We start from the raw sequence: 144,179 nt of genomic DNA, 5'->3' as shown, positions 1-144,179 counted from the left end.
GTTCCTTTCAGCACTATCCTCTAGAGTCCCTCCCAGCTCAAATATCGTATGACTCACAATCCTTAGGACAGGATCTGCATCTTATCCTTCTCTGTATCCCATGCAGCATCACACAGGTTGGAGGGCATGTGATAAGCATTCAATAAAGATTTGTTAAGGGTTCAATGGACATCTCCTTAGGCACGACAGACAGCTCCTGTAAAAGCTCCAACCTCTAGCTAATCTTGTGTACACTCGGGGCATCAGTAACCATTAGTGCAGTAGCCTGGGCAAACAGAGTTGTACCAGAGTGGTGGCCGTGTCAGAGGAAGAAAGAGGACATGTGTAATACACGTAAGGAAGGTAGAAATGATGAAACATGGCAAATAATTGGGTTTGAGGAGAGAGAGAAAATGAGGAGGAGTTGGAAGCCTGGATGACTAGGAGGATGGTAATGCCCTCCATAGTAACAGCTAAGTTAAGTCAATGTGACCTATTGGGTGAGGTCTCACCATTTAGTTGAAACCTACTTGGTTCCAAATACATGCCGCTATCCATCATCTTTCCAAAGATCAAAAAAATGCTGCTATGATAGGATCACAGGGGTAAAAACTAAAAGGGACCATAGGGATAATCTGTTCCAACTTTCACTTAGATAACTAAGTACTGGGAAGGAAAAGTGATTTATCCAATGTGACAGCTGGAAGGATGTAGAAAAAGGTACAAGACTCAGGTCTTTTGACTCCTAGACATGTGCTGTAAACATATGACTTTGGTGAAATGTGACAAAGGTCTTCAAGAACTGGAAGGATTGTTATTGTAAGAAAGGATTCTGGGGCCAGGAGTGGAGAGCTAACTGGTAATCTCGTGTTGTTTTTTTACATGTGTGCTTGGCTGTCTTTGAATCAAAGCTGAGTGGGGCACTGGAGAGATAGCTGAACCTGGAGTTGGGAAGACCTGAGTACAAACCCAGCCAGAGACATTTATTAACTGTGTGATTCTAGGCAAGTCACTTAACTTATGCCTGCCTCATTTTTTAAATCAGTAAGATGGGGATAATAATAGCATCTACCTCCCAGGGTTTGGGGAGGACAAAATGAGATCGTATTTGTAAACTGCTTTGCAAACCTTAAGGCACTAGCTTTAATATTAATATCATTAAATTTGGAATCTCCTCAAAGGTATGTGTGTATGCAAGGAAAGAATGTCCTCTGGTTTAAGGGAATTATTTTTTTGGTGAGGCAATTGGGGTTAAGTGACTTGCCCAGAGTCACACAGCTAGTGAGTGTTATGTGTCTGAGACGAATTTGAACTCAGGTCCTCCTGACTGCAGGACTGGTGCTCTATCCACTGCAAGGGAATTATTTTAAAACATTGTTCTCGCTCTCCCTCCCCAGTAAACACTCTTTTGTGAAATCTAATCAATGTCAACTGGCTGGTTAACAAGGGGGACCTAGTGGATGGTGGCTCATGAGCGAGATTACTAGAAATCCCAACCACTAAGGGCTACTACCTTGAGGAGAGAAGAGATCAGCCACTCCCCGGGACCCAAACTTCCAATGTGAGTGGCAATTGGGAGAGGGAGAGCAAAGGGGTATAATAACAACTATTCTTCTTCTAACTCCTCCCCTCCACACTTTTTTTTCCTTTTCCTTTTCCTATTCCTTTTTCTGCTTCTGCTTCTCCTTCTATGTCTTCACCTGTCTAGTCTCATGAATAGAAGTTTACTGTATTGGTCTTAGAGTCAAGAGAACTAGAATGAAATCCTGGCTCCAGAACTTCCCAGTTAGGCAGCCTTGAAACAAAGCACTACATCTTCCCCGACATTCAGTCTTTTCCTCAGCAAAATGGGACTAATCTGTGTATAGGTATTTTTCTTTTATACATTTTCCTCCTTAGAATATTCACCTGATCTCTTTGAGACACAAAAGACATGGTGCTTTTTTTATAGTTACTTATTTCCTCATCTTAGGTGAATGTTAATCTAGAGATAGAATGAATCAGGTGAGAAATTTGTGGAATTCAGAAGATCAGAAGAACCATCTCACGTGCCCTGACCTAGAGGTGATAGTAGCAGAGACTACTATAGCTGGTAGCAGCAGTAATTGCTAGCTTGTCCCAGGCCAGCATTGCATTGCTCCAGCAGCCAATAAAAGTCATCCTACGAGATACTGGCCCAACCGAGTTAGGATGCTTGCTCAAAATTCATTGACTATGTTACTCCCAGAAGTAATCTTGGTGGATTTCATTGAAAGGATTCCCTCTACCTACACAAATGACAACCTCCCTAGGATTGGACACATGCCTTTTGAGGGCTGTCATGGCTGAAAAATATCATGCCCTTTAGCTAACCTGGTGTTGAGCTTTTCCAGACTTAGGGAGACTGGTATTCAGACAATGAGCACACACAGAGTCCGTCACGGGAACTTTACTCAAACACCTTTCTAGTTTTGATTGGGAGGTGGGGGGAAGGGTGCTCTTCCCACAGCTTGTTCTTGTCTGATTCTCCCAACACACAGAATCACTGCATGACAAGATGAGGCAAGTTTGCCAGTGCCTAGAATAGGACATTAATGGACTCCTAGTCCATAAACTATGGAAATATCCAGATGGACAATCCAGATAAAAAGTGATAAATCTCACCCATTTTGCAGACATTTTCACCACATTACAATTGTCTTTAAAATTTTCCACAGTTCATCAATGGTGTTCAGATACAGAGTCTTAGGGCAATAAGAGATTCCACAGTTTTTTATTGTACTCCTCTACTTCAAGGAACATCTTAACTGACAGGTACATAAATGTCTGTTTTACTTTTAGGATAGGAAAAATAAAGATGTTACTGAAAAATACCTATATGTAACTTACTCCAGAGTCTTTTTTTTTTTTATCTCTAGGTGGGTTATTCCCATAATAATTAATAAAGTAATTGGCAAAATAAAATTATCCATAAAGAAAATCAGGTCTGAAAGGAAACTTAGAACCTAGAATGTAGAATGTCAATGCTAATGTAATAGGTATTGACCAGTGAGTGCCTAGTCTGTGGAGCATTTGTGAATTCACTGTTCTTCATGAGTTACACAGAGCAGGCACAATATTACCTGCCTTCAGCCAATACAAAACATTGTTGTTTGGTAAACACACATCTAAGTATGTGTAATAGATTTCTCCTCTGCCCAATTCAGAGTTTGGACAAATAGGCTATGCCCATTTCCTACTGACATTGTGGGTAGTGAAGAAAAATCTTTTAGTTGATTGCAGAGCAATACAAATCTTTTCAATGAAAACTGAGTGTACGTAAAATATTTGAGCAGACAAACTGTTACTCTCTCCCTGGTAGCTTTTTAGTGACAAAGATAGCTAAGTGCTTCTAGATGGGACAGAACAAGGCCATGCTGCCATATCTTTCACCCAGCGGCCAGGTGTCCCTGAGTGCATGGTGCCTTCTTTATAGTTTTTTTTTAATTTCCTCATCTTGGGTGAATATTAATCTGGAAATAGAATGAATCAGGTGAGAAATTTGTGAAATTCAAAAGATCAGAAGAACCATCTCAAGTGCCCTAAGCTACTGGTGACAGTAGCAGAGACTACTATAGCTGGTAACAGCAGTAAGCAGCTAGCTTGACCCAGGCCAACATTACATTAATACTGCAGCCAATAGACCTCATCATACGAGATGCTGGCCCAACTGGGCTAGGAAGCTTGCTCAAAATCCATTCGCTATGTCACTCCCAGAAGCAATCTTGGTGGATATGCTAGTAAAGACAAGGACATCCAGGCCCAGAAGGTACCACTTGATGACTTACATCTTCTACTTGACGTGCTCAGTATCCTTGTCAATGAAGTTGGAATAGACTCTCTCTAGACTTTTCTTGTACACGTATGTGTGTATGTGTATGTACGCACATATGTGTGTGTGTGTGAAGCAGAGTGCATGAGGATGGGCAGGCCCCTGGTTGGAGGGGAATATTTTGTACAAGTCACTTTAAATTTGAATCTATTCTCTTCAAAACTACATTACATGGAAGGGAGAATGTATCTCTTGGTTTCAGAAGAGGTTTTTTCTCATTTCTATCTTTTCTAAACCTTTCCAATACACATGGCTCTGTAAAAGCAAATTAATATCCACTATATAATTAACATTGGGAAGATCCCTCAGACTGGCAGCTCATGAGCAAAGATGCTAAAATCACAACCGCTCAGGGTTGCCCCTAGGATGCTAGTGAAATGGCCTCTGGAGACTCAACTTGCCTTTTCAAGTGCAGGGCTGGGAGAATAAGCAAAGAGAGTTTTGTCCTGATAATATACATTGTTAGATTGCAAGAGAAATGTGGCACCATAGAGGTCATCATATTTCACTTCCTCCACAAACCAATGGAATTGATGGCCCAAGATGTAAAATTACTTCTGCCAATGGATACTTAACAAATGTTGAAAGTTCAAAATTCTATCAGTCTATGCTTTTAGAAGCAAAATATGGGAGTTGTTGATATTATCAAGGAAATCCAGTAATGGGGCTTGATTTTCTATTTTTCTTTGATAGGTGACATGTCTTCTCCAGAAATTATTCATCTCAACCAATCTGGCCCCACTGAGTTTGTATTCCGAACATTCTCCTCTTCCCCCAAGATCCAGGTCCTCCTCTTCTGCTTCTTTCTTTTTCTCTATGTAATGATTCTCTGTGGGAACACTGCCATTATCTGGGCTGTGTACACGCACATCTCCCTGCATACCCCCATGTATTTCTTCCTGTCCAATCTATCCTTCCTAGAGATCTGTTATACCACTACATTGGTACCACTGATGCTCTCTAACATCATTGGGGCCAGGAAACCCATCTCATTGACTGGTTGTGCCACCCAGATGTTCTTTTTTGCCACCCTTGGCAGCACTGACTGTTTCCTACTGGCTGTCATGGCATATGACCGTTACGTGGCCATCTGCCACCCCCTGCAATACCCTCTCATCATGACCCCACAGCTCTGTACCCAAATGGTGGCTGGTTCCCTGGGGCTGGCTCTCTTCCTTTCCCTGCCACTCACATCATTGGTCTTTACCCTGCCCTTCTGTGGACACTTTCTAGAGATCAATCATTTCTTCTGTGATATACCACCTGTACTCCACCTGGCCTGTGCTGACACTCGGGTGCCACAGGCTGTGCTCTATGTGATAAGCATGGTTGTACTGACCACCCCCTTCCTGCTCATCTGCATCTCCTATGTCTTCATTACCATCACCATCTTGCACATCCCCTCAACTGAGGGGCGCCAGCAAGCCTTCTCCACCTGCTCTTCCCATCTCACTGTGGTCCTGCTGCAATATGGCTGTTGCAGTTTGGTCTATTTTCGGCCACCATCAAGCACCCCTGCGGATGAGGATCAGTATCTTGCTTTAGTCTACACCTTTATCACTCCCCTCCTCAACCCCATCATTTATACCTTAAGGAACAAGGATGTCAAAAATGCTGAAAAAAGCCATGAGAAAAAAGGCAGCCTCTGAGAATCTGTGAAGGAGAAGGGTAGGAGTCTCATGGTTGCTAAGAAAGAGAGCCTTTAAAAAGCACAACTCCAAAGCATCATTTCCCACAATTTATACTTCCTTAGTTTCTTCAATTGCATAGTATGTTCTCAATAAATGCTTGTCAACTGACCGATTGATTGATTGGGTCCATATCACTACTGGGTTTTTTTTTTGAGACACTACCCCCAGAAGAGCAAATGTGAGTTGAAATACAAACTTTTCATAAACAGACAGCCACTTTTAAAGTGACACCCTGTGCTCCCTGTTTATCCCTTATTGTAGCAATTGTCTACTCAAGCAATGTAGCACTATAGGATCATGGATTAAAGCTAGAAGGCACCTGAGAGATTATGTATTCCAACCTCGTTGTCTCACATGAGACAAAACTGAGGCCCAGAGAAGGGAAATGACTTCATTAAGGTCATAGAGCTAGAAAGTGGCAGAGTTAAGTATGGACCTCAGGTTCCCTGACTGCATACTAATCAAGCATGGCATTTGGCCATGCCCTTCACCCATCACAGGGCCAGATAAGAGTTTGCTACCATGAAATCTGGCTTCTGAGGAGGGAGCCAGAATAATCTGCCCATAGAAAGGAGCCTGCTTTATCATCATCATCATCATCACCATTAAATATCACACATTAGAACACATACTAACTGTAGATCACTCAACAAGTCACTTAACTACACAGTATCCCCTGAAAGCTCTATGATAATAAGTTTTGGCTGATGTTTCTATTTACATTAAAGGAAAGAATTTCCAACACAGATAAAGTTACCAGTCTGAACAAAAATATAATAATATGCTAAGTAACTCTAATTTTCTTCCAATAGATTTTGCCATTATCAAAGATATCTCTCACTAGTTTATAGAAAAGTATAAAATGGGAATATTTATTGTGATACAGGACAACTTGGCATTGACTGAAATATAGGTTAATGGGGATATTGGAGGATATGTACATGGGCACCCAACATCTCCTCCCATTCCATGGTGAAGACATGATATTGTAGAATGGACAGCGGATGTGGAGTCAGTGGTTCTCAGTGGAAAGTGTGTCTCTTTTTTTTTCCCTTTGTTAACTAGAACAAATTACCTATACTTTTTGATAGTCCATTTTTCCACATTTCCCACATTTAAAATGAGAGAGTTAGAATCAGTGATGACTAAGGTCCCTTGCAGTCCTACAGACTATGACTTTATCTATCTTACCTCTATGTAGAACCCTACAGTTTTTCAGAGAACTTTTATTTTCTGCTAGTCTGTTTCTAGATTTCAAGGTAATGATAATTATCTTTACTATAATATTAGTATTGTAATTGTTGTTGCTGTTTCAGTCATGTCTGACTTTTTATTTGGAGTTTTCTTGGCAAAGATATTGAAGTGGTTTTACCATTTCCTTCTTCAGTTCATTTTAAAGATGAGGAAACTGAGACAGACAGGATTAAGTGACTTTCCCAGGGTCATATAGCTAGTGAGTGTCTGAGGCTTGATTTGACCTTGGGAATATAAGTCTTTCTGACTCCAGGCCAGCACTCTATTCACTGTGCCATCTAGATGTCCACATTAATACTAGTAAATAGAAATAATATCAATTATTATTATTTTAAATTCGTGATATTTTTATTTATAATATTAATGTTTCAGAACATGTGATATAACATCTATAAAGCACTTCCCAAACCTAGACTCTCTCTATTTTTGCTGTTAGTTCTTTTTTCAGTCGTATCCAACATTTCTTGACCCCTTTTGAAGTTTTCTTGACAAAGATACTGGAATGGGTTGCCATTTCCTTCTCCAGCTCATTTTCCACATGAGGAAATGGAGACAATCAGGGTGAAGTAGCTTGCCCAGAGTCACACAATGAGTGACTGAGGGAGGATTTGAACTCAGGTCTTCCTGACTCCAGGCCCAGAAACTCTCTTGACTGTGCCACCTAGCTGCCCAAATCTTTCTCTGAATACTAGCAATTGCTATGTAATAAGTAGTTTCAAATTTTATAGAAATGGTTTTGGAACATGAAGAAATGACTTCACAGAGCAATTAGAAAGGCTGGCCATAGATACAAAACAGTAGACTTAGAGGAGAGCACTGATATTTTGGGTTGCCTGCTGATGGAACCTATAAAATGGCTGAGATCCAAGAATGGAGTCAAGAGGCTGTATCTGGTAAGTGATTTTATTTTGTTAACCACATTACAAAGGGCATACTTTGTGATTGCCTCTGGACCTAGAAATGGTGACAGGAACATTCAAATGGCATTAACCAACTGAAGTCAGATCTTGCTCTTTTTTTCCCTAACTGGAAGCATGGGAGGAGAGAGAAGTGATGAAAGTCTATAGATGGAAAGAGGCCTCAGGCCCTCCCCACCTCCGATCATCATAAATAGAGGCCCCTGTTCTTTGGTTCTTTGAATTTATTCTTCCCTATTCTGTGAGCTTTGAAAGCTCAGGAGAGTGGGCCACCAGAAATTTGGGAGCTGGAGTCCATCATACTGAGATTTGCCAGAAGTCAGATGGTAAGCAGGGAAATCCTGAGCCCCCTTCTCAACCCAGCCCAGAAGAAGCAGAGATGCTTATAACTGGTTAAACGGAACTGGGGTATTAATCATTGGCAACTAGCATTGGGGAAAACAATGAAATGAGGGCTCAGACTGGGCAGCATTGGAGAAAGACCTAGAACCCAGAGGTAGAGCTAGCCTTGTTCTGGGTATTCAATGTGCTGATGTACATGGAGGTTGGAAGAGTGAATACAGTCTTGCTCCATTGGCTTAGGAATGTCCAATGAGGAAATTCCCTCTCCCAAGGCATTTGACTTAATACCTGGTCTACAATTTATAATCTTAGAAATTTGCCTGCGACAGTTAGATGTTGAATGTATGGAAGGATGGATAGGTAGACAGATGAATGGTTGAACAATTATACAGAACCTACTTTTGGACAGGCTCAGGAAATACAACTAAAAGAAACATAGTTGCTTCCCTCAAAAAAGACAGCAACAATAATAATAATAATAATTAATAGCAATAACTTGAATTTTAATGTTTAGAAGGGACTTTACAAATACTATTTTTTAATCCTCACAACTACCCTAGGAGGTAGATATTATCATCTTTATTTTATAATTGAAGTAACAGAGACAAATAGAGGTTAAGTGACTGGCCCCAGTCACACAGCTCATGAGTATCTGAGGCCAAGTTTGAGTTCACGTCTTCCTAACTCCATCTCAAGTGATCTATACATTGTGCTGCCTAAGTACCTCACAGATTACATTCTAATAAGAGAGATAGGACATAGAGGACTAGAGGGAGGAGAATTTTCTCGGGGTGAAGGAGGTCATAAGATGGTTGAATGGAACTATATGCCAATCAATGATTACAATACTCTTTCCAGAAGAAATAAGAATATTTATGGGATTATTTTTCCTAGAGCAAGAAGTAGAAATGACTTATCCAAGGTAACAGAGACAGAGTGTTTCAGAAGTAAAATCTGAACCCAGGTATTCCTATCTCTGAGGTGCTAAGCCCTGAAAATACAAAGAAAGACAAAAAAAAATAGTCACAGCTCTCAAGTGACTCATAGTCTAATGAAGAAGACAATGAGCAAGAAACATACAGGATCAATCTGGGACAATGTGAAAGGGAAGGCACTAAAGAGGCCTGGAAAAGGCTTCTTGCAGAAGATGGGACTTTAACTGAGACCTGAAGGTAGCCAGGGAAGCCAGAAGGCAGAGAAGAGGTGAGAGAGCATTCCAGACAGGCATGGGGGACAGTCCATGAAGATGCTCAAAGTTGGGAGATGGACTGTCATGTGCAAAGGACAATGAGGAGACCAGTTTCACTGGACTTAAGAGTAGATAGAGGAGTGTAAAGAAGGTGTAAGATGAATGGAAAGATTGGGAGAGAGGAGAATGTGATGAGGGACTTTGAAAACCAAACAGAAGATTTTATATTGGATCCTGAAGAGATCTGCTGGTATTTATTAAATCAGGTTAGGATGTGACACGTCAGAACTGCACTTTAGGAAGATCAATCTGATAGCTGAATGAAGGATGGACATATAAAGTAAAGAGTAGGCAGGATCTGTACCCAAGTCCTCTGACTCCAAATCCAATGCTTCTTTTTTTTTCCACTGTCCCATCCTGTCACCCTCATAGGGCCATAGGCATTATAATGAGCTAGAAGGCACTTTAGGAATCATCTTGTCCAAATGCTTCATTTCACAGGTGAAGAAGCTGAGAGATTATATCTGATGTTCCCCAACTTTGGCCCTGCCACATTCCTTGGGAGTTGGAATTTTAACTCAAAAAAGTCAACCAGCCTCTGTGAAAACAGAATGAGCTTAATCCAGCATAAGATTAGATCATAAATTCCTTGCAGATAGCATTTGAGTTTTACTTTCTCTGACTCTCCAATAATAAATGATTAACAAATGCAGGTTGACAAGAAGATGGACAAGTGAGTGCCTATTTCTGGGACCCACTCTATCTCCATCCAACCAGAAGAGCTCAGTGACTTATCCCAGGGTTACCCAGTTTGTTCAGTGGCAGAGCTGGGACTTTATCCCCACTCTCCCAATTCCCAGTATTGGCCTCTTGCCACTGCTGGGATAAACTCATGCTTTTACCACTTCCCATAACTAAGATATCATTGAACATAGCCTCAGGATGTCCCTGATGGAAGGGAGGGGAGGACAGAAGGGTGGGAGCCCCTCTTATAGGTCCCTAGATATCAGTTGTGGTTCCACATAGCAAATAAAGAGGACCTGAGTGCTCATCAATCTTGATTGTGATTCACTTAAAGGGATCCATTAGAAAAAGTCCTGTATTTCAGCAGTCCATTTGCCAGAGAGAGTATTTAAAGAAGACACTAAATTACTCTGACAAAGTAGCCTGGGCAACACTGGGTGAATGGATGTACAAGAATGTGTACTTATTAGGGTACCTAATTTGGGGTGGTACCTGGACTACATCTAGGAAGACTCTGTGATACCCCTGACCACCCTCCATACACCAAAGGTATCAACACTCTAAGGTCCTCAGGAAATGAAGGGTCTCTAAGTCTTTCCTCACCTTCAGCTGCATGAAATACATCCAGAAAGCAGAAACATGGAACTGAAGCACCAGCCAAGGTCTCTCCTTTCCAGAAGACCCTGCTCCCTTGGAAAGCCATGGGCCCACATTCCATTGAACTCAAAGTTCTACAGTCTAGAACTTAACCAGTTCCCAAATGAACTAAGTAGTCTTTTCCATCTCTAAATATATGAAGTTAGAACACTATGAAATAACAATACTATTATACACACACACACACACACACACACACACATATATTGACTTGACACTTACCATATCAGCAAAGATTCACCTCTTCAATTTAAATATTCTACCAGTGCTGCCATATGACCACCAAACCTGGAATATTACTGTCTCCAAAGAAATAAAGATAAGCATTCAATAGAGGACAATGGGACATGGAACCAACAAAGAATTGTAAAGAAAAAGAGTAATGTATGCCATCAAAGGATTGTATGACAGAAAGATAAGATGGTCTCATCATATGGGGAGAGTGAGGGATGATAGATGAAGGGCTGGAGTACTATACTGATATCCTTGAGATGTCAGGAGAAATTAAGGAAATCTTCTAGCATGTTTAAGTGAATCCTTTGTAGCAAAAATTTGGTATATAAAATACACCAACAAGCTGGTATGACCATTGTTGAATGAAGCTCTTGAATCAACAAGGTCACAGAGTATTGTCTAGGTATCCTCTCTCTCTCTCTCTCTCTCTCTCTCTCTCTCTCTCTCTCATTCCCTCTCTCTCTCTCTTTCTCTCTCTTCCTCCCTCCATCTCTCTGCTCTTCTCATTCTCTGTCTCCTTGTCTCACTGACTTTCTCTATCTCTCTTTCTTTTCAAACAACAAATATTTATTGTCCTTGTTTGCTATGTGCCAAGCATGGTATGATATGATGGCAAAATAGCCCTTCAAGGAGCTTAAATTCTATTGTGATAAGCAACATATACACAGATAAGTCAATGCAGTACCCCGTTGGTAAAGTTGTCCAGGGTAAAATGAAGGCTTGTGTTCCTGTGGAATACTTTAAGAAATCAGAAGAGATGAATGAATGATAATAATGATACTGGCTATAATAATGATGAAAATACATTATACAGTTTATAAAGCACTTTCATCACAAAGATCTTATGAACAAGGTAGGGCAGATGTTTTGTTTCTCATTTTACAAATGAGAAAACTGAGAGTTGTAGAATTGAGGTGACTGGCCTAAGGTTACCCAGCTAGTAAGAGACAGAGCTAGGACATCAACACAGATCTTTGAACTGTAAGTTCCATAAACTTTTTCACACACTGACTTTCTCACATGCAGTAGTAGATTTTAATTTCATCACAGCCGTTCAATGTATGCATGTAAGAATTATTCTGTTCATTTTATCAATAAGTAAAAAGAGCAGTGATTTGTCCAAGGTCACACCACTAAGGGCCATAGAACCAGGGCAAGGAGAAAGATACACTAATTCTTCTCCCTCCCCATCAATCTATTCAGTGCTCTTTGAACTACACTTTACTCATAATAAGCTCAGAATGACAGAAATTCATGAGAAAATGACTTTCCTTGGCTATCAGGGTTTGGTTTCTATGGTCAGAGTAGAGTTTAATGTCATTTTGTACATTACTTGTCTGCAGAAAACCTAAGTACTTGGGAAAACATTAATTGTTCATTTGTAGGACAAGCCAATTTTTTTTAAATGGCAGTATTACCTAAATTAATTTAACTATTTAATATGATAACAATTAAATCACCAAAGGATTATTTTATGGAACTAGGAAAAATAATAACAAAATTCATGTGGAAGAAAAAATTTCAAGAATCTCAAGATAAATAAGGAAAAGAAAATGTAACTTAGGGGCTTAGCAGTGTTAGCTCTAAAACTAAACTAAAAAATAATAATTTTTTTTTAGGCAATTGGGATTAACTGACTTGCCCCAGGGTCACACAGTTAGTAAATGTCAACTATTTGGTCTAAGTCTGGATTTGAACTCAGGTCCTCCTGACTTCAGGGCTGGTGCTCTACTCATTGCGCCACATAGCTGCCCCTCTAAAAAATAATTATTAAAAAATAATTTGGTGCTGGTTAAGCAATAGAAAGGGCAGCTAGGTGGCATAGTGGATAGAGTGTCAGGCCTGGAGTCAGGAAGATTTATCTTCCTGAATTCAAATCTGTCTTCAGACTCTTACTAGCTGTGTGACCCTGGGTAAGTCACTTAACTCTATTTGCCTCAGTTTTTTCATCTAGAAAATGAGCTGGAGAAGGAAATGTCAAACCATTCCAGTATCTTTGCCAAGAGAATCCTAAATGGGGTCAGGGAGAGACAGACATGAAGGAAAATGACTGAACAACAACAAGAGATATAAAAGTCAATGAATGGAAGAGATTAAGTTCACAGCATACAGAAGCAAAAGCATCTAATACACTAGTATTTGATGAAAGCATAGACTCTAGCTACTTGGATAAGGATTTGACCAAAAAATTACCGGAAAATGTGTTAGTAATATGGAATAAATTAGATTTAGACCAATACCTCACACATTGCATAAAAGTAACCATAGATATAAAAATCTCATTGCAAACCAATTAAAGAAATAGGGGAATACCTCTTAGGTCATGACCTCCATGATCAAAAAAATACATCTCCTACGGATAGAAGAAAAGTTAGTGACTGAACAAGGAAGAGTGGATCAGAGAAGACAAAATTGATAATTTGGTTTACATTAAATTAAAACATTTTTTCACATGCAAATCTAATAAAACTAAAACTAAAAGGGAGATGATTAACTGGGGGAAAATCTTTTTAGCAATTTTCTTTTAGAAAGACCTCATTTCCAAGATATATTAGGGATTGATTCAAATTTATAAGAAAAATAGCCATTCCTTAATTGATAAATGGTCTAAGAATATGAAGATACTATTATCAAGAAAATACCAAATTATCAATAGTCTAATGGGTAACCAGTGGCCTCGAGGCCACATGCGGCATTCTAGGTCCTTGGATGTACCCTTTTGACTAAGTTCAAGTTTTACAGAACAAATTCTTTTATTAAGGGAATTTGTTCTGTAAAGTTTAGATTCAGTCAAAGGGCCACACTTGAGGACCTAGAGGGCCACATGTGGCCTTGAGGTTGCAGGTTTCCCATCGCCAGATGAAAAAATGTTCCAAATCACTCATAATTATTGCCTAATCATTTTTTGGTCACGTCCAACTCTTTGTGACCCCATTTGGAGTTTTCTTGGCAAAGGTACTAGAACCATTTACTGTTTCCTTCTCTGGCTCGTTTTACAGATGAGGAAACGGATGCAAACAGGATTAAATGGCTTTCCCAGGGTCAGACAGCTAGTAAGTATTTGAGGCCTGATTTGACCTCAGGAAGAGGAGTCTTCCTGACTCCATGCCCAGCACTCTCTCCACTATGCCACCTAGCTGCCCCCGCTAGTACTTAGATAACCACTAATTAAAACAATTCTGAGATTCCACCTCAAACTCATTATAGTGGTAAAGACTACAACAAAGATAAATGATAAATAGTGGAGATACTGTGGGAAAACAGGCAAGTCGATGCATCCTTGGTGGACCTCTGAATGGGTATAACCATTATGGAAAGAAATTTAGAATTATGAACAAAAATTTATTAAACAACTCATGTCATTGATCTTGCTGTTCTTCTACCAGGCTTACATTTAAAAGAGATACATTTTGTGTATATTTTTATTTTTTTAAATGTGTTTAGTTTAAACAACAGATCGTGAGGGGTTTTTCTCATGTAATATGTCATTTTTTTCATTTCATTGGATCATTCAACCAATAGTCATACTTAAACTTAAGACTTTTATATTTCCTCCATTTGTCTTTAATATTTTTATTTTTTTCAAAATTAGGATTTTTTCCCATTTTTCTCTGTAAACACAGTACTATATCTCTTCAGCTATTTTAGCTTTTTCTACTTTAAAGTAGCCTTAAATCCATTGTTTTTCTTCCCTTCATCCTCTTATTTATTACACCTTTCCCACATTTTCAGTTTGGTTCATTTATTAGTTTAATTTTCTTGAACCTCCTTTCCAAATTGCCTCTCAGTCTTTCCTGTTTCTCTTTTTCCTTTCTTGATTCTCATCCCCTTTCTTTGTTCTCTTTTTTTTAATCAAGGAAAGTATCTTCATAAGAAAGTGTCTATCTCTCCCACCCTATGCATCATCACATTCATCCCTATGCTAATAATCACCAGAGAACAAGGTATCTGTCTGTCCTGAGCTGTAATATAACATTGTGTGAAATTTTGCCTCTGTGGTATATTATAAGGCCACTAGGTGGTTCAGTAGATAGAAACCTGGGCCTGTATTCAGGAAGAGCTGAGTTCAAATCCATTCTCACATAGCTGTGTGACCCTGGGCAAGTCAGTTCACCTTTGCTTACCTGAATCTAATGGAGAAGGAAATGGCAAAGCACTCCAGGATCTTTGCAAGAAAACTTCATTGACAGTATGGGGATCATGAAGAGCCAGACATGACGGAATCAACTGAACAGCAAAAAAGCAAGGGTCTCACTCCCAAGAAGTATCTGGGATCAAAGAACTTGTGGGCCACTACCAAGTCAGTGAAATGATTAATGAAACTGACTACATCTAGGAAGACTCTGATACTTTTAGTCTTATTTTTATTTTATAAGGATTAATGGATGCCCCGAGCTTCAAGTCCCTCTCTTTACTATATTCACTCTCAGAATAGCTGTTTGCAAGCCCCTACATTACATAACCACCAAGAATCAACGGTATATGTTTATGCGGCCATTGGCTCCTATGTCTGGACTTTGCTACATAAGAATTAACACTGAGTTTACCTTCCACTTCTCTTTATAATCAAAACTAATCTAGTAGACAAGCTTGTATGCCTGCCAAAAGGTGTGAATGACAGACTTATGACAATGTGGTTGCCACTTGCAGAAAAGCACCACACCACCACTATCAGTGCATATGCTCCCACCATGATGAACCCTGATGAGGTCAAAGAAAAAAATTATAAAGACCTGGAGCCCTTCATCATCAATGTGCTGAAAGAGGACAAGCTTATAATTCTAGATTAATTTATTGCCAGAGTAGGCACAGACTATCAGACATGGCAGGGAGTCCTTGGGAGGAATGAAGTCAGAAACAGAACCAGCAACAGTCACTAACTATTAGGACTTGTGCAACTCATGACCTCCACATCTCCAATTCTGTCTCTCTTTTACCTAGATACAATAAAACTTCATGGATGCACCTCATAGCAAACATTGACATTTAATAGACTATGTCATTGTAAGGAGAAGAGATAGACAGGATGTGAGAGTGGCAAAGGTGATGTGTGACTCAGGGTCCTAGACTGATCATAGACTTATCCTCTCCAAGCTAAACATTTGCATTCAACAAAAGAATGTCCTCAAGACAAGATGATTACCAGAAGACTTAATGTCAACAGATTAGAACTCTTCTCCAAGCAGGAACAGTTCATTACTAATGTGGAGGGAAAGCTGAGTCAACACATAATTGACAACAGTGAAACAGAAAATGAGTGAGGTTTTCAGAGATTCTGTGTATAACACTTCATTTACTCATCTGGGCCAGAAAATTCACAAATGTCAAGATTAGTTTGCTGGAAATGATGGGGAAATTCAGAAGTTGCTAAATGAAAAATGAGAACTCTACAAGGTTTACCTCTAAGAAGGCAACATTTAACTCCATCAAAAGTCTAGCACAAGTGAAGCTTAGAGTGATGCAGCATTCTTGGCTCGGTAATAGGGCAGATAAAATTCAGTTTTACACAGATAGTAACAATCCAAAGTGCTCTTATGATGCCCTGAAGGCCATTTATGGACCAAAGACATATGGTGCACCTCAACTACTTAGTGCCAATGGAGCCACAGTATTAGTGATAAGGACATGATCCTGAAGAGATGACCTGAATATTTCCATAGTATTCTCAATAGACCATCATCAATCAATGCTGAATCCATTGACCATATGCCTCAGGTTGAAGTCAATCCCTCTCTAACCAAATTCCCAGCTGGAGAAGAGGTTTTGAATACCACTGGGCTCTTTCATGTGACAAAGCAGCTGGTGCTGATTTTCTTTCAGATGAGACTACAATGCACGAAATTCCACTGCTCATACCAAAGCTGACTCAAACTTTCCAGGTTCTATGGCAAGAGGAGATGATCCCCCCAGGAGTTCAAGGTGTCTCTGTTGTGCTTCTCTATAAAGAAAAGGGAAATAGTTTGTCCTGTGACAAACACAGGGAGGGATCTCTCCTATTCATTGCTGTGAGGAGTCTCCCCAAACTCCTCCTCAATAGACTGATCCTTCATCTGTAAGATAGTCATCAACAAGAGAGTGATTGCGGCTTCAGAAAGGGTCAAGGGACAATCGATATGGTGTTTGCTGCCCAACGACTCCAGGAGAAATGTTGAAAGCACAACAGACATCTGTACACAATGTTCATTGATATGACCAAGACCTTTGATATTGTCAGTTGCTTGTGGAAAATCATGGCAAAATTTGGTTACCCAGAGAAGTTCCTTAGTATTGTACATCAACTTCATGACAATATGCTTGCCCTGGTTCTGGATAATGGACAGTGCTCTCCTACTTTCCCAGTCACCAATGATGTGAAGCAGGACTGTAAGCTTACATCCATGATTTTTAAGATGATATTTTCAGTGATGTTGTCAGACACCTTTAATGAGGATGAAAATGACCTCAAAGTCAGCTACCACTTTGATGCTAAATTATCTAACTGCAAAGACCTCAGACCAAGACTAGAGGGGCAGTGATACATGACTTTTTTTTTTGTTTACAGATGATTATGCATTCAATGCAGCTTATCAAGCTGAGATGCAATGAAGTATGGATCAACCTTCTGATCCTTGAGTAAATTTTATCCTAACAATTAACATCAAGAAAACACAGGTTCTCCACCAGCCAGCACCATACCATCTATATTTGTAACAAATGGAGAAACTTGGAATACTGTGGAAAATTTCACTTACCTTGAAAGTATACTTTCTGGGGATGTACACATCGATGATGAGGTTGATACAAGCATTGTCTGAGCTAGCTCAGTGTTTGGGAGGCTCCAAGGGAAAGTGTGGGAGAGAAGAGCTATTAGAATGCCTGCCAAACTGAAGGTCTACAGATCCATTGTGCTGACCTCATTGCTGTATGCTTGTGAAACCTGAAAGTTACACCAGCTGTGCCAGGAAACTGAATCCATTCTAATTGTTCTAGGAAGATGCTAAAGATCACCTGGCAAGATAAGATACCAGACACTGAGGTCCTCTCTCTAGTTGAACTGCCAGGTATTCAAACTCTATTGCAGAGAGTAAAATTCTGATGGGCTGGCCACATTGTCCAAACACATATTTGCCTAAAAGTCTATTTTATGGAGAATTCATGCGAGGCAGGTGCTCATATAGTGGTCAGAAGAAGAGATACAAGGACACTCTCAAGTTCTCTCTGAAGAACTTTGGAACTGATTACATGGGAGACACTGGCAAATGACCACCCAGCATGGTGTACCTTATCAAAAAAGATGCTGGTTGTGTTCTATGAGTGAGACAATTTTGCAGTAGCTCAAAAGAAATGTGAGATGTGCAAATTTAGATATCTCTACTCCAAATGTTCATACAAACTATTTGTACCTGACCTATGATAAAGCCTTCTGAGCTGATATCGGTCTGATCATCCATAGTAAGACACACTGTTCCTTGACTCCAACATAGTGATTTCATTTCAGTCCTCTTTGAAAACAAAGGACAACAACCAACAGAAGATTAACCATAAAAGTGTGTCATGTTTTGCAGAAATCCAGGTGTTAAATATTTACTAGCATCCTCTTTCCTAATGATCAAGTAGATCAGAGAATCACAGGCTCATAGGATATAGAACTGGAAGGAATATTAAAAATCCTCTATTACAATTTCTTCATTTAACAAATGAGGAAATTGAGGCTCATAGATGAATAAAGTCTTAAAACCACCATTTTGTGACTCTACCACTTTACTCGGAGGGTGCATTTTATGCAAAAATTCAATTGGCACAAGGTCAAGATGAGGAAGGATTAGTTCCCATGAAAAAAGATCTGGGAGTTTTATGTTCCATAAAGTCAATGAATCAATCAATGGTGTGACATCACAGTAGCCAAAAAGCCAATGCAGCCAGGAGAAAAAACAATATGGGTGAGGAAAGAATACAGTACTTGAAAAAAGGATTCAGGAGCCAAGATGGTGGAGTAAGAGGTGAGTCTCTCTTACCCTCCCTTATTAACCCCTGAAAACCCAGAAAATATTACCCCAGGAAAAACCCTGGAACAGCTGAACCAGAAGAAAGATGGGGGGCAGCAGTCCAGTAGCCCAAGTAACTTGAGGGATTAACTGGAAAGGCCCATCTTACCCTGGGGGAAAGGGAGCAGTTCAGAATGGGAGGCAGCCCAGCAAGCTAATGGAAAGCCCCACCTCAGCATACCAGCAGAAGATCCTGAAGCCCAGGTGGTGGAGCAGGCAAACACCAACACCTGAACCTCCGAGTGCCTCGTTGAGGGTGGGGGAACTGGAGGAAACCAGCTCAGAAAACCACCAGGTGCCTTGGCATTCTACAACACTGGCTCTCCCAGTGCCTCAGCAAAACTAAAGAAAGCAGTGCTCCAAAGGGCCCCAGATGGATAAACACCCTACAACACCCATCTGAAAGGAGCTGAAGAAAGCAAAAGTAAGGAAAGACCTGGTGAGCAGGAAATCTCCAGGAGTCACACTACCCAATCCTACCCCTAGAGTTCCATTGTTGCTGATGCCAGCCCAACACCAGGTAAGCTGCCAGAATCCTACAGCCTCCAACTACCAACATTGGAGGCCCCAGCACACAAAGCCATCAACCAAGCCCTAGGCTCCCAACACAAGAAGCTTGAGTCAGTGCCCTCTGCTCCCCAGCAGGAGAACCCAATCTCTTTAGAGGCCAGGAAATAAGTAAACACCGTGAGCAAAAAGAAACATACAACAGATTCTTATTATGGGAAGAGTGAAGATCAAGGCAGAAATTCTGAAGAGGACAATATTGTCAACAAACCTACATCTGGAACCTCAAAAGGGAATATGAATTGGTCTGAAGCCCAAAAAACCTTCTTAGAAGAGCTCAAGAAGGATTTTAAAAGTCAAATGAGAGACATAGAAGAAAAAATGGGAAAAGAAATGAAAGGTATGCAAGAGAGAGTCAATAGCTTGGAAAAGAAAGGACAAAAATTAACTGTAGAAAACAAGTCCATAAAAAATACAATTGGCCAAATGGGGAAGGAGGTACAAAACCTAATAGAAGAAAACAATTTGTTAAAAATTAGAATTGAGTGAATAGAAGCTAATGACTCTATGAGAGAGCAAGAATCAGTCAAACAAAAACAAAAGAATGAAAAAATAGATGAAAACATAAAATACCTCACTGGTAAAACAACTGACCTGGAAAATAGATCCAGGAGAGACAATTTAAAAATTATTGGTCTACCTGAAAGTCATGATGAAAAAACAGCCTGGACAATATCTTTCAGGAAATCATAAAGGAAAACTGCCCTGAGGTCCTAGAACCACAGGGTAAAATAGCCATAGAAAGAATCCACCAGTCACTTCCTGAAAGAGATCCCAAATTGGAAACATCAAGGAATATAGTAGCCAAATTCCAAAATTACCGGGTCAAAGAGAAAATACTTCAAGTGGCCAGAAAGAAACAATTTAAATATTGTGGAAACACAATCAGGACTACACAGGACCCTGCAGCTTCTACATTAAAAGACTGTAGGGAGTGGAATATGATATTCTGTAAGGCAAAGGAGCTTGGATTACAACCAAGGATCAACTACCCAGTGAAAATGAACGTGATCTTTTGGGGAGGAGATGGATATTCAACGAAATAGGGGATTTCCAAACCTTCCTGATAAAAAGACCAGAACTGAGCAGAAAATTTGATCTTCAAATACAAGACTTAAGAGAGACATAAAAAGGTAAATGGGACAGAAAGAAACAACATGTTATCAATAAGGACAAACTGTTTACATCCCTACAAGGGAAGGTGAAACTTGTAACTCTTGAGAACTGTATTGTTATTACACTATGTTAAAGTGGTATACATAAAGGGGGTGGGTATAAATTGGCTTTGATGTAATGATGAAAAAAAATCTAATCAAGTGGGTTAAATGGATCCAAGTAAGTGAATTAATCTGATCTAACTAAGAAAATGTACTGAGAGAAAAGGAAAGAAGGAGGCAGACAAGGGTAAATTACATCACAGGAAAAGGGACAAAAACCTATTAGGCAGAGGGAAAGAAGGGAGGGAGATGAGCATTGTTTAAACCTTATTCTCATCAGACTTGACTCAAGAAGAGAATAACATAATCAGTTAGGTATAGAAATCTAACATGACCTATAGGCAGTAGGGGGGGAAGGGGAGAGAAAAAGGAGGGGGCTAATAGAAGGGAGGTGGGACTGAGGGAGGCAGTGGTCAAAAGCAAAACATTAGTGAGGAGGGAAAGGGAGAAAGAAGAAAGAAAAGCATAGATGGGGGAGGGGGTAAGGATAGAGAGAAAGATGCAGATAGTAATCATAATTGTGCATGTGATATATGAATGTAATGGAATACGAATGTACTATAAGAAAGGATGAACAGGCAGACTTCAGATAAACCTGGGAAGACTTGCATGATTTGATGCTGGGTGAAGTGAGCAGAACCAGGAGAACATTGTACACAGTAACAGTCACATTGAGTGATGACTGATAGACTTAACCCCTCTCAGCAATGCAAGGATCTAAGACATCTCCAAAAGCCTCATGATGGAAAATGCTATCCACATCCAAAGAACGAACTACAGAGTTTGAATGCAGATTGAAGCATGCTATTTGCTATTTTTTTTTCTTCTGTTGTGTTTTGTTTCCTCTTTCTGGTGGTTCCTCCTATTAGTTCTAATTCTTCCTTACAACATCACTAATGTGAAAATATGTTTAATAGGAATGTATATGTGTAGCCTATATTAGATTGCATGCTGTCTTGGGGAGGGAGGTAAGAAGGGAGGGGGAGAAAAATTTTAAACTCAAAAGCTTACGGTAGTGATTGTTGATAATTCAAAATAAACTAATAAAACATTTTGGAAAAAAAAAAAGAAAAAAGGATTCAAATTTTTCAGCTTGGCCAAAGAGAATAGGATAAGGAGAATGGACAAAAACTTGAGACACATAAGTTTAGATTTTATGTAAAGGAGAAATTCAAATAACAAGATTTAGCCTACAATGGCATTGACTGCCTTAGGACCTTCTCTCTTTCTGCAGGAAATGGAGCTTGGATGACCATTTGTTAGAGACAGTGTAGAGCAATAATGTCAAACTTCAGTAAAATGTAGGGCTACTCACCATGCATAAGGGTCCCTACAGGCCACAAATTGACTTAGTTTTAAAATGCAATGTTATCTCTGTCTAGTTTTTAATTTTGTTTTGTTAAATATTTCCAAATTATATTTTAATTTGATTCAGGCAACACAGTGTTGTGGGCTACATTCCCATGTTAAGAGTGTTAAGGGCTAGGGCACTTAGGTGGTGCAGCAGATAGAGCACCGGCCCTGAAGTCAGGAGGACCTGAGTTCAAATCCAGCCTCAGATGAAACACTTGACACTAACTGTGTGACCCTGGGCAAGTCACTTAACCCCAACTGCCTAAATAAAAAGAGTGTTAAGGGCTACAAGGCAGTCTGTGGGCTTGTCTGTTTGACAGCTCTGGTGTTGTGGATACTTCTGTTGAGGGATGCATTGGAATAAATGGTCTAAATGGTTTTCTTTCCAACTCTGATATTCTCTGATGGCCTCCATCCATCTCTCCCAATCATCTACCTGGCATAGGGTTCTTTGGTCTGTTGCCCCAATTCCAGATTTCTATAATCCCAATGGATTATATTAAACTTGTCACTTTTCCATCACTTTTTCAGATCTACATTCAAAGCCAAGGATTGAGATCATAGGGTGTGAAAATTGTTGAGTTAAGAAATTTAGGAATCTAACAAAGCTTCTATAAGTTTGAAAAAGGAAGTCAAGTAAGGCAGGTGCTCAGTCATATAAACATACACATTCTCCCCCAACACATTCTACTATTTTTCTATTTTGATCAATGTGAAATAATTTATGTATATATATATATGTATATATATGTAATGTATATATGTGTATATAAGCTAAAATTAATCTTTCTAGGATGGTTGAGAAGATTAGATGTAAGCCCTTTGATTACCCAGAACATAACCAAGATTTGTTACATTCAAGATGGTCGAGCAAGTACCTGCATCACATATCAACCTCAACCCAATTCCACCAAGAGAGATGAATGCCTTGCTCTAGATCCCAGAGTGTATTCATGACAGAGCTGAGACTAGAACCCAAATCTTCTGACATATAAGGCAGGCCTTTTCTCATCACATCATAAGCTTCCTGAGAATATTATTTTGGCATAAACATGTGTCTTCATCATTTTCCACTGCTGAGATTTCCTGGAACATAGCATGTGCAAATCCCTGATGGGGAATTAGAGGGCATGAAAGCATAATTCCAATAGTCCCAAGACACCACCTATGATCTCCATGTAGCAAAGATGTAATCTGATTTCCAATTTTCCTTGTCTTTGTTGTCTTCAACTCACATTTTTTATTCTTCCAAATCTCTAGTCATATCAAGCTGGAAGAAGGGAAAACACTGAGAAAATTCCTTTACCCAAAAACATATTCCCTTAGAAAGATCTCAGGAAGTTCAATAACAATCTGTCTGAAGTAGACATGACTAGACTGTTAATAGAGACACCAGGGACTAATCCTGCAGGTTTTAATGATGCTTAGGAGACATTGAAACATTATATCCTGGTCTAGGAAACCTCTGTGGCACCCTCCACCAAAAAACCTTAGCATGGTGCCGCCCCCAAGGCCTTCACAGAGTATAGGGCACTAAAGTCTTTTCAAACCTTCAGTTGCAAGAGATCCAACCAGAGAGCAGACAGAGGATTACCCACCAGTTAGGGCTTCTCCTTCTTGGAGGTCAAAGCAAATTGAAAGGACATGGATCCCTATTCCATTTAACTAAAAGAGAAAAGGAAACACAGGATGTGTGACTTTCCAGATGGCCCGTCCTAGGGGTGTGTCAGTGCAAAGGCAGTCTGTGGATTCAAATTTTTCCCCAGATGGCCCTCCTTTGACAGATACAGAAACTATTGCCAGAGGTTTAAGTGACTTGCCCAAGATCACAAAGTCAACTGGTGACAGTGCTGAGTGCCAGGGCTTCTGATTTGACTTTTCTGCTAGCCTGTGCTCAAGTTGCTTTATTTGTATTAACCTGATCTCACCATGTGCACAAGAATCAAGGATATATCAAGTGACTGGTGCAGAGGAAATATCTCTGAGCTGGGAGTCAAAAGCTGTGGGTTCTCATCCTGGCTCTGAAGCTAGCTTCCCAAGTGAGCCTGGGCAAGTAGCCTGGATGACCTGGACCTTAGCTTTCAAATCTGTATAAAGGTGGAGTGTGGACTTGGTGATATCTAATTTACTTTATACCTCTAAACATCATATAGTCTATGTTCTAAGATCTCTTCCAATTCTTATATTTTCTATTTTAAGGTGATTTTCAACTCTGACATTTACTCTGACAAACTAAGTTTTTGTGATGTTGAGCAAGTCAGCTCACCTTTTCAGAAGAGGTCAGACCCAACTAGAAAGTGTCCCCTTCCATTCTAGTGCCTTGCCTTGTAAAGTCATCTTGCATTTATTTGGGGTGTATCTTGGGAGTCAGGAATCCTGAGTTTGAACAGCTGTGTGATCTCAAAAAAAATAATTACACATCTCAGGCAGGCAGTCAATAAGCATTTATTAAGGACTTATTATATACTAAGCACAGTGCTAAGCACTGGAGACAAAAAAAAAAAAAATTTCTAACTCCAAGGAATCTACACCATAAGGAGTGGGAGGAAGAGTATGCAGAAAACTTTGTACAAACAGGATATATGCAAGATAAATTGAAGATGATCTCAGAGAAAAGACGCTAACATTAAGCAGCATAGAAAACAGCTACTTGGAGAATATAAAAAATGTTAGCAGAGACTTGAAGGAAGCCAGGCAAGCAGAGGTGAGTAGAGAGAAAATTCTAGGAATGGAAGCCAGTGGAAATGCAGGGAGTCAAGGCATGAAGAGCCTCGGGCGATAAGCAATAAGGAAGCCAGGGTCACTAGATCAGACAGAATATGAAAGGAATGGAAGTAGAGGAAGGTGTAAAAATATTGGAGCAGTAGGAAGGGTTATAATGGGTTATAATATAGGTTATAATGGGCTCTAAAAGCCAAGTGGAGAATTTTATATTTGATCCAGCCTGCAGTAGGTAACCTAGAATTCATTGAGTAAAAGACTAATATAGTCAGACCAGGACTTTAACAAAAACATTTTGTGAAATAGCTGATTGGAAAATGGAATGAAGTGGGGCTTGAGGCAGGGAGACTAGCCAATAGGATTTGAAGTAATCCAGGTATGAGGTGGTGAGGGCCTGTCCCAGACTGGTGGAAGCATCAGAGGAGAGAAGGGACTGCATAAAAGAGATGTTGCAAAGACAGATCCACAGCACTTGGCAAATGACTGCATGTGTGAGGGTGGGTGGGAAGTGAAGAGTCAATGATGACACCTACATTTCAAGCCTCCCTGGGACTGGGATGATTCCATTCAATTCCATGAATATTTATTAAGCACCTATGGTATGCCAGGCACAGTGCTAAGTATTGGGGACACAAAAAGAGGCAAAAGACAGTCCCTCCCTCAAGGAGCTCACCATTTAAGGGAGGAGTCAACATGCCAACAAATATATACAAGGCAAGCTATATACAGGATAAATAGGAAATAATTAACTGAGAGAAGGCACTGGAATTAAGAGGAATCAGGAAAGGCTTCTGTAGGAGGTGAGATTTTAATTGAGATTTAAAGGAAGCCAAGGAGGCCAGTAGTTAGAGCAAATGTGGAAGAGCATCCCAGGCATTGGGGACAGCCATAGAGAATGCCAAGAGATGGAGTGTCTTCTTCATGGAACATCCAAGAGGCTACTGTTCCTTGATCAAAGAATATATTTGGGGGGATAAGGTGCAAGAAGACTGGAAAGGTAAGAAGAGGATCGATTATGAAAGACTTTGAAAGCCAAACAGAACGTTTTGTATTTGCTCCTGGAGGTAATAGGGAGCCATTAGAGTTTATTGAGTGGGGGTGTGGTGATATCATCAGAACTGCATTTTAGGAAAAACACTTTAGTGGTTGAATTGTGAATGGACTAGAGTGGGACAAACATTGAGGCAGGCAGACCCACACAAAGGCTATTGCAGTAATCAAGGCATGAAATGCTGAGGGCGTGCACTAGAGTAGTGGCAGTGTCAGAAGTGAGAAAGGTGCAGGTGGGTGCAATGTAGCAAAAGGTGAAATCAGTAGGCCTTAGAAACAGCTTAGATATGAGAGGTAATAGCTAATGAGGTATCCAGGATGACTCATACATAGGCTTTGAGTCTGAGAGACTGAGATAATGATGTTGCCCTCTACAGTCATAATGAAGAGAGGAAGAAGAGAAGATTGAGGTGGGGAATGGAGACACAAGACCTTTGGACATGTTGAGTGTGAGACACTGCTCATAGAAGACCTCATTCTTCTCTATAAAGAAAGGGGATAAATTATTTCTCATGTGATAGTCTGTGGTTCTGGGTATGTAATGGGATGTTCCCAGTAGAAAATTAATTCATTACTTCATAGAATCTCAGAATCTCCCATATCAAAGGGATCTCAGAGGGCATCTTTACCAACCAACATTTGAGCATAAATATACTCTACAAGACATCTGAAAAAAAAAAGCCCAAGCCTCTATGTGAATCCCTCCAGCAGAAGTCAATTTCACTTTGGAATGAAACTTTTAGGGACAGTATCCTTTCACCAGGCTCTAATCTGCATCAAACCATAGCTCAAAGTTCTATTTCTGGGACCAATTAGTGCAAATCAAATGCATCTTCTGTATGTATCCGTAGTATCCTTCAAATATTTATAAATTCCTGTCTAGTCCTCTTTGAAGTATTTTCTTCTCCCTCTTCAAATCTATGCAAGAATCAAACACTTACTACTGCACTGTCTTATCACTGTTTCAGTTTCTTCTTGATCTCATATCACAACCCTGGTCTGAGAAAGTCAGGACCATGTGTTCAGAGTGGAGTCCCATGGCAGAGAGAGCTGTCTAGCTCCTGATGGAGTCTCTGCATCATTACAAGTTTTACAGAAGAAGTAATGGACATGAGGCAGGATCATAGTAATTAAAGCTACAGGACACATTAGGTATGATCTAATATTGGAATTCTTAACCTAGGGTAAATGAATATGTTCCTTTAAAATTTTTTTTAACTTTCAATTGGCTTCCTTTGTAATCCTATATATTAGAAGACATTATTCTAAGAATGGATCCATAGGTCTCACCAAACTACCAAACAGGTCCATCTGTCTCTGGCTCTGGCTCAGACAGACAGACAGACAGAGAGACAGAGAGAGAGACAGAGAGAGCTGATATAATGAAATCCCTTTTTATTTTATTGAGGAGAAAACTCATTCACAGGGAAGGAAACCATAGAGCTGGTAAGTGACCTAGCAGCTACGAAAACCCAAATTTATAACTATAGACAAGTGCTTTTAACTTATGTAAAATAAGCTTAGCGGAAACATGGTAACTGTCTTCAAATACTCAAAAGGCTGTACAATGAAACAGATATTAGACTTATTTGGCATGGTTCCAGAGAGAAGAAATAGGAGAAATAGGTGGAAGTTACTAAGAGTCTGATTTCAAGTCCCTGAAAGCAAACATGTCCTCACATTAAAGGATAAAGCCAAGTTGAATGAGATGCCTTGGAAGGTGGTGGTTGTCCATCACTAAATGTCTTCAAGCCAAGACTGGATTACAACTTATAGGCAATGCTGTAGAGGGGATTCTAATTCCAATATGACTTGGATTGAATACCTTCTGAGTTCCCTTTAGACTGACATTCTATGATATTTTCAATTTGATAGTGACCTTCAGTGCTTTGAGACAAAGAGTATGAACCCTAGGTACATTAGTTCAACAATTAGCAATTCGTATATACTAACTACTCTCTTTCTGCTCCTTCCCTCTCTTTTTTTTTCCTTTTTCTTTCACTCTTCTTCTTCTTCCTCCTCTTCTCTGTCCTCATAATCTTCTTTCTCTTATTCTTCCTTTTCCTTGTCTCAATTACAGGTGTGAATTTGCGCATCAGCTGGAAAAACCTACAGTTGTGTTTTCATGTGAGCCATTATTGCCATTTTTGTTAATAGTTTTACCATTCTAGAGAAGAACCTTTGCCAGGTAAGAGCCCCCTCTACCTTCATTTTTAGAAAAATACTTTTGTCATGCAAAAGGGAACTGGAAATTGTAAAGAAATCCCCTACTGTGAAATGACCAAAGTCTGGGGAATAGGTACTACTCATCACTATTTTTTTTCTACATGGATTGTCCATGTAATTTTGGAGTGATGGTTAAATCGGCGTGGTGTCATCTGCAAGTAGGAACATCTGGAGGAGCTCATTATCTATTTAGAATTTCTATGTGACTTGGACATTCAATGCAAATTATAGGCCTTGAACCTAATTCATCTGTGGGTGCCTATGTATGTGTGTATGTGTACATGTACCTTAGACAGATACTAAAGACAGCCAATGAATAGGTGCAAAGAATAGACATAATTGACTACCTTTAGACAAATACATGGGTCCTTTAGTCATCGCAAGTGGTAGCCCATGACAAAAACTTATCTTTTCTAATACTGACGTTTTGCCATTCCATCTCTATATGTCTGGGAATCATAGAATTCCGCAATCTCAAAAAATGTAAAATTGGAAGTTACCCATAGAGCCAGAGAATTGAGTTTGAGTAGGTGTGGCATTTAACCAATGATATCTTTCGTGGGAAAAGTGGACTAAAATACTTGATTCAAGGAGTAGACAACGGAAAAAGTAGTTGCCTGGTCACATAACAAGAACAAAAGAAGAGAGATAGAGATGGCCCAAGTGCTACACTGATTCCTATGAACAGTATAAAAGTCCATAGGAAGACCTCTATCACATCATGAAGGTCATGTACAAAGGATTCATAGGAGGTCATGGACAAAAGTTAGACAGGACAAGAAGTCCTAGATGCATAGGGATGTATACTTTTGGAAGGATTATTCAGGTAAATAAAATCATGGGTTCTTTCAAGAAATGATGTATAAATCAGGACAATCGTACTCCCATTAATGAATGCTCAGAGTTTTTGTGGAAAAAGGAAATCTTTGACACTATGAGATTGTGAATAATTATTATTCTGGGAGCCCGAATAGTGTACCTTCTGAATTTTATTATAATTGCTTGAGTTTTATTGTAATTACTACCTTGAAAAGTTATTACTAACAATAGCTTAGAGTTATACATTGTTTGACAAGTACAGAGGACATTATTAGCATTATTTCATTCATTCCACAATAATCCCACAAGCTACACAAACGACTATCCTCATTTTACAAATTAGGAAGTGAAATCTAAAGTGGAGTGGTGACTGTCAGTGATCATTCAGAGATAAAGCAGAAATTTGAACTCAGGTCCTTCAACTCTATATCTGTTGCCCTTTTATAGCAACAGAATGATAGAATACAAAAAGTGAAGATTGTTCAAAGAAATAACAAAACATCATTAAAGGAAAGAAAGTAGACCTAAAAAAATAATTCTGAGTGTTAAAATTCAACTGGCATCTTAAAATATTAAATATCAAGTTAGCTTGACCCAACAGATAGTGTCCTTAGCATGGAGGCAAGGTTTTCACCTGGGTGCAAACATTGTCTCTGATGTTTACTGTGTGATCTTGGGTAGGTTACCACTAATGCCTAAAGCAACTCCGTAGGACTCATCTGCTGAGGTAGAGATTTGACACAACCTTAATGACTTCCTACAGCAGGAATGACCACAATTGAACAAATAACAGATAATTTACATACAGTACTTGGCTAATAGAAGAAGGTAGAGACAAAATGAATTATGCACTTAAAAGGGAAAGAACCCAAAGGGTTTTTTGGTGGAAGGGGCTATTGCCTGAATATGATGGAATGGGAAAGAAATAGAGTGAGAGTAAATCATAACAGGACTAGAAGGAAAAGATTTTAGTTGTGTCTTGATAACGAAACACCTAGATTCTGGAACAGTTAGTCATGTCAATAATTAATCAATTTGTTGCTGTGGGCCTTCTTGACCCTGGTGCAGATTGGAACCCTTCAGAGTCTTAGTAGATATGCTCCAAGAGCTCTTCTACTGAAAAACCCACCAGTCAGACTGATAATGAGCCTCTCCCCACTCAGATTAGACTGGTCCTCAAAAGAATATACTGTCCATTCCTGATCTTCATGCCTTTCTCTTTACCATTCTAAAGAAGAACCTTTGCCAGGTAAGAGCTCCCTCTACCTTCATTATTAGAAAAATACTTTTGTCATGCAAAAGGGAACTGGAAACTGTAAAGAAATCCCCTACTGTGAAATGACCAAAGTCTGGAAAAGAAGTCAATGTCAATTCCATGTCATGAAAAAGTCTGGAAGGACATCAGTGGAGTCTTAATCTACCAAACATAGAGATATTCTAGTAGAAATATTAGGGAAAAGGTGAGAAATCCATGCATTCCATCATGTAGACATTTTAATTAATATAAAAATGTCTGAATTTTTTTGGAAAATCAGGTGCAAGAAAAGTTCATCTGGTAGGTCTTAGATTCAGACTTCAGGACTGTCTTGATGGCCATCTGAAGTGGCTGATATAAAAAGGTGCATGTCTCTGTCTCTGCCTGTCTCTTAAAGATTTCTATGAAATGTCATTTCACAATATCTGTTAACAATTCCTTCTTGTTCCTTCCATTTGGGAATTTCCCAAACCAGTTACACACATAGCCATGAATAAAATCATGGGCTACAAAGTCAAAATTTATAGAATCTCAGACCTAAAAGGGACCTTAAAATTCAGAATATGATATGTCAGAGTGGGAAGGGACTTTGAAATAAAAATATCATACCTGTGAGTGACTGTAGGACTTAATACATAGAAGTCCAATAAATACATAGAAAATTTTTAATGGAAATGACCTATGAGTCCATTCAGTTCTTCCCTCTTTGTACAGATGAGAATACTGATGCCCAGGCACGATAAATCATTTGATCAAGGTGATCTGTAAAGGTTCTTGGAACTCTAAATTTTATGATTCCATCATTCTAGAAAATATTAGTTCTTAAAATTATCTAGATAATCCATTAACTGGACTTGACTTTGGCAGGTGACATGTCATCTCCCAACATTCTCCATCTCAACCAGTCTGGCCCCACTGAGTTTGTGTTCCGGGTGTTCACCACTTCCCCCAGGATCCAGGCCCTCCTCTTCTGTTTCTTCCTTCTCCTCTATGTGATGATCTTGTGTGGCAACACTACCATCATCTGCATTGTGTGTACCCACAGCTCCTTGCACACCCCCATGTACTTCTTCCTGTCTAACTTATCCTTTCTGGAGATCTGTTACACGACTACTGTGGTACCATTGATGCTTTCCAACATCTTTGGGGCCCAGAAGCCCATTCCATTGGCTGGCTGTTCAGCTCAGATGTTCATATTTCTTACTCTTGGGGGTGATGATTGTTTTCTATTGGCTATTATGGCATATGACCGCTATGTGGCCATCTGTCATCCCTTACATTACACCCTAATTATGACCCAGAAGCGATGTATCCAGCTGGTGGTTGGTTCCTTGAGCCTAGCTCTTCTCCTTGAACTTCAGCTCACAGTACTTATCTGTACTCTGCCATTCTGTGGGCATATTCTGGAAATCAACCACTTCCTGTGTGATGCCCCACCTGTCCTACGCCTGGCCTGTGGGGATATCAAAATGCACCAAGCCATTCTATTTATGGTGGGTACCCTTGTGCTCACCGTCCCCTTCCTGCTCATCTCCATCTCCTACATCTTCATCGCCAACACCATTCTACGTATCCGGTCTGCTGAGGGACGTCGGCGTGCTTTTTCAACCTGCTCTTCACATCTTTCTGTGGTGTTACTACAATATGGATGTGCTAGTCTGGTCTACATGCGTCCAAGGTCCAGTACCTCTGAGGATGAGGATCGGCAGCTCGCTTTGGTTTATACTTTTGTCATTCCTCTGCTCAACCCCCTCATTTACACTCTACGGAACAAAGATGTCAAAGATGCACTGAAAAAATCCATGAAATGCAAAAGAACTTCTGAAATCCAATAAAAGTGTGGGGCAAAAACTTTATGGTTGTTAAGATAATGGAACCTTTGAAAAATTGTTTTAAAATGTAGTTTCTCACTCACACTTAATACATTGCAATTTTCTGCAATTTATATGTATCATTTCAAAATGTTAAGTTTCTATTTACATTTATTGTGAACTTTGTCCAAGAGAACATGTGACAATAAAAACTGCTTAATCATACTCCTTCTGTAGAGTTATATTTCCCTTCCTACATATCTACCATTCATGTGCCTGTCTTTTTAGTATCACAGATTGACAATACGATATCATAGACCTTGAGCAGAAATACACCTTAGAGGGGGTTTGAGATTAGCATCATATAAGTAGTTAAATGGCAGTACTAGAACTTGAAGCCAAGTGCTCTGAATCAAAACAGCATTCTGTCTCTCAACGAAGAAAGAGGTAAGGAGTATGCATTTATTAAGCACCCACTATGTGCCAGCCTTTACAAATATTATCTCATTTATCTTGGAAGCATTATTTTTGTACATATTACTTGGGATAGCAGATGTGACTCATAATTAGAACAATGAAAAAACTATTCAGAGGTTCCAACTCACACTCATCAGATTGGCAAACTTGATACAAAAAATTAAATGGCAAATGCTGGAAGGACTGTGGGAAAACAGGTACATTAATGCACTGTTGGTAAAGCTGTGGACTTGTCCATTCATTTTAAAAAGCAATTTAGAATTATGCCCCAAAGCTATTAAACTGTGCACACCCTTTGACTCAGTGATATTGCTAGTAGGCCTATATCACAGACATCAAAGAAAGAGGGAGAAGACCCACATGCATAAAATATTTATGGCAGTTCTTTTCATGATGGTAAAGAATGGAAATGTGAGAGGATGTCTATCAGTTGGGGAATGGCTGAACAAGTCATGGTGTACAAATGTGATGAAATGTTTTTGCTCTGTAAGAACTGATGAAGCGAATGGTTTCAACAAAACATGGAAAGACTTGTATGAACTGACACAAAGTGAAGTGAGCAGAACCAGGAGAAAAATTTTTACAATAACAACATTGTAAAGATGAACAACTTTAAAATATTTAGGAATTCTGGTCAGAACACAATTCCAAAGGACTCATGATAAAAGCATGCTACTCAATTCCAGATGAAGGGATAATAGACTCAGAACACAGATTGAAGTATCTTTTTAACATACCCAATGTGGAATTTGTTTTGCCTGACTATACATGTTTATAACATGGGTTGTGTTTTTCTTGTTTTCTTAATTGTGGTGGGGGGCAGAGAGGGGAGGAATATGGACTTGAAAACAAAATAAAATTGATTTTAAAATTATGAAACAATTGTAAAAATAGATATGAATGAAAAATTCACCTCTTTTAGAGTTGCATCTTGAAAGAGGAATTGCAATAATCTTTCCATATAAGATACCAGAAGTGGAAAAAGGGTATAATGACCATTTTATTTTTATTATGGACATTAAAATGTGATAAGGTAGTTTGATTTCATTTTTCCTTTCCCATTATTGGTAAGAAAAAAATCCAGCTCCTTCCCAGGAAAACACAATAGAGGAAGGGTGACTATATTTTTACTGCACTTCTATCTCTCATTTGCAGTGTGGTAATCTTCTAAAACCCTAAGCCAATCATGGGAAATGAGAGAGAAATCCATTGGTGCCCAGGCACTAGGAGAAACAGAGTGGTGCTTAGGTGCCTATGTACTTTTTGTGGAAAGATTATTACAACTCCCTTCTCAAGAGGTGACTCTAAAGGTAGTAAACATTCCATTCACATCCTTAATTATTTCATGCTATATGAGGTCTCCATATTGTTTTTGGTTTCTAGAGATGGAGCAGTATAGTCAGAGATCCCAGACAAACAAAACCGCCTATATTTCTCTTGGATATTTCTTGATAGCTCAGGACAATTAAATATAGAGGTAACTGGAGGCTTTTATAAATGCATGTGACAAAAATGAGCAAAATATCTTTGAATATATCAAGAATGAATAGACCCAATAATAATTAATAATATTAACATATCAGTGAGACTTTTAAAAATACCTTCCATATATTATCTCATTTGAGCCTCACAACATCCCTAGGAAGAAAGTACTATCATAATTATTTCCTCTTTTTACAGATAAAAACACTGAGTAGTTAGGTAGCTAATAAGTGCCAGAGGATTCAAACTAAGTCTTTGGGACTAAGCCTGTCATTCTATTAAGGGTGCTACACAGGATAAATATCAGAGGTAGTGGCTGACACTTTTTTAGGTGAGAACTCAATATAATTGACAAAACAGCAAAGACAAAGAAGAGAGAGTTAGAATCACAAAGCACCATGCTTTCACATTTAGAATTCTTGCCAGGAAGAATGATAATCATAACTTAAACTACAAGACCTTAGAGTATGCATTTTAAACCTCTCATTTGTGTGTGTACATTAGAATATATATATATATACACATATATATAATTTAATATATGCTGTATAACAAATTCATGTTATAGTATGCAATATTACATAATATTAATATTATAAATATATAACATATATACATATATAGATAGATATACATAGATATAACTGGTTTCTTTTATAATCTTATATATTTTATTTTATGAATTTAAAAACATTATTCTAAGAAGAGGTCCATGAGTTTTGCCAGACTGCCCAAGGTGGTACATGACACACTAAAAATGTTAAGAACTTCTTCCTTAGGCTGTTTCACACATTCCTCACTTCATTGCTCCTTTGGCACCCAAAGATGTTGAAAAATGTAGGGGCAAGTACATACTCATAGCACAGAGGGATATAACAAGGCATCCACTCACATGGGCCTCCTAGCACATTACAAAATGCAGGCATACAAAATATGGAGACTCTAAAAGAGTTGTTTTCTTAGTGCCTTTCCACTGGAATCAAGAGAATCAAACCATTATCTCATTCATTCCTCACTGTACAGACTCTCAGTTTATGCCACTGGTTAAAGAAACTCATTTATATTGTATTTAGGCTGGTGACAATAGTGTGCAAAGAGAATTTCAATGGCCCATCTCATCAGAGAAAGTCTCAGTATTGTCCACTTATTCACTGTTTTCCACCTCTCATTTTACATGAAAAACATGAATAGATACCTTCCTTTCTACCTACCACTAGCCAGGGAATATTGGACAACATGGATTTGTCAGAGTGAAGGCCATCAATAGATAGGGCCAGTCAGAAGATACACTAACAGTGTTGGTACTCAGGTGCTAAGCCCTTTCTTCTCTCTTAGTCCTAGATTAGCTCCTTAATTTCAGCCACGGTTCCTTGTTGGTCATGTCTACCACTACATATCAGAGGTTGCTAGAGGAGGGATACAAATCTTAACAGAAATGGTGACCTAAGTTCTATAATTCAATGAATCCCAGTGTTTCATACTGAACGACATCCAAATATAGTTGTTTTTCACCACTTAGATATCTAATATTCTTATCATTGTGGTCTGTTCCTTCCTCTGCAGTATCCAGAAGAGACCCCAATGTGTAATGTTACCAGTCAGAGTGATCATCATTCCTTGCCCCATGCCTCAAATTCTCTCTAGGTGAGGGATGAGAATAATTTGTAGTATGGATTTTTTTCAAATCATTTTGTGTCATTTGACCAAACTCCAGGAGATAAACTTGGTTGATTTGGTTCTATGGGCCCAAGTCCTAGTATGGGAAACACTTTGCCAGATTCTTCACCAGTTTTGCTTACCTTATCCAATGCAGAGAGACAGTTGTGTGTACCAGTGTGTGTGTGTGTGTGTGTGTGTGTGTGTGTGTGTGTGTTTAATGTGAGTCTCCGTTATTTATCATCTCTTTTTTTTTCAAATATGGTGGCTTTGGTAAACACCTCTATTGTTTATCATGTCCTTTGATCCTCATGCTTACCATTTTGTAAGAAGTTCAAAAAGTAAAAGACAAGGGACAGATTCACATTAGACCAATGGAATCCCTAGGCCTGGATGTGGGAATGTTATATAAATATCAGGACTGGAAACACTTGTCTATGGTTAATGCTTGGGAGAGATGGGAAAGGAAAGAAATTTTGGAGTTGGAACTGTCCTCAGAGGCTATTTATACAAGCCATAGCTAAACAGAGGTACCCTCTATAACAGGGGTATGCAAAGTGTGGTCCAAGAACTTTTGAGGGTCCATGATGCATTTTAGGGGATCTGAGAGATTAAAACTACTTTAATAATAACACTAAGACATTATTTGTTTATTAACAAGCTCCTCTTTTATCCAGCTCCACATCTGTATGAGTTTGGATTTTGTTCATGTACTTCAATGAAAATGCCATATCACAGTAAATTGGATGCAGAACCAGATATTTAGATCCAGTTTTCTCTCCTTAATTTGGACTTTAAAGAGATAAGAAAATTATGCAAATCAATACCACTCTTCTCACTATTTTTATTTTGGGAAATATCTATTTCTCATTAAAATATTATATGTACATATTAAAATTAAATTGATATATTAGTTTTTTAATTAATTAATTAAAAATATTTCAAATGATCAGTTTTACTTTCTAAGATGATAAGGTTCAATAATTATAACCCATAAAAATCAAAACACTTTGGGGTCCTCAACAATTTAAAGAGAATAAAAGGGTCCAGAGACCAAGAAGTTTCAGAACCACTACTATACAATCTGTGGAAACAAATGAACATCTTACCCTTATTGAAGGTCATCCAGTAAGAAAAAAAAGTTCACAAAGCAACCCATTCTCCTTTGGGGTGACTCATCACTTAGAATTTTTTACTTATATCAAACCTAAATTCATATGTCTGCAACTTTCAACAATTGTTTATAGGATCGTAGACATAGAATTGTAAGGGAATTTAGAGATCATCAAATTTAACTTCTAATTTTAAATTTAAGGAAACTACAGTTGAGAGAGACTAAGTCATTTTCCCAAGATCAGACAGCTAAGTCTGATTGGGAGAATTTGAGCTCAGATTTTCCTTATACCTTAGTGCTCTATCTACTATGCTACCTACCTTCTTTTTCTGTCCTGTGGGGTCAAATAGTAAAAAGTCCAATCCCTTTTCCATCTTAAATCCTTCATGGAATTGGGTACAGTGAATATGTCCTACCTAGAGCTTTTCTTTCTCCAAACCTTGATAGAAAGCATGTCCTAAGACTAATATTTCCTTCTCCTCACTTATTGCCTCCAGTTCCTTCAGCTGAGCTTCACAGACCATGGTCTTGAGTCATCTCTTCTTGGTTCTCTTCTGGACCTCTCTGGTTGTCAGTGTTCTCCCTTAAAATGGTGGTCCAGGACTTCCCATTGGGACGGTTGTATGATTGATCACAGAAAAGTTTTATTCTCAAACACGAGCTCTAGCAAGGAGCAAAAAAAGAGTACCAGATAAAATAATATCAAGAAATACAAAGATAAACCACAGTAAATGCTTTCAACCAGTCCAAGCCTATATATAAAACATCCAGAAACCTTCTGAGGTAGCTAGGGGACACAATGGATAAAATACTAGACTTGGAGATAGGAAGATCTGAGTTCAAATCTAGCCTCAGACACTTGCTAGCTGTGTGACCTTTGGAAAGTCACTTACTTTCTCTTCACCTGAGTTTCCTCAATTGTAAAATGAAAATAATAATAGCACCTGAATAATAATAGCACCTGTTGTTATGAGGATCAAATGAGATAATATTTGAAAAGCACTTAGCATGGTGTCTGGTACATAGTAGGCACTTAAAAATGTTTGTTTCCATCTCAATCAGCAATTTATTACAGCTAAGCTTCTATTTAGTTCAGTTCAAACCCTCATCAAGCTCCTTCAATGTGCCAGAGATTATTTGCTGCTTAGTAGGCAGAGTAGAAGGAATATAGGAAGTGAAATTACAGTCTTTTAAAGGAAATCTTGGGGGTCAGATACAAGATGGCAGGCAAAAGCAGTGACTTGCTTGAGCTCTCTCCCTACGCCCTCCAAATACCTGTAAAAATGGCTCTAAACAAATTCTAAAGCAGCTGAACCCACAAAAAGACAGTGAAACAAATTTCCAGCCCAAGACAACCTGGATGGTTGATGGGGAAGGTCTGTTTCACCAGGCTAGGAGAGGAATGCAGTTCAGCATGGGCTGCACAGGCAAAGACCCTTCAGGAAAATAGGGGGGAAGGGGTTAAGAGAGGGGAATGATAGAAGGGAGGGTACATTGGGGGAGGCGTAATCAGAGAATAGAATGGAACAAATAGAGGGGTAATCAGAAGCAAACACTTTTGAGTAGGGACAGGGTCTTAGGAGAGAATAGAATAAAGGGGGGTGTGGAATAGAATAAAGGGAAATATAGTTAGTTTTTCATAACATGACTATATGGAAGTGTTTTGCATGACTCCACATGTATAACCTGTATCAAGTTGCTTGCCTTCTTGATGAGGGTAAGTGGGGAGGGAAGAAGGGAGAGAATTTTGAACCTAAAGTTTTAAAAACAAATGTTAAAAATTGTTTTTACATACAACTGGGAAATAAGATACACAGGTAATGGGGTATAGAAATCTATCCTGCCCTACAGGCAAAAAGGGGGAAGGGAATAAGAGAAGCGGGTGATAGAAGGGAGGGCAGATTGGGAGAAGGGGTTTTCAGAATGCACTCCCACTTGGAGTGGAGAGGGGAGAGATAGGGAGAAAATTTGGAACTCAAAATCTTGAGGAAGTGAATGTTGAAAACTAAAAATAAATTAATTAATTAGGAAAAAAAAATTTTTGGCAATCATCTAGTTTGTACCCTTTATATTACAGGAAAGGAAAGCAACATCCAGAAAAGGGGTTTCACTTTTTTAAATTCCTTACACAATATTAATGGCTAACATTTATATAGTGCTTGCTATGCGGCAGACACTTTACAATTATATAATTTTATCCTCACAATAACCCTGAGAGGTCGGTACTATTATTATCTTCATTTTACAGATGGGCAAACTGAGATTAAATGACTTGCCCAAGGCTATACAGACAGTAAGTGTCTAAGAATGTACATACAAGTTAAAAATCCACAAAAATATTTCCCTCAGGACTAGGGTTAGGGCACTCCTCCCATACTCTTAATTTGCAGAAAATCCATCTCCTTTAGTCTTCCTGACTTCAGACCCAGCACTCTATCCACTGCAGCTGTTCCAAACACCAAAGGCTAGAATTGGAGAAGCAGACCATAGAGAATCTGACCAGGGCCAACATAAGATTGAAAGGGAATTCTAAATGGTGGAGAAACCTCAGTCGTATTAAAACATACAGAGACATGTAACACTCCCTATGTATTGACCAATTTGAGATAAACATCATTTTCAATATTAGATGGCATGTTTCTTGAGGTCAAGATCAGCATCTTATTTCATCTTTGATTATCTGGACCTTAATTAATGTTTGTTGCATTTGTTGCATTCAGGCAGTACCTGAACCGGGTTGCCTCCATTTAAAACAGTTAAGTGATTTCCCCAGGGTCTCACAAATTGTCCATGTAAGAGTTGGAACTGGAACCCAGATCTCTTGGCTCCCAATTCAGAGCTCTTCCTACTATATCAAATGTCTGTTATGAATACTGTCTGGCATGTACTTATGTCTACATCATTTCCCACTACTGAGATTTTCTGAAACGTAGGTTATTTCCAAGATGGGGACAGAAGAAAAATATTCCTTTTCACTGGCCCCAGACATGAACTTTTATCCACCATAACTGAGATAATCTGCTGTTGAAAAGGTCTGCTGAACTATTTAATGTGTCATCATTTTTCTTAGCTCAAAAAAATTTCACCAATTCTCTAGTCAAGTCCAATTAGAGGGAGCTATTGGGAAAACCCCTTACTCCAGGGACCCATTCCACTGAGAGAGATCTCAAACAGTTCTCTAATAAACTAACTGAAACAGACATGACCAGACTACACATGGAGATGCCATGAACTGTCTTTGCTAGGTTTCCTGTTGCTTATCCAATATCCACAACCCAGACCAAGAAGCCCAAATGGTACTTCCAAGTACCACACCCTTAAAATGTCTCCTTTCCAAGATTCCCAACTGTTAAGAGACCCTAAAGACAATCCCAACATTCATCTGTATGAGGTTCAACTTGAAAGCAGAGATAAAGAGTGTGCCCACCGGCCAGGGTCTCTCCTTTCTGGAGAACTCCATACTTTTCAGCTAACCCAAAGTAAAGAGGAAGGAGAGAAGAGGTGAGTTCTCCAGAAGAAGGACCATTCAGGGAAGATCTCAGAACAAAAGTCAGCCTTCAGATAAGAGCTTTTCCCTAGATCACAGAAGGGGTCAGATGCACTGGAAGATGGTAAGGTTATGGCATTTGACTCTTGTCATTGAATTGTCTGGATTGGGATGCTAGGATTTAGTAGTCTAATGAAACAACAATAATTCTCTTAATGCCTCTAATTTTGCCAAAGAGTAAACTGATTCTCAGAAAGAGGAAATGAATTCCCCAATGTTACAGAGATCATAGGATCATGGGATCATAGATTTAGATATGGCAGGTATGCTAGCTTAGATTTTGCTTGATTCTGAGTCCAGAAGAGCAAAGTTCAGATCTTCCTGTTCCCTTTATCTCCCATGGGAAAATATACCATGCTGATCATGATATAACAAATGCAACAGATCCTTATGGATCAATTGTTTTTGAACTCTCAGGTTGACCCAACCTTGAGAAAAATTTACACTAATTTCATGCATGAGATATTAGAGAGACATTAGGCAATGTATATGTCGATCTTTACCACTTTCTGCTGTAATCAATCACCTACATCCTTACAGTCCATGTTATCAGCAAATGCCACCGAGTCTGCTTGCCTTGAGAGAAGGTACATACAAGTTAAAAATCCATAAAAATATTTCCCTCAGGACTAAGGTTAGGACACTCCCATACTCTTAATTTGCAGAAAATCCAACTCCTTTAGGAGGTCCTTAAATCAGGTTTCAGAGTCCTTCTTCTAAAAGGTTCTTTTAATGAAATATTGATCTCATGGATGAATGATCTTACCTGTGCCGATGTAAATGATAAACTCATCAATACCTTTTGATCCTGAGTCATTCTTTTCCATGTCTTCCCATAAACCCTTTGTAGATGAGCTCCCAATAATGCTGGAGATGATCCACTATGTCAGGGGTTCTTAACTTGGTGTTTATAAACTTTTAAAATATATTTTGATAACTATGACAATATAATTTTTTTCTTTACAATCCAATATATTTCCTTTTATGGGGAAATATTATTAGGAAAAGGAATATCTGAAAATATTATTTGGAGAAGGAATTTGTTTAGTTCACCAGAATGACTTCCCAATAGGTCCAAGACACAAAAAAGCTTCTATGGCTTCTCACAGTAGCAGGCAGGTAGGTGGCTCAGTGTGTAGAGTTCTGGGCCTGGAATCGGGAAGAACCAAATTCAAATCTGGCCTCAGACACTTATTAGCTATGTGACCTGGGCAAGTCACTTAAGTAAGAGACTAAGTCTCTTGCCTTAATCCACTTGAGAAAAAAATGGCAAACCACCCTAGTATCTTTGCCAAGAAAACCCCATAGACAATATGGTCACTGGGGTCACAAAGAATTAGACACAATTAAACTTCTCACATTTGGGTAACACCAGTGAAGCTCTCACGCTGGCCATCCTGTTATTAATTACTAAAGGGTTTAAGTGATGATAAAAACACAGCCACTGGTAGGGAGGGGATAGAATCCAATTATCTATACAATGTTCATTGTATGGAAGTCACTTCTCTCCTATAGCCTGGGCATATCCATCACACCTAAGTTTCTATACAGCTCAATTAAAATATTTATCAAGCATCACCAATGTACCAGAGATCATCTGTTCTGTTTATATTGCTTATTAATAGGCAGAGCAGAAGGAATATGAGTGGTGAAATAACAGAATTTCAAAAGAAGTATTGGAGATTATCTAGTATATTCCTTCTATATTATAGGCAAGGAAACTGAGAGTCAGAAAAGAGAAACGCTTTTTCTAAGTTCATACAGATCATTAGTAACAGAATTGGAATTACAACCCTGGCTTCCTGACTCTATACTCATTCCACAAAGAAATAGTTGCCTCCCAAAGAAGGAGGGAATTCTTATGGAGTGTTTCCCCCCTTCCTGAACAATATAATTGTTTCTGATTAGTGGAAATAAATGCCTGCCTTTCATTTCTCACATAGTTTATGAAAGAAATCCTATTTTACCCTTTTGCCTGAAGTAATTATCTAGTTCATGTCCTTTATTTTAGAGGCAAGGAAAAGGAGGGAAACACCTTATTTCAGTTCATACTGCTAGTTAATAATAGAATTGGATATAAGGTGACCTAAGTTTGAATTATCAATGCAAAAAAAAAACTATCTCTGTGGCTTCAAGATAATGACTACACATATCTGGACCTCACTTTCCTTGTCTATGAAGTAAATAAATGTAGTAGAACCCAATGATGTTGAAGGGCTTTTCATAGTTCCATGATTTTGATAATTTGCTACTTCAAACTGGGAATAAACATATCATTACTTCTTTTTTTTTTCCTTTGAGAATATCATTTCTTCATAGGAACACAGAGACATATAGGTAGAAAGCGATGTAGAGCTCTTAATCAACACATATTTGAGCAGAAATCTTAAAACATTTCTCAAAAATGGTCACCAAATCTCTTATTTGACTTTGGAATGACTCATTTCTAGGAAGTTTTTCCAAACTCCTTTTGTTTTTTGCATTTCCAATATTGTTTATTCATTAAGTATGTTTAGCTGAAAAGTTTAGTTGAAACGAAAGAGCCTCCATCTATGAAACAACCAAAAATTCGTTAACAATGAATCACCAAATGTAAAATAATCATGAGAGGAATGCTTGTGCTCCCTTACTTCAATGGGTCCAAGATTTGTTAATGTAATTACTACCTCCTTCAGTCCAGATTATTAGCCACCCATGCCTTCTTTTAATATATGTATGTATATATGTACATTTGTGTGTATATATATTATATATTTATTTATCAACATTGTAAGATGATCAGCTGTGAATGACCTTGCTATTTTCAACAATATAATGATTCAAGACAACTCTGGAGTTACGATGAAAAATGCTATCCATCCTCAGAAAAAGAACTGACAGTGTCTGAATACAGATTGAAGCATACTTTTTTTAGCTTTCATTATTTTTCTAGAGGGTTTTTTGTCTATGTTTTCTTTCACAACATGTCCATTATGGAAATGTTTTGCATGACTACACAAGTATAACCTATATTGAATTGCTTGCCTTCTCAATGAGGAGGGGTTTGGGAGGGAGGAAGGGAGAGAATTTGAAACTCAGGCATGTTAAAAAATATTTTCACATGTAACTGTGGAAAAAAATACTAAATAAAGCATACATATATATAATTTAATTTTGAATATTATTTTATTTTCTATTCACAGAATAAAACAAGTATTTCCATAACATAATATAATAAAAAAAGATGATTGCATGTGAAACTGAAAATCTACCATGACCAACTGGATATTCCTTCCAAATAATATGCAACAAAGTTATGATGTAAATTTTTCTTTTTTTTCTTTTTTTTTATTCCCTACCTCCACACACACTCTATAGATAGTTACCATTAGACACAATTCACCAAATATGGCTAGGTGGCTCAGTAGATAGAGCTCAGGGCCTGGAGTCAGCAGGAAGTCAGCAGTGTTTTATAAAATAAGGAATTTTTCCCTAAGTAATCTACATTTTCCATTTTATCAAACAATATGTTACTGAGTCCTGTTGTGACCCGCCTTCAAATCTGGCCTCAGATACTTACTGTGTGACCCTAAGCAAGTCCTTAACCTCTGTTTGCCTTACTCCATTGAAGAAGGAACCGGCAAACCACTCCAGTATTTTTGCCAAGAAAACCTCATTGACAATATTTGTGTGCTATGGTTCACAGGGTCACAAGAGTCAGACACAACTGAATGAGGTCACCAAACTCAAATCTGTCTTTCTCCAATTTCAGCCCAAAGATCTGAGTTCTGTTTCTGGGATAAACTGCAATGAATCAAATCCAACCTTCATGTGACAGACCTTCAAGTACTTGAAGTTTTCCCTCTTGCCTCACGTAAGTATGTCCTTGCCATTCTTTGCATCTAGCCAACAACCTTATACTTGAGTGTAATGTGTTGTCAGAGGCTCAGTTTCTCATGGGTTTAGGTTCACAACTCAGTTTTGGGGAGTTGGGTCCATGTATTTCTGTAGGTGGAGCCTCAAAAAAAAATGTCTCCTTCCCAGTAGAAGTACATTCCCATCTATCATTTGCAGATTCTATAGAGGGGAAGGGGCAATGAGAATAGACAAGATCACAAGTATTAGAGCTAGAAGACATATTAGGTTAGATCTAATGAAACCTCATCTTCCTGAGGAGATAACTAAATCTCAGGGATGGGAAATGGCTTGTTCATGTCACAGAGATGATAAGTAGCATAATGCCTACTAAAAGTCAAGTTGATAATGTGAGACAAGTGCTTTTAACATATTTTTAAAGGACTTAGGAAAAATATGATAGCTCTGTTCAAGTATTTAAAGGACTATTCTTTGGGGGGAAAAAGCATTAGATTTGTTTGGTTTGAGAGCAGAAAAGGAGCAATGAGTGGAAATTGGAGAAAGACTGAATTCTTCACCACGTAAGCAAAACTCTTCTCATTTATTAGAGTTGTGCCAGAGTAGAAGCAGCTGATTCAGAAAGTCATAGGTTCTCTACCATTGAAGGGCTTTAAGCAAAGGCTAGAGGACCCCTTTTGGAGAATGTTGTAGATGGGATTTTGTTCCAAGAAGGGTGGGCCTAGATAGATCCCACCTTCCCTTCCTACTCTGAGCTTCTATAATATATTCAGTTTGATGATGGTCATGGAAAGATTATACTTATTGGGCAAAGTGACAATTAATTAATGGTAATTTTATTTCATTTTTAATAACTGTTCTCCTTTCTTATCTTTTTTCTTCCCTCCTCCTCTTCCTCTTCCCTCAGGTGTGAGGTTTGCACATCAGTTGTGAAGACTCAAAGTTCTTCTGTAGTCATGTGACCTTCTATTTCCATTAGTCCTAAATTGTATCTGTCCTGCAGAAGAGTTTCTGTCAGGTAAGAGCTAATTTAATCTTAGTCTCTAGAACATAATGTCTCACTGCCAAAGGAGGTGATAAATTTTAAGGAAAAGTAGCATTTTGGTTTTTGGTAAACTCTTTGAGTGATGCCTGGAAAAGATTTTTGTCCACTTGAGTTCTCTCCTAAAAGTCTTAGGAGTGAAAGCTTGTTGTAGTGTAAATAGTACTTGCCATAGAGATAGGAGACTTGGGTTTAAATGTGAGTTCCAATACTTATTAGCTAGGTAACCTTGGGCAGTGTAATTACTTATCTGAATATTGAATTCATCTTCTGTAAAATATAATAATAATCTGGATAACAAGTGAAACATTTTGAATAGCCATGAAATTCATAGAAAGACCCAAAGAGTATTCTGAGTCATAAAAAAATTATCATGATGTCAGCCACTCATAGGGACATCCCTAAGATCTCACCATCTACAGGGAATTCCTCCTAAATTTAGACTCTGCACTGGGCATCCCACAAAATTGAATTGTCAGGCTATTATTAACCCTGAGTCTGTCTTTCTTGAGCAGTTATTACATATGGACAATGACTGTTCCCCAAATTGAATTAAAGAAAGAGAGCAAGTCAAGTTTCTTTGAATTTAGAAAACTTAGCAATGTTTTCAATAATCCCAAGCTTTTTCACATGATTTTGAGCTCAGTATTCTCCCAATACATTTCTACATGTCTAGAATCATGAAACCCCACAATTTAGAAAACCTTAAAGTTGTGGATAATTCAAGAGGTACTAGAGACACATGGTGGGTGTAATACAAAAACAACAGTAACTTGAGTGCAGAAAAATATGTGAAGGGTGTGCCATCCAAGGAAAGTATGATGGGAAAGGAGGCAGGTGGGTCACACCATGAGAGCAAGGGGTAACAAACAGATCACCTAAATTCCTCCAGAGCCCCATGAACTGTTCAAAGACCTGGAAGAAGACTTTTAACACCTTGTGTGGATCCTCTATAAGGCATCCATGGGAGGTCATGGACAAAAGTCACACAGCATATGAAGAAAAGATGGATTGGCCTGTGCTATTAAATAAGGTCATGAGTCCTTTGATGGTTTGAAATGAAATATCAAGATAATAATTCTCCCATTAATGACCTCTCAGGGTTGTTTCAGAGAGATCACTTGCAAACCTGAGAAATGGACTAGATGCATGCAAGTGATCCTTAATCTAAGATGCTAGGGATGATACCCTCTGAATTTGATTAAAAGTATTTGTTTCATGATAAATTATTTTGTTTCATAGGTTAAAATAATCAGTAACTATTGCTACTGAGAAAAACTACTACAAATATTGCTGTAGTTCAATAATTCAGTCACATCTAACTTGCTGCAACATTTTCTTGGCAAAGAATACTAATTTACATCTGTACAATTTTTGCAAGTTACAGAAAACTTTATATTCAATATTTCCTTTTATCCTCAAAACAATAATAAATCATAATTATCTAGTTCTTTAAGTTTCACAAAGCTCTCACATATGTTATTTCATTTCCTCCTTAGAACAACATTGTTATAAGAGAGGTAAGTGCTATTATTATCCACATTTTGCATACGAAGAAATCAACTTAGAGAAGTTAGTCAAGTGCCTTGCCCAAGATCACCCAGCTACTAAACATATGAGTAAGGATTGGAACCCAGTTCTACCTAATTTTCAAGATGAGCATTCTAAGTACTGAAACACGTAGCTGCCTCTATAATAGCCTGCAAGCTACAAGTATTATCCTCATCTTACAAATAAAGAAGCCAAGGCTGAGAGTGGAAACAATTTGACTAGGGTCACCAGGGATAGAGTGAGAACTGGAACACAGGTCATTCACCTGCTCTTTCCACTAAAGCTAAATAAAGCAAAGAAGATTGTTCACAGAGAAATAGCAGCTAGCATTATTAGATGGAAGATGTTACAAGCTCCGAGAAAGGAGATCAGAGTAGAAGAAAATAGCTGATATGTTTAAACTATTAAATAGAGAAAGAACATGGAATAGTGGGCAGCATGGTAGGTTTAAAGACCAGAAGACTTGGATATAAGTAATGCCTCTGATGCTTACCAGCTATGTGAGCCCATGTAAATTACCGTTATGTGTTTGAACAAATTCATTAGGACCCATCAACTATGTCAGAGATGAGTGGAGTAATAGATAGTGTGCTAGGGTTGGAATCAAGACCTGAGCTCAAGTCTTGCTTCAGTAACCTAGCTGTATAAGCCTAGGTAAGTCATACAACCTCTCTTAACAATAGTTTCTTCACCTTTAAAATCAGAGCATTAGACTCAATAGCTTCTAAGTACCTGAACACCTCTAAATATATGATCCTATGGTGTTTAGCCTAAATCATTGATGATTATGAAATGATGGGCTAAATAGTGTCATATTTAAAGAATGTCAGAGTTGAGACCTTAAAATGTGTCATTCTAGAATATCAAAGGAGACTCTAGAATATTGAACATAGAATTAAGAACTAGAAAGTACCTTCAAACACAGAATAAAGAATACCAGGACTATACATAAATTTAAAACACAGAATATCAGAATTGCAAGACAACCCTCATGCCCAATCAGTTATCAAATGCTATCATTCTACCATTATAACACTTCTAATACATTCTCCCTTTTCTCCTCTCACGTACTGCCACACCTTGGTTCAGACCCTTATCACCTCACACCTAGACTATTGCAAAAGCCTGATGCTTAATCTCCTTTTCTTGAGTTTCCTACCACTTCATTTGATCCTCCATTCAGCTATCTAGCTGATCTTTCTAAAATTCATGTCTGACCCTAACCCTTCCACCCTCATTCAATTAATTCCTAAGAATCCTTATTACATTAGGATGGAATAGAAAACCCGCTGTTTGAATTTTCAAACCTTTCATAGTTTACCTTCTTCCTACCTTTCCTATCTTACACCTTCCTGGTCTCTGATGACACTGGCCTCCTTGCTGTTTCTTGTATACAACACTCCATTTCCTGATTCTGAACATTTTCATTAGCTGTCTCACGTGCCTGAAATTTCCTCCTTCCTCATCTCTTCATCCTAGCTACCCAGGTTTTGTTCAAATCTCAACTAAAATCTCATCTGCTGCATGAAGACTTTTCTGCTCCTCCTTAATTTTGTGCCTTCCACCACTACCACCAACTTGTCCTGAACATATACATATATATATAATATATATAGATAGATAGATATAGATGTAGATATTATATATATATATATATAATATATAATTGTGTTCATGTTGTCCCCCACTTCAGACTGTGAGTTCTTTGAGAGCAGAACTGCTTTTTGCCTTTTTCTGTATCCCCAGCATTTAGCACAGAACCCGGCATACAGTAGATGCTTAATAAATGCCAATGAATGACTTAAGAACAAAAACTAGAGGATATAAGTATTGGAAAAGGAACTAGAACATAGCCTATAGAATGTTAGTTCTTGAGGAGATCTTAGCCACTCTCTAGTTCAATCCTATCGATATTAAAGAGATATAGAGATGAAGAGACTTGCTAAAGATGATCTTTAAAGACCTTCAAATCACCATATTTCTATGATTCTACCATTCTAGGAATAAAACACAGAGTTTCCTATTTTATCTGGTTATTCAGCTTAACTTTATACTTCTCTTTGGCAGATGAAACGTCTTCTCCCAACACTTTTTATTTTAACCAGTCTGGTCCTACTGAGTTTGTGTTCTGGTTGCTCACCATTTCCCCCAAGATCCAGGCCCTCCTCTTCTCCTTCTTCCTTCTCCTTTACATGATGATCATCTGCAGTACCACTGCCATCATCTGGGCCACTTACACCCACACCTCCCTACAAACACCTATGTACTTCTTCCTATCCAGCCTGTCCTTTGTGGAGATCTGTTATACCACTACATCAGTACCACTGATGCTCTCCAACATCCTCAGGGCCAGGAAACCCATCCCATTGGCTGGTTGTGCCACCCACATGTTCTTTTTTGGCACCCTTGGCAGCACTGACTGTTTCCTAATGACTGTCATGGCATATGACCGTTATGTGGCCATCTGCCATCCCCTGCAATACACTCTCATCATGACCCCACAGTTGTGTACCCAAATGGTGGCTGGTTCCCTGGGTCTGGCTGTCTTCCTTTCCCTGCCACTCACATCATTGATCTTTACCCTGCCCTTCTGTGGATGCTTTCTAGAGATCAATCATTTCTTCTGTGATGTACCACCTGTACTAAACCTGGCCTGTGCTGACATTCTTGTTCCACGGGCTGTGCTCTATGTGATAAGCACGATTGTACTAACTGTCCCCTTCCTGCTTATTTGCATTTCGTATGTCTTTATTACCATCACCATCTTGCGTATCCCCTCAGCTGAGGGGCGCCAGAGAGCCTTCTCCACCTGCTCTTCCCATCTCACTGTGGTCCTGCTGCAATATGGCTGTGGTGGCCTGGTCTACTTTAGGCCCCCATCAAGCACCCCTGCAGATGAGGACTGGCATCTTGCCTTAGTCTACACCTTTGTCACTCCCCTCCTCAACCCCATTATTTATACCTTAAGGAACAAGGATGTCAAAAATGCTCTGAAAAAAGTCATAAGCAAAAAGGCAGCCTCTGAGAATCTGTGAAGGAGAAGGGTAGGAGTCTCATGGCAGCTAAGAAATAAAGCCTTTAAAAAGCACAACTCCAAAGCATTATTTCTTCAGTTTCATAGTATGTTCTCAATAAATGCTTGTCAACTGACTGGTTGATTGATTGAGTCCTTATCACCACTGGGTTTTTTTGAGACTACACCCAGGAGAGCAAATGTGGATTAAAAGATAAATGTTTCAAAAACAAACTTAGTCATTTTTAACATGACAAACTACACTCCCTATATATCCCTCACTGTTACAATTGTCTACTCAGGGAATATAGCATGATAGGATGATGGATTAAAGCTAGAATGCATCTTAGAGGTTATGTATTCCAACCCCCTTTTCTCACATGAGAGAAAGCTGAGACCCAGAGAAGGGAAATGATTTCATTAAGGTCATAGAGCTAGAAAGTGATAGAGTTGAGTGTGGACCTCAGGTTCCCTGAACACATACTGATCAAGTTTGGCATTTGGCCATAACCTTCTGCCAACCTCAGGCCAGATAGGAGTTTACCACCATGAAGTCTGCCTCCTGAGGAGGGAGACAGAAAAATGTGCCCATAGAAAGGAGCCTGCTCTATCATCATCATCATCATCATCATCATCATCATCATCATCATCATCATCATCATCATCTTCATCTTCATCACCATTAAAGAATATCACACATTAGGACATATACTGTAGATCACTCAACAAGTCACTTAACTACACAGTATCCCCTGAAAGCTCTAAGATAAAAAATTATAGTTGAAATGTCTATTTACATGAAAGGAAAGAATTTCTGACATAGATAAAGTTACCAGTCTGAACTAAAATATACTAACATACTAAATAACTCTAATTTTCTTCTAATAGATTTTGCCATTTTCAGGGATATCTCTCGTTAGTCTACAGAAAAGTATAAAATGGGAACATTGATTGTGATACATGACAACTTGGCATTGACTGTATGGTAATCATCTGAAATATAGGTTAATGGGGATATTGGAGGATATGTACATGGACACCCAACATCTCCTCCCATTCCATGATGAAGACATGATATTGTAAAATGGACAGCAGATGTGAAGTCAGTGGTTCTCAGTGGAAAGTGTGTCTCTTTTTTTTTCCCTTTGTTAACTAGGACAAATCACTTATGCCCTTTGACAGTCCATTTTCCCACATTTAAAACAAGGTGGTTGGAATCAGTGATGACTAAGGTCCCTTGCAGTCCTACAGACTATGACTTTATCTATCTTACCTTTCTGTAGACCCCTACAGTTTTTCAGAGAACTTTTATTTTCTGCTAGTCTGTTTCTAGATTTCAAGGTAATGATAATTATCTATACTATAATAATATTATTGTTATTGTTGTTGCTGTTTCAGTCATGTCTGACTTTTTATGACCCCATTTGGAGTTTTCTTGGAAAAGATATTAAAGTGGTTTTACCATTTCCTTCTTCAGTTCATTTTAAAGATGAGGAAAGTGAGGCAGACAGGATTAAGTGACTTTCCCAGGATCATATAGCTAGTGAGTGTCTGAGGCTTGATTTGAACTTGGGAAAATAAGTCTTTCTGACTCCAGGCCAGCAATCTATTCACTGTGCCATCTAGATGTCCACATTAATACTAGTAAATAGAAATAATATCAATTATTATTATTTTTAATTTGTGATATTTTTATTTATAAAACTAATGTTTCAGAACATGTGAGATAACATCTACAAAGCACTTCTCAAACCTTGAATCTCTCTATTTTTGCTGTTAGTTCTTTTTTCAGTCATATCCAACATTTCTTGACCCCTTTTGAGGTTTTCTTGGCAAAGATACTGGAATGGGTTGCCATTTCCTTTTCCAGCTCATTTTCCACATGAGGAAATAGAGACAATCAGGGTGAAGTAGCTTGCCCAGAGTCACACAATGAGTGACTGAGGGAGGATTTGAACTCAGGTCTTCCTGACTCCAGGCCCAGAAACTCTCTTGACTGTGCCACCTAGCTGCCCAAATCTTTCTCTGAATACTAGCAATTGTTATGTAATAAGTAGTTTCAAATTTTATAGAAATGGTTTTGGAACATAAAGAAATGACTTCACAGAGCAATTAGAAAGGCTGGCCATAGATACAAAACAGTAGACTTAGAGGAGAGCACTGATATTTTGGGTTGCCTGCTGATGGAACCTATAAAATGGCTGAGAACCAAGAATGGAGTCAAGAGACTATACCTGGTAAGTGATTTTATTTTGCTAACCACATTACAAAGGGCATACTTGGTGATTGCCTCTGGACCTAGAAGTGGTGACAGGGACATTCAAATGGCATTAACCAACTGAAGTCAGATTTTGCTCTTTTTTCCCCTAACTGAAAGCATGGGAGGAAAGAGAAGTTCTGTAAGTCTATAGATGGAAAGAGGCCTCAAGCCCTCCCCACCTCCGATCATCATAAATAGAGGCCCCTGTGCTTTGGTTCTTTGAATTTATTCTTCCCAGTTCTGTGAGCTTTGAAAGCTCAGGAGAGTGGGCCACCAGAAATTTGGGAGCTGGAGTCCATCATACTGAGATTTGCCAGAAGTCAGATGGTAAGCAGGGAAATCTTGAGCTCCCTTCTTAACCCAACCCAGAAGAAACAGAGATGCATATTTATAACTGGTTAAATGGAACTGGAGCACTAATCATTGTCAACTAATATTGGGGGAAATGTATTGGAATGAGGGCTCAGAATATGCAGCATTGGAGAAAGACCTAGAACCCCGAGGTATAGCTAGCTTTGTTCTGGATATTCAATGTGCTGGTGTACATGGATATTGGAAGAGTGAGTATAGAGTTTTGCTCCACTATTATTATCAGTATAATTATCATTATCATGACAGTGAGATCCAAGACCCAATTGGTTACCATACCAAATGCTCAAAGCTCCAAACCATGTAAAATGAAAAGCTCTAGAAATATGTAGACCTAATAGAAGGAATCAAAACCATGTGGAAACAGATCAAATAAATATACATTTCTCTTATCATTTGGTCAGTGAGCCTACAAAAGATGGGATTACATCTCAATACATTCAACCAATTAACCTCCCCTCAATAATGTCATTTATACATTTGCACATTATCCTACAAATATCAAACATAAAATAATTACAGAGGAATAGCAACTTGTCCCAGGACCATTTCTATCAGCATTCCATCAAATATAAAATGAGGAGAGGAAAAATAATGATTATAATAATGACAGCGCACATGTATAAAAGGTTTTAAGGCTTGCAAAATATTTTATGTACATTATCTCATTTGAACCTCACAACAAATCTGTGAGATACTATAGCTGTTATTATTATCCTCATTTTACAGATAAGGAAAATGAATCTCAGAGTAGTTAAATTAGCTCACATTAGCTACATAGTTCTTTAAGGTTTGAAAAGTGCTTTATATCTATACAGTCAAGCCCATCCTATGGAGCTTTCTTGAAAATCACCATTCCTGGTTCTAGTCAGTCACTTCCGAGCTTTGGGGTCCATTTCCTTGTGGCCACATGAGAACCTAGTGACAGAAGGATTTGGCATTTGTTATCATGAAGCAAACCCTGAATCTTCTTCTAGATTCAAAGGCCATGAGAGTTCTAAGCACCCTCAAGGCAGTAATACAAGGTTCTGTGATGTCAAATCCCACAGTTCCCAGAGATGGCTTAGCCCTTTATCCTGCAAATACATACATATTAATGCATATATGTAGACATGCATGTGTTACACATTTGTGTGTGTCACAATACATGTAACAGGCATTTGGACATATTCAGATAGTCTGCCTCATGGGCTGCATAAGGTTTTGAGCTGATGCTACAAATTCTGGAATTTGGATTCCTAGAGATGGAAAGCATTCTATTAAGAGGAACACTTTTGAACCTAGAGGAACCGGATTTGAACTGGTTTGATGTCACCACAAACCAAGTCTTCTTGGAGCATGAGCACCACATGCGCAGAAGTAGGCCCCAAAGTGTCACGTGGTCAACTAGAACCTGGAAGAACAATTTTGAGTATGTTCCATGGGATGAATCCTCCTTCCATATACTATCTCATTTGATCCTCAAAATAACCCTTTGAGGTAAAGGATAGTATTAGCCCTGTAATAAATGCTAAATTTCAGTTAGGGGTAAGTGAACAGAAAGATGTAATTTTTTACATATCTAATTTTGTTGGTACTTTAAAATCTAGATTAAGAACCCCACTTATAGAAGAGTCCCACCCACCATAACAGACTGTAAAATGTTAACTCTTCATCAGTGATATTCTGAGTGGATCCCCTAAGAAGCCTTCCAAACCTATTGCTTTGAAACTTAGAATAATATAAACAAAGAAAACAATTCTCCCTCTCATTATGGTCACTCCTTAGCCACAACTACCATTGGATGGCTTAAGTCTATGAACGTAGGAACCAAAGAAGCACAGTGGTTAGAGGCTTGGGGCTGGATTCAGAAGACTAGAGTTCAAATCCAGCCTCAGACACCTACTAGCTATGTAATACTTTTAACCTCTGTTTGCCTCAATTTTCCTATAATGGGAAAAATAATAGCACCTACTTCCCAGAGGTGTTTTGAGGATCAAAAGAGATATTCATAAAATACTTAGCAGAATGCTTCACACATAGTAGGTACTACATAAATGTTAGCTATTGATGATGATTATGCCTCAGTACACCACTGGAGACCCTGCTTCCCTCTAGATAATGTCCAAAGGGGTATGTTGGTCATCATACCCTTCTCCAGCTTGAGAACAATTATGTGTGGTTCCTCAAATTGTAGACTTTAGCTGGAACTGATTTTAATACTAAAGGCAATAATCGAGCCCTTCCCAACATGAGGCTTTCTCCAGATCCCACATCAGGGAGATGGGAAAGATGAGGAATATAAGTTTATTTCATGTTCTATGGGTCAGCTCCATGAAGTACAAGTGAGTGACCTGGCCCTGTGATTCCTAATCTTAGCATGGGAGGTACTTTGTCAGGTTTTTCATACAATCTACTAAGACTTTACAGTACAATATCAAGGCTGATTAGCCCTTTTCTTCTTTCCTTAGGGACAGAATTTCTATGGGACTACTGTGAGAGATCTTCTGTCTTTGTCCACATAGTCCAGTCCGAGCCTTGGTCCACTATTCTTGGGAGAACATACCCAAACCAATGTCAGGAGTGCCTAAACTGAACTGGACTTGTCTATAGGGGTCCTCCATGGCCCACTTTTTGGACTTGGGGCAATTACTTCAGACTGAGGTTGCCAACAGGGTCTCAGTTGACTAGGTTGTTGAGTCTGTTACGTTGTATTGCACAGCATAGCATATAGCAAGCTATAGAACATCTTAGTCTCAGTTTCCTCACCTGCAAACCGAGGGTAATGTGTCTTGTCCTTCCTTCTTCACATATCTCTTCTGAGTCATATGACAGAGGACATGAAAATATGTACTCAATGATAGTACTCTTCAAAAATAAGAGACAGCAGGGGGACAGAGACAAGATGGCTGAGTAAAAGCAGTGACTTGCTTGAGCTTCCCCCAAAACCCCTCCAAATACCTACAAAAATGGTTCTAAACAAATTCTAGAGCAGCAGAACCCACAAAAAGGCAGAGTGAAACAAATTTCCAGCCCAAGATAACCTTGATGGTTGATTAGAAAGGTCTACCACACCAGGCTGGGAGAGAAATGCAGTTCAATGTGGGCATGCAGTCACAGACCAGGCCTCAGCTAACCTGGAGGAGGGCTCAGGGGACTGAATGGAAATTGAAAGAATCCACCCATCACCTCCTGAAAGAGATCCCCAAAGTAAAACTCCTAGGAATATTGTAGCCAAACTCCAGAGTTCCCAGGTCAAGGAAAAAATATTGCAAGCAGTCAGAAAGAAATAATTCAAGTATTGTGGAAACACAATCAAGATAACACAGGATTGAGGAGCTTCTACATTAAGGGACTGAGAGGGCTTGGAATATGATATTCCAGAGGGCAAAGGAGATAGGATTACAGTCAAGAATCACCTGCCCAACAAAACTGAGTATAATCCTTCAGAGGGAAAATGGACATTCAGTGAAATAGAGGACTTTCAAGCATTCTTGATAAAAAGACCAGAACTGAATAGAAAATTTGACTTTCAAATACAAGACTCAAGAGAAGCATGAAGAGGTAAACAGGAAAGAGAAATCATAAGGGACTTATTATGGTTGAGCTGTTTACATTCTGCATGGAAAGATGATATTTGTTACTCATGAGACCTTTGTCAGTATTAGGGTTGTGGGAGGGAAAAAATTATATGTATAGATAGATTGATAGAGGGCACAGGGTGAGTTGAAGATGAATGCAAGATATCTGGAGAATAAAATTAAGGGGTGAGAGAGGATTATACTGGGAGAAGGAGAAAGGGAGAGGTAGAATGGGTAAATTATCTCACATAAAACAGACAAGAAAAGGCTTTTACATTGGAGGGGAAGTGGAGGAAGGTGAGAGGGGAATGAGTGAATCTTATCCTCATCAGATTTGGCTTAAGGAGGTAATAACATACACAATCAATTGGATAAGGAAAGCTATTTTACCCTACAGGAAAATAGGTGGGAAGGGGATAAGAGAGCAGGGAGATAATAGAGGGGAGGGCAGATTGGGGGAGGAGGTAATCAGAAGCAAACACTTCTGAGGAAAGACAGTGTCAAAAGAGAGAATAGAATAAGTGGGGGGCAGGATAGGATGAAGGGAAATATAGTTATTTTTCTACAGCATGACTACTATGGAAGTGTTTTGCATGACTACACAACTATAACCTGTATTGAGTTGCTTGCCTTCTCAATGAGGGTGGGTGGGGAAAAAGAAAGGAAGAAAATTTGGAACCCAAAGTTTTAAAAAATATATTAAAAATTGTTTTCACATGCAACTGGGAAATAAGATATACAGGTAATAGGGTACAGAAATCTATCCTGCCTTACAGGAAAATAGAAAAGTAAGGGGATAAGGGAAGGAGAGGAGATAGAAGGGAGGGCAGATTAGTGTAAGGGATATTCAGAATGCATGCCATCTTGGGGTGAGGGGAAGGATGAGATGGGGAGAAAATTTGGAACTCAAAATCTTGTGGAAGTGAATGTTGAAAACTAAAAACAAATAAATTAATGAATCTTTTTTTAAAAAAATAGAAAAAAATTAAAAGATAGCTTCCAAAAATTGCATTGATTAGGGCCCAGCAGCCCTAATAGCTTCAAAGAGAAGGCATGTTTATAGATTTCTTTGAAGGAGATATTAGGAGATTGATTCATTAAGTGATTCATAAACTATTCTTTGGAAAACCATTATGTGTTAAACACTATTCTAGACCTAGTAAGAGATTTTCTAACACCATCTGTGATTTCATGGGTTAAGGAATATCCAATGAGGAAATTCCCTCTCCCAATGCAGGTGACTTAGTACTTTGTCTGCAATTTACAATCTTAGAAATTTGGCTGAATTAGATGTTGAATGAATAGATGGATAGGTAGATGGATGGATGGATGGTTGGAAAATTATACAGGGCCTACTTTTGCTCAGGTCCTAGGAATACAACTACAGAAGAAACATAATCTCTTCCCTGGAAAAAAGACAATCATAATAATAATTGTAATAATAATAACTTGAATTTTAATGTTTGGAAAGCACTTTAAAAATACTATCTTGGGGGCAGTTAGATGGTGCAGTGGATAGAGCACCAGCCCTGAAATCAGGAGGACCTGAGTTCAAATCTGGCCTCAGATCAAACACTTGACTAGCTGTGTGACCCTGGAAAAGTCACTTAACCCCAATTGCCTAAAAAAAAATACTATCTCATTTAATCCTCACTACTACCCTAGGAGGCAGATATTATTATTCTCTCTATACACAGTTGAGTTACTGGAGAGAAAGAGAAATTAAGACTTGACCATGGTCACACAGCTCATGAGTATCTCAGGCCAGGTTTGAAATCAAGTCTTCCTGACTCCAGTTCAAATGATATACATTGTACTGCCTAAGTACCTCATAGACTACATTCTAGTAAGAGAACTGGGACAAAAAGAAGAATGGAGGGAATAGAGTTTTCTCATGGAGGAGAGGCACAAAGTGGTTAAATGGATCAATGATTGCAATGTTCTTTCCAGAAGAAATGAGAATACTGATGGGATTACTTTTCCTAGAGCAAGAGGGGGAAATGACATAACCAGAGTAACACTGACAGAATGTTTTAGACGTAGAATTTGGTATTTCTGTCTCTGAGGCTAGGTCTCTAGTCAATCAATCAATCAACATTTATTAAGCACCTACTACATGCCAAGCACTGTGCTAAGCAATAAAGATACAAAAAGAGGCAAAGGGACAGCTAGGTGTCATACTGGATAGAACATCGACCCTGGAGTTAGGAGGATCTGAGTTCAAATCTAGCCTCAGACACATAGTCTTTCCTAGCTGTGTGACTCTGGACAAGTCACTTAACCCCAGTCGCCTCACAAAAAAAAGGAGGCAAAACACAGTCCTGACCTCAAGGACCTTACCATCTAATGGGGAGAAAACAATCAGACAATTAAATATATACAAGCAAGTTTTATATAGGATAATTAGGAAATAATTAATGGAAGGAAAGAACTAGAATTAAGTGGGAATGGGAAAGCTTTCCAATGAAAGAAGAGATCTTAGTTGGGACTTAAAGGAAGCTAAGGAGGTCAGCAGGTGAAGCAGAGGAGGTAGAGCATTCCATATATTGGGGACAGCCACAGAAAATGCATGGATCCAAGGAACAGACCATCTTGTTAATGGAACAATTAGAAGACCAGTACCATGGGATCAAAGATTACATAATGAGGAATAAAGTGTAAGAAGACTGAAAAACTAGCAAAGAGTTAAGTAATGGAGGGCCTTGGATGACAAGCAGAAAATTCTGTATTTGATCCTTGAGACCATAGGCAATCATCGGAGTGTATTGAGTGTGTGGTGGGGATGATATAATAGGACCCACATTTTAGGAAGATCACTTTAATGACTGAATGGAGGATGGATTGAAGTGGGAAGAGACATGAGGCAGGCAGAGGCACCAGCAAACCATTGATCAAGTCCACCCCCCTCATTTTACAGATGAGGAAAATGGGGTCAAGAGAAGTTAAGGGATTTATCCAAGATCATATCTAGAAAAAATAGTAAGTTAATTAGGATTTATTATTAAATGAATACTATGTTTCAACCACTGTGCTAAGCACTGTAAATAGAAAAGAAAAGACAAAAAAAAAAAGAAATTCCCTCAAGGAACTCTTAGTCTGATGGAGAAGACAGTCTGCAAAGAACTATGTACCAGTAAGAAACATACAGTATCAAACTGGAACAATATGAGAAGAAGGCACGAAGATTAAGGAGGCCTGGGAAAGGCTTCTTGCAGAAGATGGGACTTTAGCTGAGACCTGAAGGAAGCCAGGCAAGCCAGAAGGCAGAGATGAGGAGGGAGAGCATTCTAGACAGGCATGGGGGGCAGCCGGTGAAGATGCCAAAGCTGGGAGATGGACAGTCATGTGAAAAGAGCAATGAGGAGACCAGTTTCACTGGACTGAAAAGTAGATTGGGGGGGGTGTAAAGAAGGTGTAAGATGACTGGAAAAGTTGGGGGAGAGGGGAAGGTGATGAGGGACTTTGAAAACCAAACAGAAGATTTTATATCAGATCCTGGAGTTGCTGGCATTTAAATGAGGGGAGGGTGCGACATGGTAAGACCTGCACTTTAGGAAGATCAATCTGACAGCTAAATGGAGGATGGTTATAAAAAATAAATAGTAGGTAGGACCTCTGACTCCAAATCCAATGTTTCTTTTTCCCCACTGTCCCATCCTATCACCCTGATAGGATCGTAGTCTTTATAATGAGCTAGGAGGCAGCTTCATTTCACAGATGAAGAAGCTGAGAGACAATTAAGTCTGTATTGCTCCTCTATTTTGGCCCTACCAATTCCTTTGTCTGTGGGACAGAGACCACTACTCAAATTCAAAACAAAGACTTAGATACCTTGAAAGCAGAAAGGAGTTTATTGCTTTCTCATGAGAAAGGGTACTGCCCCTGGTCGCCCAAATGGCGCCAACCAGGGAGTACAAGCACAGGTTGGTTACAGAAAGCAAGGCTTATTTATACCCTAACCGGAGTTCCTCTTCCCTAACCCCCTTCCCATTATCCCATTGCCTGGGCTTCGGGGCACAATCCATTCATGGAAACCTTCCACATCAACAGAGAACAAAGCCAGTTACACAAGTTTGCCCAGAGACAAGAAAAGGTGGGAAGTCTTGCAAAGGTAAACAGTTTAGGTTAGGAGTAGGGCTATTCTTTCTGCTACCTGCTTAAAAACAGGGTCTGAGTGGGGTTTTGACAAGGTCAGAAGGGAGTGTGTTTCAACAATACAATTAAATTCCTTGAGAAGGCCATCTACAACAGGTGCCTCCAATTTCTCTCCTCCCACTCTTATCACTTAACTGAGACAGCTCTCTCCAAGTCCTAATTGCTGCCCTTTGTGAGAACTATTAACCCTTTGAGGAGGCTTCACTTCTGAGAGATCATCTCTCACACTTGGCAATAGGAATTTTTAACTCAAAAAAATCAACCAGCCCCCATCAAAAAAGAAATGAGCTTAATCTGGCATGACATCAGACTATAAACATTTTGAAGACAGCATCTGAGCTTTACTTTATCTGAATCTCCAGTGAGTGGGGTATAGCCTTTGTGAAGACTTCTCAGGGTGGTGAGGTAGAGACTGCCTCGAAACTGGAGGCAGGCTCCAGAGAGCAAAGAAAGAGACTAACAAGCCTAAGTTTCATTTTCCTCAAAATTACTCATCTTATGGAATCCAGCCCCCCCTTTACTGCCATATCAGTATTAAGTTTGCCAAATAAGGACATATACATTTTGACTGGTTATGCCCTGTTTCCTTGTTCTTTGTCTCCGGGGAAGATTTTTGTGCTTAGAATGTGAGCCCTGCCTCCCAACCAATGGGAATTAAGGGACAGTGGTGGGTGGGAGGCTCTTTCAGATACGGTATATAATTTCACCTTGTCCTTTGTGCCTCGTCTCTCTCCTGCTGGTAGTGAACTGGGGGAGCAGACGCCCCTTCTCGCGCGATTGTAATAAAAAGTAATTTTTTTTGCTTCCTTGAGAAGTCTCTAAGTTTAACTGTGTTAGAGTTGCTATCCCACACATCCAATAATAAATGTTTAATATGCGTTGGTTGAAAAGAAGGCCAAATGGGTGCCTATACCTGGGGTCCACTCCATCTCCATCCAACCAGAAGAGCTTCCTGACTTATCCTGGGGTTACACAGTTTGTTCGGTGGCAGAACTGGAACTTTAGCCCCACTCTCCTGATTCCCAATATGAGCCTCTTGCCACTTCTGGGATAAACTCATGCTTTTACCACTTCCCACTACTAAGATATCCTGGAACATAGCCCCAGGAAGTCCCTGATGGAAGGAAAGGGAGGAGAGAAGAGAGTCCCTCCTATAGGTCCCCAAATAGCAGTTATGGTTCCACATCACAAAGAGGATCTGGGTGCTTATTAATCTTCATTGTGATTCACATAGTGGGATCCATTCGGGAAAACTGCTATACTTCAGCAAAACATTCCCCTGAGAGAGTATTCAAAGATACTAAATAACTCTGCCAATGCGGCCAGGGCAGGACTATGAATGGAAATACATGAACTTGCTCTTATCGGGGTATGTTATTTGGGGGTGACCCTGGACTACATCTAGGAAGACTCTGTGATACTTTTAGTCTTATTTTTATTTTATAAGGATAATGGATGCCCCTGAGCTTCAAGTCCCTCTCTTTACTATATTCACTCTCATCTAGCACATCACCCTCAGGGAGATCCTGGGGATGGTAGCTTTGACCTCCTGGGCCTCTTGTCTCAACACCTCCAAATACTTTTAACTCAGTAATCTCTCTCAGTTGGATTTTTGGCAACTCTTTGCTATTACATCTAAGGTCACGGCTGGGTTCCTCATAGAGGAAAAGGTCATAGCCTACAATTAATGTTCTGTGCAGACCTTCTTCTTTGTGACCTTTGCCATTGCTGAAGATTTCCAACTCCATGACCTATGACCTCCATGAGCTGTAATCTCAGAATAGCTGTTTGTAAGGCCCTACATTACGTAACCACCAAGAATCAAGGATATATGCTTATATAGTCATTGACTCCTATGTCTAGACTTTCCTACATAAGAATTAACACTGAGTTTACCTTCCACTTCTCTTTATAATCAAAACTAATCTAGTAGACAAGCTTGTATGCCTGCCAAAAGGAGTGAATGACAGACTTATGACAATGTGGTTGCCACTTGCAGAAAAGCACCACACCACCACTATCAGTGCATATGCTCCCACCATGATGAACCCTGATGAGGTCAAAGAAAAAAATTGTAAAGACCTGGAGCCCTTCATCATCAATGTGCTGAAAGAGGACAAGCTTATAATTCTAGATTAATTTATTGCCAGAGTAGGCACAGACTATCAGACATGGCAGGGAGTCCTTGGGAGGAACGGAGTCAGAAATAGAACCAGCAACAGTTACTATTAGGACTTGTGTATCTCATGACCTCCACATCACCATCTTTCTTTTACCTAGATGCAATAAAACTTCATGGATGCACCTCATAGCAAACATTGACATTTAATAGAATATGTCATTGTAAGGAGAAGAGACAGACAGGATGTGAGAGTGGCAAAGGTGATGTGTGACTCAGGGTCCTAGACTGATCATAGACTTATCCTCTCCAAGCTAAACATTTGCATTCAACAAAAGAATGTCCTCAAGACAAGATGATTACCAGAAGACTTAATGTCAACAGATTAGAACTCTTCTCCAAGCAGGAACAGTTCATTACTAATGTGGAGGGAAAGCTGAGCCAACACATAATTGACAACAGTGAAACAGAAAATGAGTGGGGCTTTCAGAGATTCTGTGCATAACACTTCATTTACTCATCTGGGCCAGAAAATTCACAAATGTCAAGATTAGTTTGCTGGAAATGATGGGGAAATTCAGAAGTTGATAAATGAAAAATGAGAACTCTACAAGGTTTACCAGCAGGATAGTTCATCCACCTCTAAGAAGACAATATTTAACTCCATCAAAAGTCTAGTACAAGTGAAGCTTAGAGCGATGCAGCATTCTTGGCTCGGTAAGAGGGCAGATAAAATTCAGTTTTACACAGATGGTAACAATCCAAAGTGCTCTTATGATGCCCTGAAGGCTATTTATGGACCAAAGACATATGGTGCACCTCAACTACTTAGTGCCAATGGAGCCACATTGATTAGTTATAAGGACATGATCCTGGAGAGATGACCTGTATACTTCCATAGTGTTCTCAACAGACCATCATCAAAAAATGCTGAATCCAATGACCGTATGCCTCAGGTTGAAGTCAATCCCTCTCTAACCAAATTCCCAGCTGGAGAAGAGGTTTTGAATACCATTAGGTTCTTTCATATGACAAAGCAGCTGGTGCTGATTCTATTCCAGATGAGATTACAATGCATGGACTCCACTGCTCATACCAAAGCTGACTCAATTTTTCCAGGTTCTATGGCAAGAGGAGATGATCCCCCAGGAGTTCAAGGTGTCTCCATTGTGCTTCTCTATAAAGAAAAGGGAAATAGTTTGTCCTGTGACAAACACAGGGAGGGATCTCTCCTATTCATTGCTGTGAGGAGTCTTCCCAAACTCCTCCTCAATAGACTGATCCTTCATCTGGAAGATAGTCATCGACTAGAGAGTGACTGTGCCTTCAGAAAGGGTTAAGGGAAAGTCGATATGGTGTTTGCTGCCCAACAACGCCAGGAGAAATGTTGAAAGCACAACAGACATCTGTACACAATGTTCACTGATTGAAGTATTGGTTCCCATGAAAAAAGATCTAGTGGTTTTATGTTCTGTAAGCTCAATGAGTCAATCAATTGTAGGACATCACAATAGCCAAAAAGCCTATGCAACCTAGAGAAAAACTTATGTGTCAGGCAGGAACACAGTACTTGAAAAAAGGATTATAATTTTTCTGCTTGGCCCAAGAGAATAAACAAGAAGCAGTGGACAAAAACTGGATACATGAAAGTTTAGATTTTATGTAAAGGAAAAATCCAAATAACAAGATTTAGCCTATATTGGCATTGGCTGCTTTAAGACCTCCCTTTCTACAGAAAATTGAGCTTGGATGACCCTTTGTTAGAGACAGTGTAGAGCAATGATATCAAATGTCAATAGAAACTGGGGCTACTCACCATGCCTAAGGGTCCCTGCAGGTCACAGATTGACTTTGTCTTAAAATGTAATGTTATCCATTTTATTTTAAAATTTATTTAAAATATGTATTGATAAATTTATATTAATCCATAAATTTATATTAAATATAAATATTATTAAATTTTAATTTTAAAAATTATTTAAATTTATTTAAATTGAATAATGTTATATTAAATTTATTTAAATTTATAAATTTAATTTTTATTTTTATAAAATTATTTCAATTTATTTATTAAATTTTATTTAAATTTTAAACTTAGTTTTAAATTTATTTAAATATTTCCCAATTACATTTTAATCTGGTTCAGGCAGCTCTGTGTTGTGGGCTACATTCAATCTGTAGGCTGGCATTGTTGATATTTCTGTTCAGGTACGGGTTGAAACAATTGGTCTAAAAGGTCTTTTCCAACTCTGATATTCTGTGATTGCTTACATCAAACTTCCAAGCATTCACCTGGGACCTGGTTCTGTGATCTGGTACTCACATATTGCCCCAATTTCCACATATATGTGATCCCAGTTGAGTATATTAAACTTATAATTTTTCCATCATTTTTGACATCTACATCCAAAACCAGGGATTGAGATATTGGGGTGTGAAAATTGTTAGGAGTTTAGAAATTTAGGAGCATAACAAAGCTTCTGTAAACTTGAAAAAGGGGGTCACGTAAGGGAGGTGTTCAGTCATATAAACATACATTCTCCCCAGTACAGTCTAGTATTCTCTGTTTTGATCAATGTGAGATAAATTTTATTATCAACATATAAATAAGTTAAAATTAATCTTTCTAGGATGGTTGAGAAAATTAGATGTAAGCCCTTTGATTACCTGGAACATAATCAAGATTTGTTACATTCAAGATGGTGGAGTGAGTACCTGCATCACATATCAACTTCAACCCAATTCCACCAAGAGAGATAAATGCCTTGCTCTAAATCCCAGAGTGTATTCATGACAGAGCTGAAAATAGAACCCAAATCTTCTGACATATAAGCCAGGCCTCTTCCTGTCACATCATAAGCTTCTTGAGAGTATTATCTTGGCATAAACATGTCTTCATCATTTCCCACTGCTGAGATTTTCTGGAACATAGCATGTGCAAGTCCCTGATGGGGAATTAGAGGGCATGAAAGCATAATTCCAATGGTCACAAGATACCACCTGTGATCTCCATGTAGCAAAGCTGAATCAGATTTCCAATTTTCCTTGTCTTTGTTGTCTTCAATTCACATTTTTTTATTCTTCCAAATCTCTAGTCACATCAAGCTGGGAAAAGGGAGAACACCGAGAAAATCCCTTTACACAAAAACATGTTCCCCTCAGAAAGATCTCAGGAAGTTCAGTGACAACCTGTCTGAAGTAGACATGATTGGACTGTTAATGGAGACACCAGGGACTAATCTTATAGGCTTTAATGATGCTTAGGAGACATTGAGACTGCATGCTGGTCTAAGAAGCCTCTGTGGCACCCTCCATCAAAATAGCCCAAACACGTCAGGTCCCCAAGACCCTCATATGGTGTAGGGCAAAAAGTCTTTCCACACTTTCAGTTGAAGGAAGTCTAGTCAGAGAGCAGACAGAGGATTACCCACCAACCAGGGCTTCTCCTTCTTGGAGGCCAAAGAAAATTGAAAGGTCATGGATCCCTATTCCATTTGACTAAAAGAGAAAAGGAAACAGAGTGTGTGACTTTCCAGATGGCCTGTCCCAGGAATATGTTGGTGCAAAGGTAGTCTGTGGATTCAAACTTTTCCCCAGATGGCAGATGGAGACTGAAGCATAGGAATGTGGTAAGAAGATTCCATTTCTCTTTTTTCTTTTCATTTATTTGTCTGGCCTGGCATGCTAAAACTTGGACTTAGAAAGATTGAAAAAGAAAATCTAATTGTCTGCCTTATTTTACAAAAAGAATAAGCTGAGGCCAAGAGAGAAATACCTTGCCCAAAGTCTCACTAGATGTAGGATCGTAGCTCTATATAACTCTAGAGATGGAACAGATTAGTGGTCCCTCATTTGACAGATACAGAAACTATAGCTAGAGGTTTAAGTGACTTACCCAAGCTCACAAAGTCAACTGGTGACAGTGCTGAGCCCCAGGGCTATTGATTTGGCTTTTCCGCTAGCCTTCGCTCAAGTTGCTTTATATGTATTAACCTAATCTCACCACGTGCACAAGAATCAAGGCTATATCAAGTGACTGATGCAGAGGAAATATCTCTGAGCTAGGAGTCATCCTGACTCTGAAGCTAGCTTCCCAAGTGAGCCTGGATAAGTAACCTGCAGTATCTGGACCTTAGTCTTCTCATCTGTACAAGGTAGGGTAGGAATTCATTAATTTCTAATGTCCTTTATACCTCTAAATAGTACATAGTCTATGTTCTAAACTCTTCCAATTATTACATGTTATATTTTAAGGTTATTTTCAACTCTGACATTAACTCTAATGAACTAAGTTTGTGTGATGTTGAGCAAGTCAGTTCACCTTTCTAGAAGTAAGGCCCAACTAGAAAGTGTTCCTTTCCTTTCCAGTGCCTTGTCTTTAAGGTTATCTAGTATTTATTTTGGGTGTGTCTTGGGAGTCAGGAGTCCTGAGTTTGATTAGCTGTGTGATCTCAAAAAAATAACATCTCCCAGGCAGGCAGTCAACAAGCATTTCTTAAGCACCTACTATAGACTAAGCACAGTGCTAAGAAACATTAGGAAACATTAGGAAAAAGGTGAGAAATTCATGCATTCCATCATGTAGACATTTTAATTAAAATAAAAATGTCTGGATTTTTTTAAAAGGCAAGTAGAAGGAAAGCTTATCTGTTAGATCTTAGATTCAGAGTTCATGGCTGCCTTGATGACCAATTAAAGTGGCTGATACAGATAGGTGCTTGCCTGTCTTTTAAAGATCTCTATGAAATGTCATTTCACAATCTCAGTTGATAATTCCTTCTTGACCCTTGTACTTGGGAATTTCCAAAACTAGTTACACACAAAACCACTAATAAAATCATGGATTAAAAAGTGAAAATTTATAGAATCCCAGACCTGAAAGGGACCTTACAATATAGAATATAGTATGTTTGAGTTGGAAGGGACTTTGGAACAAAAGCATCGGAGATGTAAGAGACTGTAGGACATAATACATAGAAGGCCAGTGAGCACATAAAAATTACTAATGGTAATTACCTTAAAGACCTTCTAATATTCTTCCTTCTTCATACAGATGAGAATACTGAGGCCCAGGCATGATAAATCACTTGATCAAGGTGATTTGCTAAAGGCACTTGGACCTCTAAATTTTATGAGTCTATCATGCAAGAAAAAAATAGCATTCGTAGTATTATCTAGATAATTCATTAATTGTACTTGACTTTAGCAGATGACACGTCATCTCCCAACATTCTCCATCTCAACCAGTCTGGCCCCACTGAGTTTGTGTTCCAGGTGTTCACCACTTCCCCCAGGATCCAGGCCCTCCTCTTCTGTTTCTTCCTTCTCCTCTATGTGATGATCTTGTGTGGCAACGCTACCATCATCTGCGTTGTGTGTACCCACAGTTCTTTGCACACCCCCATGTACTTCTTTCTGTCTAACATCCTTCCTGGAGATCTGTTACACGACTACTGTGGTACCATTGATGCTTTCCAACATCTTTGGGGCCCAGAAGCCCATCCCATTGGCTGGCTGTTCAGCTCAGATGTTCATTTTTCTTACTCTTGGGGGTGCTGATTGTTTTCTATTGGCCATAATGGCATATGACTGCTATCTGGCCATCTGTCATCCCTTACATTACACCCTAATTATGACCCAGAAATGATGTACCTAGCTGGTGGTTGGTTCCATGAGCCTAGCTCTTCTCCTTGACCTTCAGCTCACAGTACTTACCTGTACTCTGCCATTCTGTGGGCACATTCTGGAAATCAATCACTTCCAGTGTGATGCCCCACCTGTCCTACGCCTGGCCTGTGGGGATATCAAAGTACACCAAACCATTCTATTTATAGTGGGTACCCTTGTGCTCACTGTCCCCTTCCTGCTCATCTCCATCTCCTATATCTTCATTGCCAACACCATTCTATGCATCCGGTCTGCTGAGGGACGTCGGCGTGCTTTTTCAACCTGCTCTTCACATTTCTCTGTGGCGCTAGTACAATATGGATGCACTAGTCTAGTCTACATGCATCCAAGGTCCAGTACCTCTGAGGATGAGGATCGGCAGCTCGCTTTGGTTTATACCATTGTCATTCCTCTGCTCAACCCCCTCATTTACACTTTACGGAACAAGGATTTCAAAGACGCACTGAAAAAATCCATGAGCTACAAAAAAGCTTCTGAAAATCAATAAAAGTATCAGGCAGAAACTTTATGATTGTTAACACAATGGAACCTTTGAAAAATGATTCTAAAATGTAGTTTCTCACTCACACTTAACACATTGCAATTTTCTGCAATTTGAATGCATCATTTCAAAATGTTAGGTTGTAGTTCCCTTCCTACATATCTACCATTCATGTACTTGTCTTTGCAGTTTCACAGAATGACAATATGATATCATAGACTTGGAGCAGAAATGCACCTTAAAGGGGTCTTGACAAACAAAAATTTTAGGTGCTAAGTATTTAGTTGACTTGATTAATGTCCTGTAAGTAATAAGTGGCAGTACTAGAACTTGAAGCCAAGTGTTCTGAATCAAAACAGCCCTCTGTCTCTCAAGGAAGAAAGACGTAGGGAATAAGCATTTATTAAACACCCACTATGTGCTAACCTTTACAAATATTATCTCATTCATCTTGGAAGCATTACTTATGTACATATTACTTGGGATAGAAGATGTCACTAAATAGAAAAATGAAAATTAAACTTATTTGGATGTTCCAATTTCCATTCATCAGATTGACAATTTTTACCCAAAAAAAATTAAATGACAAATTCTGGAAGGATGGTGGGAAAGCAGGTACATTAATGCACTATTGACAAAACTGTGTACTTGCCCAGTAATTTTAAAAATATGGAGACATTAACAGAGTTGTTTTCTTAATGCCTTCCCACTGGAACCAAGAGAATCAAACCATGATTTCATTCATTCCTCACTGTACAGGCTCTCAGTTTATGTCACTGGTTAAAGAAACTCATTTATATTGTATTTAGGCTGGTGACCATAGTGTACAAAGAGAAAGGATGTATTCAATGGCCCATCTCATCAGGGAAAGTCTCGATGCTGTCCACTTGTTCATTCTTCTCCACCTCTCATTTTATGTGAAAAATATGAATAGATACCTTCCTTTATACGTACCATTACCCAGAGAAGACTGGAGGATAAGGATTAGTCAGAATCAAGCCCATCATAGGGCCGGTCAGAAGATACACTAACAGTGTTGGTACTCAGGTGCAAAACCCTTTCTTTTCTCTTAGCCTTAGAATGATTCTTTTACCTTCAGCCATGGTTCCTTGTTGGCCATATCCACCACTACATATCAGAGGTTGCTGAATGAGGGATATAATCCCTAACAGAAATGGTAACCTAAGTTCCATCATTCAACCAAGCCCACTGTTTCACCCTGAACAACACACAATGGTGGTTGTTTTTCACCACTCAGATCTCTGATGTTCTTATGATTGTGGTATGTTCTCTACTATGGAGTATCCAGAGAAAATCCCAATGTGTGATTTTAATAGACTGATCATCAGTCCTTGCACCATACCAAGATTTCTCCAGATCCTAGGTGAGGGATGACAGTAATTAGTAGTACATCAGATCATTTTGTGTCGTACGACCAAACTCTAGGAGATAGACTTGGTTGATTTCGCTCTATGGGTCCAAGTCTTACATGAGAAATACCTTGCCAGATTCTTCATTAGTTTTGCTTATGTTAACCAATGCGGAGAGCTAATTGTGTGTGCCAGTGTGTATTTGTGTATGTATGTGTGTGTGTGCATGTGTGTGTTTAATGAGCATCTCTATTATCATCTCTTCTTTCCAAATATAATGGCTTTGGTAAGCAACTCTATTGTTTATCATGTCCTTTAATCCTCATCCTTGCTGTTTGGCAAGAAGCTCAAAATGTAAATGACAAGAGACAGATTCACCTTAGCCCAATTGGAACCCCTGATTGCTGGATGTGGGAATGATATATAAGCAGCATGACTAGAAACATTTGTCTATGGTTGATGCTTGGGAGAGATGGAGAAAGAAAGAAATTTCAGAATTGGAATGGTCCCCAGAGGCTGTTTATACACATCATAACTCAGCAGAGGTACCCTCTACAACAGTGGCATGCAAAGTATAGTCCAAGGACTTTTGAGGGTCCTTGAAACCATTTCAGGTGGTCTGAGAGGTTACAATTGTTACAATAATAGTGAGATAATATTTGCTTATTAAAATGCTTTTCTCTTTTCCATCTCCATATCTGTGTGAATCTGGATTTTCTTCATGTACTTCAACCAAAATTCCACAGCACAGTACATTGAATGCAGAAGCAGATATGAAAATGAAGCTCACTCACTTTAATTTAGGCATTAAAGAGATTTGAAAATTATGCAAATCAATGCCACTCTTCTCAATATTTTTCGTATTAGAAAACAGCTATTTTTTTACTAAAATGATATATTAAAATTGAATAGATATATTAGTTTTTTAATCAATTAATGAATATTTCAAATGATCAGTTTTACTCTCTAATATGATATGGTTTTGGGTCCTCAACAATTTAAAGAGTATAAAAGGTTCCAAAGACCAAGAAGTTTGAGAACCACTGCTCTACAATCTCTGCAAAGAAATGAACATCTGACCCTTATTAAAGGTCATCCAGTGAGAAAAAAAAAGTTCACAAAGCAACCCATTCTCCTTTGGGGCAGCTCATCACTTGGAAAATTTTAGTTATATCAGACCTAAACTGGTGTGTCTGCAACTTCCAACAATTGTTTATAGGATCATAGATATGTAATTGTAAGGAGACTTAGAGATCATCAAATTGAACCTTCTCATTTTAAATTTAAAGGAACTTAAGTTGAGAGAGACTAACTCATTTGCCTAAGATCAGCCATTTAAACTTGAGTCTTCCTTACACACCAGTGGTCTGTATAGTATGCCACCTACCTTCTTTTTCTGTCCTGAGGAGTCAAGTGGAAAAAAAATCAAATCCTTCTTCCATGTGAAGTCCTTCATTGAATTGGGTACAGTGAATATGTCCCACCTAGAGTTTTTCCTTCTCTAAACCTTGATAGAAAGCATGTCCTAAGACTAAGTTTTTCCTTCTCCTGGCTTATTGTCTCCAGTTCCTTCAGCTGAGCTTCACAGAGTCTTGAGTCATCTCTTCTTTATTCTCTTCTGGACCTCTCTGGTTGTCAGTGTCCTTCCTTAAAATGGTGGTCTAGGACTTCTCTTTAGGAGGGCTGTATGATTGGTCACAGAAAAGTCTTATTCTCAAACATGAGCTCCAGCAAGGACCAAAAAAGAGTGCCAGATCAAATAATATCAAGAAATACAAAGATAGGGGCAGAGCCAAGATGATGGAGTGAAAGCAGGGACTTTCCTGAGCTTTCCCCTAAATCTCTTTAAATACTCCTAAAAAGTTACTCTGAATGAATTCTAGAGTGGCAGAACCCACAGAGTGAGGCAGACTTCCAGTCCAATATAAGCTGGAAGGTCGACAGAAAATGTCTGTTGTACCAGCCTGAGAGAGGAGCATCCCGAGCACAAGGCGCAGTGGTAGACCTGGCCTAACCAAATCCAGAGCAGACTTTAGGGGACTGAATCACCAGGAGCAGCAGTGGGTTCCAGTTTTCTCAGCCCACAGATGCAAGAGACAACTTAGAAGGTAAGTGGGAGTGGTCTGTCAAAACTGGGTGACAGAGAAGCACAGTCAAGTGCAGGGCTGCAGGGCATGCAGTACAGCTCCAGTACCAGCAAACCAGGAACAGGTCTTGGGAGAGAGACTGAATCAAAACAGTAGTGGCAGCAGTGGTGGCAGCAGCAGCAACACTGCTCCTGGAGCTATCAGCCCACAGACTGAACGTTTGAAAGTCACCTATTTTGACTTCTGGGAACCAAGATGGTGGAGTAAGCAGTAAGTTGCTCTCACCCTCCCTTATTGACCTTGAAAAACCCAGAGAATATTATCCCAGGAAAAATCCTGAAATGGTAGAGTCAACAAAAAAGACTAGATACAGCATTCTTTTAGCTTGTGTGGCTAGGAGGATTAACAGGAAAGATTCCTCTTGCTGTGACTGAAGGGGACCAGTACTAGAAGAGAGGTGTCCCAGCAAGCCAGTGGCAAGCCCCACCTCAGCAAACCAGTAACCAGGCCCCTTGCCCCCCAGTATAAGAAGCCTGGGACATTGCCCCCTGTGCCCCAGAAGTAGAGATCAACTTTAAAAGTCAGAAAAAAGGCAAACATCATGAACAAGAAGCAACATAGAAAAACAATAACCATAGAAAAGTATCTTGATTACAGGGAAGATCAAAACACAAATTTGGGGGAGGATAACATTGTCAATATACCCATATCTGAAACTTCAGAGGGGAATATGAACTAGTCTCAAGCCCAAAAAGCCTTCTTGGAAAAGCTCAAGAAGGATTTTAAAAGTCAAATAAGGGAGGTAGAAGAAAAATTGAACAATTTATTTAAAAAAAAAATTGGGGGAAAGTACACTGAAGAAAACAACTCCCTAAAAAGTAAAATGGGCCAAATGGAAAACTAGGTACAAAAGCTAACCGAAGAAAATAATTCATTAAAAGTTACAATTGGGCAATTAGAAGCTAATGACTCTATAAGACATCAAGAATCAGTAAAACAAAATCAAAAGAATGAAAAAAGTAGAAGAAAATGTAAAATTCCTCTTTGGAAAAACAACTGACCTGGAAAATATATCCAGGAGAGATAACTTAAGAATTATTAGTCTACCTGAGAGCCATAATGAAGAAAAAGAGCCTGGACAGCATCTTTCAGGAGATTATCAAGGAAAACTGCCCTGAGGCCCTAGAACCAGATGGTAAAATAGTCATCAAAAGAATCCACTGATCACCTCCTGAAAGAGATCCCAAATTGAAAATGCCAAGGAATATTGTAGACAAATTCCAGAATTATTAGGTCAAGGAGAAAATCCTGCAAGCAACCAGAAAGAAACAAAGGATAGAATTGGAGAAGTAGACCACAGAGAAGCTGACCAAGGCCAGCATAATACTTAAAGGGGATTCTAAATGATGAAAAATCTCAGTCATATCAAAACATATAGAGACATGTAACACTCCCTCTGTATTAACCAATTTGAGATAAACTTTGTTTTCAACATATAAGTGATTTTAAAGTGTAAGACTAGAGAAAATTAGATGGTATGCTACCTGAGGTCAAGATCAGCATCTTATTTCATCTTTGATTATCTCGACCTTAATTAATATTTGCTGCATTTCTTGCATTCAGGCAGTACCTGAACCAAGTTGCCTCTGTAGAACAATTCCACTAAAACAGTTAAGTGATTTCCCCAGGGTTTCACAAATTGTTCATGGAAGAGCTGGGGTCAGAACCCAGATGTCCTGACTCCCAATTCAGAGCTCTGTCTACTATAGCAAAAGTCTGCCATGAATACTGTCTTGGCATGTACTTATGTCTACCTCATTTCCCACTGCTGAGATTTTCTGGAACATAAATTACTTCCAAGATGGGGGCAGAAGAAAAATATTCCCTTCCACTGGCCCCAGTCATGAACTTTGATCTCTACCAGCACACTGGAGATGATCTAGTGCTGAAAAGGTCTGCTGAACCATTTAGCTTGTTGTTTTTCTTAACTCAAAAAAATTTCACCAATTCTCTAGTCAAGTCCAATTAGAGGGAGGTATTGGGAAAACCCTTTACTCCAGGGACCCATTCCACTGAGGGAGGTCTCAAACAGTTCTCTAATAAACTGACTGAAACAGACATGACCAGACTGTATGTGGAGATGCCATGGACTGTCTTTCCTAGGTTTCCTGTTGCTTATCCAATACCCACAACCCACATCAAGAAGCCCAAATGGTACCCCCAAGTACCACACCCTCAAAATGTCTACTTTCCAAGATTTTCAAGTATTAAGAGACCCCAAAGACAATTCCAACATTCGTTTGTATGAGGTTCAACTTGAAAGCAGAAATAAATAATCTGTCCACTGGTTGGGGTCTCTCCTTTCTGGAGAACTCCATACTTTCCAGCTAACCCAAAGTAAAGAGGAAGAAGAAAGGAGGTGAGTTCTCCAGAAGCACCATCCAGGGAAGATCTCAGAACAAAAGTCAGCCTTCAAATCAGAGCTTTTCCCTAGATGACTGATGGAGTCAGATGTATGGAAGATGGTAAGGACATGTCATTTAACTCTTTTCATTTAATTGCCTTGATTGGGATCCCAGGATTGAGTAGTCTAATGAAACAACAATAATTCTCTTAATGCCTCTCTTTTTGTCAAAGAGTAAACTGATTCCCAGAGAGAGGAAATGAATTCCCCAAGGTTACAGAGATCATAGGATCATGGGATCATAGATTTAGATATGGCAGGTACGTTAGCTTAGATTTTGCTTGATTCTGAGTCCAGAAGAGCAAAGTTCAGATCTTCCTGTTCCCTTTATCTACCATAGGAAAACTATTGTGCTGACTGTGAGGTAGCAATATGCAACATATCCTTATGGATCAATTGTTCTTGAGTTCTCAGTTTGACCCAGACAGACCATCTTGAGAAAACTTTAGACTAGTTTCATGCACGAGATATTAGAGGGATAGAGGGCAAAGCATATGTCAATCTCTATCATCCCCTACTGTAATTAATCCCCTGCATCCTTACAGTTCACAGTCTCAGCAAACACCATTGAGTCTGCCTGCCTTGAGAGAATGCACATACAAGTCAAAAATGCATAAAAAATTATTTCCCTCAGGACTAGGGTTAGGGCACTCCCATACCCTTCATTTGGAGCAAATCCACCTCACTTGGGATGTCCTTAAAGCCAGATTTCAGAATCCTCCTCCTTAAAGATTCTTTTAATGAATCCTTGATCTCTTGGGTGGGTGACTTTACCTATACAGGTGTAAATGACAAACCCATCAATACCTTTTGATGCTGTCATTCCTTCCCATGTTTTCCCTTTGGAAAGGAACTCCCAATAATACTGGAGACAATCTACTACACGGAGGGTTCTTAAACTGGGGTCTATAAAATATATTTTGATAACTGTATGGCAATACAATTTTTTCCTTTATAATCCAATGCATTTCCTTTCATGTATTTGAAATTATTACTCAGAGAAAGAATTTATTGAATTCACTAGATTGACTGCCCACGAAAAAGATTTTACATTTTCTCACATTAGCTAGGTGGCTAAGTGGATAGAGTACTGGGCCCGGAGTCAGGAAGACCTAAATTCAAATCTTGCCTCAGACACTTACAAGCTATGTGACCCTGGGCAAGTCACTTAACCTCTGTTTACCTTAATCTACTGGAGAAAGAAATGGCAAACCACTCCAGTATCTTTGCCAAGAAAACTCCATGGACAATATCGTCAAGGGAGTCACAAAGAATCAGACACAACTCCACAACTTCTCATACTTGGGTAACACCAGTGAAACTATCAGGCTGGCCATCTGTTATTAATTACTAAGGGGGTTAAGTGATAATAAAAACACAGCCACTAGTAGGGAGAAGATAGAATCCCATGATCTATACAATGTTCATTGTATAAAAGTCACTCTTCTCCTAGAGACTGGGCATATTCGTCACACCTAAGTTTCTATACAGCTCGATTCCAACACGCATCAAGTACCACCAATGTGCCAGAGATCATCTATTCTATTTATACTGCTGATTAGTAAGCAGAGCAGAAAGAATATAAGTGGAGAAATTACAGAATTTTAAAAGAAATATTGGAGACCACCTAGTATATTCCCTCTATATTATAGGCAAGGAAACTAAGGGCCAGAAGTTAGAAATGCTTTGTCTAAGTTCATACAGATCATTAATAACAGAATTGGAATTACTACCCAGACTTCCTGACTCTATACTCTTTCCACAAAGAAACAGTTGTCTCCCAAAGAAGGAGGGGATTCCTATGAACTGTTTTTCCCTTTTCCTGGAGAAGATAATTGTGTCTGATTAGTGGAAGTAAATGCCTGTCTTTCATTTCTCATATAGTTTATGAAAGAAAGCCTACTTTAGTCTCTTGCTTGAAGTTATTACACAGTCCATGTCTTTTATTTTCTAGGCTAGGAAAATGAGGGAAACACTTAGCCTAAGTTCATACATCTAGTTAATAATAGAATTGGGATTATAACCCTGGTTTCCAGTTCAGTGCTCTTTCCACAAAGAGACAGAGTGGCCACTCATTGTGATCAACTGCAAACAGCACGTTGAACTGGGTATAAGGTGAGCTAAGTTTGAACCTTCACTGCAAAACTGACCAGCTCTCTGGCCTCAGGATAATGACTACACATATCTGGACCTCATTTTCCTCATCTATGAAGTAAAGTAGTAGAACCCACTGATGTCAACAGTCTTTCCACAGTTTCATGATTCTATGAATTTGCTAGGCTAATTCAAACTGGGAATAAACATACCATTACTTATTTTTTTTCTTTTAGCACATCATTACTTCATAGAATCCCAGAGATATCTGGGTAGGAATTAATATAGAGATCTCAGCCAACACTTATGTGAGTAGAAATCTTCTCGAAAAGTTCTCTCAAAAAATGTCACCAAACCTCTGACATTTGATTTTGGAATGACTCATTTCTAGGAGGTTTTTTTTCCAAACTGGTTTTTTTTTTGTGTTTCCAATCTTCATTTATTCATTAATTATGTTTAGTTGAGGAGTTTATCTGAGACAAAAGAGCCTCCATCTATGAAACAACTGGAAATTCATTAACAATAAATCACCAAATGTAAATTAATCATGATAGGAATGCTTGGGCTCCCACACATCAATGGGTCCAAGATTTGTTAATGTGATTATTCCTCCTTTAGTCCAAATCATTAATGACCCATGCCTTCTTATTTTTAATATATATGCATGTATATATTTAATTTTTAAAATTTATTTTGTTTTCAACTTACAGAACAAAACAAGCATTTTCATTACAAAATACAATAAAATCGATGATTGCACATGAAACAGCAAATCTACCATGTACAACTTTCTATTTCATCTAAATAATATATAATAAAGTTATGATGTGAATTACTTTTTTTTCTTTTTTTATTCCATCCCCCCCTCACCCTAGAGATGGCTATCATTAGACACAATTCACCAGAGGTAGCTAGATGGCTCAGTGGATAGTGCTCTGGGCCTAGAGTCAGGAAAACCTGCATTCAAATCTAGCCTCAGACACTTGTTAGCTGTGTGACTCTGGGCAAGTCCCTTAAACTCTTCTGACTTTAGTCCATTGGAGAAGGAAATGGCAAACCACTCTAGTATTTTTGCCAAAAAAATCCCCCAGACAATATTGGTTGCTATGGTTCACAGGATCACAAGAGTTGGACACAACTGAACAAATTCACCAAACTCAAATCTGTCTCTCTCCAATTTCAGCCCATAGATCTGAGTTCTACTTCTGGAATAAACTAGAATAAATCAAATTCATCCTCCATGTGACAGACCTTCAAATACTTGAAGCTTTCTCTATTGCTCCACTTAAGTCCTTGTCATTCTTTGTTTGCATCTACCCAGCAACCCTATACTTGAGTCCAATGTGTTGTCACAATCTCAGTTTCTCCTGTGTTTTGGTACACAACCCAGTTTTGGAGTCAGGTCCATGTATTCCAGTGGGTGGAGCCTCAAAAAAGACTCTATTTCCCAGTAGAAGGAACTTCCCCATCCATGATTTTCAGATTCTATAGACCGGGAAGGTCAATGAGAACAGACAAGATCACAAGCATTAGAACTAGAAAACACATTAGGCTTGATCTAATGAAACCTCATCTTACTGAGGAAATATCTAAATCTTAGGGATGGGAACTGGCTTGTCCATTTCACAGAGATGGTAAGTAGCACAGTACCTACCAACAGTCAAGTTTATAATGCTAGACAAGTGCTTTTAACATGTTTTTAAAGGACTTGGGAGAGATGTGATAACTCTCTTCAAATATTAAAGAACTATTCTTTGAAAAAAGCATTAGACTTTAGAAAATTTGGAACCCAAAGTTTTAAAAACACGTTTAAAAAATGTTTTCACATGCAACTGGGAAATAAGAAATACAGGAAATGGGGTACAGAAATCTATCCTGCCCTACAGGAAAATAGAAGGGGAAGGGTATAAGAGAAAGGGGGGAAGAGATAAAAGACAGATAAAGGGCAGACTAGGAAAAGGGATATTCAGAAGGCATGCCATCTTATGGTGGGTGAAGGGGTGAGATGGGGTGAAAATTCGGTACTCAAAATCTTGTGGAAGTAAATGTTGAAAACTAAAAATAAATTAATTTAAAAAAATAAAATGAGCTGAAGAAGGAAAAAAATAAAAAAATTTTTTAAAGGATTAGACTTGTTTGACTTGAGGGAAGAAAAGAACCAATGAGTAGAGATTGGAGAAACACTAAATTCATCTCCATGTAAGCAAAACCTTTCTCATTATTAATGCCTTGCCAAAGTTGAAGCAGCTAATTCAGAAAGTCGTAGGTTCCGTACCATTTAAAGGCTTTAAGCAAAGTCTAGAGGATCTCTTTTGGACAATGTTGCAGATGGGATATTGTTCCAATAGGGGTGGGCCTAGATACCTCCTGCCTTCCCTTCTTACTCTGAACTTCTATGATATTTTCAATTTGATGATGGTTATCAGAGCCTTGATGCAAAGATTATACTTATAGGGCAAAGTGACATTATTGATACTTATTTTTACTAACTGCTTTTTTCCTTTCTTATTTTTTCCTTTCCTCCTTCTCTTCCTCTTCCTTCACCAGCTGTAAAGACCCTAAGTTCTTCTATAGTAATGTGATCTTCTATTTCCATTAGTCCTAAAATTATTTCTGTTCTGCAGAAGAAGTTCTGTCAGGTAAGAGCTAATTTAATCTTAGTCTCTAGAACATAATGTTGCAGTCCCAAAGGAGGTGATAAGTTTTAAAGAAAAGTAGCATTTTGATTTTTGGTAAATTCTTTGAATGATGTCTGGAAAAGATTTTTGTCCACTTGAGTTCTTTCATATAAGTCCTAGAAGTAAAAGCTTTTTGTAGTGGAAACAGTACTGTGCGTAGAGATAGGAGACTTGGGTTCAAATGTGAATTCCAATACTTATTAGCTAGGTAACCTTGGATAAGGCAATTACATACCTGAATTTTGAATTCATCATCTATAAAAATTACTAGTCTGTATAGCAGGCATTTTCATTCATTTTAACCCATGAGAATCAAGCTAATCTTTTTGAATAACCATGGAGCTCATAAAAAGATGCATAGTGTATTCTGAGTCATAAAAAATTAGCATCATGTCAGAATATCAGAGCTAAGATCTTAAAATGGGTCATTTATAATATCAAAGGAGACTCCAGATTATTGAACATAGAGTTAAGAACTAGAAAGTACCTTCAAACATAGAATGAAGAATATTAATTATAAATAACTTTAAAATACAGTTGCAAGGGACCCCTCATATCCAATTAGTTGTCAAATGCTATCATTTCTACCTTTATAATATCTCCAGTGTATTCCCTCTTCTCTCTTCTCACATACTTCTACACCTTGGTTCAGACCCTTATCACCTCACACCTGGACTACTGCAAAAGCCTGGTGCTTGATCTCTGTGCCTCGAGTCTCTCACCACTTTATTTCATCCTCCACTCAGCTATCTAATTGGTCTTTCTAAAATTCATGTCTGACCCTAACCCTTCCACCCCCGTTCAATTAATGCCTGGAGCTCCTATTTACACTAGGATGGAATAGAAAATCCTCTGTTTGAATTTTAAAACCCTTCATAGTTTACCTTCTTCCTACTTTTCCTATCTTACACCTTTCTGGTCTCTGATGACACTGACCTCCTTGAGGTTTCTTCCACACAACACTCCATCTCCTGACTGAGCATTTTCACTGTTTGTCCACATACCGGGATATTCTTCCTTCCTCATCTCTGCCTCCTAGCTTCCCTGGTTTGGTTCAATTCTCAGCTCAAGTCCCACCTCCTGCATGAAGATTTTCTGCTCCACCTTAATTTTGTGCCTTCTTCTGAGGCTGTCCCCAACTTATTCTGCACATCTTGTTTATATATAATTGAATTCATGTTGTCTGCCACTTCAGATTGAGTTCTTTGAGAGCAGAACTGTTTTTTGCCTTTCTCTGGATCTCTAGCATTTAGCAAAGAACCTGATATACAGTAGGTGCTTAATAAATTACAGTGACTTACTTTAGAATAAAAAATATACTTTAGAAAAAAATAAAAAAATATTGGTATCAGAAAAGAAACCAGCACATACAATTTAGAATGTTAGTTCTACAGAAGATTTTAGACATTATCTAGTTCAATCCAATCACTATGAAGATGAGGATACTTAAGAAATATAGAGATGGGCGGCTTGGGATCTCAGCTGGCTGTGGGTGTGGGTGGGTCCAGGAGAGGTGTTCCAGGCCAGGCACACATTGTGCCGCCACCTCCTGGACTCTGTGGAACTGGGGCAGTAAAGCAGATGGGCCCAGAAAGTTGAAGAAGTCCTAACTCAGAGAGAGACAGAGGGCAGATGCTGCAGCTGCCAGGAAGCTGGCCTGCCTCATATCATCTAATGTGAGTGAAACCTGGCCCAAGAAGCAGAATTCCTTTATTGCCTTGCACGTGTATAAAGATGCGCTAAGGAAAGAACCATGGATAAATACTGCAAACTCCAAAAGATCGGGGAAGGATCATTTGGAAAAGTCATTCTTGTTAAATCTGGGGAAGATTATAAACAATATATTAAGAAAATTAACATCTCAAGGATGTCCAATAAAGAAAGAGAAGAATCAAGGAGAGAGGTTGAAGTGTTGGCAAACATGCGGCATCCAAATATTGTCCTATGTAGGGAATCATTTGAAGTTCAGATAAAATTTGCAAAAGAGTACACAAGAATTCATCAACTAAATGATGGTCTCTGTATAATTTATTTATGACTATAGCTTTGTTTCTCTGGGGGAATAATGCCTATCATTGCAATGCCAGTATTATATGGAGCCTGGTGGCCAGCTTGATTCTTTAATACCATCCATATCCCCATTTAGTTTCACACTGGCTGAGGATTGTGTTGGTAATCTGTGGCAGCAATAGCATGCTGATGAAGATAAACTATTCACTCACATTGTTCTTAATCCTTTAAATCCTGTTAAGCATCACCTCTGAGAGAAAGCTCTGAGCCTCTGAAAAAAAAGTTGAGAGACCTATCCACTCATCAGTATCCTTACATCTGAAATTATAAGATTTAAATACATCAAGTATCTTCTTGTTGGGGTTTAAAATGTTGTAGAGATAATATTAGAAAAATTTAGGCCAGAGATTATGGAATCTCTTCTCTGCATATCTTAATAAGAGGCTAGATAACCTTATAGTAATAATAAATTTTTAAAAAAAACTCGAAGACAGACAACATCATATAGGATAGAAAAAACAAGTAAACAGAAAAAGCAGTCGACGTCAAAAGAGTATTAAAGAGCCAGGAATGCCCAACAAACAAACCTAGAAGAACATTGTACGTAATCAAAGAAAATCAACATTTTATTTTATTCTGAGCAGAACCCTCCCCTACACATAGAGAGAGAGCATTAGTATGTACACAGCAGAACACAAAAGAGGATTGCATATGAAAGCACTGATCTCCATTCCATACTTCTTGCTTTTTTAAAAAACAGAATAAATCGAATGTTATTTTCAAAACTTTAAAAATATAGAGAGAGATGAAGAGAATTGTCAAAGGTGATGTTTAAAGACACTTGAATCTCCATATTTCTATGATTCTACCATTGTAAGAATAGAACAGAGAGTTTCTTATTTTATCTAGGTTATTCAATTACTGCTTATTCAGCTTAACTATGTACTTCTCTTTACAGATGTGAAATGCTTTCTCCCAGCACTTTCTATATTAACCAGTCTGGTCCTACCGAGTTTGTGTTCCGGTTGCTCACCGCTTCCCCCAAGATCCAGGCCCTCCTCTTCTGCTTCTTTCTCCTCCTTTACATAATGATCCTCTTCAGTAACACCGCCATCATCTGGGCCACTTACACCCACACCTCACTACGTACACCGATGTACTTCTTCCTGTCCAGCCTGTCCTTCGTGGAGATCTGCTACACCACTACGTTGGTACCACTGATGCTCTCCAACATCATCAAGGCCAGGAAACCCATCCCATTGGCTGGTTGTGCAACCCAGATGTCCTTTTTTGGCACCCTTGGCAGCACTGACTGTTTCCTATTGGCTCTCATGGCATATGACCGTTATGTGGCCATCTGCCATCCCTTGCAATACACGCTCATCATGACCCCACAGCTGTGTACCCAAATGGTGGCTGGTTCCCTGGGGCTGGCTCTCTTCCTTTCCCTGCCACTCACATTACTGGTCTTTAACCTGCCCTTCTGTGGACACTTATTGGAGATCAACCATTTCTTCTGTGAGGTACCACCTGTACTCCACCTGGCCTGTGCTGACACTCGGGTGCCACAGGCCGTCCTCTATGTGATAAGCATGATTGTATTGACGGCCCCCTTCCTGCTCATCTGCGTCTCCTATGTCTTCATTACCATCACCATCTTGCACATCCCTTCAGCAGAGGGGCGCCAACGAGCCTTCTCCACCTGCTCTTCCCATCTCACTGTGGTCCTGCTGCAATATGGCTGTGGCAGCCTGGTCTACTTTAGGCCCCCATCAACTACCCCTGCAGATGAGGATTGGCATCTTGCTTTAGTCTACACCTTTGTCACTCCCCTCCTCAACCCCATCATTTATACCTTAAGGAACAAGGATGTCAAAAATGCTCTGAAAAAAGCCATAAGTAAAAAGGCAGCTTCTGAGAATCTGTGAAGGAGGAGGGTAGGAGTCACAATTTATCCTTCCTTAGTTTCTTCAGCTTCATAGGATGTGTTCAATAAATGTCTGTCAAATGACTGATTGATTGCGTCCATATCACTATTGGAGTTTTGTTTTTTTTTTTTCTGAGACTCTACCCCCAGGAGAGCAAATGTGGATTAAAATAACCAACTTTTTTATAAACAGACTTAACCCCTTTTAAAGTGACACCCTGTGGTCCCTGTGTATCCCTCATTGTAGCGATTGTCTACTCAGGGAATATAGCATGATAGGATCATGGAATAAAGCTGATAGGCACCTTAGAGGTTATGTATTCCAACCCCCTCTTCTCACAAAGGAGAGCTGAGGCCAGAGAAGGGAAATGACTTCATTAAGGTCACAGAGCTAGAAAGTGGCAGAGTTGAGTGTGAACCTCAGGTTCCCTGACTGCATATTGATCACGCTTGGCATTTGGCCATGCCCTTCACCCATCCTATGGCCAGATAAGTGTTTGCCACCATGAAGTCTGCCTCCTGAGGAGGAAGCCAGAAAACTCTCCCCACAGAAGGGAGCCTGCTTTATTATCACCAGCAACAGCAGCAGCAGCATTAAAGAATATCACACATCAAGACACATACTAACTCTAGAACACTCAACAAATCACTCCACATGCAGTATCTCTCGAAAGTTCTAAGATAATATGGCTGATGTATCTATTTACATTAACAGAAAAAAAATTTCTGACACAGATAAAGTTAACAGTCTGAACTAAGATATAATAATATTCTAAATAACTCTAATATTCTTCTAATAAAATTTTCCATTATCAGAGATATATCTAGTTAGTCTACAGAAAAGTATAAAATGGGAATATTGATTGTAAAATGTGCCAATCATCTATAATATCAGTTTATAGGGATATTGGAGGAGACGTACTATGCACCCAGCATCCCCTCCCATTCCATGATGAAGACATGATATTACAGAATGGACAGCACATGTGGAGTCAGTGGTTCTCAGTGGAAATTTTCTCTTTGTTTTTATTCCCCATGTTAACTAGGACAAATTACTTATGCTTTTTGATAGTCCATTTTCCCACATTTAAAATGAGGTAGGTGGAATCAGTGATGACTAAGGTCTCTTGCAGTCCTATAGATTATGACTTCAACTATCTTAGCTTTGTGTACAACCCTACAGTTTTTCAGAGAACTTTTATTTTCTGCCAGCCTGGTTCTGGATTTCAAAGTAACGACAATTATCTTTACTATATTAATATTAATACTGTTATTGTTGTTCTTCCATTGTTTCAGTTATGTCTGACTCTTTATGACCCAATTTGGGGCTTTCTTGGCAAAGATGTTGGAGTGGTTTTGCCATTTCCTTCTCCAGCTCATTTTAAAGATGAGGAAACTAAGGCAGACAGGATTAAGTGACTTGTCCAAGGTCATATAGCTAGTCAGTGTCTGAGGCTAGATTTGAACTTGGGAAGATAAGTCTTCCTGACTTGAGGCCCAGCACTCTATTCACTGTGCCATCTAGCTGTCCACATTAATATTAGTAAATAGGAATGTTAATTATTAATAATTATTTTGAAATTCATCATATGAATTATTAATTATACTACTAAAATTTCACAACATGTGAGCTAACATATATAAAGCACTTTCCAAACCTTAAATCTCTCTGTTTTTTATGTTTAGTTCTTTTTTCTGTCATGTCTGACATTTCATGACCCCTTTGGAGATTTTCTTAACAAAGATGCTGGAGTGGTTTGCCATTTCTATCTCCAACTCAAAACTGAGATAAACAGGGTGAAATGACTTGCCCAGAGTCACACAACTAGTAACTGAAGTGGGATTTAGACTCAGGTCTTCCTGACTCCAGGACCAGCACTCTATTGACTGCACCACCTAGGTGCCCAAATCTTTCTCCAAATACTAGCAATTGTTATGTAATAAGTTGTTTCAAATTTTATAGAAATGGTTTCAGAACACAAAGAAGTGACTTCACAGAGCAATTAGAAAGGCTGGCCAAAGATTCACAATACTAGACTTAGAGGACAGGACTGATATTTTGGGTTGCCTGCTGAGGGAGCCCAAGAAATGGCTGAGATCCAAGAATGGAGTCAAAAGGCTGTATCTGGTAAGTGATATTATTCTGCTAACCACAAAACAAAGAGCATCCTTTGGGATAGCCTCTGGACAGGGATATTCAATGACACTAATCAACCGAGGTCAGGTCTTGCTCTTTTTTTCCCTTACTGGAAGCGTGGGAGGAGAAAGAAATACTGTAAGTCTATAGATGGAAAGAGGCCTCAGGCCCGCCCCACCTCCACTCATCATAAGGCCCATAAATCAAGGCCTTTCTTCTAAATCTCTCATCAGATCCAGTTTGAAGGATCCACTGGAAAGTCCTTCTATTCCTGGGAGTCATTCTCTTGAGAGTGTTCAAAGAGGACTCTCATAAGAAGAGAGTACCAGACATGAGTGGATTGTTGAAGGAAATATCTGGGATTAATCTTGTTGCTTTTAAAGACTCTTGGGAGATACCCAATATCCTCTCTGTTTCCTTCCACTGTCACATCTGCAAATTGTTGGTTCTTCAAGGTCCTAGAGGAGGGTAGAACTTCTTTCTTCACCTTCACCTGTATGAAGGCCTTCCAGAGAACAGAGACAAGGAGCCCACAAACCAGATAGGGTTCCTCCTTTTGAAAAGATTTCATCTACTTTGAAGGTCATGGAACACCATTTCATTTAACCCAAAATGAAGAGGAAGGAGAAAGAAAGGAAACTTTCCAGGGATTGGGGGTGGGGAGAACTATGCCAGGAGCATCTCAGGACAAAGGCAACCTATGTGTCACCACTTTTCTCCGTGTAGATGCTAGAGTCAAAATAGGAAAGTGGCAAGAGGATGTCATGTCACTTTTCATTTTGTTGTCTGCCTTGAGACCTTAGGTTTGAGAGCTAGAAAGGGTAGTAGAGATAATCTATTAAAACTCCTCACTTTACAAAGAAAGAAACATGTTTAGTCAAAGAAAAGGATGTCCCCAAGTTCACACAAGGCATATTTCACTAAGATGACAGACTAAAATCTGGGAGGGACCTTAGAGAGCATCTAATTGAAGATCTTCCTTTGACAGGAAAAGGAGCAGAGCATTTAAATGGCTTTCAGAAAGTCACCCAGTGGGCACAGGGCAAAACTGGGCCCCAGGGCTCCTAACTTACTTCCTGTTGCAACACACCACAATAGTTTTATATAATTAAACTTCTTTCACCAAGTGCACAAAAATCAAGTGTGTGCCAGGTGAGTGATGCAAAAGAAAGGAACTTGAAATGAAGGTCAGAGGAACAAGGCTTTGTTCCCAGCACCACTGCCAACTCTCTGGGATATTGGGGGCAAGTCACCTGACTCCCCTGGATCAAAGATTCCTCATCTCTTAAGAGGAGTTTGAGCTCAGTGATCAATAAGGTCCCTTCTAATACTGACATCTTATGCTCCATATTTGAAGTTCCCTCTGGGTTGAAAGATTCTGTTTTATCTTATAAGTCAGGGAATCTAAAACCTTTCTAATCCCTATACTCTACCAAAAAGTCCAGGGATATTCTGGAACAAGCTCAAATGTCTGAATATCAAATTTTTGGCATGAGCATTGATCCCTCAGAAATTCACCCTGGAAATTGCTTCAATGCCTGGGGTGTTCTCATTCTGGAAGATACCTCATTCTCTCTGGTCCCCTTCTCTCTTTAGGGAGTTCTTCCCAATGCCTTCATTTGGGGAAGGGGCCCATGCCAGCCAACCCTCATTCCCTTCCCATCTCTACTTCTGACTTTCTGGGCTTCACCACCATCTCCTCATGTGAGAACCTTCTTTCTGTACTCACCAGCCAACTTTTCAACTCCCTTGTATGTCTTCTCTTCCCCATTAGAATGTAATCTCCTTGAGGGTAGAGACTCTTTCATTGTTCTTGTATTTGTATCCCAAGCACTTAATACAGTACCTAGCACACAGTAAGCATTTAATAAATGCTTATTACTTAGTTGCAAATGCCATTAGTGAAAAGTCACCTCTATATGCCTCAAGCTACTCCCCAGAACTTATCTGCTAAATAATAGCTGGGTGAGATTTAATTTGTTAAAGGTAACTCTCACAACAGGAATTCCCTCAGCTGAGGAAATTACAGATCTTTTGTGGATTTGCCCATCAGAAGGGCAAGAGAGAGAAGGAATGAAAAGTACACTTACAGGGAAAGATCATAGAGTATATTTCCCTTGTGAGGTTTTCATACAATGAAAAAGAGGGGTACAGATCACAAGAGAAGATGGATAAAGGGAATTTGGTTGAGTCTATGTGATACTGAGATGTGTATTCTTCAGCACTTTAAAGACTAGTGGTTTTTGTCCCCTTGGGTTCTATTAGGTTAAATTGGAACTTCTTTATACCTTAGATTTGCTGTGGCTGAAAAGTCCATCAACGGGTTATGAACCACTGTACAATTACTCATAAAGTAATAAGCATATGATCTAACACAGAGTCTGTCCTCAAAGTCTTTCTACCATGTTGAGATCTTTCAGAGTTTGTCCTTCACTGGCATAGTCTTTAAGAAGTCCAGGTCATCTCCATGATATTGCGAGGCATAAGCCAGGTCCTAATCCATCAACTAACAATACTGCCATCACTGAGCTTGTGAGCACTCACAGTTCTCTCCACACACTTGTGTATTTCTTCCTATCTAAACTGTTCTTACCTGAGATCTGTTATGCCACAACCATAGTACCTTTAATGCTTTCCAACATCTTTGACCCCCAAAAGGCCATCCTAATTGGCTGGCTATAAGACCCAAATATTCTTTTTTGCCACACTTGATGATGCTGATGGTTTTCTACTGGTTACCATGACATACGATTGCTACGTGGCCATTTGTTATCCTCTCCATTCCACCCTCATCGTGACAAAGCAGTTCAAATGGCACTCAAATGGTGATTGACTCCCTAGGCCTGGCTCTCTTTTTTGCCCTTTTGGTCACTGCATTGATTTGCACTCTGTCTTTCTGTAGACAACACCTGGAGATCAACCATTTCCTCTGTGATGCCTCATGTCTCCTATACCTAACCTGTCAGAATACTCTTGTGTACCAGGCTGTCCTATTTGTAAATGGTACTCTGGTAATGATTATCCCCTTCCTGATTATCTGTCTTTCATACATTTTCATCACTAATACCATTCTCCACATATTCTCAATTGAGGAGCACAGACATGGCTTTTCATCTTGTTCCTCACTGTAATATTGATGTGTTAGTCTATTCTATATGTATTCCCAGTCTAGTATATCAGAGGATGAAAAATGAGAGCTTGCCTTGGTCTTCACCTCTGTTACACTACTTCTTAATCCCCCTCATTTACACTTTATGAAATAAGGATGTCAAAGTTACTATGAAAAAAGCCATGAGTGGCAAAGTCATTTCTTAAAGTCCCTGAAGGTGTGAGGTAGAATCATTATGGCTGCTAAGACAATGGAACCATTTAAATAGCATAATTCTAATATATAGTTTCCCATTCTTTTGATCTTTTTCTGAAACATAGTATGCGTATCACCTTAGTTTATTATGAAACCAGTCCAGGAGACCAACAAAGATGGTAAAGTTCAAGGAAGCAGTACAGCCCTGTTATCTCTCAAAACTACTCAAATAAATATCAATAAAAGAAGAATACCAGACGGAGTGATGATCAGAAAATTTAGTAAGGAACCATAATGAGACATTTTATCAGGGTAGGGAGAGAGTCAGCGGTTGGTAGACCCAGGGAAGGAGGTCCAACCAGGAAGGACTAGGCAAAGTTTTTCAACACAGGGACCGGGATGAGTCCTGTGTCTATATACCTGGAGGGAGTTGCATCACAAATCCAGTATGCATGAAAGCTGGGGCCTTTGTATATGGAATAAAGAGCAGAAACTGGAGCAACCCAGTAGTTATATTTCTCAGACTCTGAAATGTAGTTAAACAACCAGGATAGCCTAAGGTTGAACCCTGTGTCTGTGGACTTAGGAAGGAAGTAATACCTCAAATCCAGCATGGATTTTATCTACAACTGTCGATCAAGGCATGAAGTGATGGGCAAGGAGGAGCCTTTAAGACATAAAAAGTGATATTTTAAATTTAATGAATAATGAAGAGGAAAGAATTAGAAAATAAATGAGAGTCCTTGAGGTATACAAGGATACAAAACTCTACTCAAGCAACATGCTTCTCAAAAATTTAAATGGATGTAAATGAAGGTAATGACAACATGAGATAAAAAGAAATATTAAATGAAGTCAAAAGAATGAGAAACTTAAAAAAAATAGATATTTCATTTTTAAAAGCCAACCTGGAAAATAGGTCAAGAAGAAAAATTATAAAAATCATAGAGGCACCAAAACCATGTGATTATCTCAAAGGATACATAAAAAGCTCCTAACAGAGTATAACACTTACTTAAGCTAAAAAAAAAAACAGGAAATATAGGCATACAGATATCTTTTATAATATAAGTATATATCTAAAACAAAAAATAAGCATCATATGCAAAGGAATATACTAGAAGCATTCCCAATAAATACAAGTGTAAAGCAAGGATGATCCTTCTCACATCTATAATTTGATATAGTTTTAGAAATGCCAATAATATCTCTCACAAAGTAAAAATAAAAGGTATAAAAATAGACAAAAATGAGACAAAACTACAATAATTTATTGATGACATAATGATTTACCTTAAAAATTTTAGGTAATCAGCAACAAAAAACGTACCTTAATTGAGAAAAGTAACAGCTTCAGTAAATTCACAGCCTACAAAAAAGAAATCCTCAAAAATCAACAGTGTTTCCATTTAATAGCAATAAAATCCAAAAGGAAATAATAAAAAGGGAAATATATTTCAAAATAATAAAGAAAACACATATAAGAATGTGAAGGAAATAGCACTTCCAGTTGTTAAACTACTTGATTAAGCAGCACTTTTCAAAACCATTTTATACTGGTTCAAAAAATAGAAAACTAGATCATAGGAACATATTAGACATGGGGGAATATAAATAAGGGAAATCAATAATCCAGTGTTCAGCAAACCTTAAAACACAAATTAGTTAGGCAATAGTTCCCTTTTTAATAATAATTCCCAAGAAAATAGGAAACAACCTGGCAGAAATTAGGCAGTGAATATCAGGGAAGACTTACAGACTCTATGTGTGTAACCCAAGGTAAATCATTTAACTTCTTTATGCCTTAGTTTTCTCACCTGTAAAATGGGGCTAATAATAGCACTTACCTCACAGGATTGTTGTGAGGATAAATGAGTTAATATATGTAAAGTATATTCTAAACTTTAAAAACTAGTTGTTACAGCTATCACTATATCCTAACATAAATTCAAAAAGTATATGTCATCTGAATGTTAAAGATGATGTCATAAAAGCATCAGAAGAGAAGCATATCATATGTCTTTCACAGTTATGAATAGAATATGAATTCTTAACCAAAAAAAGAATAGGAATGATTACAATAGGCAAAATAATTTTATTTGTCCCAGAAGGGGAGAGGATCATCATTTCCTTTCCCATTGTATGCAGGGTAAATGCCCTTGAATCTTGGTTACTTCCAGATATTCAGATACCAATGAAGCTCTCTTCTGGGATACAGAGGTTTTGATAGACCTTTTGATGAGGTGAGAATGAGCTGGTGAGTATAATGATATTGCTTAATGTATCTGCTGTGTTAAAATATTTGCAGCATCTCAGCACAGAAAACTTGTAGAACCTGTGATTGATGTATTTTTCAGCACTAAGTATAAACAAGTAGATGGCACAGTGGACAGAGCTCTGGGCCTATAATCAGGAAGATTTGAATTCAAGTCACTTAGCTTCTCTTTTCCTCAGTTATCTCAAATGAGGATAATAATAGCACCTACTTCCCAGAGTTGTAAGGATCAAATGAGATAATATTGATAAAAAGCCTGGTGTACAGTAGGCACTTTATATAAATGCTCATTCCCTTTCCCTTATGAAATAGATTAGAGGATCTAGAACTCGAAGGAAACCTAAAGATTATCTAGTCCAATGTATCCATTTCATAGATGAAGAAACTGAGGCACGAAGTTTTTGGTGATCCCTCCTCCACTTTGGATGCACAACTCCCCTTTGAGGTTTTTAGAGAAAAAATTCAACTGGCACAAAGTCAAGGTGAAGGAGTCATGATTCCTCTAACAACAATCTAGAAGTGGTAGTGAACCACAAACTGGATGATGAATGTTGTGGCCAAAAAAATGATCACAATCTTAGGCCACCTTAAGAGATACAGTACATTCTCCCAAACTGAAGGAAGTGAGAGTACTTCTGAATTCTGTTCCAGTGAGAAGACATCAAGAGGATTCTGTTCACTTCTGAGTCCCACATTTCGGGAAGGACATTGAAAACTGGAACCAGCCCAGAGGATAACACCCAAGAGGAACCCAAAGACCATGTCAGAGAAAGATCAGCTGGAGGAACTTGAAACTGACATCTTAGAGAGAGGAAAGGCATGACTGCTATCTTCAATTACTTGAAGGATGGTTACATGGAAGTTGGATTAGACTTTTTTTTTATTGGTCCCAGAAGAAAGAACAAGAAGAAATGGGTAAAGACACACATTTAAGTTGAGTGTAAGAGAAAAATGCCAAATGTGGCTGACTGACAAATTGGAGATCTCCAGAAATGGAATGGACTGCGAGGAAGTTCTCTTCTGCATATATCATTTCTAGCATTTATACACTGCTTTGAGGTTTGCAAAGAGCTTTACAAATATGATTGCATTTTATCCTCACAACAATCCTTGGCCTATAGCTAAGTGCTATTATTATCCCCATTTTACAGATGTGGAACCTGAAGAAAACAGAGGTTAAGTTACTTGTCCAAGGTCACACAGCTAGTAAACATCTGAGAGGGAATTTTTAATTCAGATCTTTCTGACTCCAAGTCCAGTCAAAGCATCTAGGAGGATAGAGTGCCAAACACTTTAGTTCAAAGCCTATCTCAGACACTTACTAGCTGTATGACCCTGGACAAGTAATTGAACCTCTCTTTGCCTCAGTTTCTTCATTGGAAAATGGGGATAATAATAGCACCTACCACCCAGTCATTAGGAACATCAAATGACTTAATATTTCTAAAATATTAAATACTTGTATATTTCCATACATGTATATATGTGCGTGTATCACAGATAGCTCTATGTATTGACCAGTGTGACCTAATCTTCATTATTAGCAGACCCACAATTTTAAAAGTTTTGAACAGCTGATATATAAGACAGGATTTGGGCATTGTTTTATTTTTGCTTACTCGGTGTTAAAACATCATTTGTTTCACTGAAAATGGCCAAAGGGGATGCCTATACTATGTGCCCACTCCAACCCAATTCCTCCCAAATAACAGAGGATCACATTGCTTGTTAGTGGCAAAGCTGGGACTCAGACCCAGGTCTCCTCATTCCCAGTCCAGGGCTCTGTGCATTATCTTACAGACCTTTCAAGAATCTTGAATTGTTTTAAACTGGTTTTCTCCATTTCTCACTGCTGAGATTTATTGGCACGTGGTCTAAGTCCTTGATGATGGGAGAATGAGAGGTCTATTTTCTCCTACTGGTCCCTAGGCACCAGCTCTGATCTCCACTTAGCAAACCCCTAAGGATTTGGTTGCCCATTAAATTTTCCTTTGTCATCCTCAACTTAGACATTTTTCTACAGTAATAAGCTGGCTGAAGCAGAAATGACTAGACTATGAGCAGAGATAACAGGAACTATCCTTGCTGATTTTATGAGTCTGGGGAGACACCAGGCTTTCTGATCTAGGAAGCCACTGGGGTACTTTTAACCACATCCCCAAGGTTTCTTCACTTGAAGACACTCAGGCAGCAAAAGGGACCACAGCCTTTCCACTTCTTCAGTTACACGTGGTCCAACCAGAAAGCAGAGGCAGGGAGCCCACCCACCAACCAGGGCCTTCCTTTCTAGGACACCATGTACCATTTGAAAGTCATAGACCTCCATCCTATTAAATCCAAGCAGATGAAAAGAGAGAGAAAAACTGAACCCAGGAGAAACTCAGGACAAAGAAGACTTGTGGAGCAGAGTTTTCCCTCAGATGGCTAATGGAGTCTGAAGCACTGGAAGGTGGCCATTTCATTTATTCGTTTTCATTTAGTTGTAAGGCTTCGGAACTTAGAAACCATTTCTAGTCTAATACTTTGTATTTTACAGAGAAAATTACCTAGCCATACTCACACAAGTCACAGAATCATAGTTTTAGAACCAAAAGGTACCTTAGAGGTAATTTAGTCCATGACCTTCATTTTACAGATAAGGAAACTGAGGCTAGAGAAGTTAAGTGACTTGCCCATGGTCATAGAGTTGCCTAATTACTGAGCTAGTCCTTTTTTATTTTTAATAAATACTGATATGTATTTTACCTTACCTTCATTTTTGATATATCTTTTATGCCTCCTTTATTCGATAAGCCATCCCACGGAAGAACATTTTAAAAGATGGGGGTGGGGAGTAGCAAAATTAACATATCAAGCAAATCTAATAGTATGTGCATAATGCTCCACCCTTATGGTCCCCTCACCACCTTCTTCAAGGAAAGGAAGAATATGAATGTTTTCATTTTTTCTTTGGGGGAAAGTTACCTGACCCACTCTTTACACCACGCTACAATTCTCATCTGTATGTTACCCTTGTCTTACCAAGTATACAACAATGTGCCAGGTGAGTGACTTAGAGGAAAGAGTCCTGAACTGGGAATCAGGACGCTTGGGTTCTAATTCTGACCCTGCTGCTAATCTACTATATGGTCTTGGGCAAGCCGCTATTCTTATCTAGATCTGAATTTCCCCACTTATGAAAGTAAGGGATTGGATTCAATCTCTAAAGTACTGTGCAGTGTGACTCAGTATAAGATGGAATTGATTTGGAATCAAAAGTTTCAAATCCCACCTCTGCCACTTACTACATATGTGACCATGGATGAATTACTTAGCCTCTCTAGACTTCAGTTTCCTCATCTGTAAAATCAGGGGAATGAACTAGATGATGGATAGGTTGACTTACAGCTCTAAAGCTATAGTTTTGTGATCCCTTCCATCTCCAAAATCCTGTGTTCTCTGTTCTAGGGTTCAAACTAGCTCTGACATTCCCTGCCTCCAATTCCTTAAAGGCATGGTGCACATCTTCCCCTTCTCTAAATTCCCTAGTTTCTGGTTAAGTAGAGAATGTTCTTTAAAAGCTGGGTGTTCAATTGATTGAGAGCTTTTAGATTAACCCAGCTAGGCTGCCTTGAGAGAGCACCAAGCCACAGTCCTGACTCTAGTAATTCTTTTCCTTGTATACTAGACAAAATGGGAGCAATGTATCTCCAAGTCCTGCCTATAAAATTCTTGGTTAATCAATCCTCTGTAGGTCGAGTCCACAGTCCCAGCAAATGTCTTTGAGTCTAACTTTCTTGGGAGAGGGAACAGCCCAGCTTTTGTCCTGGAAGTTTGAAGCTGTTTTCATCAGGGCATGTTCCAAATTCACAGAAACTTGGAGCTCAGGGTCCTTCACCTAAAAGTTCCTTTGATATTTTGATGGGTTCTTGATCTCTTGGCTAGAAGATAACACCAGTACAGGTGTAGATTGCCACCCATTGCTCTGCCCAAACCCTCCACAGTGGAGCTGCCCAATACCCTAGGGAACTATCTCCAAGCTTTCTAACATTCTAACTGTACCACTGGGGCACTCAGGTTGGCCATCTGTTACCTCTCACTAAGCCCCAAAGGATTTCCTTGCTATGAAAATTATAGACACTAATAAAAAAAACTCTATGTTCTTATAGAATTTTCATTTCATTAAGTCACTAGATCTCTGGACACAGGGTGTCTTTATCACACCTAAGGTTCCATTCACTTCAGTTCAAACAGTCATCATGCACCTGCTATGTGCCTGGCTCTATTTTTCCCCTTATAATTTTTTATTTTTAAGGCAGAACAAAAGGAATATGGGTTATGAAATCAGAAAGATTTAGAAAAGGTCTTAGGAATCATCTGGTCCATATTCCTTATTTTTTAAGCAAGGAAACTGAGTTCAAGAGGGGGAATGTAATTTGCTAAGGTTATACACACACACACACACACACACACACACACACTAGAGTTGGTAGTAAACTAGAGTAACTAGAGTTAGTACTAAACTTTCCATCTCAATTTTCTTTCCAGACTAGCACAGTTGACTTTCAATAAAGTGGATAAGTTCTGTGTCATATCAGTTCCTTTTATGATGAATATAGTTCTGTCTCCTCAAAGGAAGTAAATGAGGGTCTATAGTATAGTGATTATGAACATGGGCTCTTGGATCAGGTGATCTTGGCTCAAATTTCACCAGTGACACTTAAAACCTACGTCAACTGGGAAAAGTCATTTGACCTCCTTGGGTCTCAATTTTCCCACCATAGAATGAGAGGGTTGATCTATGTGACTGACTTCTGAGGTACTTTCCAGTTCTAAGTCAATGAATGTTTCATTTCTCAGTTAGTCTATGGAGGGGAGCCAGGTTTTCTTTCCTCTCCCCTGTAGGGACCATAAAGCCTGATCTTACATACAGATCACTAGACTGGAAGTTTGGAGAGTGGCCTTGAAGGTCATATTCATAAGTGTGTCTCGTGAAGGGTCACAAAGATTCTATTTAAAGATATCCAGTGATAGAGAAATCCCAACTTCTGGAAGCAGCCTATGCCAAAGTGGAGAATATTCTAATTATTAGGAAGTCTTTTTTTTTTCCTTTCTACAAGCTGAAACCCATTTCTCTGCTTATCCTCCCACCCCCACAGTCACCTCCCCACTGTTTCACATTCTGCCTTGAGGAAGCAAGACCAAATCTAATTAGTAGAAAAAGCACTGCTCTCAAGTCAGAGAATCTGGGTTTGAATTCTGCATCTGACACTTAATACTCATGTGACCTTGGGTAAACCACTTCATCTTCTAAGGCTTCAGCTTCTTCAGGTGTAAGTAAAATAAGGTTGAGAGGGGAAGAGAAGGAAACTAGATGGCATCTGAGGACCTTTCCTGCAGTAGGTCTATGATCCTACACCTATGATAATTCTCTTAACGTGGCCGCCTTCAAAATACTTGAAGACAGGAATCATGTCCCTTTCTCCCTCCTCAAACCTAGCCAGAAACCAGGCACTTTACCAATTGAATGTTAAAGTGAGCAGTTGTTAGTGTTTGTCAATTTTTCCTGGCTGTTGATTCACAATCTCCTTCTCAAACAATGACCTCCACATAGACAGCTAAATAGTGCATTAGACATAAAACAGCCTGGAGTCAGGAAGACCTGAATTCAAACACAGTCTCAGACACTTACCAGCTATCTGACCCTGGGCAAGTCACTGTACGTCAGCTTCCTCAAATGTAAAATGGGAATAATTACATCACTTACCTCACAGGGTTCTTGTGAAGATCAAATGAATATTGTAAAATGCTTAACACAGTGCCTGGTACTTAGTAGGTGCTCAATAAATACTTATTTCCCCTCTCTTCTTTGCTCCCCCACCCCCAAATTGTTTACTGAGTGAGGTCTCATTGAAAAGTGATCTACTAGGTTGCCAGTTAGGAAAGTAATTGTGATAGCCATCATTAACACACGGTAGGTGCTTAATAAAGTTTTATTGACTGATTGATTCATAGATTAAAGAGTTAATATATCCTGGGATGGCCGGAATTAGAGCTACATCATTATACATCAACTAGTCCAATACACTTTTTTTAATGCAGAAACAGAGTCCTAGGAGAGAAGTGTTACGTCCAATGTCACATAGTTAATAAGTGACAACCCAACAGTCCAAGGACATAGCCCATTTTGGGTTTGTTTGCTTTGTTTGGTTTTTATTCCCATTCAAGTACTTTTAAAAAAACTTAAAACGTGACTTAAGGAAGGCACGATAGTTGTCTTCTAGTATTCAAAATGTTATCATGTACAAAAGGGATTTGAATTATTCTACGTGGCCCGAGAAAACAAACCTAACAATAAAGAGAAGTCACAGAGAAATTGAACCCAACTCCATAGAAATAAAAACTTCCAACCAGTTCAGAGCTATCCCAAAACAGAATGTACTACTCTCTCAGGTAATGTGTTTGCTACCATTGGAGATCCTCAGGCTGGCCACCGTCATGAAGGAGGTTTTTAGTAAGTTATAAACAAGACTATATGGCTTCTGGTACCATTCTAACTCTTTGATCCTATTAATTTTTTAGCTCGACAAGAGCCTCCAGGAACAACTGAAATAACATGAGATGTTGGCGTGGAGATCATTGGTTGTACTTACAGCTCTACTTCCTCCTCACTTCCTTCCTCCCCCACTTCTGCTTTGCTCTCTTCTTTCTCCTCTCTTCTTCTTCCCTTTCTCCTCCATCTCCTTTTCCTGCTCTTCCTCCATTAGTAACCTTGAGGAATTATAGGAAGATAACTTTAGAAATCATAAGCATTATGTGAATGTGAGCCATTATAATTATAAGGTCCTGAAGATTAGATCTCCGGGTTTTATGATAATTACTTGTTTTTATTATAATGACTCTGTGAATAATTATTACCAAGAATAATTTACATTTATAGGATGTTTGGAAGTTACAGAGTAATTTATTTCAGTTTCCTGGATTGATTCTTATAGCAACACTTGTAAGCAGGTATTATTTTCCTCATTTTACCAATCAGGACATTGAGATGAGAGTGAAAGTGACTTACCTAAGGTCACCCAGTGATAGAGCTGGGCCAGTAACCCAGGCCATTCAATTCTGTATAAACAACTCTTTGCAACCCACTATGCTGGTAAATAAAGTGAAGGACTAATGGGAAAACATGTTTAATATGAACGTATAAGTAGAGTCTATATCAGATTGCATGCTATCTTAGGCTGGGGGAGAGAGGAATGGGAGGGGGAGAAAACTTAAAACCCAAATTCTTATGTAAGGTAATGTTGAAAACTAAAAATAAATTAATTAATTATCAAGAAAAAAAAATAAAGTGAAGATTGTTCAAAGAGAAATAGAACTGTGTCGTGGCATTAGCTCCAGGAAAGGAAGTTAGAGAGTGAGAAAACAACTGGCATTTTAAAGTGCTCAATACAGAGGCAGCATGAACAACGTGCTGGGCTTAGAGTCAAGAATATATGGGTTTAGGGGCACCTAGGTGGTGCAGTGGATACAGCACCGGCCCTAAAGTCAGGAGTACCTGAGCTCAAATCTGGCCTCAGACTAAATATTTGACACTTACTAGCTGTGTGACCCTGAGCAAGTCACAACCCCAATTTCCTAAAAATTCAAAAAAGAAGAATATATGGGTTCAAATGGCACCTACCATGATTACTAGCTTTGTGATCCCAGGCAAGTCACTTGTAGGGTGTTGTTGAGTCATTTCAGTTGTGTCCAAGTCTCCACTGACCCCATTTTGGGATAAGTACCTTCGACAATTCCCTAGGATTCATCTATTAAGTCATAGTTGGGTTGAGCTTTGAGCTCGTAGAAGGAATGGATATTACCACAACTAATGAAAACACAGATCCTTCATGTATCTGTGTAATAGAAGACCAAGTTGGAGTGTAAAGGACTTATATGCTTACAAGAAAGATCCTAGAGTGTTTCTCTGTTGAGGGCTAACAGGTAGATTTCTTAGGATGAGATAGAGGAGTGTATATCATAAGATCAAGAAGCGTGTTTGTCTGGGTCTATGTGGCTGAAATATCTCTAAATTTCAACACTTCATTAATGTAAGGATCTGTAATTTGGTGAGCACCAACTTTCCTTCCATCAGTTTATCACCTCATGCCTTGATAGACAGTCTTAGAGAATGGCAGGGCCTGAAAACTGGCTAAGACCTACACGATGAAAAACTGCTTTAAACTTGAGTTGGTCATCAGACAATAAGCATATCAACCACCACCAGGACCACACTCAAAGCTTTTGTTTTGTCTTGGAATCTCCTATGGTTTTTTCCTTCCACTGCCATAGCTTTGAGAAGTCATCATGATGTGCCTGATGTGGTGAAGCCACGTAGGAGGCAAAAACACAAAAACCAGTTATGCCTCCAAAGAGCTCACATTGTAATGGAGAAGACAAGACACATGCAGAGTGGAAGGAAAGTAATCTCAGAGGGGAAGGCTCAAGGTCCTGGGCCTCCAGCAGAAAGGGGCATTTGAGCTGTCTTGAATGAAACCAGGGACGTCAAAAGCTAGTGAAGATAAGAGGTGACAGAGAATTCCAGATAAATGCCACAGTCTGTGCAAAAGCATCTAAGATGTATAAATGGCTTTCAATGAAGTTTAGCTGAGAGTGAGAGAAGAGATACAGGATAATATCTAACGAGGACAGTCAAACGATGTGAGAGTTTTTCTAAGAATGAGAGAGACTTTAGTGGGTGTCATCTTACCCCACCAATTACAGAAACATAATGATAGAATATTAGAGGTAGTAAAATATACACAAAGTCTTGAATTAGAGTGAGGAAGACTTGGGTTCAAATTCTTTCTCAGACATTTACTAGTCATGTGTCCCTGGGCAAGTCAGACCTCTCAGCCTTAATTTCTTCATCTGTAAAATGGTTTTAGCAAGTTTTAAATGAGATAATATGAGTGCTTTGCAAACCTTAAAAGGTCACATATTTATTAGTCTTTATTATAATTATGGAAACACTATAAACAAAAATGAAAAAAAAAATTAATCATACAGACAGTTCATCAACCTGACAAATTTCTATTAAAAAAAAAAGAGGGACAGCTAGGTGGTACAGTGGATAGAGCTCTGGCCTTGGAGTCAGGAGGACCTGAGTTCAGATCCAGCCTCAAACCCTTAACACTTACTAGCTGTGTGTCTCTGGGCAAGTCACTTAACCCCAATTGTCAGAAAGAAAGAAAGAAAGAAAGAAAGAAAGAAAGAAAGAAAGAAAGACAGAAAGAAAAACATTTTGACAGTTCTGACAAAAAAGTTTATTCAAGAGATTACAGATTCAGACTACTAGGGATATGAGACTTCCAGAGTTCTCTATTGCCCAGAATTAAAATATTTGTTTTTTAGAGTAACTGCTTTCCTGGAATGTTTCACCTCGCTTAGACATATGGGTATCTATCAAAAAACAATGCCCTCTACCTTCATCCCCCTACTCCTACTATTCAGCTGCCTTTTTCACACTCAAATATAAGCTACTTAAGGGCAGGGAATGTCTTTGCATTTGTATCTGCATCACAAAGCACAGTGAGTGGCACATAGTAAGCGTTTAATAAATGTTTATTTATTTCTCTTTCCTTTCTTCCTTTTTTTCATTCCTTTCTTCTCTTTTTATTTGGTCCTTCCTTCCTTCCTCTTAAAGATCACCACAGAATGTCATTGCATATCCTTTCTGGCTTATTCATTCTGGTGCCTTCTAATTGGGACGTTCCCCAATTGATTATTTCCATAACCATTTGGAAAATTATGCCCTAAATCATAGATTCATAGATTCAAAGCTGGAAAAGAATTTAGAGGCTTTCATGTCCAGCTCCTTCATTTTACAAATGAGAAAAATGAAGTTGACCAGCTCCTAAATATGTGAGGCAGAATGAACCCATGTCTTCCCTGACTTCAAATCCTGACTCCAAATCTGGTCTTGGAGAAAATCGGAAAGAATCTGACTCATAAAACAGGAGTGTAGAAAGGGACCTTTGAACATAGAGTATGGAATTTTAAAGGTGGAAGCCAACAGAATGTTAGAGCCGGAAAGGGCATTGGATCATATAACGTGGAATGCCAGTACTAGGAGAGGACTTAGAAGTAGAATCTACTATGTAGGAGCTGGAAGGAAAATTTGAGTCCATCAAGTGCTACCCCTGCCTCATCGCTTATCAGCTGTATGACAGCTGTGGGCAAGTTATTTAGCTTTCCTCAGCCTCAGTTTCTTCATCTGTAAAATGAGGAGAATAATTGCAACTATCTCACAGGGAAATTGTTGGGATTAAATGAGATAACCTATGTAAACCAGTTTATGAACCTTGAAGTGTATATAAATGCTAGTTATTATTATTGCTGTTATTATTATCATAGTATAATTGGAAATATTGAGGTCCAGAGAAGGCAACAACTTATCTAAAATGGTTTTTAAAGTGCCATAAATTTCCAAAATTCTGTGATTCTAAGGTTTTTAGGTGCTACGGTAACAAGGCTTTTCTGATTTTTTATTTCTTTTTGGCAGCTGGGATGTCCTCTCCCAATATTTTCCACCTCAACCAGTCTGGCCCCACCGAGTTTGTATTCCGAGTACTAACCACTTCTCCCAAGATTCAAGTCCTCCTCTTCTGTTTCTTTCTTCTCCTCTACATAATGATTCTCTGTGGTAACAGCGCCATCATCGGGGTTGTGTGCACCTATAGCTCCCTCCATACCCCCATGTACTTCTTCCTGTCCAACCTGTCTTTCCTAGAAATCTGTTATACCACTACTACTGTACCCCTTATGCTCTCCAACATCTTTGGAGCTCAGAAGTCCATCTCGTTGGCTGGCTGTGGGGCCCAGATGTTATTTTTTCTCACCTTTGGTGGTGCCGATTGCTTCCTACTGGCTGTCATAGCATATGACCGTTACGTGGCCATTTGCCATCCCCTGCACTATACCCTCATCATGACCCAGCGGTTGTGCACCCAGACGGTGATTGGCTCGCTGGGCCTGGCTATTTGCCTTACATTGCCACTCACAGCACTGGTTTGCTCTCTTCCCTTCTGTGGACATCGCCAAGAGATCAATCACTTCCTCTGTGATGCCCCACCTGTCCTAAGGCTGGCCTGTGAGGATACTCACATACACCAGGCTGTCCTGTATGTAGTGGGTATCTGTGTGTTGATTATTCCCTTCGTACTCATCTCCATCTCCTATATTTTCATCGCGATCACTATCTTGCGTATCCGTTCAGCAGAGGGACGCCAGCGGGCCTTCTCTACATGCTCTTCCCATCTCACTGTGGTCCTGCTTCAATATGGCTGCTGTAGCCTGGTCTACTTGCGTCCCAGGTCCAGCACTTCAGAGGACGAGGACCGGCAGTTTGCCTTGGTTTACACATTTGTCATACCTTTGCTTAATCCCCTCATTTATACCCTACGGAACAAAGATGTCAAAGAAGCTCTGAAAAAATCTGTGAGCCGCGAAGCAGCCTCTGAAACTCTGTGAAAGTATAGGGTGGATGTTTTATGGTGGTTAAGGCAGTGGAATTCTTTGTAAAACATGTCTAACATATAGTTTCCTATACTTTGTGGGTTTCTTCAATTTGTACTTATTCAACAGTTTACTATTGCCATGAAACTACCACCAGAACAAATATAGCATCTAACTCAAATTGTTGCTTGTTTGTTTTTTATGTATACCTAGACCTTTCTTAAAGATATATGACCCTCAGGCACTTAGGTAACGCAGTGGATAGAGCACCGGCCCTGATGTCAGGAGGACCTGAGTTCAAATCTGACCTCAGACCAAACACTTGACACTAGATGTGTGACCCTGGGCAAGTCACTTAACCCCAATTGCCTAAAAAAAATTTTTTTTTAAATAAAAAGGTATATGACCCTCCTTACATAGTCTGCATTCTAGCACTTGCCCATTCAGGGATCATAGGATAACCAAATCACAAACTTAACGAAAAAAAAAAGACTTTAGTCCAACCTCTAAACAACTTGGTTAATGTCATATAAACAATAACTGGTCAATCTGGAATTCGAATGCAGTCCTCTTTTTAATGTATAGTGTTCTTCCCACTGAGAGATGTATAAAAACAAGTCAACAAGCATTTATTAAAAGTCTACTATGTGTCAGACACTGTGCTAAGTTTTAGGGATAAAAAGAAAGACAAAAGACAGTCAGTGCTCTCAGGGGTCTCACAATCTAAAGAAGGAGAAAATATGCAGAGCATTATGTACAGACAAGCTATATAAAGGATAAACTAGAAATAATCAACAGAGGGAAGGCGTTAATATTTAGCGGGATTGGGAAAGGCTTCTCGCAGAAGATGGGACTTTATCTGAGAAGGAAGCTAGGGAAATCAGGAGGCAGAGATGAACAGAAGAGAATTCCAGGCATGAGGCACAGTCAGTAAAAATGCACTGTTAGAAGTTGAAATGTCTTCGATGAGGAACAACAAAGAGGCCACTGTCACAATGGATCGAAACAGAGTTCATTGCAAGGGAGTAAAGTGTGTGGATGCTGAAAAAATAGTGGGCAGGTTTTGAAGGACTTTAAATGCCCGAACGGAGGACTTTATATTTCATCCTGGAGGTTATGATCTAATAGAAGATATAAATATTTAGGACCTGAGTTTGAATCTTATCTCTCTTCTGTGTTTCTTGTGTGAACTTAAATAAATGGCTCCCTTTCTGGGCCTAGTTTCTCCACATGTAAAATGATGGGTTTGCAGTAAGTGATCTCTGAGGTCCCTTTCGGTTCTAAACTCTATGATAATAGTAATATTATATTCTCACTGCCATTTGGCACATGAATAGTAATTCTGGTTTGGGAGCAGGCCAGTTGGTCCCAGACAGGCAATCCAGACTAGATCTCATCAAGCTAGATTGGGTAGCTTGGGGAAGTAGTGCCTGTGGGTTTTATACTGAATTAGATACACAAAACTGGAGCCTAATACCAGCCTAGAGAAAGCAGACCTCAAGTGCCTTTGAATGAATACACCAAAATTGAATAGGAAAAATAATATCTGAGATTTGTATAGCAGGTTTAGAAAATATTGTTATCATTTCACAGAATCTAGATTTAGAGCTACAAGGGAACTCAGGGACCATAAAGTCTAATCCTCTAACTCCCATTTTACAGATGAGGGAACCGAGGTTGCAAAGGGCTAAATTGCTTTCTCAGAGTCACACAGATAATTCTTCATATATCTGTATAACAATTTAAGTCACCTAAAGTATTTTTCATACTTTTATGAAAAGCATTTAATTTCATTTAAAGCATTATTTTATTTAAACATCATAATAACTGTATGAGATAGATACCATGAGTATTATTATTCCTATTTTAACCATGAGGAAACTGAGGCAAAGAGATTTTGAATGACTTGCCCTTGATGACACAGCTGGTGTCAGAGGCAGGATTCAAATCCATGTCTTCCAGGGTCCAAGATAAGCATCACATCCCGTATGCCATGCAGAATAAGCCCTAGACTTGGTGGGATACCTTTTGTTCCAGAGGCTACATACCATGACTGGTGAACCACAAGCCCCCCATCCCCCTAACCTGGGATTTGAAGAAATCTTGGCATCAGGCATGGTTTTGATGATTACCTGGAGTATGCAAATCAGAACCTGGGCATTTCTATAGACATTCCAGGACAGAGAACAGGTTACATAACTGACTAATCAGTGATTCCAGCTGGCTGTATCTACATATCCTCATCCCTTCTTCCACATGGAGAAAGGAGTCTTGGCCCACCAAAGGTCTGACCATTGAGGCTCCTCAGAGGTAGATGCCATTGGTTCTTCCAAAAGCTCCCAATCACTCACTTTTCAGTCCCCACTCCTAACTCCCACAAAGATGAAACCATACAAATGAAACAGAGTCACCTGTCCTCCTCCCCAGAAATACTGTTTCCATAAGAACTAGGAGGTTAGGACTTTAAGCAGGTGCACAGCACCACTAAGTTATGCAGGAAGTTCATTTCCATCCATTCACTCACAGACAAGACCTATCCTTTTCAACCTTCATTGTGCCCCAGGGCTCTGGATCCAAATCTAGGTAAATAGATATATTTCATTCAGAACTTAATTCTCTTGTTTCATGCACTCCCACCCTCTTGGATCCCAATCACCTGTCTCTTTAAGCAGAGAATAGATAGCCATTACATGATATGTTGAAGAATCTATTCTGTTTTAATGTTTTCTTTTTCCCAATTACATGTAAAAACAATTTGAACATTCTTCTTTTTAATTTTGAGTTCCAAATTCTTTCCCCCTCTCCTCCCTTCCCCCCTCCTTGAGAAGGCAAACAATTTGATAAAGGTGATACATGTAAGTCATGCAAAACATATTTCCATATTGGTCATGTTGTGAAAGAAAATACAGACCAAAAGGAAAAAGAAAAATTTTTAAAGTCTGCTTCAGTCTGCATTCAGACCCATCAGTTCTTTCTCTGGAGGTGGATAGCATTTTTCATGATAAATCCTTTGGAGTTGTCCTGGATCACTATATTTCTGTGAATAGCTAAGAGCTTGATCATTATACAATATTGCTGTTACTGTGTACTGTGTACTCCTCATTCTGCTCATCTCTCTTTGCATCAGTTCATCGAAGTCTTTCCAAGTTTTTCTGAGAACATCCTGCTTGTCATTTCTTATAGACAATAGAATTCCATCACAATCATATACCACAATTTATTCAGCCATTCCCAAATTGCTGGGCATTCCTTCAATTTCCAATTCTTAGCCACCACAAAAACATCTACCATAATTATTTTGTACATAAGGGTCCTTTTCTTTTTTTGTTTTTATTTCTCTTTAAAATATAAACCTAGTAGTGGTTTGTCTGGGTCCAAGGGTATGCACTGTTTTATAGCCCTTTAGGGCATGGTTCAAAATTGCTCTCTAGAATGATTATATCAGCTCACAATTCCACCAACAGTACATTAGTGTTTCAATTTTCCCACACCCCGTCCAGTAATTGTTATTTTTCTTTTCTTTAATTTTAACCAATCTGATAAGTTTGATTTTTAACCAATTTTAACCAATCTGATAAGTGGTACCTCAGAGTTGTTTTAATTTGCATTTCTCTAATCAATAGTGATTTAGAGCATTTTTTTCATGTGACTATTGATAGGCTTGTTTACTTCATCTGAAAACTGTTCATATCCTCTGACCATTTATAAATTCAGGAATAACTTTCATTCTTATAAATTTGACTCGATTCTCTATATATTTGAGAAATGAGACTTTTATCAGAGAAAGCCACTGTAAAAAAATGTTTTTCACTGTTATCCCATCTTATTCAGTTAACATCTATGCCCTCTGTCTATGCACACTACTAACCACACTAATAACGACAAATTTCTTAGGAGTTACAAGTATCATCTTCCCATGTAGGAATGTAAACAGTTTAGCCTTATTGTATTCCTTATAATTTCTTTTTCCTGTTTACCTTGTTATGCTTCTCTTGAGTCTTATATTTGAAATTCATATTTTCCATTTAGCTCTGATCTTTTCATCAGGAATGCTTGGCTGTAATCCTAGCTGCTTTGCCCTCTGAAATATCGTATTCCAATCCCTCTGATCCTCTAATGTAGAAACTGTTAAATCTTGCATGATCCAGACTGTAACTCCATGATATTTCTGAAGGTCTTTAAGTTTTTAATTCTTGCAAGATGGTGTGATCTAAGAGAGGTTTGTTTCCTTCTCTCTTGGCCTATACTCTGATCTGCGAGTGACCATAAGCATTCTTTTCACCCCGGAATTGTGACCAAGGTCTCCACTCTCTTATGGTCACAGTCTCTGGTGTGTTAATGCTCCTCGTTGCCCTGGGGCTACGACCCAAGACTTCAGCCTGGATCCGTATATGGGCATTGCAACAGAGTCCTGTACCCAGTTCCAGCAAAGGGACCCTGTAATCTTTTGCTGACCAGTTGTAGATCTCCATACTGTCTGTAGGCTGAGAACTCTGTAAGCCAGTGCTGCTAACTCAGTTGCCCCCAAGGCCTGCTGCTTGCTTGATGAGGTGTAGCCTGCCACTGGCTTGCCAGAGACTTGCCTCCTTTGGGCTGAACTTCACTCTCACTCTGGTGTGACAGATCTTTTCTACTGAACTTTGAAATTGTCTCATGCTAGAAAATTGTTTCAGCCTGACCTTTTGCTGATTCTGCCCTCCAGAATTTGTTTTGAAGCATTATTTTAGAGTTGTTTGAAGAGGGATTTGGGAGAGATCAGGTAAATCCCTGCCTTTTCTCTGTCATCTTGGCTCTGCCCCACCCTATGAGCTGTAGAATCTATTCTTACTAATGTATGAGCTCAAGAATTCCTTTCCAACTATAGGACCATGTTGTATTTTCAGGTTGAAAGCAATCTTCATTGCCTTACTCTAAGGGTAATTTTTATGCAAAGCAATGTTTAACTGAAGTTGGCTTTTTTTGTGCAGTTGCATCCAACTCTTTGTGATCCCATTAGTGGTTTTCTTGGCAGAAATACTGGAGTGATTTACCATTTCCTTCTCCAGTTTATTTTACCAATGAGGAACTGAGGCAAACAGGGTTAAGTGACATACCCAGGGTCACACAGCTAGTAAGTGTCTGAGGCCAGATTTGAACTCAGGAATATGAGCCTCCCTGATCCAAAGGTAAACCACTTTTGGCTACACTCGGCAAATCCAATGGCATCTATCTATTGTAAGTCTTTTCTATAATTTGCTACAGGGATGTCAATTTGGTCCAAAGTGTAAATTTTAACATTGCAGTTAATTATTATTATTAATGGAGCTAATTTCTTTGGGGTAACCATGGATCTAATTGAGGATGTCATGTAACATTCTGTGTGACTTTGGGCAAATTACTGAATGTCTCAGTTACCTCACCTGTAAAATAATAGTGTACTCAGTTGCCTCTAAGTTACCTTCTAACCATAAATCTATGATCTTACATTTCTATACATGGCCTCAGAGGGCAGAATTTAGGACAATAAGTTGAAATTGAAAAGAGGCACATCTATAATTTTGTCCCTACCCAAACTGTCTCCTAATTCTTTTGCATATATTTTTATATGAATTTTACCTCTTCTGACAAAATGTAAGTTCCTTGAATGAAAGAACATATTTCACTTTATCTTTCTGTTCACCAGCACCAGTGCTTGGCATATAACAGGTGCCTAATAAATGAATGTTGTTTGATTGATCGATATAGGCTTGATGTAACAAAAAGCATCCTGACAGAGCCATCATTGAACATTCAATAGAATACACTTCTTAACTCATCTGAGCCCTGTTCCCTGACCACCTCAAGGGAAATTCATTTTTGGTTTGGTCTTTTCCTTGTATTCAACTATTTAAAATCCCTATGCATTATTTGATCAATATATTGGACTTTTAATTTTATAGGTAATTATCCATTTCCCTAGAGTTGTGAGAAAGCTTGATGTGACAACTTATAATTGCTAGATACTTGACCCTGAGTAAGTCACTTCACCTCTAAGCTTCAGTTTCTTTATATGTAAAATGGTGAAAAAAAATACTTAGATTAAGATGAGCAAAAGCAGAAAAAGAGCATTACAAAGAGAAACAACTTTGAAAGGCTTACAAATGCCAATGAATGTGATAGACCAATCATAACTACAGCAGAATGATGATGAAGCATTCTATCTACCTCCTAACGGAGAGCTGATGGTCTCAAGATGCAAGATGGGACATATATTTTTGGACATGGTAATATGTTTTGGATGAATAGAAAGATGGGTGGATGGATGGATGGATGGATAGAGAGGAGAGAGACAGAGAGACAGAGAGAGAGAGAGAGAGAGAGAGAGAGAGAGAGAGAGAGTTTGTTAACAAGGGTTTTACTATTCTTTTTTTCCATTTGGGGATGAGAGGGAGTGAAAATATATAAATGCTTGTTAATTTTAAAAATAAATGTTTATAAGTAATTTCCCAATTTCAAAGGTTGTGTGGAAATCAAATGAAACCATACATTCAAAGTATTTGTTAAGCTAATGTAATAAATGACATTATTTATTTCTGATCAATTCTCACTATTTCAGCTGCTTCACCCTGAGGGGAATTCCTCTCTTTATGCATTGGGAATTGGTTTAGATTATTATCAGCCCTATTTCAAAGTGTTCCTACTTTGTGATATCCTAACCAAACTGGAGTAATGGCTGGTTTTGCCTTGCCTTCCTCTACCACAATCCCACTTTCCAGCCTAGAATTCACTTCCTCATCCTCAGTAACTATTGAATTCTTTTTCTCAAAAGCCTAAATCAAGGAGTACCTCCTATAGGAAATTCTCCCAGATTGCCTCAACTGACAGTGACCTCTCTGTCCACAAGTTTTCTTATTGGACTTAGTCTCTTTCCTTGATTCCTCTCATATGCCTCCTTGCATCACACTCACTTGGGTACATGGTATACCCAACCTCCCACAACCATTAGGTCTCTGTGTCACTTTTTCATCTGTGTATTTCCCAGTTCCTAACCCTGTACCTCAGACGCAATAGGCACAATTAATATGGAAAGCCAAATTTGTAGAATTACAAATGAGGAAATTGAAATCATAAAGGTCTAATCACTTGCCAAGGGTCATACAGTTGAAAAGTATTAAAGCCAGGGATGATCCCAGGGCTCCTGACTTTAAGCACTGACTTCTTTCTTCTTGAGTCTCAAGCAGGAGCAATACTGCTGCTTATCTAGCTATGGAAGGGTCCAGTACCATCCTCTTTCTTTTTCTTTCATGTATTGAGGGCAAATGGCCTGTGAATATGTTAACCCAAACATTCATACACCACTGAAGATATTCTCTGGTATGTAAAAGGCATAAGTAAGCCTTTCAACCAGCTGAATAAAAAGTGGCCATGACTAGAGATGTCCCACAGTGTGTCTACCGTATTGAAACATTTACATTTCACCACCAATACCTTGTAAGGACCTAGGAATGGTATTTGTCTTTGTTGGGTTTTTTTTTCAATATCGGAGATAATGGTAAAGTAGTTCTCAAGATTACAGATTTGGAAATAGAAGGGACCTTGTTGTTCAGTCATTTTATGTTTCTAGGTCAACATACAGCTCTTAGAGATCCTTATGGACACTTTAGTGGACCCACTTCTATTTCAATTTGACACCACTGGCCTAGTCCAACCCCCTCATTTCACAAATGGGGAAATTTAGGTCAAGAGAACTTAAGGGACTACCCAAGGTCACCTAGAAAAATTAGTAAATTGATTAGTATTTATTAAGTGCCTACTATAGGCAATATGTTAAGCACTGGAAATACAAAGAGAGGCAAAAAACAGTATCTGCTCTCAAGGAACTCAAAGTCTAAAGGAGAAGACAATATGCAAAGAAGTGCATATAAAGAAGTGCAGGATCAATCTGGGACAGTGTGAGCAGAAGGCACAAAGATTAAGGAGGCCTGGGAAAGGCTTCTTGCAGAAGATGGAACTTTAGCTGAGACCTGAAGGAAGCCAGGGAAGCCAGAAGGCAGAGACGAGGAGGGAGAGCATTCCAGGCAGGCATGGAGGACAGCCCATGAAGATGCTCAAAGTTGGGAGATGGATAGTCATGTGCAAAGAACAATGAGGAAACCAGTTTCACTGGACAGAATAGTAGAGAGAGGAGTGTAAAGAAGGTGTAAGATGACTGGAAAAGTTGGGGGAGAGGGGAAGGTGATGAGGGACTTTGAAAACCAAACAGAAGATTTTATATTGGATCCTGGAGATAATAGGGAGCTGCTGGTGTTTAAATGTGGGGAGGTTGTGACTGGTCAGATCCATGCTTTAGGAAGATCCATCTAACAGCTGGATGGAAGATGGATATAGAAAGTAAATAGTAGGCAGGATCTGCACCCAGGTCCTCTGACTCCAAATCCAGTATTCTTTTTTTTTTCTACTGTCCTTTCCTATCACCCTCATAGGATCATAGTCTTTATAATGAGCTAGAAGGCACTTTAGGAATCCTCTTGTCCAAATGCCTCATTTCACAGATGAAGAAGCTGAGAGACAATGTAAGCCTGTGTTGTTACCCTATTTTGGCCCTGCCACATCCCTTGGGAGCTGGAATTTTAACTCAAAAAAGTCAACCAGTCTCTGTGAAAAAGGATGAGCTTAATCCAGCATAAGATTAGATCATAAACTCCTTGAAGATACATTTGAGTTTTACTTTCTCTGACTGTCCAATAATAAGTGTTTAATAAATGTTGGTTGAAAAGAAGGCCAAATGGCATGGTTGAAAAGAAGGCCCCATGCCTACACTTGGGGCTCACTCCATCTTCATCCAACCAGAAGAACTTAGTGACTTATCCCAGGGTTACACAGTTTGTTCAGTGGCAGAACTTGGACTTTAGCCCCACTCTCCTGATTCCCAATATGGGCCTCTTGCCACTGCTGGTCTAAACTCATGCTTTTACCACTTCCTACTACTAAGATATCCTGAAACATGGCCCCAGGAAGTTCCTAATGGAAGGGAAGAGAGGACAGAAGAGTGAGAGTCCCTCCTGTAGGTCCCTAGATAGCAGTTGTGGTTCCACATCACAAAGAGGATCTGAGTGCCCATTAATCTTGATTATGATTCACTTAGAGAGATCCATTGGGAAAACTTCTGTGCTTCAGCAAACCATTCCCCTAAGAGAGTATTCAAAGACACTAAATAATCCTGCCAAAGTAGCCAGGGCAGGACTATGAATGGACATACATGAACTTGTACTTATTGGGGTACCTAATTTGGGGCACACCCTGGACTACATCTAGGAAGACAATGATACCCCTGGCCACCCTCTTTATACCAAAGGTGTCAACTCTCTAAGGTCCTCAGGCAATGAAGGGCACTTAAGTCTTTTCTCATCTGAATGAAATCCAGCCAGAAAGCCAAGGCACAGAACTGAAGCACCAGTCAAGGTCTCTCCCTTCCAGAAAACCCTGCTCTCTTGGAAAGCCATGGGCCCACATTCCATTCAACTCAAAGCAAAGGAGTGAAAGGGAATAGGTATAATTTCTGAGAGGACTGCAGCCAAAGCCTTGTATGTCCAAGACAGTCTTTGGATCAAGCCTTTTGCTAGATGGCTCATGGAGTCACAGGCACTGGATGGTGGTAAGGCATATGACTTTTCCCTTTATTTTCATTTCATTGTATAGCTAAGGATCATAGATTTTAAAACTGGACGGGTTGTTAGAAATCCTCTAGCCCAGGGGTTCTTAACCTTTTTTAGTATCATGGAACCAGCAGCCTGGTAAAGCTAATGGACTTCTGACTCCTCAAAATCATATGTTTAAATGCATCAAATAAAATAAATAGAGATGGAGCACAAACCACTTATATTGAAATAATGTATTGAAATATGGAAAAAATAGTTCACAGACCTCAAGTTAAGAACCAGAGATCTAATACAGCCATCTTATTTTATGAGGAGAGACCTGAGGTCTATAGAAGAGAAGTGACTTTCTTGAGCAAGGATGAGATTGAACCCAATATCCTCCAACTGCAAATCTGGTGTCCTGCCCCAGAACTAAGCTTTTCTGGCATCATCTTCTTAGAAGGATCCATCAAATATCTTGTCTACTTATACTCGATCTTTGTGCAGAAAGGATTTCATAGATGTCATATATTAATTGAATTATTTTAAATATATAAATCATTTTGCAAACCTAAAAGCAATATAAATTTAAATTGTGGTGGTGATTACTGAAGAGGCAGTGGATATCTTCAAGCTCATTATTGATCACTCTCTCATTTTACAAAAAAAGGACACTGAGGTCCAGGACCATTGAGTTGCTTTCCTAAAGTCACAGAGTTGACTCATGATCAACCTGGGTCCCAGCTCTTTCCACTATGCCACACTGTAACTATTTGGTGTGCACTAATCTTGCCTCTTCAAGGATAGGAAAATCAATGTTATTTATGCCTCAGTTCTATACTCAGCTCTGCTGCCAACTTGCTACATCACTCGTCCTTTCTGCGTCTCAGGTTTTTCTACAGTAAAATGAGGAATTTGGATGCAATGTCTAAGCTACTCTTCATGTAGTGCAGTTCTTGGTGCATAGTAGGCACTTAATAAATGCTTGCTGGCTTGACTTCAGCTCTGGTGCATTCCATGTTCTGTGTTCCAATGTTCCTTTCAGCACTATCCTCTAGAGTCCCTCCCAGCTCAGATGTTATATGACTCATGATCCTTGGGACAGGACCGTCATCTTCTCCTCCGTATCCCATGCAGCACTGCCCAGGTTGGAGAACTTATGATAAGCATTCAATAAATATTTGTTAAGGGTTCAATGGACAGCTCCTTAGGCAGAACAGACAGCCCTTGTAAAAGCTCCAACCTCTAGCTAATCCTGTGTACACTTGGGCCCAATGAAATTAAGTCCACCTGTCCAGAGGCAGCTGAATAGTCAAGTCTAGCTTTACTAATGAGAAATCTGATTCCCTGAGCACAGGACCGAGGGCACTTGTGTCTCATTAGGTTGCTAAAAACTTGGTTCTTCTTAGAAGGGTCTAAAACCAGAGTCACTGGTCCATTGTCCAGAAGATAATTCAAGGATCTCTGATCTTATAAAATCATAAAATGATATATCTAGAACTCTGAAGGGACTTTAGAAGTCACATAGATCAACTCCTTCATTTACAAATGAGAAAATTCAGGCAGAACTGGTATTTGAACCCACAGCCTCTGACTCCAAACCCAGAATTCTTTGCTCTAACGCCATGCTGAGGAATTCACCTCTACATGTTCAGATGAAATACCAGGCATGCCTTTTCATCATGTGTCATTTTTGCTCACATCCTGTCATAAACCCTCAACAGTAGAGCTATCCAATGCATAGAGAGCCTTCCTCAGGGTCTTTGCACATTTCCTGGGAACCAGTTCATTGTCTGGCATGTCTTCCTAATGTTCAATAAGTCCTAAATTGATGAACTTTAAGTGTGGAGGGGAAATATCCCATAGTCTTCATAATTCTTTGAAGCCACCACTTGGACAGACTCAGGCAATCTTTGTTATACTGAAGCTTCCTTTAGATCAGTTCAGTTCAACAAATATTCATCAAGTTCTTCCTACATGCCAGGCACCATGGATTTGGACAACCCTGTTGCTTTATCATCAGGAAGATTAGGCGGAATATGGGTCAGGAAATCCAAGGGTTTTAAAAGAGACCTTAACGAGTATAGAGCCTTCGTTCCTCATTTCTAGGCAGGGATACTGGGGCTCAGAGAGGGGAAACAATTTGCCCAAAATCACACAGCTAGTTAGTAACAGAGTTGAGATCTTAACCCAGGAATCTTGAATCTTAGGTCAAAGGAGCATGACAGTCCTTTGGAGTGTAGTTTTGGTTTTGTTTTTGTTTTTTACACCATTTTTTTTGGTGAGGCAATTGGGGTTAAGTGACTTGCCCAGGGTCAAACAGCTAATAACTGTTAAGTGTCTGAGGCCGGGTTTGAACTCATGTCCTCCTGACTCCAGAGCTGGTTTTCTATCCACTGCATCACCTAGCTGCCCCTGGGGTGTAGTTTAAAAAAAACTAAGATTATCACTGGTGCTCTGAATAATTAGTGGAACTGAAGCATTTCCCTTTTATGTCTCGTGCACTACATCTAAAGGACAGGATTTTCTTTAAAAAGAATGTGGTTGGTGTTCTTTCCCCTGTTATACATCACCATCATTTCTCAATGACTTCCTCCCTACCACAATAGAAACCTTCCTAAAACAAACTAGTTTAGTCAAGCAAAAAAATCAATGTATTTTATATGTCTTATAGCACATACCTCATTCTACATCAATTGTTTACTATGAGTGGTGAAAGGTGGAAGCCATGCTTCACTATCAATTTCTTCAGCGTTATTTAATGTGATGAAATCCAGAGAAGCCAGGAGGCAGAGGTGAGGAGAGGAAGAGCGTTCCAGGCTTGAGGGACAGCCAGGGAAAATGCTGTAAGTTGGGAGATGAAGTGTCTTGTGCGAGGAATGGGAAGGAGGACAATGTAACTGGATCACAAATAAATGGGAGAGTATATTGTGTATGAAGACTGGAAAGGTAAAAAGCGATGAAGATAAAAGTAGTTTTTTAAAAAGAGGATTTTATATTTAATTCTGGAGACAATTGGAAGCCACTGGAGTTGATTGAGCGGAGAGAGGCAAAAGGGGCGACATGGTTGGAACTGAGGTTTGGGAAGGTCATTTTTGCAACTGAGTGGATGTGGGGTTGGAATGGGGAGAGACTTGTGACAGGGAGAGCAGCTAGCAGGCTACTGCAGTAGCCTGGGCGTATGGAGATGTGGCCTGTATCCAGGTGGTGGCAGTGTCAGAGGAATAAAGGGGGCATGTGCAATAGATGTTAGGAAGGAAGAAATGATGAGACATGGCAAATAATTGGGTCTAGGGAGTGAGAGAAAATGAGGAATAGTTGATAAACATCTATATTGGAACCCTGGATGACAAGGAGGATGGTAATGCCCTCCATAGTAATAGCTAAGTTAAGTCTATGTGCCCTATTGGGTGCGGAGAGACCTACTTGGATCCAAATATATGCTGCTATCCATTCATCTTTCCAAGGAGCAAAAAAATGCTGCTATCACAGGATGACAGGGGTAAATACTAAAAGAGACCGTGTGGATAATCTATTCCAACTGTTGTTTAGATAATTGAGCACTGGGAAGGAAAAGTGATTTGTCCAATGTGACACTGCTGGTAAGATGTAGAAAAGGGTCTGAGACTAAGGTCTTTTGACTCCTAGACATGTGCTTGAAACATATGACCTTGGTAAAATGTGACAGTGATCTTTAAGAACTGGAATGATTATCATTGCAAGAAAGGATTCTGGGGCCAGAAGTGGAGAGCTACCTGGGAATCTCGTGTGTTTTTTTTTTTTTTTTTTTTTTTTTTTTACGTGTGCTTGGCTATCTTTGAATCAAAGCTGAGTGGGGCACTGGAGAGAAAGCTGAACCTGGAGTCAGGAAGACCTGAGTACAAATTCAACCAAACACACTCATTAACTCTGTGATCTTAGGCAAGTCACTTAACCTCTGCCTGCCTCATTTTTTCATCTGTAAAATGGGAATAATAATAGTACCTACCTCCAATGGTTTGGGGAGGACAAAATAAGATCATACGCATAAACTGCTTTGCAAACCTTAAGGCACTAGCTTTATTATTAACATCATTATTGTTATAATTATTATTTAAATTTGGACTCTCCTCAAAGGCACGTGTGTATGCAAGGGAAGAATGTCCTCTGGTTTGAGGGAATTATTTTAGAACAACTGTTCTTGCTCTCCCTTACCAGTAAACACCCTTTTGTGAAATCTAATCAACTGTCAACTGCCTTGTTAACAAGAGGGACCTAGTAGATGGTGACTCATGAGCAAGATTACTGGAAACCCCAACCCCTCAAGGCTACTATCTCGAGGAGAGAAGAGGTCAGCCACTCCCTACAGACCTTAACTTCCAGTATGAGTGGCAGCTGGGTGAGGGAGCCCAAGGGGGGTATAGTAACAACTATTCTCCTACCTCCTCCACACTTCTCTTCCTCTTCTTTTTCCTCTTCCTTTCTTCTGCTTCTGTTGTTTCTGCTATGTCTTCACCCTTTTAGCCCTATGAGGAGAAGTTTACTGTACTTGTCTTAGAATCAGAAGTAGACTGAAATCCTGCCTCCAGAATTTCCCAGTTAGATGGCCTTGAACAAAGTCCCGCATCTTCTCTGACAGTCAGTCTTTTCCTCTGCAAAATGGAAATAGTCTGTGTATAGGTATTTTTTCTTTTACACATTTTCATTCTTAGAATATTCACCTGATCTCTTTGAGACACCAAAGGCATGGTGCTTTTTTTGTAGTTTCTTATTTCCTCTTCTTAGGTGAATGTTAATCTGGAGAAAGAATCAATCAGGTGAGAAATTTGTGAAATTCAAAAGATCAGAAGAACCATCTCAAGTGTCCTGAGCTACTGGTGACAGTAGCAGGGAGTACTATAGCTGGTAGCAGTAGTAATCAGCTAACTTGACCCAGGCCAGCATCGCATTGCTCCAGGAGCCAATAGACCTCATCGTACAACACGCTGGCCCAACTGAGCTAGGAAGCTTGCTCAAAATCCATTCACTATGTCACTCCCAGAAGTTATGTTGGTGGATATGCCAGTATTGACAAGGACGTCCAGACCCAGAAGGTACCACTTGATGACTTACACCCTCTATTGACTTCCTCAGTATCTTTGTCAATGAAGTTGGAATCAACTCTCCCTAGACTTTTCTTGTGCATGTTTCTCTGTGTGTGCATGCATATGTCTGTGTGTGTGTGTGTGTGTGTGTGTCTGGGTGTGGGTGTGGGTGTGGGTGTGTGTGAAGGAGAGTGCATGAAGGTGGGCAGGCCCCTGGTTTGAAGGGGAATATTTTAAATTTGAGTCTACACACTTCAATGACTGCATTACATGGAAGGGAGAATGTACCTCTTGATTTTAGAAGAGGCTTTTTCTCATTTATATCTTTTCTAAATCTTCTCAGTATATGTGGCTCCATAAAATAAAATTAACATACACTGGTTAATTAATATTGGGAAGATCTCTCAGAATGGGAGCTCATGAGCAAAGATGTTAAAATCACAACCACTTAGGCTTACCCCTAGAATGCGGGTGAACTGACCTGTGGAGATTCAATTTGCCTTTTCAAGCATAGGGTTGGGAGAGTAAACACAGAGAGTTTTGCACTGGTAATATACATCATTAGAATGCAAGATAAAGGTGGTGCCATAGAGGTCATCAAATTTCACTCCCTCCACAAACCAATGAAATTGATGGACAAAGACGTAAAATTACTTCTGCCAATGGATCCTTAATAAATGTTGAAAGTTCAAAATTCTATCAATCTATGCTTTTAGAAACAAAATTAAGACTTACTGATATTATCAGGAATATCCATTAATAGGACTTGACTTTCTCTTTTTCTTTGATAGGTAACATGTCTTCTGCTGGTACTACTCATCTCAACCAATCTGGCCCCACTGAGTTTATATTCCGAATGCTCTCCTCTTCCCCCAAGATCCAGGGCCTTCTCTTCTGCTCCTTCCTTTTTCTCTATGTAATGATTCTCTGTGGAAACACTGCCATTATTTGGGCTGTGTACACGCACATCTCCCTGCATACCCCCATGTATTTCTTCTTGTCCAGCCTGTCCTTCCTGGAGATCTGCTACACCACTACATTGGTACCACTGATGCTCTCCAACATCAGTGGGGCCAGGAAACCCATCTCATTGACTGGTTGTGCCACCCAGATGTTCTTTTTTGCCACCCTTGGTAGCACTGACTGTTTCCTACTGGCTGTCATGGCATATGACCGTTATGTGGCCATCTGCCATCCCCTGCAATACCCTCTCATCATGAGCCCACAGCTGTGTACCCAAATGGTGGCTGGTTCCCTGGGCCTGGCTCTCTTCCTTTCCCTGCCACTCACATCATTGGTCTTTACCCTGCCCTTCTGTGGACACTTTCTAGAGATCAATCATTTCTTCTGTGATATACCACCTGTACTCCACCTGGCCTGTGCTGACACTCGGGTGCCACAGGCTGTCCTCTATGTAATAAGCATCCTTGTGCTGACCGCCCCCTTCCTGCTCATCTGCATCTCCTATGTCTTCATTACCATCACCATCTTGTACATCCCTTCATCAGAGGGGCGCCAGAGAGCCTTCTCCACCTGCTCTTCCCATCTCACTGTGGTGCTGCTACAATATGGTTGTGGCAGCCTGGTCTACTTTAGGCCCCCATCAAGCACCCCTGCAGATGAAGATTGGCATCTTGCCTTAGTCTACACCTTTGTCACTCCCCTCCTCAACCCCATCATTTATACCTTAAGGAACAAGGATGTCAACAATGCTCTGAAAAAAGCCATAAGCAAAAAGGCAGCTTCTGAGAATCTGTGAAGGAGGAGGGTAGGAGTCACAATTTATCCTTTCTTAGTTTCTTCAACTTCATATATGTGCTAAATAAATGCTTGTCAACTGACTGATTGATTGGGTCCATATCACTATTGGGTGTTTTTTAGACTCTACACCCAAGAGAACAAATGCGGATTAAAATACAAACTTTTTATAAACAGACTTAGCCTCTTTTAAAGTGACACCCTGTGCTCCCTGTGTATCCCTCATTGTAGCAATTGTTTACTTAGGGAATATAGCATAATAGGATTATGGAATAAAGCTGACAGGCACCTTAGAGGTTCTGTATTCCAATTCCCTTTTCTCACAAAGGAAAGCTGAGGCCTAGAGAAGGGAAACGACTTCATTAAGGTCACAGAAAGTGGCAGAGTTGAGTGTGGAACTCAGGTTCTTGACTGCACACTGATCAAGCTTGGCATTTGGCCATGCCCTTCACCCATCCTTGGGCCAGATAAGAGTTTGCCACCATGAAGTCTGCCTCCTGAGGAGGGAGCCAGAAAAATCTGCCCATAGAAAGAAACCTGCTCCATCATCATCATCATCATCATCATCATCATCTTCATCACCATTAAAGAATATCACACATTAGGACACATAGATCACTCAACAAGTCACTTTACTTCACAGTATCCCATGAAAGCTCTAAGAAAATAAGTTCTGGCTGAAACATCTATTTATATTAATAGAAAGAAATTCTGATACAGATAGAGTTAACAGCCTGAACTATAATATAACAATATGCTAAATAACTAATTTTCTTCCAATAGATTTTGCCATTTTCAGGGATATGTTTAATTGGTCTGCAGAAAAATATAAAATGGGAATATTGATTGTGATACATGAGAACTTAGCATTAACTTAGTGGTAATCATCTGAAATAGCAGTTTTTAGAGATAATGGAGGAGACGCACATGTGTGCCCAACATCTCCTCCCATTCCATGATGAAGACATGATATTGTAGAATGGACAGTGGATGTGAAGTCAGTGGTTCTCAGTGGAAATTGGGTCTTTTTTATTCCCTTTGTTAACTAGGATAAATCACTTATGCTCTTTGATAGTCCATTTTCCCACATTTAAAATGAGGCAGTTGGAATCAGTGATGTCTAAGGTCCCTCACAGGCCTACAGAATATGACTTTAACTATCTTACCTTTGTGTAGAACCCTACAGTTTTTCAAAGAACTTCTATTTTTTGCCAGTCTCGTTCTGGATTTAAAGGTAATGATAATTATCTTTACTATGTTAATATTAATATTATTGTTGTTGTTGTTCCTTGGTTTCAGTCATGTCTGACTCTTTATGACACAATTTGGAGTTTTTTTTGGAAAAGATATTGAAGTGGTTTCACCATTTCCTTTTCCAGCTCATTTTGAACATGAGGAAACTGAGGCAGGCGGGATTAAGTGATTTGCTCAAGATCATCTAGCTAGTCAGTGTCTGAGGCCAGATTTAAACTTGGAAAAATAAGTCTTCCTGTCTCGAGGCCTAGCACTCTATTCACTGTGCTATCTAGTTGTCCACTTTAATATTAGTAAATGCAAATAATATCAATTATTAATCATTATTTTCAAATTCATGTTATTAAATATAATACTAATATTTCAGAACCTGTGAGCTAACATATATAAAACACTTCCCAAACCTTAAATCTCCCTATTTTTGCTGTTTAGTTCTTTTTTCAGTCATGTCTGACATTTCATGACCCCTTTGGGAGTTTTCTTGAAAAAAATGCTGGAGTGATTTGCCATTTCCAACTCCAGCTCAAAACCAAGACAAACTAGGTGAAGTGACTTGCTTAGAGTCACACAACCAGTGACTGAGGTAGGATTTGAACTCAGGTCTTCCTGACTCCAGGCCCAGCACTCTATTGACTATACCACGTAGCTGCCCAAATCTTTCTCTAAATGTTAGCAACTGTTATAAGTTGTTTCAAACTTTATAGAAATGGTTTTGGAGCACAATGAAATGACTTCACAGAACAATTAGAAAGGCTGTCCATAGGTTTACAACATTAGCCTTAGAGAAGAGCCCTGATAATTTTGGTTGTCTGCTGAGGGAGCCCATGAAATGGCTGAGACCCAAGAATGGAGTCAAGAGGCTATATCTGGTAAGTGACTTTATTCTGCTAATGACATTACAAAGAGCATCCTTTTTGATTGCCTCTGGACCTGGAAATGGTGACAGTGACATTCAAGTGGCACTAACCAACTGAAGTCAGGTCTTGCTCTTTTTTTCCCTAACTGGAAGCATGGGAGGAGAGAGAAGTACTGTATGTCTATAGATGGAAAGAGGCCTCAGGCCCTCCCCAGCTCAAGTCATCATGAAGCCCAGAAATCCATGCCCCTGCTCTTTGCCTCTTTGCATTTATTCTTCCCTGTTCTGTGGGCTTTGAGAGCTCAGGAGAGTGGGCCATCAGAAATTTGGGAGCTGGAGTCCATCATACTGGGATTTGTCAGGAGTCGGATGGTAAGCAGGGAAATCTTAAGCCCCCTTCTTAACCCAGCCCAGAAGAAACAGAGATGCATACTTATAACTGGTTAAATGGAACTGGAGCACTAATCAATGGCAACTAACATTGGGGGACACATATTGGAATGAGGGCTCAAAATGAGCAGTATTGGAGAAAGAACTAGAACCCAGACACATAGTTAGCCTTATTCTGAATATTCAGTGTGCTGATGTGCATGGAGATTGGAAGAGTGAGTATAGAGTCTTGCCCCATTATTATTATCAGTGTAATTATCAATATCATGACAGTGAGATCCAGAACCAGATTGGTCACCATACCAAACGCTCAAAGCCAAACTATGTAGAATGAAAAGCTCTAGAAATATATAGACCTAGCAGAAGGAATCAAAACTACATGGGAATAGCACCAAATAAATATACATGGTTCCTGTCATCTGGTCAGTGAGCCTACAAAGGATGAGATTACATCTCAATATATTCAACCCATTACCCTATCCATTTGCACAACATTATCCTACAAATATTAAACATAGAAGGATGACAGAGGGGTAGCAACTTGTCCCAGGACCATTTCTATCAGCGCTCCATCAACTATAAGATGAGGAGAGGAAAAATAATGATCACAATGAAAACAGCACACATGTAGAAAGGGTTTTAAGATTGACAAAATATTTTACATACATTATCTTATTTGAACCTCACAACAAATCTGTGAGATACTATAGCTGTTATTATTATCCTCATTTTACAGATAAGGAAAATGAATCTCAGAGAAGTTAGATTAGTTAACACTTACATAATTCTTTAAGGTTCAAAAAGTGAGTCATATCTATGCAGTCATGCCCATACTATGAAGTTTTCTTGGAAATTGCCATTCCTGGTTCTAGTCAGTCCCTTCTGAGCTTTGGGGTCCATTTCCTTCTGGCCACATGAGAATCTAGAGGCAGAAGGATTTGGCATTTGTTATCATGAAGCAAACCCTGAGTCATCCCTTGGTCTTATTCTGGATTCAAAGGCCATGAGAGTTCTAGGCACCCTCAAGGCAGCAATACAAGATTCTTGCTCAGTGAAGCCAAATCCCACAATTCCCAGAGATGGCTCAGTCCTTTATCCTGAAAATACACGCATATCAATGCTTGAATGTAGATGTGTGTGTGTTGTACATGTGTGTGTGTGTCACAATACATGTAACAGGCATTTGTACATATCCAGACAGTCTGCCTCATGGGCTGCATGAGGATTTGAGCTGACACTATAAATTTTGGTATTTGGATTCCTAGAGATACACTTTTGAACCTGGAGGAACAAGATTTGAGCAGTTTTTACGTCACAACAAACCAAATCTTCTCAGAACACGAGCACCACATCAGCAGAAGTAGGCCCCAAAGTGCCACGTGGTCATCTAGAACCTGGAAGAACAATTTTGAGTATGTTCCATGGGATGAATCCTCCTTCCATATACTATCTCATTTGATCCTCAAAATAACCCTTTGAGGTAAAGGATAGTATTAGACCTATGCTAAATACTAACTTTCAGTTAGGAGTAAGTGAACAGAAAGATGTAATTTTTACATATCTAATTTCATTGGTGCCTTGAAATCTAGATTAGGAACCCATCTCATAGATGATGTCCCATCCACCATAGCAGACTGTAAAATGTCAACTCTTCAGGGATGATACTCTGAGTGGATTCCCTGAGAATCCTTCCCAACTCACTGCTTTGGAACTTAGAAAAATATAAACAAGCAAAACCCTACAACTCTCCCTGAACAAGAGGCGACACCCTTATCTCACATCATGGTCACTCCTTGGGCATCAGATGGCATATGTCTATGGACATAGGGACCAAGAAGCAAAGTGAATAGAGGTCTGGGGCTAAAGTCAGAAGACCAGGGTTCAGACACTTACTAGCTGTGTAACACTTTGAACCTCTGTTTGCCTCAATTTTCAGTTCTTCCAAGGTGGTATCATCTAAGGTTTCATCTACTCTCTTGGCCTGTGCTCTGGTCTGTGAATGACCACAAGCACTCTTTTCTGCCCTGGAACTGTGAAGACGGTCCTCCCCTCCACTGTGGTAGCAAGTTTTGGTGTGCTAATACTCCTTTTAACCTGGCACTGCCACCCAGGACTGCAACTCAGATTCAAGTATGGGCAAAGCAACAGAGTCCTGCCTCAGTGCTAGCAAAGATAGCTATGTAATTTCCTCCTGACCAATTGTTCTACCCCCTTACCATCTGTGGGCTAAGAGCTCTGGAAGCAGCTGTTCCAAAGACCTGCTTCTGGTTTGCTGGGGCCTGGTCTACCTGGCCTATGCTAGCACTGCCTGCACTCCTTTCTTACCCAGGTCCGATGGACCTTTCCTGCTGATCTTCTAAGTTGTCTTTGGCATCCATGGGTTGGGAAGTCTGGAAACCACCATTGATGCCAGTGATTTAATCACCCTGAGGTCTGCTCCGATTTGCTGGGGTCCCATCTATGCTGGCACAGCATGCTCTGGGCTGTGTTCCTCCCTCAGCCTGGTGTGGTAGACCTTTCCTGCTGACCTTCTAAGTTGTCTTGACCTGGAAGTTTGTTTCACTCCATCTTTTTGTGGGTTGTACTGCTCTAGAATTTGTTTAGAGTCAATTTTTAAAGATATTTGTAGGGGTTTGGGGAGAGCTCAGGCAAATCCCTGCCTTTACTCTGCCGTCTTGGCTCTTCCTCTCCCATAAGTAAACGGGAAAAATAATAGCACCTACCTCCCAGGCATGTCTGAGGATCAAATGAGATATTCATAAAGTGCTTAGCAGAATGCTTGGCACATAGTAGGTACTATATAAATTAACTATTGATGATGATGATGAAAACAATGATACCTCAGTACACCACTGGAGATCCTGCTTCCCTCTAGATAATGTCCAAAGGGCTATGTTGATCATCATTCTCTTCCCCAGCTTGAGAACAATTGCGTTTTGTTGCTCATATTGTAGACCTCAGCTGGAGCTGATTTTAATATTGAAAGCAATAACCAAGCCCTTCCCAATGGCAGGCTTTCTCCAGATTGCAGATGAGGGAGACGGCGAAGATGGGGGACATCATGTTCTGCAGGTCAGCTCCAGGAAGTACAAGAGAGTGACCTGGCCCTGTGGTTTCTAATCTTACCATGGGAGGTACTTTGTTAGGTTCTTCATCCAATTTGTTGAGACCTTACAGTACATTATCAAGGCTGATTAGCCCTTTTCTTCCTTCCTTGGTGACAGAATCTCTATGGGACTATCGTGGAAGATCTTCTGTCTCTGTACAAATAGTCCAGTCCAAGCCTTGGCCCACTGCTCTTGGGAGAACATACTCAAACCAATGTCAGGAATGCCTAAATTGAACTGGACTTGTCTAGAGGGGCCTTCCATGGCCCACTCTTTGGCCTTGGAGCAATTAGTTCAGGCTGAGGTTGTCAACAGGGTCTCAGTTGACTAGGTGGATTGAGTCTGTTATCTTCAGGTTGTATTGCACAGCATAGCACACTGCAAGCTATGGAACATCTTAGTCTCAGTTTCCTCACCTGAAAACTAGGAATAACGTGTCTTGTCCCTCCTTCACATAACTCTTCTGAGTCATATAACAGAGGACATGAAAATGTGTGCTCAATGACAGCACTCTTCAAAAATAAAGGTTTCCAAAAAATGACATTGATTAGGGTCAGGCAAGGTTAATGACTTCAGAAAGAAGGCATGTCTACAAACTCCTTTGAAGGAGGTATTGGGAGATTGATTCATTAATTCATTCATCAACTATCCATTAGACAACCACCATGTACCAAATACTGCTCTAGACCTAGGACGAGATTTCCTAACACAATCTGTGATTTCATGAGTTCAGGAATGACCAATGAGGAAATTCCCTCTCCCAAGGCAGGCAAGTTAGTACCTGGTCTGCCATGTACAATCTTAGAAATTTTCCTGGGACAGATAGGTGTTGAATGGACGGAAGGATAGACAGGTAGATGGATGGATGGATGAAAAATTATACAGGGCCTACTTTTGCTCAGGCTTGGAGAATACAACTACAGAAGAAACATAGTCTCTTCCCTCAAAAAAGACAATTATAATAATAATAATAATAACTTGAAATTTAATGTTTGGAAAGCACTTTACAAATACTATCTCATTGAATCCTCACAACTACCCTAGAAGGTAGATATTATTATTATCTCTATACAGAATTGAGTTACTAGAGACAAATAGAAGTTAAGTGACTTGCCCACAAGCACACTGCTCATGAGTATCTGAGGCCAGGTTTGAATTCAGGTCTTCCTGACTCCAGTTCAAGTGATTATTGTGCTTCCTCACAGATTATATTCTAATAAAACACCTAGGACATAAAGAGGACCGGAGGAAGAAAAGTTGTCTCTGAGGGAAGACAGTGGGTCACAAGATAGTTGAATGATTGTAATGTTCTTTCCAGAAGAAGTGAAAATACTGATGGGATTACTTTTCCTAGAGTAAGAAGGGGAAATGACTTACCCAGGGTACCATTGACAGAATGTTTCAGAAGCAGAACTTGAACCAAAGTATTCCTGTCTCTGAGGTCAGGTCTCTAGTTAATCAATCAACCCATAAACATTTATTAAGTACCTACTACATGCCAGGCATTGTGCTAAAGCAATAAGGATATAAAAAGAGGCAAAACACAGTTCCTGACCTCAAGGACCTTCCAATCTAATAGTAGATTGGATTAGATTATTAACAATCAGATTATTAAATGTATACAAGCAAGTTTTGTATAGGATAATTAGGAAATAATTAACAGAAGGAAAGATCTAGAATTAAGAGGGGATGGGGAAGGTTTCCAGTAAAAGAAGAGATTTTAGTTGGGACTTAAGGGAAGCTAAGGAGGTCAGCAGGTGGAGCAGAGGAGATAGAGCATTCCATACATTGGGGACAGCCACAGACAATACATGGATCCAAGGAACAGAAGATCATTTTAGTGACTGAATGGAGGATGGATTGAAGTGGGGAGAGACTTGAGGCAGGCAGAGCCATCAGCAAGCCATTACAAATAGTCCGACCCACGACCTTGCCAGACTCCATAAGGGATCTAGAAAACACACTATGCCTAAAGCACATTCTACTTAAAGCTCTGTGATAATGACACTAGGGAAGACAGGAAGTTTAGAGAAACTCTGAACACTCTGACTTCACGGACTGTAGAGATGTATAGGGAAGTGAAACAGAGATAACTATAACTCATTTATTCATTCAACAAGCACTTTATTAAGGGCTATTATTGGATAAAAATGACAATTACAAGGATGCATGAACTATCCAGTGAAGTCATTTTTGAGGTGAGTTCTGTTTATTTTATTTTCTTGGTTATAAGACAAGGATCAATGCAATGTGTGGCAGGGCACTCTTGCATCTCTTTGATCAGTTAAAAATCTGGTTCTCTTAGAAAGTCCTAAATCCAGAATCCCCAGTCCGTGACCCAGCCAGTTAGTCTGCTGTTTGGGGGGAACTTCAATCCCATGAGATCACAGGATCTTAGCTTTAGAACTTTAAAGGGACATCAAAGACCTCATCCAACCCTCTCATTTTACAATAAGCAGGTAGCACAATCTGTTCACACTATAGTATTCAAGGAACAGGGAAACACAAGTACAAATAATGAAATAATCCCTTCTCTTAAGGAGCTTACATCCTAATGGGGGGAATAAGTACATATAAATAAATACAGATATGTTTCTATAAATGTATGATCATGAATATGAACATATTCAAATTAGTTTGGAAGGGAAGGCACTAGCTCTTGGTTGGGACCATGATATGCTTTCTGCAGAAGATGATACTTGGGCTACATCTTAAATAAAGAAAGGGATTCACTGAGGCAGAGTAAAAGAGTTAAGTGCATTGCAGGCATGGAGGAAGGCCAGTGCAAAGGCATAGAGATGGAGCATTATGTGTAAGGAGCAGAGAGGAGGCCAGTTTGGTTGCATCACAGTGTGGGAAAGAGGGAGTAATGTTCAATAAAGCTAAAAAGAGGGTTTTGGAGGTAGCTAGGTGGTGCAGTGGATAGAGCTCCAGCCTTGGAGTCAGGAGGACCTGAGTTCAAATCTTGCCTCAGACAGTTGACACTTAGTGGCTGTGTGACCCTGAGCAAGTCACTTAACCCCAATTGCCTCACCAAAAAGGAAAAAAAAGAGAGAGGATTTGGGGCCAGGGTTGTAGAGCTTTAAAAGCTAAACAGAGGAGTTGATTTTTTATCACAGGGGCAATAGTAAGTCTGTGGAATTGACTAGGTTGGGGGAGTCACATGGTCCGATCTATGCTTAAGGAAAATTACTTTGTCAGTAGTATATAGGATGGACTAGAGTGGGGAACAACATGAAGATTTTTATTGAGATTTTAATTAGGAGGCTATTTCAATAATCCAGGTGAGACTCAATGAGGGCTTGCCTAAGGGAGTAGGTGCGTGAGTGAAGAGAAGGGGTCAGATACAAGGGTTGCTGTGAAGGTAGAAAAATTGATTGGGTATGTGGGATGAGGGAGATTGAAGAGTCTGGAGTAAATCTGGGATTATGAACCTAAAAGATTAAAAGGACAAGGGTGGTTCTGACAGAAAAAGGGAAGTTTGAAAGAAGGAAGATGTTAGAGAGAAAAATAGGGAAACTGAGGCCCAGATAGCCAAAGGGTTTTGCCCATTGTCACACATGGAGTTAGTAGCAGAGCTGGTCCTCAAAGCAAGATCCTCTAACTCCAAACCCCATGTTCTTTTCACCATGCTAAGGGAGTAATTTGCTTCTACTGCTGTAGATGAAATGCTAGTTATGCCTTTTCATCTTGTATCACTTTTGTCCATGTCCTCCCAGAAACCCTCCACGGGAAAGCTGCCCAGTGTGCTGGGAGCCATCTTCAAGGTCTTCATACACTTACTGGGCATGAGTGCATTGTCTGAGCTGTCTTTTTAACCTTAAATAAGTCCTCAAAGTTTGGAACTTGAGTGTGGGAGGAAAATAGCTCCTGATCTGCAGAGTTCTTTGCCTTGAAATCACTGCTCACCAAGACTCAGAGCATCTTTGTTACACTGAAGCTTTAATTCAGTTCAGCAAACATTCTTCAAGCTCATCCTACATGCCAGGAATCAAAGGCTTGGAAAATCCTGCTGTTTTATCATCAGATAGCTAGGAGGAGTGTGGGTCAGGAAATCCAAGGACTGTAAGCAACATGGAGCCTACTTTATAGGGCAGCTAGTTGGCAGAGTAGATCAAGCACTGGACCTGGAGTCAGGAAGACCTGAGTGCAAATTCAGTCTCAGACACTGACATCTGTGTGACTATGGGCAAGTCTCCCTCCATTTGCCTCCGTTTCCTCATCTGTAAAATGAGGATAATAATAGCACCTACTTCCCAGGTTTTTGTGAGGATTAAATAAGATAACAATTGTAAGGCACTTTACAGAGTGCCTGGAATCTAGTAAAGACTATGTAAATGTTAGTTTTTCTCATTATTTTTCAGCAGAGAAACTGGAGTTCAGAGAGTGGAAGCCACTTTGCCCAATGTGACACAATTACATAGTTGCAGAGTTGCCATTGGAACCCAAGATTCCTGCTTCCTAATTCAAAAGAGTAACAGTCCTGTGGAGTGCCTTTTTTAACCTAAGAATATCACTAATTCTCTGTACAACTGAAGGAACTAAATAGATTCCCTTTTGTGTCTCATGCTCTATCAAAGGAAGCTTTTCTTTCTTATTTTTTAATAGTTTGTTGGTGTCCTTTCATATACATACATATAGGATATCCCAATGAACTTAGTACATTTTTAAAGCACTAATTTTTAAGGTTTAAAAAGCTTTAACAGTTTAAAATTGCACTAAGACTTTTGAGATATGTGTGTGTGCATGTGTGTGTGTATGTGTGTGTGTAGTATTTGTGTGTGTGTGTAATGAGAGAGAAAGAAAAAAAATAATCATCACGTCTCCTCCCTTTGACTCAGAATTACTACTACTAGGTCTATACCTCCAAATATATCAAAGGAAAAATGAAATGACTCATAAACATAAAAATATTCAGAGCATCTATTTTTATGTTTGCAAAGAATTGGAAAGTGAGGGAATCCCCATCAATTGGGGAATGGCTGAACAAATTATGGTCTATAAATGTGATGGAACACTACTACAGGAATACTATTCCTGTAAGAAATTATAAAGGGGTGGGGGTGTTCAGAAAAACCTGCAAAGACTTCTATGAACTGATGCAAAGTGAAGTAAGCAGAATTAGGAGAACATTGTACACAGTAACAGCAATATTATAAAGATAATCAACCTTGAAAGACTTAGTAACTCTGATCAATACAATGATCCTCTATTATCATTTTATCATTGGTCCAAAGGACTAATGATAAAAAATGCTATCTACCTCCAGATAGAGCTGCAGATGGGATCAAAGTGCAGATGGAAGCATATTTTTTCTCTCTCTATTTTTTGGAACATGTTTTATGCAAAATAATAGATTGTGTATGACTTCATATGTATAATGAGAATTGTATTTGGAACTGGGAGATAAAGAATCATGTTTGAGGAACACCAAGAAGGCCAATAAGAAAATATGAAAGGGAGTGAAGTGTAAGAAGATTTGAAATATGCTAAGGGGCTAGGGTATGAATGGCTTTAAAAACCAGTGTGTTATATTTGGTCCTGAAGCAATAGAGAGCCACTAGAGTTTACTAAATAGAGAGTGGTGATGTGGTTAGACAAGCACTTTTTGAAAACCACTTTGGCAGCTGAGTGGAGGATAAATAGAAGTGGAAGTAGAATGGAGGGAGTGAGATGTAGCAGCAAGCTATTGCAATAGTCCAGACAGATGAGGGCCTGGGCCAGGGTGGTGATGGAGCGAGTGGAAAGAAGAGAATTTTTAGGGAAAATGGTATAAAGGTAGAAAGATCAAAACTTGGCAATAGTGTAGAAATTTGGGAAGAGAGAAAAGTCAAGGATAATACCAAGGATGAGAGTCAGTTGTGACAGGAAGCATTCATTCATTTATTGAACAAGCACTTATTAAGTGCCTACTATTTGCAAGGCCTTTCACTTGATGCTCAAGAAAAAGTCAAAATGTGCCAATTCCCAGTGACGCAGAATGTTGCATTAAACATGCTATCAGATAAAGTTTGGTGTTTTTGGAGGGGAATGGGCAAAGGTTCCTTTTAGTGACCTGCTTTTCTTGCAAAGTTCAAGTCATAGGTAAGGGTGATTATTTTCTGAGAGAAAAAAGACCGTTATAGATTGGACTAGTACCCAAGTCTCCTGAATCTCCATTCAAGGTTCTGCTCAGTACGTCGCAACGCTTTTGTGACTATTCAGATGGTATAAAGTTAAATCTTTACCATTTCATATTGGAGTAATTTAGAAGAAAATGCTCGTCTGTAATGGGAGGAAGGGCAGGAGAACAAGATTCACACCCATTAGTCCCCACAGACCAGATGTGCTCTTCAACTAGAAAACCCGAGTATCTAACTGTCCACTAACTGGGTCTTTGTTGTCCTCCATTCTAAAAGTCTTTCCCAACCCCCCATGCTTCAGAGACCCATTTTCTTGAAAAAGACTGCAGAGGTGACACTAAATAACAAAACCTGGCTAAATCAGACATAGCTAGATTATGAATGGAGATACCAGGGACTGCCCTTGCTGAGTTTTTAATCCTGAGGAGATACCTTGAACCATGAGCTATGAAGACTCCCTGGTACCCTGAGCAGAATACTCCTAAGGCATCTCTTCTCCAAAGCCCTCAGGTAGTGAAGGGCACCAAAGACTCTCTCAATAATAGGAATAGGAAGCCTATTTACAGGCCAATGTCTCTTCTCTTTAGGCGCCCATGTGCCAATTCAAGGTCATGGCCATTCCATTTGATTCAAAGTGAAGAGAAGAGAAGAAAGAGATATGGACATCTCTCTGGGAGATCTGCCCCAGGAGCATCTAAAGGTAAAGGTAAACAAATGAATCAGAGCTTTTCCTTAGATGACTAATGGACTGAAAGGCACTGAAAATAGTAAGGGAATGGCATTTACTTCTCCCAACCTTTTCCAGCTCAACCAGTCTGGACACACTGAGTTTGTATTCCAAGTGTTCACCATTTCCCACAGGATCCAGGCACACCTCTGCTGCTTCTTCCTCCTTCTCTATACAATGATTTGTGTGGGAACACTGCCAACATCTGGGCTGTGTTCACCCATAGCTCCCTGCACACCCCTATGTTTGTCTTCCTTTCCAACCTATCCTTCCTAGAGATGTTATACCACTACTCTGGTACCATTGATGTTCTCCAATATCTTTGGATCCCAGAGGCCCATCCCACTGGCTGGCTGTAGGATCCAAATGCTCTTTTTTGTAACCCTTGGTGGGACTGATTGTTTCCTGTTGGCTGTCACGACATATGACCGCTGTGTGGCCATCTGCCACCCCTTGCACTATACTCTCATCATGACCCAGAAGCTATGTACTCAGATGGTGGTTGGCTCCCTGATCCTGGCTATTTTTCTTCTCTTGCGCCTCACTTCATTGGTCTTTACTCTGCCCTTCTGTGGGCATCACAGGATGATCAAACACTTCTTCTGTGATGTACCAACTGTTCTACAACTGGCCTGTGCTAATACTCACATTCCCCAGGCTGTTGCCTATGTAGGGAGCATCATTCTCCTGACCATCCCATCCTACATCTTCATCACCAACATCATCTTGCACATTCGCTCAGCTGAGGGCTGCCAGCGGTCCTTCTCCACCTGCTCCTCCCATCCCACTGTGATCCTGGTACAATATGGCTGCTGCAGTTTGGTCTATTTCATCTTCCTTCAAGCACCACAGAGGAGAATGATAGACAGCTTGCCTTGGTCTACACCTTTGTCACCCCCCTGCTTAATCTCCTCATTTATACCCTTCGGAACAAGGATGTCAAAAATGCTCTGAAAAAAGTCATGAACAGTACTAGATAACCAGATCTACTCAGTATCAATCAATTTTAAAAGCATTTATTGTATGTTAGTTATAATGGTATATGCTATACTAAGCATTGAGGATTTAAAAAATAGTCATAGTCCCTGCCTTCAAGGAATTTAGATTCTAATGGAATTTCCTGACAATTCCTGAATAGAGGGAAGAAATTACAGTCACTGGAGTTGAATTTTAATTTAGCCAAGAGACTTTTTGTTGTTTTTTAATAAGCGTCCCAGTCTGTGGCAAGCACAACCATTATCTTTAAATACATCAGTCGTTAAGTATTGCAGAGCTAGTAAGCGGCAGAGGCAAAATTCAAACCCAAATTCCTAACAGCAAAATCAACCCTATCCATTGTGCCAGGTAAGATAAATAAAGAATTTGGTGGAGTCTCTTTGGTATTAAGGCTTGCTCATAGTCAACACATGAAGTACCCTGTTCCTGTCTCCACCCCCCAACTCCAGTTCTCACTACAGGGGAAGGTTTTTGGCTCATCAGACTGTATAACGCCAATTCTTGACTGATGATTTTCAAGGTATCGCTATTGAAATTTCTTTTATAGTTTAATTGTTTTAATTACTTAAAAATATTAACAAGCATAAAGCTCTATTAACATAGAAATTCTAGCAAAGCCAAATGGAGGAAAATAGTGAATCCAGGAGGCAAAGGTAAAGTCATTATTTGTGGTGCTTCTCTTGGGGTGAAGATAGAATTCTTTCACCTCACCAGAAATTCCTCACCTGAATTTCTGGCAAGGTAAATAGAACCTTTGTCTAGTGTAATCTACTATTCAGCATTTCAGGTTTTATACAAACTGGAGGAATACTCACATTGTCTGTAATCAGGCAGCAATGCAGGCCACCTTATCACAGTTGGATCTGGTTGGATCCGGTTGGATCCAGTGACTCAGGCACATACACCCAAATACACACACTGGTATGCATGTGCACATATGAACACATGCATGTGCACGTACACTTAATTGGACTATAAGTGTGCTTGGAAATAAAGGGAAGGTGAAGATGAGAGTTCAGAATTCAACCCAGTGATAAGTAGAATCCATTATCAAGGTTGCTTCCTTTGACTCCGCTCCAGGCAGACTAAGATCTCCAGGGAATTTATGGTGTTACTATAAACTTGTTTGCTCCAGTTTTATACAGTAGCACTTGGGTGAAAATACACGGGTGCCCTCAGGATGTGCTCACATTGTCAGAGAAAGCTCTTATTGACATTTCATCCTTTTCAGAAACAGCAGAGTCAGCCTGAGGCCAGCAGTAGCTTGTTAGTTGACCAGTTGGCCTGATTCTTTTAACAGCCTGCATTCTACATGACAGAAAATGACAGAATTTCCAAGTCAAAGAATTAATTCCTGTTAATCAGGGCGACAATCATAACTGTCCCTCCTTCCTCATGGGGCCTTGTATGGATTACATGAAACAATGGACAAGAAATTGCTTTGTCAACATAGAAATATAGGATAATTCCAGCGAACTTGGGCTGATTGATGTCAGATGTTACCCATAATAAGAAGTTTCAGCGTGAAAGGTTTTTCTACTTATGTTTGAAAGATGTTTTTTGAGAGCTCTTCATTCATTTCTCTATTTTCTCACTCGTTCAACAAGTATTGGAGACTTACTAATGGCCAATTGCTATAGTAGACCCCATAAAGTATACAATAAACATATGTTAAGGTCTTATGAGGTATAAAGCTTGGTGTTCAGCACCGAATGAGATTTTTAAGAATTAGAGAATACACAGAATCTATCCTTGTGGATACAAGATAAAAATATGGAATACAGACATACAAAATACAGAAACATAGATTTACTCTCATTCATTCATAAAAAAATTTTATTAAGATTCCACTATTTGTCAGGTGATGAGCTAAGTGCTGGTGATATAAGATAAAAAAAATATAGTCCCAAAATCACAGAATGTTGACTATGCTGTCAAGTGAAGTGGTTCAGATTATAAGTTTTGTTTATTTTTCATTTATTACAATGAAGAGCTCAATATCAATGGTATTTGACTTTACCAACAGTATAAAAAAATATTAATTTTTTTTAATGACAGTCCATGCCTTCAGTAAGCTTCATACATTGTGCTAAGAGGTCAACAGCATGAACAGAGACATATATAATGTAAAACGAGTTTTGATTGGGGCAAAGAAGTGATCAAGACAAATTAGTCAAGGATAATTTGAGAAAGGAGAAAAAACTTGCAAATCTCCACCAATGGAATCTCCCACCATTGCAGAGCTTGGTTTTCTCTGTCTGCACTCTTGGAATTCCCCAAATCATATTTCATGAATAGACATCCAGAGTTGAATAACTTTTTTTTCATATATTCATTATATTCAAGGATCATTAGAGACAAAAGCATGAGGGAGTGAAGCCTTTAATTCATGGAGAGTTTAATGTGGGCTCTAAGGGAGTCTGAAGTAAAAAAAATGGAGTTTTCCTGATGGCCCTGAGCACTTTTCTGGGTAACAAGTTTTTAGAAGCATAGAGAGAGAGAGTGCTGTGCAATATATTGAGGACATAAAGACTCAAATGAAAAGTATTTCATTTTAGATGAAATTTAACTTAAAGAAGCCACTACACCCTGCTACAGAATACAACATGAAAACGGGTAAATAAACAAAAGTACTTTGAGTAAGAAGAAATCTCTGAATCTGAGAGATTCAGAAATGCATTTCCATAGAAGGTGAGACTTAAACTGAGCCCTAAAGAAGGCTATGAATTTTAATAGGAGAAGTTCAGTGGAGAGTGAATTCCATGTATAGGGAACCACCTCAGCAAAGGCACAAAGGTGGGATATAGAATGTTGAGGTCAGGGAATGGTAAGTAGACCAGGATGGCTGGAATGTAAAGTACATTAAGGAGAATTCTATGAAATAGGTAAAAGGTAGGAAATAGAAAAATTCAGTAGTCTGTATCCAAATTACACAGGGCTTTCAACCAAGCTGAAGAGATTTTTCATTGAGGCAATAGGGAGCCACTGAAGATTCTTTTTTGGAGATAGGGGACAATGTCACATCTGTTATTCAGAAAGATTGTTTTCAATGTGTGGAGGACATATTGGAGAGATAAGAGACTGAAAGCAAAGATATTGATTAGCAGACTACTGCAAATGTGCAAGTCGAGATTGATGAGGGCTTGGTCTAGGCTGGTGGCCTTAGTGGAGAGAAGCGGACAGAAGCAAGAGACATCGAGGCATAATGAACAAGACCTGACAATTAACTGAACACATAGCTTTTGAGATGCGTCAAGGACATCTAGGTAGAAATGTCCTACGAGAGGTTATGATTTGAAGTTGAAAATCAGTGGAGAGATGATCAAACAATAAACATTAAGTCCCCACTGTTTTCCAGGCACTATGCTAAACACTGAAGATACAAAAAGAGGCAAAAGACAGTCTTTGCTCTCACAGAGCTTACGGTCTAATAGGGAACACAACATGCAAACAAATACATACAAAGTAAGCTCTACATAGGATAAGTAGGAAATAATTAATAGAGGCAAGACATTAGAATGAAAGAGAATTGGGAAAGGCTTTCTGACAAAGATGGGATTTTAGTTGGGATTTAAAGGAGGCCAGGGAGGTCAGTAGTCAGAGCAGAAAAGGGAGAGGATTCCAGAGATGGGAGACCGCGAGAGAGAATGCCTGGAGCTAAGAGATGGTGGGGTGGATAGAGAGATCTAGGAGTCATTTAGATGTGCTCCAGATCATTTACGGGTCAGAAACTAATTATTACCCAAAGGAGACTTAGAGAATAGCTCTCATTGCAGAGCTGATTTCTAGGAAATGGAAGAGAAGGGGGCAGGATCTTTAGTTCTACTACTATTTTTTCTGATCTGAGTTCTGAGGCCTGCTTAATTTTATTTTTGTTTAGGATAAATGTGTGCATGCATATATACATGTTGTAGAAATCTATGTGTATTGTTTATACAATGTACCTGTGTCTATATATGTATGCATGTATATTTGTGTGCACATTCATTCATACAAGCATCTATTTTTGGTAAGGTTCTTGAGTTACAGGTCCTCCTTCTTCCTTGATCTACCCAGTGGAAAAATGCAAGTATTTGCCTCCTGATTTTTGGTCTAATGATTTTGTTCTGAACATGTCTATCTAAATAAAGATTTTAATTCTATAGTGCTCATACACTCCAAAGGTTAAAAAAAGACTTTAGAGTCTGCATGTTAGAACCAAAAGAGACCTATAACATCACATATTACAACCTCTGGGTAGAGGTTGGAATAGGGGACCTTTTAAGTTTTTTGATTCTGAGAATCTTATTATGATATTAGACCACTATACCTCATGCCTGCTCTTAGTGAGAAAGCTTCTAATACCTCTCCATTACATACTATCTCCTAATTGCAAATAAATCCTTTTCAATCTGAGACTTTTTCCTTTTTAAAAACAGAAATGAGTGGTGTATTCTCTCTAAGAGCATTCTTGGTTTTATCCTTTATATAAATATTCTTTTGATCTTATTCTTTATATTTTCATTTTATTCTTTTTGTGTTATTCTTTATGTAAATATCCATAGCTTTTTTGCACAATGGATAAAGTCTTAGACCTGGAGTCCGGAAAATCTGAGTTTCGATCCAGCCTCAGATACTTCTTGTGTCATCCTGAGTAAGTCACATAACATCAATCTGTCTCAGTTTCCTCATCTATAAAATAGAGATAATAATATCTTCTACCTCGTCAAGCAGTTTTGAGGATAAAAATGAGACAATATTTGAAAGGCATTTTTCAAATCTTAAAGCATTATCTGAATGTTAACTATTATTAATTATTATATGTTATATTATTCTAGGTATTTAAACCATGAATTATATTTGTATTCCTGGTATCAATGCCAACTGATCAAAATGGATAATTTTCAAGCTATATTATACTAAATTTTCCAGAATGTTGCTTAATAGTTGATATCAATATTCCTTAATGACACTGGTCTCTGGTTTGTTCTTAGTGGCTGTCCTTATAGATAATATCTAGACAAGCATTTATCAAACTTTCGGTCTCAGTTCCTTCTTAACCTCTTTTTTTCCCTTTTTAAATAGTATTTTTTTCCCAATTACATGTCAAGACAATTTTTAGCACTCGTTTTTACAAGATTTTGAATTCTAAATTTTTCTCCCTCCCCCCTTCCCCTCCCTTCTTCAAAAAAGGGTAGGCAATTTAATATAGGTTATATGTGTGCTATCATGGAGAACATGTAGTCACAGTTGTTAAAAAAAAAAGGAACAGATCAAAAGGGAAAAAAACACAAAAAAAAGAATTATGAGTGAAAAAAAGAATGTTTCAATCTGCCTTCAGAGTCCATCAGTTCTTTATCTGGATATGGATGGCATTTTCCTTCATGAGTCTTTTGAACTGGTCTTGGATCATTGTGTTGCTGAGAAGAACTGAGTCATTCATAGTTGATCATCACACAATGTTGCTGATACTGTGTACAATGTTTTTCTGGTTCATCAGTTCATATAAGTCTTTCTGGGTTTTTCTGAAATCTACCTGTTCATCATTTCTTATAGTACAATAGTATTCCACTACATTCATATGCCACAGCTTGTTCAGGTATTCCCCAATTGATGGGCATCCCCTCAATTTCCAATTCTTTGCCACCACAAAAAGGACTACTATAAATATTTTTGCACAGGTAGTCTCTCTTAACCTCTTAAAAGTTATTGAGGACCCCAAAGATCTTTGGTTTATATAGGATATGGATGTAGAGAGAGGGAGGAGGGGTATTATTATTTACTATATTTGATATTAAAACAGCTTAGTATTCTCATGAAAATCATTTAGACCTCATAGACTGCCTAAAAAGATCTCACAGACCTAAGGGTACCCGGATCACACTTTGAGAACTGCTGATCTAGTCCAATCCTCTTATTTTACAGATGAGGAAATGGGCACAGCAAGTTTAAGTAAATTTCTCAAGGTCACACAGGTACTAAGAGCTAGAATTTGAATCCACATTGTCCAACTTTGAGCCCAGCACTCTTTCAACTACATTTTCTTGTTCTCTGCTTTATATTTGCCAAATTTTGGAGCCCACGACCATAGTTTCACATTAAGACAATTTAGTAAGATTTGCTATCTTTCTCTGTTTCAGAACAGTTTTTATAGTTAAAATATTATTTATTCTAGCTAGACCCTTTCAAACCACAGACGTGGGGAAAATTAGCACCCTAATGAATTCAATCAGTCCTGGGGATGAAGGGATATGCTGGCATGCCAACATTTGCCCACATATCTGTGACTTCAAAAGGTATCCCGTGTTTCTTTCAAAGTCTGCTTCTCCCCTCTCATTGACAGGGTCACCCCAGGTCTAGAATCTGGATGTTCTAGGTTCCAGAATGCAATTTTCTCTGTCTACCCCAATGTGTTGAGGCACCTGGGAACTAACCACATCAACCAGGTATGCTAGGGTGCTGGCCATGGAACCAGGAAGACCTGCATTCAAATCCAGCCTCATATACTTCCTAGCTGTGTAACTCCTGACCAGTCACTTAACTCTTTCTGTCACAATTTCCTCATCTATAAAACTGAACAACAACAAGGTTGTTGATAGGATCAAATAAGGTAACATATTACAGTGCTTTGCAAATCTTAAAGTACTATATAAATATGAGCCACAATTATTACTAATACTCATTTTCCAAGAACCATGTCAGGTGCCACTGACTCGCTGGAACCTTTCCTGATCCTCTCAGTTGGAAGCAATTTTTCCCTCCTCATATTTTTCTGGAGCATTTTCTCTGGATATTCCCCTTGCCACAACTGTTCCCTTTTGTACCATACTTCTCCTTGTAAATCTCTTACTGTCCCACTCCCCAAAGAGTAGGACCTCGTTGATGGGAGCCACTGTGTTACATTTTATCTCTGTATCTTCAGTACCATGGTCAATTCTTTGCACATGAGAAACACTTTAAATCATTTTTGTTTAATTAGAATTTTTTGACTTTTTTCACTTGAGAAAACTGAAATTTTCCTCCCTTCAGCCACATCCCTCACAAATTGGTATAAAATTGTGGCTTAGCCATTTCCCCCTGGAGAAATTTACTACAAGACAACTTAAGTCCCTGATGGAGAGAAGAAAAAAAGAAGTGGCAATGAGAGCAAGATTCTCTCCTACCAGTCTCCAGGCTCCAGTTGGGATGTCCACCAAACAAGCCCATAGAGATCTGAATGTCCATTAGCCTTATCTGAGTTATCCTCAATTCACAAAGTTTTCCCCAAACCCCTCTGCTTCAGGGACCCATTCCCCTGAAAGAGACCTGAGAGAGGACAGTAAATAGTCTGATTAAGGAAGAATATGACTAGATTGTGAATGGAGTCAATGGGGATTACCCTTGTTGAGCTTCCTCATACTGCAGAAGCATCTTAAACCTCAATCTAGAAAGTATCCATGGCACACATGACCGCTACACTTTAAAGCTGCCTCTACTCCAAGACCCTCAGGTAGGGAAGGATACCAGAGTCTGTTCCCACCTCCAGATCTATGAGATCTAGCCAGAGAGTAAAGGAAGGGGGAATACCCACTAGGCAGGTCTTTCTTTTCTAGCAAGCACTGTACCCTTTGAAAGTCAAGGAACCTAATTCCATTTAAATAAATGATAAGGTAAGGAAGAGAGTAATTGAGCTTTGCTGTAGACTGGCACAAGAGTATCTCAGGACAAAAGCAGACTGCTGATCAGAGTTTTTCCTTAGTTGGCTGATGGATTCAGAGACACTGGAAGGAGGTAAGGGGAGGTGATTTCACTGCTTCCTTTTCATTTACTTGTATGACTTGAGGTCCCAAGATTTGGCATTGGGGAAGTCCCTTAGAGATAATTCAGTCCAAACCCTTTCATTTTACAAAGAAGAAAACTGAGTCCCAGTGAAAGGAAGTGTCTTGCCCCAGAAAATACAGTCAACTGAAGGCTTCTGGTTTCAAATCCAGTATGCTTTTCTTCCTAATGGGCTTTTCAGGGGTCATCTTTGAAGGATGTATAAACTAACCTAGCCACTCAGCCCTCATTCTGGATTATGGCATAGACTGTATAGATTGTTAGAGGTAACAGAGATCTTTGATATCAATAAAGTCCAAAGATAAGCTCTCCCAAATATGACCAATACAGTCATTTCTTTTGCTAGGGATTATCCTTAGAAAGTTATTTAAACCAAATTTGATAGTCCTTCACCTAAATGGCTAAATACATGGATTGATCCATCCATATTTGAAACAAAGGAAGGTTCCTTTTGGGGGGAGGGGAGTCAGAAGTCAGTAGGTTAGTGGGCAGTGATAGATAATGGGAAGAAAAAAGAGTGTCAAGGAAAGATTTGAAATTCACAGAAGAAATGAAAGAAATTGCAGAGGAGAACATAGAGAAATTTTTATAAAAACTTATTCAATTGTGTGTATACATATATGCTTCTGAAAGGTTAATTGTTACAGAAATTCACAATTTCTTACACAATCCTTTTTCTTATTTTTGTATATTGCCATATTTGTGGTTATTGATGGTTATTAGGTTCACAATAATAAAAAAAAAAGTTTAAAGACAGAAAAAAGTAGATCAATTGGACCTACTCCCACATATTATATTAGAGGATTCATTGCCATTGAATCCAGTTCTCAGGACCTCCATCTTCCAAGACATACTTCAATAGCTCAGGTGTACCAGTATTATCTCACAAAGTATACCATAAACTGAAGTACAGGACAGACCCTAGAATGAAGAGATGTGGGATCTAAAAGCAATTTTGCAGCTAACTTGCCATGTGACATTGGGAAATAATTCATTCCACTTCAATTAGAACTGGAAGTTCCCTTAGAGACCATCTGGCCCAACCCTACCTTTTTTTTAGAAATGAGAAAACTGAGGCTTGGAGTGGTTAGTTAGACTACCCATAGTCACATAGCTAGTAAAAGTCTGAGGCAAGATTTGAACTCAGGTCTTCTGGACTGTTAAGTCAAGCATTCCATCCACTATGCCACCTATCTGCCTCAGTTTTCTCATCTGTGAAATTAAAGGGGTGGTAGACTTAATACTCTGTAATACTTCCAGCTCTAACATTCAATGAGTCTAATTCCTCAAGGGCAAGGCCCACATCTCCCACTTCTCTGTATCCCTCAAAGTACCATGTACACTGCTGGGCACATAATCATGCTCAATAGATGTTTGTTCATTCAATGATTAAATAAACCCAGACAGACTTCATGCCACAGCACCAGAAAAGTCCCCCAGCTCTGGTTGTCAATTGAATCAGGGAGAAAGTAGACACAGCATCTCCCAATCCTTCATGTTCACCTCTCCCTCCTTGGCTCATACAGCCTAGTCTCAGAGCTCCAAGCCCAAGGAGTTTAACTTTCTTGAGTCAGAAAATATCCAAGCTCCTACCATATAATTATGAAATGACATCCCACAGGACCCAACTGCAAGACGCTTTCATCTCTATAATTCATGGAAAAGGGATTATCCTTAGAAAGTTATTTAAACCAGATTTGATAGTCCTTCACCTAAATGGCTAAATACACGGATAGATCCGTGATCTCATACCATCATAGACTTAGCGATGGAAGGGACCTTGGAGCTGATCCAGTCCAATCCATAGGTATTCCATGAGGAAACTGAGGACCAGAGAAATGAACTTGCTCATGGTAGAGTTCTAAAGCTGCAATTTGAACACAGATATCTTGGTAGTAGTAGTAGTAATAGCAGTAGTAGTAGTAGTAGTAGTAGTAGTAGTAGTAGTAGTAGTAGTAGTAGTAGTAGTAGTAAGCATTTAAATAGTGTTTTGTAGTTTTCAAAGCACTTTATATTTGTTAATTCACTTGGTATTCATAATAACTCTATGAAGTAGATGTTACTATCCCCATTTTACAGATGAGAAAACTGAAATAGAGCTTAAACAACTTGCCAAGTATTATCTAGATAGTAAGAGTTTGTGGCAGGATTTGAACTCAGGTCTTCCTGACTCCAAGTCCTGTGTACTATCCATTTCACTACCTAGCTGCCAAGATTCTTTCCTCTTTACCATACAGAATATCCATACAGATCGATATTCATCTACACAGATGTAGATGGTAACCCACAACTGTTGTCTTCAAGGATCTTATGCCCTCCCTGGGAAGGATATTTATACATCATTCTAGTCATTCTTCTCCACGTCCTCCCATTAACTCTCCATGGAGAAGTTACTAAATGTAGCGGCTTCCTTCCTCTAGGTCAGGAGTTCCTAATCTAGAATCTGTGGACCCCCCGATGTCCATAGGCATTTATGGAGCAATTTCACAGAGCCAATAAACTTAGGTGGGAAAAAAAATCTTAATTCAGCAAAATTGGTTTCCTTTGCCATTCTGTGTATTTTATTTTACTCGTTTAAAAACATTTTGACATTGTGCATAACTTAAAAAAAGGTTTAAATTTCTGTTCTAGGTCTTTTTTGCATTTTGTGAGCTGTCTTATAACAGCTGAAATGTTTCATTATCCCCCTCTAATCCCTAGAGTGTTTAGCTATTAGAAGAGAAGGGAAACACCCCAGGGTTCCTTACCAATGTTCTTTGTCTTGAAATCACTACTAGCCTATACACAGGACAGGTTTGTCCCACCAACACTTTCTTTTAGTTCAATGTGATTCAACAAACATTTGTCAAACTCTTAATATCATTGGTTAGTGCCATGATACATAAGCCAGGCAGCATAAGCTTGAATAAAACTGATGTTTAATCATCAGAGTAGGAGCATTGTGAGTCATGAAATCACAGGGTTGTACAAGAATCCTTAAATAGCATGTAATCCACCCTCATTTTATAGACAAGGAAGCTGTGGCCCATAGCAGGGGGAAAAACGTTGTTTGTCTAAGTTCAACAGCTAGTTAACAGGGGTTATGAAGGGCTTTAAAAGCTAAACAGAAGAATATATGTTTTATTTAAGAGTCAATACAAAGCCCCTAGAGTTGGTATAGTAGGGGAGTGACACAATCAGATCTGTACTTCAGAAAAATTACTTTGGCAGCATCATAGATGGTGAAATAAAGTGTGGAGAGACTTAAAACAGAAATCAGCAAGAGGGTGTTGTACTAATCTAGGCTAATTGTGATGAGAGCCCATACTAAAGTAACTATGGCAACCATGTGAGTAGAAAGAAGGGGCAAGAGATGTTGGGGAGGCAGAAACAGTAAGATTTGGCAAGTTATTGAAGATGTGGGATGAGGGAGAGTAAGGAGTAGAGGATAACACCAAGATTATGAACCTGGAAAGAGAGAAGAATGAGTTATGGGGAAAGATAATGAGTTCTGTTTCAAGCACATTGGGTTTGAGATATCTTCCTGACATTCATTTTTAATGCCCAATAGACAATTGGTGATGCAAGACTCAAAGTCAAAAGAGAGATTGGAACTACATATCCAAATCTGACAATCACTGGCATAAAATGATTGTTTAAAATATGTGAGTTGATGAGGTCAACAAGAAAGAGCGCAGGAAGAGAAGAGTAAAGGACCTAGGACAGAGTCTTAGGTGACACTCCCCAGATACGGGGCATGATCAGGATAATGAATAAGCAAAGGAGATTAGAAAGGAGCAGTTGGAGAAGTAGGAGAGAGTAACGTCAAGAAGCCCCAAGAGGATAAAGCATCTAGGAAAAGAAAGTGTTCAACAGGCTTAAACTCAATAGACAATTTGAAAATGATGAGAACTGAAAAAAGACCATCTGATTTATCAATTAACAGATCTTTAATAACTTTGTAGAGAGCCGTTTCAGCTGAGTAACAAGGATGGAAGCCAGAGTGCAAAGGACTGAGGAGTGATTGAAAAAAGAGGCAGTTGAAACAGTGAGTGTAGACAGTTTATTCTAGGAGTATTGTGGAGGAAGGAAATGAAGTGGGAAATAGGCCAATTGCTGGAGGGGGTGGTTAAGTCCAGTGAAGTTGTTTGGTTTTGTTTTTTTTTTTAATATGGGGAAGATAGAGTTAAAGGCAGGAGGAAAGGAGCAAGTAGATAGGGAAAGGCTGAAGATAGGGGGGAGATGATTGATGTTATAATCTGCTGGAAAAGATAAGAGGAGATGGGATCAAGAGGACATGTGGAAGAATTGGTCTTGTCAAAGAGAATGGTTACCTCTTTGTCAGAGACTGAAAATAGAGAGTGGGGAATATGAAGAGGTTTTGAGATGAAAAAGAGAGTAGAGGGAGTTCACAGTGAATGATTTCATTTTTTTTTCAAAAAAGTAA

General features: G+C 39.2%; 6 protein-coding genes and 3 pseudogenes across 6 annotated transcripts in view; all 9 read left to right on the top strand.

Annotated features, from left to right (window-relative positions):
* Positions 1-5,478, top strand: part of LOC114041678 (olfactory receptor 10Q1-like) — a 6,559-nt gene extending 1,081 nt beyond the window's left edge. The window contains exon 2 of the mRNA XM_027860253.1: positions 4,523-5,478. Within this exon, the coding sequence (XP_027716054.1) occupies positions 4,523-5,478 (956 nt within the window). The remainder of the gene's footprint in view (positions 1-4,522) is intronic.
* Positions 5,479-30,961: 25,483 nt separating this feature from the next.
* Positions 30,962-31,924, top strand: LOC114041714 (olfactory receptor 10Q1-like). The gene has a single exon (XM_027860297.1). The coding sequence runs from the start codon at positions 30,962-30,964 to the stop codon at positions 31,922-31,924; it is 963 nt and encodes a 320-aa protein (XP_027716098.1).
* A 16,371-nt stretch (positions 31,925-48,295) lies between these two features.
* Positions 48,296-49,656, top strand: LOC114041713 (olfactory receptor 10Q1-like). Its single transcript, XM_027860296.1, has 2 exons — positions 48,296-48,317; positions 48,689-49,656. Exons 1-2 carry the CDS (start codon positions 48,296-48,298, stop codon positions 49,654-49,656), a joined length of 990 nt encoding a protein of 329 aa, XP_027716097.1.
* Positions 49,657-51,848: 2,192 nt separating this feature from the next.
* On the top strand, positions 51,849-68,272 carry LOC114041712 (annotated as a pseudogene).
* A 13,662-nt stretch (positions 68,273-81,934) lies between these two features.
* On the top strand, positions 81,935-82,897 carry LOC114041681 (olfactory receptor 10Q1-like). Its single transcript, XM_027860256.1, has one exon. The coding sequence runs from the start codon at positions 81,935-81,937 to the stop codon at positions 82,895-82,897; it is 963 nt and encodes a 320-aa protein (XP_027716057.1).
* Positions 82,898-86,667: 3,770 nt separating this feature from the next.
* LOC114041710 lies at positions 86,668-88,348 on the top strand (annotated as a pseudogene).
* A 12,791-nt stretch (positions 88,349-101,139) lies between these two features.
* LOC114041709 (olfactory receptor 10Q1-like) lies at positions 101,140-102,102 on the top strand. The gene has a single exon (XM_027860295.1). The coding sequence runs from the start codon at positions 101,140-101,142 to the stop codon at positions 102,100-102,102; it is 963 nt and encodes a 320-aa protein (XP_027716096.1).
* A 9,573-nt stretch (positions 102,103-111,675) lies between these two features.
* Positions 111,676-118,505, top strand: LOC114041677 (olfactory receptor 10Q1-like). Its single transcript, XM_027860252.1, has 2 exons — positions 111,676-111,700; positions 117,538-118,505. Exons 1-2 carry the CDS (start codon positions 111,676-111,678, stop codon positions 118,503-118,505), a joined length of 993 nt encoding a protein of 330 aa, XP_027716053.1.
* Positions 118,506-131,008: 12,503 nt separating this feature from the next.
* Positions 131,009-131,940, top strand: LOC114041708 (annotated as a pseudogene).
* Positions 131,941-144,179: the final 12,239 nt, after the last annotated feature.

This window comes from Vombatus ursinus, unplaced genomic scaffold (genome assembly GCF_900497805.2).
Source record: "Vombatus ursinus unplaced genomic scaffold, bare-nosed wombat genome assembly UNPS02014177.1, whole genome shotgun sequence".
Taxonomy (NCBI): Eukaryota; Metazoa; Chordata; class Mammalia; order Diprotodontia; family Vombatidae; genus Vombatus; species Vombatus ursinus.
The sequence above is the reverse complement of the archived record's forward strand: the minus strand, read 5'-3'. Positions and strand labels throughout refer to the sequence as shown.

What these genes read in the sequence shown, in the direction of transcription:
- LOC114041681 (XM_027860256.1), top strand. Translation starts at nt 81,935, where the DNA reads ATGCTTTCTCCCAGCACTTTCTATATTAACCAGTCTGGTCCTACCGAG.
- LOC114041709 (XM_027860295.1), top strand. Translation starts at nt 101,140, where the DNA reads ATGTCCTCTCCCAATATTTTCCACCTCAACCAGTCTGGCCCCACCGAG.
- LOC114041714 (XM_027860297.1), top strand. Translation starts at nt 30,962, where the DNA reads ATGTCATCTCCCAACATTCTCCATCTCAACCAGTCTGGCCCCACTGAG.
- LOC114041677 (XM_027860252.1), top strand. Translation starts at nt 111,676, where the DNA reads ATGGAGTCACAGGCACTGGATGGTG. An exon ending in GTCACAGGCACTGGATGGTG is followed by an intron (nt 111,701 to 117,537) that starts GTAAGGCATATG and finishes TTTCTTTGATAG; the next exon opens with GTAACATGTCTTCTGCTGGT.
- LOC114041713 (XM_027860296.1), top strand. Translation starts at nt 48,296, where the DNA reads ATGTTGTCCCCCACTTCAGACT. An exon ending in GTTGTCCCCCACTTCAGACT is followed by an intron (nt 48,318 to 48,688) that starts GTGAGTTCTTTG and finishes TCTCTTTGGCAG; the next exon opens with ATGAAACGTCTTCTCCCAAC.